We start from the raw sequence: 144,179 nt of genomic DNA, 5'->3' as shown, positions 1-144,179 counted from the left end.
CCACCCCTTATGACATCACCACCCTATCATGCCCTGGGCGGTGACATCATAAGGGGCAGGGCCTCTGGATGACATCACCTGGTGACCCTGCCCCATGCCAATATAAGTAGTGGCACACCGTGCACCCAGTATTAGAGTGGGAGAGAGCGTTGAGTCAACATCGGAAGAACAGAGGGAGAAGATAGTGAAGAAGACTCAGCAGAGGCAGAAGACAGCAGACAGAGGGAGAAGAACCGGAGAGGGCTAGAAGACATCAGCGGAGAGTGGAGAAAATCTGGAGAGGGGGGAGAAGAACCAGCAGAGGCAGAAGACGTCAGCAGAGGAGGCAGAAGAGCCAGAGAGGGGAGAAGTAATCGTAAGAGATGCCGGAGCTGCCTTAATAAATTACTTTAAAAACCTGTATACTGTGTTTTATTTTTGCCATTTTTTTTTAGGTGAATGGGTAGGGGTACAATGTACCCGATACTCATTCACATAGGGTGGGGGACCGGGATCTGGGGACCACCTTGCTAAATGGGGCTTCCAGATTCCGATAAGCTCCCCACCCACAGACCCCGACCAACGGCCAGGGTTGTCGGGAAGAGGCCCTTGTTCCCATGAACAAAGTAGTGCAGGGAGAATTTGTGTAGGACCAGTTAAGATGGCTCTCATAGGGAAACATTGCTTTTCACACGTCATGCAACATGAGCTTATTTGAGCAATCTTAAATGAAAAGCTTATTGGTTACTATGCACAGCTACACCAAATTTTGGGTGCACCAGTGGTGTTATCAAAAAATACACTTTCATTAAATTTTATTAGGTCACATTACAATGGATAAGATTATTTTGAGCTATTCCATAGGATTTTTATTGTGTATTTCTAAAAAATATATTTTTGTTATTAATATTTCTGGCTGAAAGAAGATGACTATTTGATAACTATCAAAATGTGGCTCCTTTAAGAAAGGATGATATTCTGTTCGGCAAAGATGTGCAGTTTCTAAAACTGTCCAAAATAATGCAGGTACAGGTAATATTTCTAGGCTAATCTATGCATCAAGATGGCTCTCCTTCACCCCCTTCACCCTCTAACAACCCGCACCATGCCCTGAAGGAAACCCTGCAGCCTCAAAAGCTGTTGGATTTCTTACCCTCAATACCCCTGAGACCACAACAAGTTTGTGCTGGTTCTCCTTCAACAAGAGCCACCGCTGGTTCTCTAGCAGCAGCTTCTCCACTGTCTCCTTATACCGTAGCATCATTGGCTGGGTACTCATCGGGCTTCAGTCCCTCCTCGCATACCTTCTGCAGCCCAGTCTAAGCCTCGCGGAGACTACCCGGCATAATGTGAGGATCGCATGGATCAAAGCAAAATTCATGGATTTAGAAAATAGTATTTTAAAAATCTGCAGTATTCCTGAAACATCACAACTTCCACCATTCGTGCGAGATTTGCTTTTAGCAGAGATACCTTCCCTCATATCGGCGGATTTAACCATCGACAGGATACATTACAATTGGGATGTGGCAGCTTTAAGGCCTGCCAATATACTAGAAAACATCAGGTACCCAAACCATCCTATCTACCAGCAGAGATCCCCAGAGATGTTATCCTTTGGATTCACTTTTTTCAGGTTAAAGAACAGTTGTCAGAGGCATTTTGCCATTCAGAACAACTTCCTGAACAGGCCTCTAATCTCCATCTCCTTCCAGATCTGTCATAATACACTTTTCAAAAATGCAAGAACCTCCTGTCCATTAAAAAAGCTCTCATGAACCACAACATTCCATACAAGTGGAAATACTCTGCAAAGCTTGATATAACACACCATGACTCTATCTCCCATATTATCACAATGGAAGAAGGGCTTAACCTTTTGTGACAATGATTATTGTTATTAACACACTTTGTTCCCCATTGGAACTGTTTAATTTTTAGAACATCTGGTCTTTTGACACATTCCACGTGCTTCCTTACCATCAGTGATGGTTATAGTCGTTTCCTGGGATATCCACTCCATGATTTAAAAAACCCTCTCAAATCTTGCATTGACTCTGGGTGAGTCTTACAACATCACCCAACTCATTTGCAGTTTATGGGACTTAAGTTTTTATCTTTAAATGTTAAAGTTATAAATCACCATGTCAAGAGGTGTTCCATGTGGAATGAGGAAGGCAAATGCGACCCTGGTGTAGTCAATATACAGTGAACCTACTTCAATCTTCATGCCACTCCTCACTGCACTCATAAAGCCTACCCACATGTGTTTCTGGCTTGCACCCTTGGGAAGAAAAAATGAGTCCTCATAGCTATCTGAAATTCAATCCCCTTCAATCTTAAGGAGTGCGTTACAGATCCAGATAGGAGATTTGTCTTTTGTTGTGCTACCTTAACTCTGAACCTTATAATTTGGTAAATGCTTATGCCCCCAATTCCCATCAAATATGGTTTGTTAAAGTCTATTCTGGAAGATTCAAGCTGTACACTTTGGTTTGGCAAGCTTATTATCAGCGCAGACTTTAACATGGTGGTGAACCTTTCCTTGGACTCCACTTGGGAAAAGTCAAAGGGCATCGTCCTCCTCTCATCTAGACACTCTTCCTACTCATGAATAGATTACTTTTTACTGATAAGTGGATGTTACAACAGACATCTTCCTCCTCAATACATGACATCAAATGCAAGATTTAAACACAAGATGATCCTGTGCATAAAAAAATATATGAAAGTAAATATAACACTGTATTATTAAAGTGCAATATGGCCATAAACATTACATAGCATTAATTCAAATAAAGTGCAACTATATAGTGCACATATGATGAATTGTATTATACGCAACCAAAATATTTGTGACAAATGCCAGATGAAAAACAAAGACACATAAAAAAACGCACAAAAGTGCAAACAATATGCAAATTGTTAAGTGCAACACTAAGTTTGGGCACAAAAAGACTCTGCGCATGAGAACACATGTGAACAAAATATAACACAATAATAAATGTGTAACATGACCATAATCTTAAGTAGCATAAATTCAAATAAAATGCAACTATACAGTGCAAATGTGATGGATTGTGTTATATACAACAAAATATTTAATTTAGTGCAGTCCCATGCGACAATGCAGAAGGAAATCAAAGTCATATAAAAAAGCACAAAAGTGTAAAAGGATATGAATGGATATGAAAAAGGATATGAATGAAAAAAAATTGCTGAAATTCAATATGTGACTTCACAGTGCAGCATATAATGTAGATTGAGTGTTCATCACCATGTTTCCCGTCACCTCATTAAGATAAAAGGCTTACCAGAATGCCTGCAACCTCCCTTATTTAGGGGGGTCAAACAGAGCTTTTAGTGAAATCTAAGATTTGTCAATGGAAGACTTCAGCATTCCTCTCCAGAAGGATCCATGGACATCCACTTGAATCCCAATGATGTGAACAGCACTATAATATAAAAAAGAGATCGGCTCCAATAGTATAGAATGTCTTCTCAAGACGTTTTATTAAAAAACATGAGTTGCAGTACAAAAACTCCAAGGCAAATATATAAAAATTGCGGTAATAGTCCTTGCAAGTAAAAATGGACATACAGGTCCAGAACATGTGCAGAACGTGTGTGCATAGCATCCCTGGGATGCTATTCTACAAACAATACCCCATAATAACAACATGAAAGGTGTTTGTTTAAAATCTTTGCAAATTTATAAAAAAAATGAAAAACACACCTGTCTATATAATGTCCCACAGTGAACAGTGCATGTCAGAGCAAAAACAAAGCCATGAAGTCCAAGGAATTATCTGTAGACTTCCGAGATAGGATTGCATCGAAGCACAAATCTGGGGAAGGGTACAGAAAAATGTCCCAATGAGCACAGTAGCCTCCATCATCCATAATGTAAGACGTTTGGAACCACCAGGACTCTTCCTTGAGCGGGCAGCCTGGCCAAACTGAATGATTGGGGAGAAGGGCCTTAGTTAGGGAGGTGACCAAGAACATGATGGTCATACTGACATAGCTCCAGTGTTTCTCTGTGGATAGAGGAGAAGCTTCCAGAAGATCAACCATCTCTGCAGAACTCCCCCATTTAGGCCTGTATGATAGAGTGGCCAGATGGAAGCCACTACTCAGTAAAAGTCACATGACAGCCTGCCTGGAGTTTGCCAAAAGGCACCTGAAGGACTCTCAGACCATGAGAAACAAAATTATCTGTTCTGATTAAACAAAGATTGAACTCTTTGGCCTAAATAGCGAGGTCATGTCTGGAGGAAACCAAGCACCGCTCATCACTTAGCCAATACCATCCATACAGTGAAGCACGGTGTGGGGATATTGTTTAGCGTGAGGAACAGGGAGACTAGTCAGGATCGAGGAAAGATGAATTCAGCAATATACAGTGACAGCCTTTATGAAAACCGGCTCCAGAACATTCTGGACCTCGGACTGGGGCGAAGGTTCATCTTCCAACTGGACAACGACCCTAAGCGCACAGCCAAGATAACCAAGGAGTGGCTACGGGACAACCCTGTGGATGTCCTTGGGTGGCCCAGCTAGAGCCCAGACTTGAAATGTGATTCAACATCTCTGGAGAGATCTGAAAAGGGCTGTGCACTGACGCTCCACACACAACCTGATGGAGCTTGAGAGGTCCCGCAAGGAAGAATGGGAGAAACTGTACAAAAACAGGTGTGCCAAGCTTATAGCATCATACTCAAAAAGACTTGAGGCTGTAATTGGTGCCAAAGGTTCTTGAACAAAATATTGAGCAAAGGCTCTGAATACTTATGTACATGCAATTTTTTTTTCGTTTTTTATTTTTAATAAATTTGCAAAGATTTCTACCAAACTTCTTTCACATTGTAGTTATGGGGTATTGTTTGTAGAATTTTGAGGAAAATAATGAATTTAGTACATTTTGGAAAAAGGCTGTAACATAACAAAATGTGGAAAAAGTGAAGCCCTATGAATACTTTCTGGATGCACTGTAAAAGATTACAGGCATTATACACTCTGAACAGCAGTATATATACAGCAGCCTGCCCTATATACTCTGCATCCAAATTGGGCCTTCAAAATTACTCTTGTTGGGTGCAGGAACAGGCCCTGCTGTGAAATATTATATCAAAAATTTTAATTACATTCCCCTGTTAAACAGGGGAAGAAAAATTGGGCCTTGGGTGGTGGTGGTGGTGCCTTAAACCAAAAATATTGTTGGAAGCTAGCATCATCAAGGCAGCGGAACAAGCTACAACAACACTGAACCCTGTCCTGCATCCTTTCCAGCTGCCAGCAGAGTTACTCAGTGCGCCGTGAAGGAAAGGTAACATCCCTGCCCATGCCTGCTGGACCATGAGTCAGAGGTAATATGAACCTTACTGCTGACCGTCCTGTCCAACGAGGCCAAAACATTGCCTTTCACATGCCGGTAAAGAGCTGGAAAGGCCTTCCGTGAATAGAAATGGCATTTTGGAACCGGCCGCTGAGGTATAGCACATTCCACAAATTCACGAAAAGGGGCAGTGTCTACCAGCTGAAAAAGGCAGAAGTTGCAGTGCTAGAAATCTGGCCAAGCTAGCATTTAGATGCTGAGCATGTGCATGTCTGGGACCAAATTTATTTTTATGGTTCAGCAACTGGGGTAGGGAAATTTGCCTGCTAAAATCAATTGGTAGTGTACTGCTAGCAGATTGGCTGCAAGTACTTGGGACACCTATTGCTATACCTTCATTCCTCTCAGTGCAGGTTTTTGAGAGGACTGGAGGTATAGTAGGGTTGGAGATCCCAAATGAGGAGCAAGGAGAAGTCCACCTTTTTCTATGATCTGGGTCTTTCAAATGGACTGCATGGCAGGTCGTCATATGTCTGGTCAAGAATGTGGGGCCCAAGCGGCTGCTGTTCTGGCCACGCTTGATCCGCTTCAGACATAGGTTGCAATCAGCAATGGTGCAATCTGCTGCACACGTGCCGAAAAAGGCCCACACCAAGGAACTTTTAAAAGTCAGTGGGGAGTCAGCAGCGGCCTGTACCTGCAGAGCTCTGTGGTGTGATGCATTAGGGTGGCTGTTATTAAGCTGCCCCCTAAAGGACATCCTGCCTCGTTGGAGTTGTGCCTCCTCCTCTTTTCTCTCAGGCACCCAAGTAAAGTCAGTGACCTCATCATCCCCTCCCTACTCATCACTGGATCAAACTCGACAGCATGCTTCAGCTGGGGGAACATGACTGCCAGTTTCTTGTCCTTCTGTGGCACCCCCCTCTAGGCTCATGTTACTCCCTTCCTCAATCTGTGAACCAACATTAGAGCCTTCAAATCGCTGCACAGCCTCCAGCAGCATATAACCGACACTGTGGTTGAATAATTCTGGGGACTGCTACGTGCATGATGGTGGGGCTGCGGAAGGCTTGACTGTGGACAAGATGCCGGTGGAATAGGTTGCTTTGGCAGCTGCATTGGAAGGCAAGCTACTCTGAGACTGGTTGACAGAGGATGAGGAGGATGAGGATGCCTTTGTTATCCACTCCACCAACTCTTCTGCATGTTGTGGCTCAATAACATAGCCAGCAGCAGAAAAAAAGACAAGCGTGCCCCACAGCCACCTGCAGAGGATGTACCATGTCCACGACCACCACTGTTGACTGTAGACACAGAGGTTGCTTGCCCTCTTTCAGTGGCCTGTGAGCATCTGCCTCTCCTTGGTGGCCTTCCGGACTACACTGTATTATATACTGTGTACACCGCCTGAAGTGTATTAGAAACTATACACCACCGAGTGCACTGTATATATAGGCTACACTGAATGCATATATAGTGTATATATATATATATATATATATATATATAGTCAGGTCCATAAATATTGGGACATTGACACAATTCTAATCTTTTTGGCTCTATACACCACCACAATGGATTTGAAATGAAACAGATAAGATGCCCTTTAACTGTAGACTTAGAGCTTTAATTTGAGGGTATTTACATCCAAATCATGTGAATGGTGTAGGAATTACAACAGTTTGCATATGTGCCTCCCACTTTTTAAGGGACCAAAAATAATGGGACAGATTAACAATCATCCATCAAACTTTCACTTTTAATACTTGGTTGCAAATCCTTTGCAGTCAATTACAGCCTGAAGTCTGTAATGCATAGACATCACCAAACGCTGGGTTTCAACCCTGGTGATGCTCTGCCAGGCCCCTACTGCAACTGTCTTCAGTTCCTGCTCGTTCTTGGGTCATTTTTCATTCAGTTTTGTCTTCAGCAAGTACTTAATGTGATTGTAGCCGTATTAGTGCAATTGCGACAGAGAAAATTGAGTACTGTCCGTGATACTTTTTTTATTTGCACTAACATACAATTTTTCAGGACAAGCTTTCGGGGTATGTCCCCTTCTTCAAGGTCCAAGCAGTACTGATTTACACATTTTTAATCAGACTGTAAAAACAAAACAAAAAAAAAAAAACCTCTGAGGGAAAGGAAAGAAAAAAAACACATACAAATCAATGTCAATAAAGATAACAGAAGAGTTAGTGTGATAAGACAGAGGGAGAGCTATGGAATGGAGGGGGTTGTAAAACTTTAGTATAATGGGTAAGGAAACCTACTTTATATCTAAATTCAGGCCATTATTTTTTGTGTCAAAAAGAATTATCATTCTTAGTTCAAAGGTTTTCCTTTCCTGGATAGTTCTGAAATTCCCTTTAAGAACTAAAACATTGAGGTCTTCTATAGTGTGGTCCGGTTGTGAGAAGTGATGTCCCACAGGTGTGCATAAACTGTCTTCTTTATGTTCCTTGATGGTATGTCTGTGTAAATTTATCCTCGCTTGCAACTTCTGTTCTGTTTCACCAACAGAAGATCCTTTGCTGCACCTTTTGCATTGGATGAGGTACACTACATTACTGGAGGTACAGTTGTAAGATCCCATGATATTGAAGGTCCCGTTTGTGTATGTGACACTTTTGCATAGATTGATCTGGTTGCATAGTTTGCAGCACTTTTTATTGCATGGTTTGCTTCCATTATTTGTGACTTCATAATCAGAGTGAAGTTTCCTGCTGATTAGTTTGTGTCTGAGGTTGGGTGGTTGTCTGAAAGCCAATAATGGGGGTTGTTGGAATATTCCTTTCAGAGTTTCATCCTGTTATAATGGGTTGTAAATCTTTGATTATCTTTTTGATCCCTTCTAGTGCTGGGTTGTATGTGGTGACTAGAGGTACTCGGTTATTTGTTTTTTTCTCTATGTATTGGAGGAGATTTTCTCTTTGGGTTTTCAAGGCTGTGTTTATGCTGTTGTTGATGGTTTTGTCTTTGTAACCTTTCTTATGGGAGGAGTCTGCCAGTGTTCTGAGATGTTTATCTCTGTCTTCTGGGTCTGAACAAATTCAGTGGTATCTGATGGCCTGGCTGTGTATGATGGCCCGATTAGTGTGTTGCGGGTGAAAACTGGAACTGTGAAGATAGCTGCATCGGTCAGTCGGTTTTCTGTATGTCGATGTGTGAAGCTTGTGATCCCTGATGTATACTGTAGTATCTAGAAAGTTGACATGTGTGTTTGAATAATCGATTTTTAGTTTGATAGATGGGTGAAAAGTGTTGATCAATGAGAAGAATTGGTTTAGATTTTCTTCACCTTCAGTCCATATCATGAAGATATCATCAATATAGCGATAATATCTGTATGGCTTTTGTTGTATGCTGTTCAGAAATTTTTCCTACAGGTCAGCCATAAATAAGTTTGCATATTGGGGTGCCATTTTGCTTCCCATAGCAGTACCCATACACTGGAGATAGATGTCATTATTGAAATTGAAGTAGTTGTGTGTGAGAACGAATTCGATGAGCTGTTTCACATCCTCAGCAGTGTATTTTTGGTTTGGTGAGGATGATAAGAATCTGTGACATACCATCAACCCATCCTTGTGAGGGATGTTACTGTACAGAGATTCTACATCCATGGTGACTAGAAGTGTATTTGGTGGTAATTGTTGTATATTGTTAAGCTTGTTCAGAAAATCAGTGGTGTCTTGTAGGAAACTCGCAGTGTTCATGACTAAAGGTTTTAACATGTTTTCTACAAGGCCTGAGATATGTTCGGTAAGTGTATTCATACCTGTTATAATGGGTCTGCCTGGATTTCCTGGCTTGTGAATCTTGGGAAGCATGTAGAAGTCTCCAATTTCTGGATTATCCGCAATCGCATTGATGAGTTCTGAATGTAGGTGGCTTGGTATTGTCGCAATGAGACCTTTTAATTGCTTAGTAAAATCCTGGGTCGGATCATAATCCAGTTTTTTGCAGTAAGTAGTATTTGCCAGCTGCCTCTGGCCCTCTTGTACATATTTGTCTGTATCCATCACAACGACTGCTCCCCCTTTATCTGCTGGTTTGATGGTTATGGCCTGATTATTGCACAGATCATGTACAGCTCTTCGCTTCAGTGGTGAAAGGTTGTATAATATTTTCTTTTGCTGGGTGGATAGCAGAGATGTAACTCACAGCCTGAAGCTGTCAACATAGGTATCCAGTTTGGGGTTGCGTCCTTGTGGAGGTGTGAAGTTGCTGTTCTTTTTATTTTTGTCACTTCCTATTGTCTTAGGATTCCTTTCATTACTGTGAAAATATTCTTTGAGTCTTAGTCTCCTAAAGAATTCCTCCATATCTGACCATACCTGTAAATTATCCAATTTGGTGGTTGGGCAGAATGTGAGGCCTTTGGAGAGGACTGTTGTTTCTGGTGTAGAAAGTTTATGATTTGACAAATTTATGATTCCGAGTTCCTCTGTTATATCCACATTTTCTGTCAAGTCAGCATTTGTACAAGGGATACCATGGGATTTACACAGACATACCATCAAGGAACATAAAGAAGACAGTTTATGCACACCTGTGGGACATCATTTCTCACAACCGGACCATACTATAGAAGACCTCAATGTTTTAGTTCTTAAAGGAAATTTCAGAACTATCCAGGAAAGGAAAACCTTTGAACTAAGAATGATAATTCTTTTTGACAAAAAAAATAATGGCCTGAATTTAGATATAGGTTTCCTTACCCATTATACTAAAGTTTTACAACCCCCTCTGTGACTAGCAACCCCCCCCCCCCCCCCCCCCTCCATTCCATAGCTCTCCCTCTGTCTTATCTCACTAACTCTTCTGTTATCTTTATTGCCATTGATTTGTATGTGTTTTTATTTTTCTCTCCTTTCCCTCAGAGGTTTTTTGTTTGTTTTGTTTTTACATTCTGCTTAAAAATTTGTAAATCAGTACTGCTTGGACCTTCGAAGAAGGAGACATACCCCGAAAGCTTGTCCTGACAAATTGTATGCTAGTGCAAATAAAAAAAGTATCACGGACAGTACTCAATTTTCTCTTCAGCAAGTGAAATGCATGCTCAATCGGATTCAGGTCAGGTGATTGACTTGGCCATTGCATAACATTCCACTTCTTTCCCTTAAAAAACTCTTTGGTTGCTTTCGCAGTATGCTTCGGGCCATTGTCCATCTGTACTGTGAAGCACCGTCCAATGAGTTCTGAAGCATTTTGCTGAATATGAGCAGATAATATTGCCTGAAACAACAGAATTCATCCTGCTGCTTTTGTCAGCAGTCACATCATCAATAAATACAAGAGAACCAGTTCCATTGGCACCCATATATGTCCACACCATGACACTACCACCACCATGCTTCACTGATGAGGTGGTATGCTTTGGATCGTGAGCAGTTCCTTTCCTTCTCCATACTCTTCTCTTCCCATCACTCTGGTATAAGTTGATCTTGGTCTCATCTGTCCATAGGATGTTGTTCCATAATTGTGAAGGCTTTTTTAGATGTTGTTTGGCATACTCTAATCTGGCCTTCCTGTTTTTGAGGCTCACCAATGGTTTACATAATGTGGTGAACCCTCTATAGTCACTCTGGTGAAGTCTTCTCTTGATTGTTGACTTTGACACACATACACCTACCTCCTGGCCAACTGTTGTGAAGGGTGTTTTCTTCACCAGGGGAAGAATTCTTCGGTCATCCACCACAGTTGTTTTCCATGGCCTTCCAGGTATTTTGGTGTTGCTGAGCTCACCAGTGCGTTCTTTCTTTTTAAGGATGTTCCAAACAGTTGATGTGTCCACACCTAATGTTTTTTCTATCTTTCTGATGGGTTTCGTTTGTTTTTCCAGAATAACGATGGCCTGCTTCACTGATAGTGACAGCTCTTTGGATCGCATATTGAGAGTTGACAGCAACAGGCTCCAAATGCAAATAGCACACGTGAAATGAACTCTGGACCTTTTATCTGCTCCTTGTAAATGGGATAATGAGAGAATAACACACACCTGGCCATGGAACAGCTGAGCAGTCAATTTTTTCCCATTACTTTTGGTCCCTTAAAAAGTGAGAGGCACATATACAAACTGTTGTAATTCCTACACCGTTCACCTGATTTGGATGTAAATACCCTCAAATTAAAGCTGAAAGTCTGCAGTTAAAGCACATTTTGTTTGTTTCATTTAAAATCCATTGTGGTGGTGCATAGAGCAGCCAAAAAGATTAGAATTGTGTCGATGTCCCAATATTTATAGACCTGACTGTATATGTATATATATATATATATATATATATATATATATATATATATATATATATATATATATATATATATATATATATATATATATATATATATAGTTGGAGCCACATGGCCAATACGGATATTGATAACATTCAGAGTTAACATAAAACTTACCATATGAAATGGACCTGAAAGTGTGCCTTGGTCTAATGTACGGTATACCAAAATAAGGGGGCATATCCTAGATAAGAAATGAGGAATGAAATGAAATAAAATATGAAATGAGATGAAATGAGTAATCTGTGAGGAGTATGAATACTTTGAGTAATGCCCTAAAAAGGGGATGGGAGGGTGGGTATCGCGCACAGGAAACCAACAAACACCACAGGCGATCAGGCTGGTTAAATACCCCCCCATGCTCCTCCCATAAATTCAGGCCACCATACTGGCCTTCTTATTTATGGTTGGAGCCCTATGGCCGGTACGGATATGGATAACATTCAGAGTTAACATAAAAACTTACCACATGAAATGGACCTGAAAGTGTGCCTTGGTCTAATGTACGGTATACCAAAATAAGGGGGCAAAAACATTGAGGTAGGGGATAGTTCTTTATTAATTGAGTTTGATCATTGAGTAAGTTTCATAAATGCCTGAGCCATTTCCACTTGTGGATTGGGGATGTACCAGGCGAAGCAGGCAGACTCCCACCTGCCTAGCCCTTTAATGACATGGTCTGGGACTGCTGAGGCTGTCCCAATGTGGAAGGAGTGACCAAAGTACTGGCTAGGGTTCAGGTGAAAGTTGTGGAGAAGTGCCCTCATGTGTTTCATGAACTGACAGGTACTCAAGGGCTTGATGGGAAAGGAAGAAGGGGACTGGAGTCCGACTGTTCGGGCAGTAGTGTTGACAGTTGGTTAAGTGTGGCAACTGGACACCCGCTATAATCAGTTCTGTAAAGGTGGATGTCTATCCCGGAGCCTACTTGCTTGGTTTTTAGAAACTGCTAGGTGAAGGATGAAGTGATCTTTGTAGCGGACTAAGTGGTGTTCTGCATAGCACTTGGCCTGCTGGATTGCTGTAGGGGAACTTTCCAGGTCGCAAGAACCCGTAATAGGCCAAATACCTGGCTGCTTTTAGGACCATACTGGGGGGGAGACCAAATGGAGAGGTAGTCAGGATGGTCGGCAAACCCCTAAGGATGTCACCCGTTTGGGTAAGCATTTGGAGCTGACCACCGGTTGGAGTTTCCGGACGTCACATAGCATGGCTCGAATTGCATGGGACGTGAATAAGGAAGGTTTGCGGGGTCCCGTAAGGACAAGAAATGTTGGATGCCGGCTAGGTATAGCCGAAAGTGTTGTGGGATAGGGCCAGCTGGGTATGACAGTATGATATAAAGGCCAGTATCTGCTTGATGTTTGAAGTTTCCAAGGAGTGGTGTGTCAGGAATTTGTTGAAGGCCCTCCAGGCTGTCTAGTAGACTTTGAGGGTGTTGCGAGAGAGTGAGACGTTGATGAGGTGGGTCGCTGTTTTTAGATGTTGTGCTAATCAAGGGTTAGCTGAGACCGAGCAAGGATAGTGGCTGATACTGGATCGGCTCCGAGCACTTATTCAAAAGGAGGTGTAGTTAAAATGTGACAGCACATCTGCTGCGAGGTTGCACTTGCCCGGGAACAAATGTACAGTAAACGTTGGACTGAATTTGTAATGACAGTTGTACCAGCCTACGCAGGAAGGACATGACTGCTGTGGCTTGTTGTCGGTGGTGAAAGCCACAGTTTGCCCTGTCCAGCAATGACCCCAGAGCTGTGCGGCTGTTACTATGGGGTAGAGCTGCCATGACAGGGCATAGCTCAAAGAGGGAGGAAGTCCGGGTAAACCCGGGGTTTAGGAGTATCTCTGGAGACCATGGTCCTGTAAACCAATGGTGGCCAAAAATTGCAGTGAAGCCTCTGGTGGCTATGGCATCTGTCACTACCTGAGGTGATAGGGGCGACATAGATGAACATTGATATGCCTATCCACGTAGTAAGTAACCTTCCGACATTAATAGGTCCGCAGCGTCCAAATTAAGGATCTGACAGGGGTCCTGTGTCTGAGAGAGGAAGACCAGGAAGCATGACATAAAGATCAGGTCGTTTCGTCAAAGTTGACTTCTTCCTGGGGTACCACAGGAAGAAGTCAGCTTTGATGAAATTACGTAGGGTTGAGCAATTGCAAGACGATTGTGATTGGATGCGTGCTTGCAACAATTGCAAGAACTTGTACTAGGATGTGTCTGAAATGAATCCGATATGAATCAGATGTAAGTATGAAATGAATCCTATATGAATTGGTTGTATGAAATAAATCTGATACGAAGCGATCGTAGAGTGTATGAAATTAATCGTATATGAATTGCTTGAATTATACCAGTAAGGCTGAAATGATGGGTGCGGATCAATGCGTTGTTGGTTTGAGTGGAATTGACTCGATAAAGCGATAAGTGTATGAAATGAAATGAGTGAAATATTTTGCCGTGTTATAGGCAAGAATTGTTACACTGCGACTGCGACAAACAACGAGGTAGACTGTGGAGCACAGAATGAAATGAGGCCAAGACAACTGGGGCATGCCTTGACGAATCTGTGCATCACGGATGCTACTGGATTCGAATCAGGTCACGGTACAAGACAGTGAAATGAGTGAAATGAATGAAATGAATGAAATGATTGCCATGACAGAGGCACAAATCAATTAGCCGCAAACTGTGTCTGGCAACGAACCGGACTCTGGAGCATGCACTGAAATGAGGCCAAATAACCTGGGGCACGCCAAGACGAATTAGCGCGTAGATGTGACTAGATTCACGTCGGAGCGTGATACGTGACAAAGAAAAGATATGCTATGCCAGAGACAAGAATCAATGACTGAACCCACAACTGACAGGTGAATCCGTCTCTGGAGCATGTACTGAAATGCGGCTGAGAACACCTGGGCACACTGTAGCGAATCGGTGCATCCTAGATGCGGCTCAATTTGTATAGGAGGGTGACACGTGACAAGAAATTATATGCTATGACAGAGACAAGAATCAGTGACCGAACCCACAACTGATAAGTGAATCCGTCTCTGGAGCATGTACTGGAATGAGGCCGAAAACATCTGGGCACACCGGAGCGAATCGGTGCATCTTTAGATGCGACTGGATTCGTATTGGAGCGTAATAAGTGACAAGAAATTGTATGCCATGATAAAGACAAGAATCAATGACCGAACCCACGACTGACAAATGAATCTGTCTCTGGAGCATGTTCTGAAATGAGGCCAAGATCCACTGATGCACACCGGAATGAATCAGTGCATCGTAGATGCGACTGGATTCAAATCGGAGCGCAGTATGTGACAGAAATGAATGAAATGATTCAAAATGCTTTGAAATGAGAAATGATTCAAAATGTTTTTAGAAATGACTAGAAATGCTTCAAAATGGTTAGGAACGATCTGAAACAACTGAAATGATTGAAATGTTTATGAAGGAATGCCTGATGTGGCACCAACTGGTGTGTCACAAGTGAGCGATAGCGAATCGTCTTGTGACGCATGGTAAGAACGTTGTTTGGATATGCAAACACGACGGTGCAAAAATGAAAGTATACGTATGGATTGCGTGAAATGTTGAGAGAAAGTCGTGAGTTTAGATATCACAGTTTAGTGACATGGTACAACAAACAAAAAATGGGAAAATACTGCGCTTTAAATCAAAAAAATACAAAATACCCTAAATCTCAGGAGCTGCAGTTACTTAGATGTGATACACATCAAAAATGTCAATACGTAAAAAAGTGTAGCTGCGATATCTAACTACTCCCACCCAACTGTATTAAGTGACTAATGTTACTGCAACATACAGAACATCACCATAAGAATAAATGCTTTACCATATAATTCCTCGGCATATGAAATAAATAAATAAATAAATAAATACTAATTGAATAAATAAATAAATATCATACACAACTCATAGATACTCTTGTAAAAATTATGAAAGTGATAAGGGTGAACAAAAAATCTGAACAATATACAAATTAATAAATATTTAAATAGTGAATAAAAATAAAAATAAAATAATCAAATTCATAAATATCTGAATAATAAGTGAATATGAATCAAAATAATAGATATTAAAATAATAAGTGAATATATATAAAGCCGCGTACACACGGGCGGACTGTCTGGCCAATTTAGTCCGTCGAAACACATTTCAGCGGACAGTCCGCTCGTGTGTGGGCTTCAGCTGACTTTTTCAGCATGCAGTCTGGCGGACTAAGTATTTCGGAATTTCCGTAATATTGTCCGTCGTACTTTGGTTTCAGCGGACAATCCGCTCGTGAGTAGGCTAGTTCGACGGACTAAGTATGGCGCATGCTCAGAAAGGATTTACACGGCGAAAGGTTGCATTGCTGTGTATTGGACTTCCTATTTCTAGTCCTGTCGTACGTGCTGTACACGTCATCGCGCAAACTTTCGACGGACTGTTTGTGCATCCGTGTGTGGTCAAGTCCGTTCATTCGAAAGTAGGACGGACTGTCCGTCGGATTGTCTGACGGACTAAGTTGGCCATACAGTCCGCCCATGTGTACGCGGCTTTAATCGAATAAACTAAAATATGACAGTGATTGAATAAATAATGCTAAAGTAATAAATGTTTGAATAATAAGTGAATATATATTAATCAAATTAATAAATAATACTAAAATATGACAGTGATTAAATAGATGATATTCAATTATGACAGTGATAAAACACGGTAAAGGAAACACTAATGTAACTAAAAAAGTGCCCAAAGCCAAAAGTGCAATAGTTCTCTCAAAGGTATGTTGAATGAGAAGAGTGACTCCTTAGGTAGATATCGATACAACGTGCAATCTTCCTTCACCAACACACTGTGCTGATCACCAATACAAATGCACGCTTACCAGAAGAAAGCATGTAAAAGCTCACAACACATGCCACTTAATCTGCCGGATGGATCACAAATTCCCTACCAAATATGACTGGAGCTTCTCCCGGAAGACTTTCAAGTGCACAGACAACTCATGAAATATAAGTAAAAAAACGTCCCAAAGAGTATAACTGGCAAACAACTTCATTTGTAAAAAAAAGCACAAATACTCACAAATAGAAGTAAAAAAACAGCGTATCTGCCAGCCGGCAAGCGAGCGTCTGTTCGCTCAAAAATGACGTGACTGTGTCAGCACGTCTAAGCCACCCGACGCATGTTTCATCATAGGTGACGTCATCTGGCTTGTGCCACACAGACGCAGTAAGCAATAAACGATTATTGATTGGTTTGTGCAAAATGTATAGCGTTTACAAAATAGGGGATAGTTTTATGGCATTTTTATTAATAATTTATTTTTTTTACTAGTAATGGCGGCGATGAACGATTTTTATTGTGACTGTGACATTATAGCGGACACAGTGGACATTTTTGACACATTTTTGGGACCATTGTCATTTATACAGCAATCAGTGCTATACAAATGCACTGATCCCTGTGTAAATGATACTGGCAGTGAAGGAGTTAACCAGGGGGTGGCAGTGTAGGGGTTAAGTGTGTCCTAGGGGCGTGTTACTAACTGTGGGGAGCTGGGCTGTGTGTTAGTTAACACTGATCTCTGCTCCAATCACAGGGAGCAGAGATCAGGGTCACTTGTTGTTAGGCAGAATGGGGAGATGCTGTTTACATCAGCATCTCCTCGTTCAGCATCCCCACGAGGCGATCGCGGGTATCCCCGCGGCAATCGAGTCCGCGGGACCCGCGACCGAACTCAAGGGGGTCCTGACTGACACGTGTGCGCGCTCAATCGCCGCGGGGACTCAGACTCGATCGCTGTGGGGGTGGCCAGTTTGCCTGTCCGTGCCATTCTGCCGACGTACATCGCCGTGCGCTGCTTGGGAACTGGTTAAAGACTGGCTTTGCGGACATCCCTTCGGGCTGCAGATCCTGATTAAGTATGACAGGTCCTCTTAAATATGAGATCTGGGGTCAAAAAGTCATCAGATCTCATATTTGGACTTAAATGCAATAAAGAAAAAAAAAGTTGTGATGTCGCTTCCGCCCTCCTATGGTATAGAGACGAGTGGGGGCCATCTTAGCCTCACTCGTCTCCATACCCAGCAACAAGAAGGACCCGATCACCTCCGCCACTACTGACGGCTCCAGTAAGCTGCGGAGGGCGCGGGAGAGTGGCAGGAGGGGGGGTGGCACCTCTCCCGCCGCCGATAACGGTGATCTCACAGCGAACCCGCCCCGCGGAGACCACCATTATTGTAAACAGTACCACCTCCTGTAAAGAGGGATATCTCGGTTGTGGCAACAGCTGCTGCCATTACCGAAATATCCCTCTTCAAAATACCGACGTATATGTACAGGAGGCAGTCCTTAAGTAGTTAACTATGTTTGTTCTTTTTACTTTTATTAATAAGCAAGTGTGATTTAACTATACTTCTGCCTCGGTCTGATTTCATGGTTTCTGACACCTGAATCCAAAGCACCAAAGCCTCAGACACACATTAAGATTTTCTGACAGGAATTGTGTGATGACAGGCTGTTGGTGGAAAATCCGACAGTTTGTACGCTCCATCTGACAATTGTTGTCGGATTTTCCGCAGACAAATGTTGGATGGCAGGCTTTAAAATTTTCCACGGACAAATATCCGTTGTTGGATTTTCTGATCGTGTGAGTCCAAAGTACAAACACGCATGCTCGGAAGCAAGGACGAGCCAGAAGCGGTCGGTCTTGTAAATCAGCTTTCATAATAAAGAATTAACATTCGTGACACGGCAAATTATGAAATCTCGAAATGAAGAACGCATTCTCTTCTTCTTTAATGAAATAATAATGAAGCTGCTTTGCTGGTGATATTGATGGAGTTATGGCAAACAAATTTTCAAAGGCTTTTTTTTCTAGTGATATCAAGAATAATATTATTATGCTTGTTATTTTAATTTTTTTTGCTGCAAGTTACCACAACACTATTATTCCGTAGTTTTTAAGATCAAAGATACAACTATGTTGGTGTCCCTTGTTAACCACTTGCCGACCGCCTCACGCCGATGTACGTCGGCAGAATGGCACGGGCAGGCATAAGCACGTACATGTACGTGCTTTGCCTCCCGCGGGTCGGGGGCCCGATCGGGCCCCCGCCCGGTGCCTGCGGCGGTCGGTTTTCGTTCGGGAGCGATCCCGGACGAGGGGACGGCCATTCATTCATGGCCACCCCCTCGCGATCGCTCCCGACGAATGGAAATCCCCGGTGACATCACTTCCTCTCCTGTAATGTAAACACAGGAGAGGAAGTGATGTATTCTCTCCTCCGTGTCGGTATTTTTCGTTCCGACACGGAGGAGAGCGGATCAGTGAGTTGCACCAACACATCCCACACACAGTAGAACATGCCAGGCACACTCACACCCCCCCTTTACCCCCCGATCACCCCCCCAATTACCCCTGCCCCCCAGTCACAGTGACACCAATGTCATTTTTTTTTTTTTTTTTTTTTTTTTTGCATTGGTGTCATTTGTGACTGTAATAACTGTTAGGGCAGTTAGGGTTAGCCCCCTTTAGTTCTAATGTACCCCCCTAACCCCCCCAATAAAGGTTTAACCCCGTGATCACCCCCCGTCGCCAGTGTCACTAAGGCTGGGTTCACATTGCAGCGGTTTATGAGAACGAATGTGATTCGCACCGCACTGCAGTGCAAATCACATCCGATCTCTGTGCGATTCGAGTTCAGCCATTCGCCGCACCCGCCGCACCCGCCGCACCCGCCGCAAATTCGCACGGGACCCTTTTTTTGGCCCGCAGCAGAATCGGATCGCATGGGTGTTCACACCATGCGATCCGAGTTTGCAGATCGCACTGCGATATGCGAACTGATCTGGGGGTGTCAGTAACATTTCACTGACACTCCCAGCAGTTCGCATAGGGCAGTGTGAACTGCCGCCGGGAGGCATGCGATGCGGGAACCCGCCGCGGATTCGCGGCGTTTCCGCATCGCTCCAGTGTGAACCCAGCCTAATAAGCGATCATTTTTCTGATCGCCGTATTAGTGTCACAGGTGACGCTAGTTAGGCAGGTAGGTATTTAGGTTCGCCGCAGCTTTTTATAGCGCTAGGGACCCCCATATACTACCGCATAAAGCCCCCTGATTGCCCCCTAGTTAACCCTTTCACCAGTGATCACCATATAACTGTTACAGGTGACGCTGGTTGGTTAGTTATTTTTTTATAGTTTCAGGGCACCCGCCATTTATTACCTAATAAAGGTTTAACCCCCTGATCACCCGGCAGGTGTCATTTGTGACTAATAACTGTTAGGGCAGTTAGGGTTAGCCCCCTTTAGTTCTAAGGTACCCCCCTAACCCCCCCAATAAAGGTTTAACCCCGTGATCACCCCCCGTCGCCAGTGTCACTAAGGCTGGGTTCACATTGCAGCGGTTTATGAGAACGGATGTGATTCGCACCGCACTGCAGTGCAAATCACATCCGATCTCTGTGCGATTCGAGTTCAGCTATACAGATAGTATGGCTGAATTCGTGTCGCACCCGCCGCACCCGCCGCAAACTCGCACGGGACCCTTTTTTTGGTCCGCAGCAGAATCGGATCGCATGGGTGTTCACACCATGCGATCCAAGTTTGCAGATCGCACTGCGATATGCGAACTGATCTGGGGGTGTCATTAACATTTCACTGACACTCCCAGCAGTTCGCATAGGGCAGTGTGAACTGCCGCCGGGAGGCATGCGATGCGGGAACCCGCCGCGCATTCGTGGCGTTCCCGCATCGCTCCAGTGTGAACCCAGCCTAATAAGCGATCGTTTTTCTGATCGCTGTATTAGTGTCACAGGTGACGCTAGTTAGGCAGGTAGGTATTTAGGTTCGCCGCAGCTTTTTATAGCGCCAGGGACCCCCATATACTACCGCATAAAGCCCCCTGATTGCCCCCTAGTTAACCCTTTCACCAGTGATCACCATATAACTGTTACAGGTGACGCTGGTTGGTTAGTTATTTTTTTATAGTTTCAGGGCACCCGCCATTTATTACCTAGTCTCACTAGTGTACCCCTAAATTTAGGGGTGTCTACTTTCTAAAATGGGGTCATTTGGGGGGGGGGGTTTGTGCCATCTTGGCATTTTATGGCCTTCAAAACTGTAACGCCCTTAGAAAGCCTGAAGGCGGTGCTTGGTTTTTGGGGCCCCGTACGCGGCTAGGCTCCCAAAAAGTCCCACATATGTGGTATCCCCGTACTCAGGAGAAGCAGCAGAATTTATTTTGGGGTGTCATTTCACATATGCCCATGGCATGCGTGAGCAATATATCATTTAGTGACAACTTTGTGAAAAAAAAAAAAAGTTTGTAATTTTCCCGCAACTTGTGGCAAAATATAAAATATTCCATGGACTCAACATGCCTCTCAGCAAATAGCTTGGGGTGTCTACTTTCTAAAATGGGGTCATTTGTGGGGGTTTTGTGCCATCTTGGCATTTTATGGCCTTCAAAACTGTAATAGGTAGTGAGAAGTGAACTCAAAAAATTACGCCCTTAGAAAGCCTGAAGGCGGTGCTTGGTTTTCGGGGCCCCGTACGCGGCTAGGCTCCCAAAAAGTCCCACATATGTGGTATCCCCGTACTCAGGAGAAGCAGCAGAATTTATTTTGGGGTGTCATTTCACATATGCCCATGGCATGCATGAGCAATATATCATTTAGTGACAACTTTGTGAAAAAAAAAAAAAAAAAAAAAAAGTTTGTAATTTTCCCGCAACTTGTGGCAAAATATAAAATATTCCATGGACTCAACATGCCTCTCAGCAAATAGCTTGGGGTGTCTACTTTCTAAAATGGGGTCATTTGTGGGGGTTTTGTGCCATCTTGGCATTTTATGGCCTTCAAAACTGTAATAGGTAGTGAGGCGTGAAATCAAAAATTTACGCCCTTAGAAAGCCTGAAGGCGGTGCTTGGTTTTCGGGGCCCTGTACGCGGCTAGGCTCCCAAAAAGTCCCACATATGTGGTATCCCCGTACTCAGGAGAAGCAGCAGAATTTATTTTGGGGTGTCATTTCACATACGCCCATAGCATGTGTGAGCAATATATCATTTAGTGACAACTTTGTGTAAAAAAAAAAAAAAAATTTTTTTTTTGTCATTATTCAATCGCTTGAGGCAAAAAAATAAAATATTCAATGGGCTCAACATGCCTCTTATCAATTTCCTTAGGGGGTCTACTTTCCAAAATGGGGTCATTTGGGGGGGTTTTGTACTGCCCTGTCATTTTAGCACCTCAAGAAATGAGATAGACAGTCGTAAACTAAAAGCTGCGTAAATTCCAGAAAACGTACCTTAGTTTGTAGATGTGACAACTTTTGCGCAAACCAATAAATATACAATTATTGACTTTTTTTTTACCAAAGACATGTGGCTGAATACATTTTGGCCTAAATGTATGACTAAAATTGAGTTTATTGGATTTTTCTAATAACAAAAAGTAGAAAATATCATTTTTTTTCAAAATTTGCGGTCTTTTTACGTTTATATCGCAAAAAATAAAAATCGCAGAGGCAATCAAATACCATCAAAAGAAAGCTCTATTTGTGGGAAGAAAAGGACGCAAATTTTGTTTGGGTACAACATTGCATGACCGCGCAATTACCAGTTAAAGCAGCGCAGTGCCAAAGTGTAAAAAGACCTCTGGTCATTTACCAGCAAAATGGTCCGGTCTGAAAGTGGTTAATTTTACATTGTATTTTTTAAAATGTAACTGCCTACTCCCAAACTGTCATTTGAAATAAAACACATAGCCAAGTATTATTCTCCACAATTTTTTTATTGTGCATTAAAAAATTCAAACAAATAAAATTAGACATGCTATCTGCCAATAGAACTTAAAGCGGAGTTCCACCCAAAAATGGAACTTCTGCTGATTGCATTCCTCCCCCTCTCCGGTGTCACATTTGGCACCTTTCAGGGGGGAGCAGATACCTGTATAATTCAATTATTTGCTCCTACTTCTGGGCATAGATCGCTGTAGGCTTCATGGGGATCTACGACATGTCCGGCCCCTCCTCTGCCCCCCCCCCCGTCTTCTGGGAGACACACAGGTCCCAGAAGTCAGCAGGGAACAGGGAGGACGCGCAGTGTGACTCATGCATGCACAGTAGGGAACCAGGCTGTGAAGCCACTAGGCTTCCTGATTCCCTTACTGAAGATGGCAGCGCCTCCAACCGAGAGCTGAGGGACAACTAGGCTTCGGATGAGGACATCGAGGGCACCCTGGACAGGTAAGTGTCCATACTTTAAAAGTCAACAGCTGCAGTATTTATAGCTGCTGACCTTTAAAAAAAAAAATTGGCGGAACTCCGCTTTAACCAAAAAGTGCATTCTATGCATCCAAAAATATAGAAAATATAACTAATCAAATTATTATTATGCAACCAAAAAATAAAATAAAAGCCTCCTGCATGTGTCCTGCTTCATAATATAGGGGGTCAACAATGCCAAGAGTTGGTGAAAGCAGTGGTCCGTCATCAGTAGATAATTCCAAAAATCATCCGGATTATTCTCCTGGAGCTCCCGCAGCAAAGGCATATGACATAATTGGTCATGATTAATAAAACAACCAATTTTTGCTCCAAGAAATCCTCCTCCTCCTGTTCCTGACTGGACTTAGGTCAAAGCAATAACTCTAAGGCCAATAATAAATAACACGTTATCTCCTCCGATTCTGCAACATGGCTGGTTGACGAACGGCCATTCTGAAATGAACTGAAAAGTGCGAAATGAAAAGTGTGAACTGCAAAGCGTGAATTAAAAGTGCAAAATGAAAAGTGCGAATCAACACTCACCAAACTTCTACTAACACGAAATTAGCAGAATTAACTTTATATTTTTGCAAAGTATATACTTTGCAAGAGAGCAATATTAGCCCTGCTACTGTAAGTGCCCAATTATGGTCTAAAAACCACATGTAGGTTTAAGACATCTAAATATGTTATTCATAGGATTTTTGTATTTTGCATATTGCCCTTTATGTGGCAGGAAAAGACTCTTTCCCCACTGAACAATAAATGAAAACAATTATTTTCAATCGAGTATGTCCCATAGGCCACTGTCCAACTCCCCTTGCCCTTTGTCTGACAATTTCTTGCCATTTAACCAATAAAATAGACATTATATATTTCTAAGATTTAAGCCCCTTTTGGCATCATTGGGGGTGTGAATCCCAGGTACAACCAACTCACCCTTAATCTGGAACAACACTAGGGTTATAGGCTTTTAGGGTAACAGGCATGTGAGACATAATCTGAGTGTTTTGGAACACTCAGCCAAGAGCATTCAAGTCCACAAAGACCAGCAGGTTAATATAGTAGTTACACACAAATTGTTTTTCTGCTTTACCTACCCTTTTTCTCTCACGTTTCCTAGTTTTCCTGAAGGCAGTGGTGACATACACACAGATGCCTGTAGTGTCACACAGTGCTGCATACCCAAGATCAAGTGAAAGTGTGAAGAAACAGTCACAAGGATATAGGTAAGTATGATGCTTATTGCGGGATATTAGGCACTGTATATTGTGAGTGTAACATTTGGATTTTTGGCATATAATCACCGTGAGCAAATAAATACTGCATTATGAGAACATTTAACTTTTTGGTGCTGTGTTCTTTCCTGAGAGAGAGGAATGGTGGCAAGTTAGTGAAGGACCATTAAAGTGTAAAGCAACCTGGAAGCCATTAGAGCAGTGGTCATCAACCCTGTCCTCAGGGTCCACTAACAGGCCAGGTTTGCAAGATAACTGAAATATATCACAGGTGATATAATTTGCTGATCAGTGATTGCAGTATTCTAGTCTGCATTTCCCCAAGGTAATACATAAAACCTGGCTTGTTAGTGGGCCCTCAGGACAAGGTTGATGACCACTGCATTAGAGAGAATATCCATTTATTCATAAAGCTTTGTTTGACTTTCAGTAATAAAACATCATATGTTTTTGGTAAGTGTATATGTGCGGAGCACGTGGTGGAGCAAATTTTTTAATTAAGAAGAAAGTGTAAGGATATTTTAGGAAGACTATTTTATTATCACGGTTTTGGACAGTTCACATTTATCACATTTAAATATATGGACCAGTTTTGTTTGGTGTTATTTAAAATGTGAAGCAGCTTACCTTTTCCATACTTTATTATATGGGCAGCAGAGTGGTGTAGTGGAGTAGTGGATAGCCCTTTCACCTAGCAGGAAGAAGGGTCACTGGTTCAAATCCCAACCACAACACTACCTGCTTGGAGTTTGCATGTTCTCCCTGTGCCTGTGTGGGTTTCCTCCCACACTCCAAAGACATGCTGGTAGGTTAATTGGATACTGTCTAAATTGTCCCTAGTAGGTATGAATGTGAGTTAGGGACCTTAGATTGTAAGCTCCTTGAGGGTAGGGACTGATGTGAATGTACAATGTATATGTAAAGTGCTGCATAAATTGATGGCACTATATAAGTAACTGAAAAAAATAAATAAATAATAGATATGGATTGCAGTAAGTATAGAGAAGCTGCCCCTTCAGAAACCAACTGCTTACATGTGCATCCTACTTTGAACATTTGTGCTATTCCTCTAGTTTACCACCGGACCATAAATTGTGTGGCTGGGCCCCCTGGACAACCTTTGTACCCTAGACTCTTCCTTAGGTTGTATTGTGGATGATCTGGCTGTGCCCTACTGTTTCATATCATTGTCAGCCCAAGTTAGAGCAATAATTACACTACTGTTTACATGTAATTTCTTGCGTTTGGAAGATAATGCAATGTGCAGTCATGCAAAAAGAAAAAGCAGGCTTACCTTTAACTGCAATTAAGCTCTTCCTGAAGCTGCTGATCCCATTGGCCTGTTTAATGTTTAAAAATTTTCTGAACAAACAGTTCAATATTTTCAATAAGGGCGTGGCATTGTGTGGCAGCACACTTTTCTCTTACTGCCAAAATTAAGGTGGACTTCTGGTTTTGATAGCCAAAGTGGAGATTTTACATGGTCTACTGGTCCTTTAGAGACTCTCGCTGCAACAAGAACAGCTGCATGCAATGACATTGCTTGGTTCTGAAGACAGTGAACTAGGACAACAATGGTCATACTCTCTTAGCAGTTTTATTCATTAGAGCACTGTGCAGGGGGCATGTGCTGTTGGCTATTCAAACTGGTGTACTCGGTGTGAGAACAGCAGTCTAGATCTCCAAGGTACTGCCAGTACATGGTAGCCTATTTTAATTCTAAAGCATGCTCTACACATTAAAACCGGAGCATGCAAAATATGCTTCAGCTCAGAAACCAATCAGCTTCAAGGTTTTATTGTCAAAGCTTGAGTTGAACAATCTGAAGTTAGTAGCTGATTGGCTACCATGCACAGTTGCACCAGATTATGAGTGGTCCAGTGTTGATAAATGTCGCCTACATTGTCTACTTTTTATGCAGCCTGACTGCATAACAACAATAGAAAATGGCTTCAATTGGTCTTTAAGCTAAAGTTTTTATGCTCCAATTGTAATGGGGTGCTTTATTTACATTAATTATTGTCTCAAAATGCATTTTTTTTCGCTCACAATAACTGAATATCTGCCTCATGAAATGACAGATCTAAAATATGTCACATAAGGTGATTCTTGTCTGAGCAGTACCCTCAGATCTACAACTGCAACAGTCATTCATCAACTCCCAAGCTGCCCCAGTCAATGCAAAGATGTTTAGAGTCATTGTCACAGATCAGCCTTTAATTACTGTCCACTATCTTAGTTATGTGCATATGTGTCTGTGTGCATGTCTTTGTTTTTTGGTATTCCAGACTAAGGTAACTAACTTACTCCATAAAAAGGGAACCGTGCCTATAATATTTTCAAATTCTCTTGGGATACAGGTGAAGTGCTTGAATTATAATTAGACATACTCTAATTGTAGGTTTTGATCATTTCCATGTGTTTGATTGGATTTAGAATAACAGCTACAGTAAATATTATTTGTTAAATATGTTTTTATTATTGTAGACATTTAGAGAGATGTCACCACTCCAAGCCTGGATGGAAATCCCTCACTTTTGGAACTCCAGGTACCGACCAAAGTGTGCCCGGCCATTCTCCACAACGTCAGTAGGAAAGCAGGAAGTCACACACTGATAATGCCATCCAACTTTATTTATGTCAAGCAAACACACTGCAGCCCTACCTACGACTTACCCTCTTCATCGTTTCACTAAATATGGGCTTGATCACAGAGAACTAGGATCAAAACAAAAAAAAAAGTCTGTAAATTACAGATGTGATAAAAAAGCAGGCACATAGACTATTACTGAAAGAGAAAATGTTTTATAAAAACATTTACTATTTTGTAAACTGTATGCTACAGTTAAAATGCAACTTGTTTTGAAATACACTCAGTAAAGCTTGTTGCAAACATTTGTCACACTAAACTAAAATGTTGTGCTTTTATTTTATTTGTATTATAACACATAAAGCAATATTATAAAGTTTAGAAATGAACTGTGTAGATTTTTGGTTCTGGGCACTAGGTGGAGGTAGAAACCCTAAAACCATACTGATATAATACAGTTCTCGGATACTAAGGTTACATCTTTAGTTGTGTTTATTCCTGTACTCACCTGAACTAATATATATATAACATATATATATATATATATATATATATATATAAGGAGATGCTGTATCCAAATTGATGCAAAATGATTTACTTATTGATCGGTAAACCATCACATAATTAGCATATTAGCTAATATTATATTATTAGCATATATTGCTTACTCAAGAAGTACATTATTTTGCATCAGTTTGGATACTGCATCTCCTTTTTTTATTAATATGATTTTGGTGGAGTATTGGGAGCCTGCCTTTGATGTGAAAATTCACTCTTCATTATTACAAGTCATAAGTAACAAGCATGACTCACCCTTTTCTATAGTTTGTTATTTTCAATGGTAAAACACTGAAGATGGAGCTTTTCTTTAAATACATTTAAATAAAAAGGACTTAAGGGAAGTATGCATTTGTACATATATATGTATATACTGTATATATGTATGTATGTATGTATGTATGTATATGCATGCATTAAAGTGGGAGTCCCGCCATTTATTTTTTTTTTTTTTAAGTCAGCAGCTACAAATACTATAGCTGCTGGCTTTTAAAATATGGACACTTACCCCTCCAGCGCGCCCGCGATGTCGGCATCTGAAGCCGATCTGTCGATGCCATCTTCGGTGTGGGAATCTGGAAGTGAAACATTGCGGCTTCACTTCCCGGTTCCCTATTGCGCATGCACGAGTCGCGCTGCGCAATAAGGACGGTCCCTGCTGTCTCTGGGATCCGTGTGTTTCCCAGCAGACAGCGGGGGCCCTGCAGGAAGTGGCGTAAATACCCGCAAATTATGCAGCTATCTATGCCCATAAGTGGGTGCAGATACCTGTATTATACAGGTATTTTGTACCCCCCCTCCGGTGCCACAATTGGGGAGGGTTCCGATGAGTGGAAGTTCCACTTTAGGGTGGAACGCCGCTTTAAGTGCAGACATCATAATGGTCAGTGTGGCTGCCCTTTATAATAAAAGAACAATAGGAGGGTTGGTGGCAAGGTGTGGGCCAGCTTTTCACACTACCACTTTCTGGCATTTTGGGAATCTTGTAACACCTCTGCAAACATTTGAAGAGCTGTGTAAGCACCTCAATGTGACTGCGCTTATTGCATGCTCTCACTTCACAATCCTTTAAAGGTTAAAGTGGGGTACCCCCTAAAAAAAAAAATTAAAAGTCAGCAGCTACAAATACTGCAGCTGCTGGCTTTTAATAATCGGACACTTACCTGCCCCAGGGTCCAGCGATGCGGGGGAACGAAGCCCCCCCCCCTCGCTCCCCGCTCCGCTCGCGGCGCCGTCATGCATACTGTGGGCACCCGGCTGTGGCTTCACAGCCGGGCACCCACTGCGCATGCGCGAGCGGTGCATGGCGCCGTGATACGCCGTACAGTCACCTGGGACACATGACAGGTCCCAGGTGAATGTGCGGCGCGAGGGGAAGTGATGTCACCAGCCCGGGCAATGAAGAAGGCAGATTACGAGGGACCCCCTAGCAACCGGTATTTAGAGGTGAGTAAAACATTTTTTTTTTGCCAATTATTTATTTATTTATTTATTTTTTTACGAATTTTAAGTAGTTTTAATTTTTTGGTGGCAACACCACTTTAAGTTCACCTTTAGTAAAAAAAAAAAAAAAAACAGTGGATCACGGGTGGAATGTCAGGCTTCTAAAGGCACTCAGCACATCTATCTGTCCATACCTCCATATGGGTAGACATTTACTGAGCTGTGGGAAAAGTCAATGAACTATGAGGGCACTGATCAGAATGCTTGTAGTTTATTGAAAAATATAGTCTGTCTGCAGTGGTGGCTGACAGGACTTGTAGTCCTGAATGAATGACACAGCTGTGCAAGCGGAACCCTGCATAGCCCTGCTGTTTTTAAAATATGACAGCAGGGGTGTGAAAAGAGCCCCCCTCTGCTGTCAAAGGGAAGGGGGGGATCAGGGGAGGGGAACTTGTTACATATTACACCCTAAATATGGGTGTAACATGTTTTTTATGTTTTTACACAAAGTGTTCTGTTGTGTGATTGCCAGCTCATTTTTTGATTATTTATCACCACTCTTCACCTGCGCAACTACTACATTTCTTTTTCCATACTAGAGAAATCACCAGATGAAGAAAAAAATGTCTGAAAAAAAACAAAAAAACTAAAGCCGCCACTACATCTAAGGACCAGTAAGCTGTAATATATTACATTTTGGTTCATAGGTTTAGGTATACTTTAGCTGTTAGGTCCTTGCTAACACAATGGGCTTCCTGAAGGACATTTGTGTAAATAACAAATATTCATGAAAAACATCTGCAATGTTGTTCAATATCTATTCAATCAAACAGTGGCACCGTGCAAATTTATGTCTGCACAAACCCAACTTCATCTTATATAGGTGCAACAATAATGATTTATATAAATAGACTGTTTTCACCAACATTCAACACAATGCAATGCAAAAGTATAAAAGAAAACCTATCCCTAATTTCAAAGGTAAACTTTGACCCTGGCTTTGCTAAACCTCCAAACTACATAAAAATAAGATGGTAATGTCTTAGTTTTTTGGTGGGTAAACATCTGGGGAAATTACAGTAGCTTTGGGAAAAAAATACTAGAAAATGCATTTTTTTATTTATTTGTTTCTAAATAAACTGTATGTTGAAGTTTCCTACCAAAATAAATCCCTGTGTCCCCAAAGGGTATGTTAGGGCACATTACAAAAGTCAAAAATGATTTGTATAAAACAGTCACATCTCTGAATTTAAAAAAAGGAAAATACAATAATGATCTGTATTGGCATTTTTAACTGAAATGTGAAACTCATAAAAAAAAAAACAACTTAATTTACAGTGCTGTACTTCAAGTGCCTTTCTTATCTATTAGGGGTTGATTTGGTAAGTAGACTGTTGACTTTGCAAAGTGAATGTTCACTGAGTTTTGTAAATAAGGTGAAGTTGTATTTACATCAATCTTACAATTCCAAACATTATTTGTATTTTCCATCATACATGATTGGTTATTCAGACTGAACACTTTTCCACTCTATTTACTAAAATGTCTTTATCATTGCTCTACCCATTTAGCCATATACTGAATGTTTAATTGTTTAAGTGATCAAAAAAGTTTTTTATAAGTAAACCAGATTTTTTTTTTTAAGGTGTAATTTTCTCACATCTATATAGATTTAAAAAATTGCGTGATTTTAGCAATTTTTTAGCAATTTTTTGCTTTTTTTGTACAATTAACCAATGCCAGAGTAGCCTTAGAAAAAATTATAACTCCTTTTTTATAATTGCTCTAGCCTCATATATGATCACTTTTGCTGTTAAGAATACCATTGGTAGTGCTTAATTTTTTTCAATAAGTGCAAAGCAAAAAAAAAATCTGTTGATCCTTCTTGTGCTCTCTGCAGAGATATATATAAAAACAAAAAGCAAAAATGAAGTGTCCAAAAACCAAATGAAGGCCGTAACGTTAAATAGAAAATGTGCAGATATCCTGTGTATCTTATTATGTGCAACACCCGTGCTCCCCATAGGAAATCACTGCAAATATATCCTCTTACCAGATCATTAGACCAATGAAAGTCTGTATTCACACCAGTGAGCTTCACCCCTCACTATAGGTATGGGCCACCTCTGCTTTCCAGCTGCCTTATCAATGCCAATGATGGAAGTGACCACAAACAGCTGAAAATTGGCCTGGGCAGGAATTGGGAAAGTGTCTGGTAATGAACTTACTTGTGGCTGTAATGTATTTCCGTCTCCCAGCAATATAGATACAAAATCAAGGAAAAAAATGGCGTGCGGTCCCCCCCCCCCAGTCCATACCAGGCCCTTTGGGTATGGTATGGATTTTAAGGGGGATTCCCCGCCAACATTTAAAAAAATTGGTGTGGGGGTCCCCTCCAAAATCCATACCAGAACCTTATCCTGGAGGTCAGGATGGGGAGATGAGCGAGCGCCCCCCTGAATCATACCAGGCCACATGCCCTCAAAATGGCAAGGTTGCTTTGGCCCCCGCCCGCAGACTCCAGCAACCAATAGCCAGGGTTGTCGGGAAGAGGCCCTTGACCCCATCAACATGGGGACAAGGTGCTTTGGGGGAACCCCAATGTACCCTCCCCATTTTGAGGGCAAGTGGCCTGGTATGGTTCAGGAGGGGGGGCTCGCTTGACTCCCCTTTCCTGGCCTGCCAGGCTGCTTGCTCGGATAAGGGTCTGGTATAGATTTGGGGGGAGTTCTCCTTAAAGTCTATGCCAGACCCAAAGGGCCTGCATAGTTAGAATAACTAGTCCTTTAAAATGAACTCTTTTGATTTCTCGTGTTCGTTTCCCATAGATAAGAATGAGCCGAACACCCCCCCCCCCCCGGTTCACACCAGAACCTGCGAACAGACCTAAACTTTGTGTGAACTTGAGAACCCTATTAAAGTCTATGGGACTCGCACGTTCAAAATCAAAAGTGCTAATTTTAAAGGCTAATATGCAAGTTATTGTCATAAAAAGTGTTTGGGGACCTGGGTCCTGCCCCAGGGGACATGTATCAATGTAAAAAAAAAGTTTTAAAAACAGACTTTTTTTTGGGAGCAGTGATTTTAATAATGCTTAAAGTGAAACAATAAAAGTATAATATTCCTTTAAATTTCGTACCTGGTAGTGTGTATAGTATGCCTGTAAAGGGGGGCATGTTTCCCATGCTTAGAACTGTCCCTGCACAAAGTGTAATTTCTGCAGGAAAAAAAGTAATTTAAAAGCACTTGTGGCTATAATGAATTGTCGGCTCCCCGTAATACAGAGAACAGTCATTGGAAGTGACGCAAGTTTCCGTTACATCAGAGGGGGCAGGGACACCCATACATCACTGGGGAAGCCTTGCATCAGAGGGGGGTAGAGTCAGGTGACGGGTGGTCCCGCCCTCCTCAGATAAGAAGTGTCAGACTGCCGGGATTCCCCCAGTGTCTCCGGTGGATCGATGCGCTGAGCTGGAGGGAGAGATCACCTATCGCTGGATCAGATCAGCCATCGCTGGACCCCAGAGAGATGATCATCTGTCGCTGGATAGCAAGAGTGGATTACCACCGCAGGAATCTTTTTTTAATTTTTTTTATTTTTAATAAAGGACTTTTGCAACGGTGTGTGTGTCTTTTTTAACAATTTTTTACACCATCTTTGTGAAATGGTAGGGGTACTTTTGTTCACCCTTACCATTTCAAATGGGGGGCAGGATCTGAGGGTCCCTTTGTTTAAGGAGGCTTCCAGATTCTGATAAGCCCCCTGCCTGCAGACCCCCACAACCACTGGCCAGGGTTTTGGGGATGAGGCCCTTGTCATCAACATGGGGACAAGGTGCTTTGGGGGGACCCCAAAGCATCTTCCCAATGTTCGGGGCATGTGGCCTGGTACGGTTCAGGGGGTGCTCTATCGTCCCCCCCTCTTTTCCTGCGGCCTGCCAGGTTGCATGCTCAGATAAAGGGTCTAGTATGGATTTTTAGGGGGAACTCCACGCCATTTTTTTTTTAATTTGTCGTGGAGTTCCCCTTAAAATCCACACCAGACCTTTCAGGTTCACCTTAATATCCATACCAGACCTGAAGGGCCTGGTAATTGAATTTGGGGGAACGCTTTTTTTAAAAAAATTTTATCAATGACTTTCAATGACTGTTATCTGTATTACGGGGAGCCGACAATTCATTATAACCTCGAGTGATTTTAAATGACTTTTTTTCCTGCAGAAATGACACTTTGTGCAGGGACAGTTCTGAGCATGGGAAACATGCGCCCCTTCACAGGCATACTATACACACCCCCCAGGTATGAAGTATAACCACTTGCTTACTGGGCACTTAAACCCCCCTAAGTCCCAGACCAATTTTCAGCTTTCAGTGCTCTCACATTTTGAATGACAATTACTCAGTCATGCAACACTGTAACCAAATGATTTTTTTGTCCTTTTCTTCATACCATTAGAGCTTTCTTTTGGTGGTATTTGATCACCTCTCTGTTTTTTATTTTCTGCGCTATAAATGAAAAAAGACCGAAAATTTTGAAAAAAAATGAATTTTTCTTCGTTTCTGTGACAAAATTTAGCAAATTAGCAATTTTTCTTCATAAATTTTGGCCACAATTTATACTACTACACATCTTTGGTAAAAATAACCCAAATTTTTGCATATTATATGATCTGTGTGAAATTTATAGAGTCTACAAGCTATGGTGCAAATCATAAAGATTTGCAAAAAAAGATCACATCTGATGTACTAAGGCCTATCTCCATTCTTGAGACCCTAACAAGCCAGGAAAGTACAAATGCCCCCCAAATGACCCCTTTTTGGAAAGTAGACATTCCAATGTATTTAGTAAGAGGCATGGTTAGTTATTTTAAGTTGTCATTTTTTCCCACAATTCTTTGCAAAATTACGATTTTTTTTTTCCACAAAATTTTCATTGTAATAGCTTATTTCACCCACACGGAATGTGCATACCACAAATAACACCCCAAAATACATTCTCCTACTCCTCCTGAGTATAACGATACCACATGTGTGAGACTTTCACACAGCTCGACCACATACAGAGGCCTAATTTTGAAGTAGCACCTTCAGGCATTCTAGGAGCATAAATTACACATTTCATTTCTCAACCACCTATTACAGTTTTGAAGGCCCTGGAACACCAGGGCAATGGAAACGTCCAGAAAATGACCCCATTTTGGAAAGCTAACACCCCAACGTATAATCTATGAGGCATAATGAGTCTTTTCAATGGTTCATTTTTTTCCAGAAGTTTTCGGAAAATGTGGAAAAAAATGAAAACGCATTTTTTTTTACACAAAGTTGTTCGTTTATAAGATATTTCCAACGCATAGCATTTACATAGCAAAAGTAACACCCCAAAATACGTTCTACTACTCCTCCTGAGTATAATGATACCACATGTGTGAGACTTTTACACAGCCTGACCACATACAGAGGCCTAATTTTGAAGTAGCACCTTCAGGCATTCTAGGAGCATAAATTACACATTTCATTTCTCAACCACCTATTACAGTTTTGAAGGCCCTGGAACACCAGGGCAATGGAAACGTCCAGAAAATGACCCCATTTTGGAAAGCTAACACCCCAACGTATAATCTATGAGGCATAATGAGTCTTTTCAATGGTTCATTTTTTTCCAGAAGTTTTTGGAAAATGTGGAAAAAAATGAAAACGCATTTTTTTTTACACAAAGTTGTCTGTTTATAAGATATTTCCAACGCATAGCATTTACATAGCAAAAATAACACCCCAAAATACGTTCTACTACTCCTCCTGAGTATAACGATACCACATGTGTGAGACTTTTACACAGCCTGACCACATACAGAGGCCTAACTTTGAAGTAGCACCTTCAGGCATTCTAGGAGCATAAATTACACATTTCATTTCTCAACCACCTATTACAGTTTTGAAGGCCCTGGAACACCAGGGCAATGGAAACGTCCAGAAAATGACCCCATTTTGGAAAGCTAACACCCCAACGTATAATCTATGAGGCATAATGAGTCTTTTCAATGGTTCATTTTTTTCCAGAAGTTTTCGGAAAATGTGGAAAAAAATGAAAACGCATTTTTTTTACACAAAGTTGTCCGTTTATAAGATATTTCCAACGCATAGCATTTACATAGCAAAAATAACACCCAAAAATACGTTCTACTACTCCTCCTGAGTATAACGATACCACATGTGTGAGACTTTTACACAGCCTGACCACATACAGAGGCCTAATTTTGAAGTAGCACCTTCAGGCATTCTAGGAGCATAAATTACACATTTCATTTCTCAACCACCTATTACAGTTTTGAAGGCCCTGGAACACCAGGGCAATGGAAACGTCCAGAAAATGACCCCATTTTGGAAAGCTAACACCCCAACGTATAATCTATGAGGCATAATGAGTCTTTTCAATGGTTCATTTTTTTCCAGAAGTTTTTGGAAAATGTGGAAAAAAATGAAAACGCATTTTTTTTTTACACAAAGTTGTCCGTTTATAAGATATTTCCAACACATAGCATTTACATAGCAAAAATAACACCCCAAAATACATTCTACTACTCCTCCTGAGTATGGCAATACCACATGTGTGAGACGTTTACACAGCCTGGCCACATACAGAGGCGCAACATGCAAGACCGTCGGCGTTCCAGGGACACATAGCCTGCACATACCAAGAATTACACCCCCAAATACATTATGCTGAGCAAAGGGTAAAGAAAAGATTACCTGTGGTTTTAGAAGCGCAGTTGTCCACAGGAGGATATCACTGGTCCAGGCAGCAGGCAGGGACTTGGTCAGCAACAGCGAACACAGTTTTTTAGGCAGCAGGCAGGGATACTGTCCATATTACAGTCCAGGGTTAGTGCAGAGATGTCAGCAGTGCCAAAAATATTGGTCCTGGTAGTAGGCAGGTCCTTGTGGTGTGGTCAGTGCGGCATGATGGCAGTAAGTCCTACAGGCAGCAGACAGAAGTAGAGTCTCGTTCAGGACAGAATGGGGATAAGGGTAGAGGCTTCTCCCTCCCAAATCTCTTTGAAGCCTCCGAGTCTCCAGACCCTAATCTAGGAATAAGAAAACAAAGAAAATTGTTTTCTTCTTCCAGAAAAACTATACTGGAGCCCCTCACATATGTGAGACCCCGTGTTGAATCCCACTAGTCCATTTGCAGAATAGAAGATCAGTCCAAGAGGCAGGCAAATATCGTGGTCAAACAGTCCAAGGTCAGTTCCAGATCAGGCAGAGATATGTACAGAATCGTTAGACAGAAGCATGGTCGAATAACAGTCCAGGGTCAGTTCCAGATCAGGCAGAGGTATGTACAGAATCGTTAGGCAGAAGCATGGTCGAATAACAGTCCAGGGTCAGTTCCAGATCAGGCAGCGGTATGTACAGAATCGGCAGGCATAAGAGTGGTCAAATAACAAGCCAGGGTCAGTTACAGAGCAGGCAGTGGCATAAGGGGTGTGAAGGTGTATGAAGGCAGGAACTGAGGATTATGTTTACCATACTTCACAAAAAATGTATTGAAGTATGGTAACGCCGAAAACAGTCGCCTATACAGAGGCCTGGTTGGGAAGGACATTGTGCACAATAATAAGATGTGTCTCTTCTGACTCCTGCTCTGGTACACACCTTACATCTTTTTTGGCGTCTTTTGCCTGTTGGTTTGGGGGGGATTTTATCCGGAAAGTGGCGCTCGGAGAGTCGACTAACAACGTCTGATCTGATATTTTCTGGTGGGCCGTTTGGGAAAATAAGGGCAGTGAAAACTTCCTCCTGGTAGCCGTTTGGGGTTTTGGGTGGCGTTGCGGTAAATGACATGAATTATAAATGGCCAATTGAAAAAAATAAATTGCTACTTTTTTGTACCAATGGTATGTCCGTCTTGTGACCAGATATGGTTCCATCATTTGGTCGTTGAAGTCGACTCCTCCCATGAACAAATTATATTCGGAAATGCATTTGGGTTTCTTTACGGGGCCATTCCTTCTGGGGATTTCCACGAAGGTATCGTTGTGGATAGAAGATAACATGTATACATCCCTTCTGTCCCTCCACTTCACTGCCAGAACCTCCTTGTTTCTTAGACTTGCGGTTTCTCCTTTCCGCAGCTTCTTGTTCACCAGACTTTGAGGAAAGCCCTTCCGATTCTTATTTACAGTGCCACATGCTGGCGTCTTCTTCCGGTGAAGGTTGTGGAACAGGGGCAGAGATGTGTAGAAGTTATCTACATAGAGGTGGTAGCCTTTATCCAGTAGGGGGTATATGAGGTCCCAAACAATTTTTCCGCTGGATCCCAAGTAGTCCGGACAATTAGGGGGCTGTAGCTGGGTGTCCTTCCCTTCGTACACCTTGAATGAATATGTGTACCCTGTGGCTCGGTCACATAATTTGTAGACCTTCACCCTATAGCGGGTCCTTTTGCTGGGCATAAATTGCTTCATTCTAAGCCTGCCACTAAATTTAATAAGGGACTCATCCACACATATGTGTTGGTCCGGGGTAAACAATTTGGGGAATATTTCTGAAAAATAATTTAGTATTGGTCGAATTTTGTAAAGCCGGTCATAATTTGGATCATTTCGTGGAAGGCACTGGGAATTGTCACTGAAATGTAAGAACCTCAGGATGATCTGATATCTGGTTCTGGGCATTACCGCGGAGAAGAGCGGTGAGTGGTGGAGGGGGTGGGTTGACCAGTAGTTACGTAATTGATTTTTTTTGTTGAGTCCCATATTAAATGTGAGGCCTAAAAATAGCTTGAACTCCTCCACCGTTAGGTCTCTCCATTCGTAGGGACGGGCATAATAGGAGGTCGGATTTTGAAAAATAAATTGTTGTGCATACAGGTTGCACTGGGCCACAATTGACGCCAACATGTCCTCCGTAAAAATGTAATTAAAAAAATCTATAGGGCTAAAATTCTCCGTGTCCACCTGGACTCCTGGCTGGGCGGTGAAAGGGGGAACATTGGCCTCTCCTGAATTAGGAGGAAGCCACAAGGGGCTCTGAAGGGCATAGGGAAGGCCAGCATGGCTCCTAACCCTTTGGGGCTGAGATGACACCCCACTGGTACTTGGCCTTTCTTGCTGGGGCACTGCGGTGCTGGTGGACGGCATTGCGGTGCTGGTGGACGGCACTGCGGTGCTGGTGGACGGCACTTCGGTGCTGGTGGATGGCACTGCCTCACTAGAACGCCTTCGCTTGATGGGCCGGATATCTTCCTCCTCGGATTCAGTCAGTGTTTCACTGCTGAGGACTGGCTCATAATTTACGTCGGCTTCAGAATCCGAATCCGAAAAGGAATCTGAAGAGAGCTCCCCATTGCTCTCGTCGGCCGTGGAAATAATTTGGTACGCCTCCTCAGCGGAAAAGACACGTTTAGCCATGGTAGCACTGATGGGCACTGATGAGGTGGCACAGATGGGCGCTTTTGAGGTGGCACAGATGGGCGCTTTTGAGGTGGCACAAATGGGCACTGATGGGTCGGCACAGATGTGCACTGATTTATTGCACAGATGTGCAGATTGATTGCACAGATGTGCACTGATGAGGCGGCAGATGGGCACTGCTGAAGCGGCAGATGGGCACTGCTGAGGCAGCAGATGGGCACTGCTGAGGCAGCAGATGGGCACTGCTGAGGCGGCAGATGGGCACTGCTGAGGCGGCACCGATGGGCACTGCTGAGTCGGCACAGATGGGCACTGCTGAGGCGGCAGATGGGCACTGATGGGTCAGCACAGATGTGCACTGATTTATTGCACGGATGTGCACTGATGAGGCGGCAGATGGGCACTGCTGAGGCGGCAGATGGGCACTGCTGAGGCAGCAGATGGGCACTGCTGAGGCGGCAGATGGGCACTGCTGAGTCGGCACAGATGGGCACTGCTGAGTCGGCACAGATGGGCACTGCTGAGTCGGCAGATGGGCACTGATGGGTCGGCACAGATGTGCACTTATTTATTGCACGGATGTGCACTGATAAGGCAGCAGATGGGCACAGATGGGCACTGCTGAGGCGGCACAGATGGGCACTGCTGAGGCGGCACAGATGGGCACTGCTGAGGTGGCACAGATGGGCACTGCTGAGGCACAGATGGGCACCGATTGGTACAGATGGGCACCGATTGGCACTGGCGGGCACTGGCAGGCACTGGCGGTGCACAGATGGGCACTGGTGGGCACTGGCGGGCACTGGTGGTGCACAGATGGAGCACTGGCGGTGCACAGGTGGGCACTGGCGGTGCACAGGTGTGCACAGGTGGGCACAGGTGGCCACAGGTGGGCACAGGTGGGCACAAGTGGGGACAGGTGGGGTAGATCTGGACACAGGTGGGGTAGATCTGGGCACAGGTGGGGTAGATCTGGGCACTGGCAGGGTAGATCTGGGCACTGGCAGGGTTTATATTAGCGCTGGCACGTTTATATTAGCACTGGCAGGGTTTATATTAGCACTGGCACGTAGAGAACACTCACTCACTGTTATCTGTCTCCTCACACGCTATCGCTGTGTGAGGAGACACATTCGGCAATGGGTGATGATATCATTTGTTTACATTTGAGATCATCACCCATTGGAGGCGGCGATCGCGCTGTAAACGGCCGCTGTGATTGGCCGTTTACAGCGATCTGTGATTGGCTGTGTCCAGGGGACACGGCCAACACAGATTTTCCCCGATGCGCGCTCCCGGGAGCGCGCGGGGAGCTCTTAAAGGGGACGACGTCAATAGACGTAGTCCCGGAAATTGAGATCCGCGCTGTAGCCGTCATTTGACTATAGCGCGGATCTCAAGTGGTTAAAGGAATATTACACTTTTATTGTTTCACTTTAAGCATTATTAAAATCACTGCTCCTGAAAAAACGTCAGTTTTTAAAACTTTTTTTTGCATTGATACATGTCCCCTGGGGCAGGACCCAGGTCCCCAAACACGTTTTATTACAATAACTTGCATATAAGCCTTTAAAATTACCACTTTAGATTTCTCCCATAGACTTGTACAGGGTGTTCCGCTGCTCTTCGAATTTCCCGCGAACACCCCAAATTGTTTGCGGCAAATTGTTCGGTGAACAGGCGAACAGGCAATGTTCGAGTTGAACATGAGTTTGACTCGAACTTGAAGCTCATCCATACCCATAGACTTTAATAGGGTTCGCGTGTTCTGGTGCAAACTGAACTGGGGGGTGTTCGGCTCATCCCTAGAGACTACAATGGAACATGTGAACGTACAGTACATTGGCACAGCTGCTCACGGTTCAACTCAGGGATATGCAAGAAAGAGTGTAATTTGGATACGTCTTGACTATCTTGCTGTCTGTGTAAAAATGATCACATGACAATTATTTGATCAGCTCTCGATCTGCAGCCTGGTTGTCTGATGTAGCTGAGTCACTGTCCCTCATAACTATTTTTTACTCAGCATTCCTGGGAGATTTTTGCATATTTTACAGACTGACACACAAGTATGCACCATCAAAATCTTGCCCTTCTCTCTAAAATCAGTAGGCTAGTGGAGTGTAACGCTGACTGCTGATTCCAAAAGCCATGAGGAACCATATCAAAATGGACATAATCATATCAAGTTTGCATAACCCTTTAGTCCACTCCTAACAAAACACATTAAAGCTGACCATACATTATGCAAATGTCAGTTTCTGGGTGACCCTGTCAGCCCCCTCTTGCTCAACAGAGCAGTAATTTAAAAAGTATTGAAGCCAGTGAATTAGCATGACAGCTAGGCAACTAGCATTTTCAAAAGGCCAACAATGGAAATCTTTCTCAATTCCTCTAGAACAGTCTGGAGAAAGGAGGGTTAATTGTATTATGTTGCCTGTGTGCCCCTCACTTCTTGAGTAAGGAAGGGAACCTGTCCCCAACAGGTCACCACAAAGGGGAAAAAAGACAATTGGAATGGACTATCATGGAACCAATTTGAGCAGAGTACACAGTCGATTATAAGTAAAGTCAATTTTATTAATACAAAATATTACAATTTTGAATACATATCACGTTTTATACGTTATAATGCTGTTCAAAGGTATATATCAACAATAAATGTGTGTCTCTACCACTGGATGTGCTCCAAGAAGGAGAACAGAAGTATAGTGGATTCTCATAAGTCACGCATTACTTTTTGTCAACATGTTTCGCTGGGTTTTGTCGCTTCATCAGGAGGGTGTTTTCTGTAGTGGAGTAACAAAAATACATATAATAAACAAAAAAATACAGGTATATGTACACAAAAACAGTTTACAAGGGGAGATGCAAAATATAAAGAATTCCTCTTTCAAACACTGCCGCTTACCAAAGAGTCTGGATCAATAGAGCACCCAAGATTACACTATGGCAGATGTGGGGGGCACATAAGGCATAAACAGTGATTAGAACTGTTGTAGAAAGATATATAAATATATACATAGTCATTTATAAGATAACTATCTGGTGGGATAATCAGTTGGAAAAGGAAGGGAGTGGGAACTAAATAAATTGGGAATGAAAGAAAAAGGGGGAAAAAAGAGGGGAAAGGGAAAGAAAAGAAAAGGAAAAGGGGGAGAAAAGGGTAGGGGGAAGAAATGGAGAAGGGGGTGGGGGAGAACAGGGAAGGGAGAAAAGAGGGGAAGGGGACAGGGGGAAAGGGAAGGGGAGAAGAAACGGGGGAAGAGAGGGATACCTTAACCACTTGCTTACTGGGCACTTAAATCCCCCTCCTGTCCAGACCAATTTTCAGCTTTCAGCACTTTGAATGACAATTGCGCGGTCATACAACACTGTACCCAAATGAATTTGTATCCTTTTTTCCCCCCACAAATAGAGCTTTCTTTTGGTGGTATTGGATCACTTCTGCGGTTTTAATTTTTTGTTAAAAAAATGTAAAAACGCTCAGCCGCCATCACGGCTGCAATCCAAACTCTTAGGAACCTAGAAACTGAACATAAACGATCCCCGACAGTGACCACGCTGGCGGACGTTTCTAGGGCGAGATCTCAACTCAGGGAACTATACGAGACCTCCGCACGCACATATTCGGATAAGATTGCTTTCCACCAATATAAGTTTCAGGATAAATGTGGTAGGTCATTGGCTCGATCCCTGCATCCCAAGGCATCTTCCGCTTTTGTGCCCCATATTAGGGGGGCGCGGGGGGAATTGGTCTCTTCACCCTCTCAGATGGCTGCGGAGTTCAGGAACTTCTATCAGTCGCTGTACAATATCCCTCTGTCTCGACAAGTGGGTTCCCCGTCTATCGAGCTGGCTGACAAACTATCCTATGTCTCGGAAACCGCGCTCCCCCAATTAGACGGAGACACTGTTGCTGACCTAGAGACCCCTATCACTGAGCACGAAGTTGCCAAAGCCATAGCGGGAACGCCCAGTGGAAAGAGCCCAGGCCCCGACGGCTTCACTCCTAGGTTTTACAAACTTTTCGCCACCCTTCTTACACCCTTTCTCACTAAGATGTTCAACTCCTTGACGGAGGGATCTAAGTTCCCTCCACAAACACTTGAGGCCCACATCTGCCTCATACCAAAACCGGACAAGGACGCCACTCTTTGTGCAAACTATAGGCCAATATCATTGATTGGTGTTGATTTGAAAGTCTTTGCCAAGATCCTAGCCAATAGATTGCAACCATTGTTGCCCAGGATAATACACTTCGACCAGGTTGGCTTCGTGAGCGGTCGCGAGGCTAGGGACAATACTCTAAAGACCCTCCTCCTGACTAATTACGCCCGGTCCCATGATATTCCACTATGCCTCTTAACAGTCGATGCGGAGAAGGCATTCGACCGGGTAGACTGGCAGTTCCTCAGATTATCCCTGCAACAAATAGGCTTGGGAACTAATATGGTAGCAAGAATAATGTCCCTATACTCCTCTCCGTATGCTAGGATTAGACTGAATGGTTCATTATCTCCAGCTTTTTCAATCTCCAACGGGACACGTCAGGGGTGCCCATTGTCCCCCCTCCTCTATGTTCTAACTATGGAACATTTGGCCGTTGCTATACGCAACAATCCCTCTATCCACGGTATAACAGTTGGGCCCATTCAAACTAAGCTTGCTTTATTCGCTGATGATCTACTCCTGTACGTGACTCACCCACACACATCCCTACCCTCAGTATTGAGGGAATTCCAAAAATTCGGAGCGGTCAGCAATTTCAAAGTTAATTATAGTAAATCGGAAATCCTTAATATATCCATGCCTAAGTCGGATATGCGTAGACTCTCGACTGCTTTCTCCTTCAAAACTGGTTCCTCCTCCATTAAGTATCTCGGAATCCAAATACCGGAGGACGCGTCCCAGCTCTTTGCTCTGAATTTCGCCCCCCTACTTATTAGGGCCCAGGCAGATCTGACTACATATACGTCAAAACGGCTCTCTTGGCTGGGTAGAGTGCATGCCTTGAAAATGGACGTTCTTCCTCGTTTCCTGTATCTGTTTCAAACCGTTCCTATCCACATACCCAATTCGTACTTCAAGAAACTACGCCAGCTGTTCTCCAAATTTATTTGGAATGCTGCCCGCCCCAGAATACGATATGAAACGCTATCTCGTCCAAGGGATCGGGGGGGGGCGGAGCTCCGGACGCCTCCCTGTATCATAAAGCAGCAGTGCTCACGCGCATTCTAGATTGGTTCCACCACTCTTCCACCAAGCTTTGGGTTCAATTAGAAAGTTATATGAACCCAATAGACCTCTCCGCCCTCCCATGGACCTTGCCCGCGGTCCGGGGGGGGGTCGGGCCCTCTCAACGACCTTACTCGTCACACCATCCAGATTTGGGACCGTATGCTGACCAAAAGGGGCTTATCAAAATATATGGGGCCTATGACTCCCTTCTTTGGGACCCCGGCCTTTCCTCCAGCTGTGGATGTATCACAATTTGGACCATGGCAAAGAGAAGACCATAGGAGACTTGCCCAAGTTCTTCAGGCAGACCCCACTTTAAGGTCAGATACCCCTGCCAGTCTGACCTCCAGACATCCCATGCAGTGGATGCAGAGACAACAAACCACCTCCTACATCCGGACTTTCCCCTCTATTCCAGATATCCTTGCTGAACCGACAGGGTTTGAGGGACTGCTCTTGCAGGCAGAGCCCCCAACGCATGTGGTGTCTCAACTTTACTCCCTCTTGCTTAATATCTCCTCCCCTGACCTCCCTCCGTTTACGGTGGCCTGGGAGACAGAACTGCAACACCCTATCTCTTCTATTGACTGGAAGAAATGCTTTATCCTGACGCACAAACTATCTCTCGCCACTAAGACCCAGGAAAAGGGATTTAAACTGGTAACGAGATGGTATAGATGCCCATCGACGATAAACCATTTCAACCCGGGAGTACCAGATACCTGCTGGCGGTGTCTTAGCTCCCGGGGAACCATGCTACACATATGGTGGGAATGCCCTCCGGTGCAAAAGTATTGGCAACAGATATTCAAACTTTACTGTAAGCTGATGGCGACCTCTATACACCCCTCACCTGAGGTGGCTCTCTTATCTATGCTCCCTGGTACATTCAAATCCATCAAAAAAGATATTTTACGACACTTCCTGGCGGCGGCCAGGGTAGTGATACCCCGTCACTGGAGATCGACGATCATGCCTTCCCTTGGGGACTGGGCTATGGAGGTGGACCGCATAAGGGACCTGGAACGTCTGTTGGCAGAGGAATGTGGTAAAAATGAACAGTTTGCTCTCACCTGGACATCATGGTCCATGTTCCGTTATTCCTCTGAGTTTATCTCCTGGGCTGAACATGGCCTGGACAGCGTCGCCCTGGGTCCATGATGGAGTGGTTCTCGTCCCCTGTCTCTCTGCCCCCTCTTATTTGTCCCTGATTCTTTTTCCTTTTTTTATATATTTCCATACACCCTTAGGAATACATCTAGCTAATGTACCATGGCTCCAACTTATCTAGTGTCCCTGAACTGGTGGAATATTTTAGCCACAGATTTCTATATAATTTTGTCTGGAGTTCTGCGCAGGGGTCAGCTTTGATCCCCCCTGGCAGTGCTGAAGACGAAAGGTTCTTTGGATTATACGCTGTATTCATTTTACTCTATCTGTTTGTATGTGTCTATATGTATGTGTTTATTATCCCCCCTTTTTTTTTTTTTCTTCTCTCTCTCTCTTCTCCCTCCCCCCTTCTCCCCCACACAAGGATTACTATCATTAACGGTTTCCTAGTAGGCTTTATTTATATGCTTTCAATCCGTTTATATATATCATAGACATGTTTTTGTACAGGCACATACGAAGCATACTGTTGGTGTATCTTGTTACTGCCTATGATGTTTACCTTCTCTTTCTCAACCTTTTTTTCTGAATAAAATAAGATTGAATTAAAAAAATGTAAAAAGACAGAATTAAAAAAAAAAAAAAATTATATTTTGTTATACAATTTTAAAACAGGTACATTTTCTCCTTCATTGATGTATGCTGATGAGGTGCCAATAGGTGGCAGTGATGAGCACTGATGGGTGGCAGTGATGGGCACTGATGGGTGGCAATAATGGGCACTGATCAATTACACTGATAGGCAGCCCTGCTAGGTGGCACTGATTGGCACCACTGATGGGCATTGATAGGTGCCACTTGTGGGCTTTGATAGGTGGCAGTTATGGGCATTGATAGGTGGCATTGGTGGATACTGTGGGCACTGGCAGGGGGTACTAGTGTGCACAGATGAGTCATAATTGCCTCTTCCTCTTCGGGACCGATGTCCCTTGCAGATGAGCTGTGATTATCTTTTTTTTCTCCACATACTGTCAGAGTGAGGGGAAAAAAAACGATTACTGAGCTTTTGTTTACATCATGTGATCAGCTGTCATTAGCTGACAGCTGATCACATGGTAAGGGGCCAGGACCAGCCCCTTACTTGGATCGGTGATCACCTGAGTCTCAGTGACTTGGTGATCACAGCGCACGCAGGGAGCGTGCACAGGGGAGTCCGCCATATGACGGCCTCCCGGAAATTCAGGTCTGCGCTGTGGCTGTCATTCGGCTAAAGCATGGACATCAAGCGGTTAATCATGTCCTTTTTTGGTATAGATTTATTGTTTGGACAGGCCCATTTCAATTATTGAGAGAATAAATTCAACAGCTGAATACTAGTGGTATGAATTTACATTTTACATTCACCTTTGATGACACCCAAATCTCCTTCCTGGACCTGTTGGTCATCAAGGACAGTGATGGAACACTAGTTTCCAATTTGTATTAAAAACCTATGGCTAGAAAGACACTCTTACACGCCTCTAGTGCAAATCTCAGGTCTTTGGTACGTAGTATCCCCTACACACACTTTACGCAGGAGGATTTCCACCACCAAGCTGGTCAGCTACGTGAGCACCTCTTTCTTAGAGGATACTCAGGGACTAACCTAGGGAAAGCATTTAATCAAGCACTGGCACAGACTAGAACCTCTTTGCTTTATGCTTCCTCTAAACCTAAACAACCTGACTCTGTCAAGGTTATCACTAGATTATTCTCAACAGACCACTTTATGAAAACATTGGCACCTCCTAACCGATCACCATATTCTTAATAAATAGGTCAAACCCTTTCCGAAACTAGTTTCCCACAGAGCTACTTCACTCAAAGACCGATTGACAAGTAGTCATTATGGTTCTGTCTCGGAACACCCTATGGGTCCTCAGGGTACTCCCGATGCGGCCAATGCCCATGGTATGCTTGGATCTATGAAGGTACTACCCTTACACTACCCAATGGCAAATTGTTTTCCTCCTATACCCCTGCTAATTGTGGCACCACTGGTGTCATATACCTGATGTTATGTGCTTGCAAAGCCTTTTATGTGGGGAAGACCATAAAGTACGTGAGCTTTGTCAGCGCATTGGAGATCATGTATATTATTCCACCAATGGCAAGTTCATCACCGCGGGATGCCACATTGAGTTGTGTCACAGATCTGACTCCTCTGTAGTCAGATTGTTGGTCCTGGAGATCATCCCCCAGGACCCAAGAGGGGAGACTGGGACTATGCGGATAGAAATACTTAATGCTACTATACCACCTGGTCTTAATGAGGTAATATCATATAAATATTTTATATGATGTTGCCCTCATTTTCAGCCAAATCAACTCCCTGGCTATCAGTTTATTAGTTTAGATCTATAAGATAATTGGATATGTCCCTGTACTTAAGCTCTGTTCCACTCCATATTCACCTGGGATATACAGATCCAGTGTTTTTGCCAATATTGTGACATCCTTTAATATTCAATTGATTTGAAGTCGTTTGTGTTTCATTAAATACATATGAATTTTTCAACTGTATTGTATAATTTGTATATATTTTGTTTATTTTATGTTTTAAAGAGGTTACTGCTGCTCTCCAATGGACAGTCTTTTGACTGATTACCTCTCAGTCCAGCCTGCGCCTGCCTTGTGTCCCCTCGGTGGATGTGTGATCTTCCTGGTGTGTGCCTTGGATGCTTCACCCAGGATGGAATGACTGCACTCAGAGGAGGATTTGGTAAGATTACCTGCTATCTTGGGTTTCCATACTTTCTAACCTTTTTATGGCAACCTTTGCTTTACTGATTCTGCTTTTACCTTATAAACCTGCAGATTGTGTGGTGGCTAAGTGCCTTCCATCTGTAGTCCACACCAATGCCATATTCCCCGTTTAAGGGACCTGCATGGATTTCTGTATAACTTTCAATACCTATCTTTGCTTCATTCCTCCTGGACATCCAAGATTAACATTGGCCATATCAGGTCAGTAATTTGATTATTTGATTGATATATATATATATATATATATATATATATATATATATATATATATATATTATTTAATATATCTTTCTACAACAGTTATAATTGAAGTTCATGCCTTATGTGCCCTACACATCCGCCGTGGGGAAATCTTTAGGTGCCCTATTGATACGGACTCATTGGTAAGAGGCAGCGTTTGAAAGAGGAATTCTTTCTATCTCGCATCTCCCCTTGTAAACTGTTTTTGTATACATATACCTGTACATTTTTTATTTATTATATGTATTTTTGTTACTCCACTACAGAAAACACTATCCTGATGAAGTGGCAAAGCCCAGCGAAACATGTTGACAAAGAGTAATGCATGACTTTTGAGGATTCACTATACTTCTGTTCTCCTTCTTGTAGCACATCCAGTGGTAGTGACACACATGTATTGTTGTATTGTATACCTCTGAACAGCATTAGAGCGTATAAAATTTGATTTTTTTATGTTATTTTGGGATATGTATCCTAAATTTTAATATTTTGTATTAATAAAATATAATTAAAATCAACTGTGTACTCTGATCAAATATGCTACCGTGATAGTCCCAATTTTCCATTTTCCCCTTTGTGGTGACCTGATGGGGACAGGTTCCCATGTCCCAATTTTCTCAAATCATTTTGGATGATGGTACCCTTTACCTCATGTATTTGCAACTACTATGAGGCTTACAATTTTATCTTGAGTAAGGAAGGGTTAAAACACGTCAGTTTGTTTTACCATCTGTATCCTATTGGGGAGATTTACCTTCAGTTCCCGTCCCATAGTCAAAACAGGAAGTGAGAGGAAATCCCTGCAAATCAGGGGAATCCTTTGGGGCTCCCCAGGTCACCAAAACTAGTGTCCCAATTGGAAGATTTCCTCTCTATTATTTTTCTAGAGACAGCCCAAAATTTATAATTTTCTTTTACTTGCACTTCCAATGGTAATGGTAAAAAGGACAAATAGAGAGGGTGAATTTCCCTAATGGGAGTAAAGAAAGCAATACAAACTAATAGTTGTTCTAATCCATCTCCACTCTGTCCAAAACTTAAAAAAAAAGTTTTTCCTTTAGTTATACTTTCAGTTAAGACTCTATTGCAGGAATACCTGATAGACAAAGAAGGGGAGAAAAATATAATATTATCATACTGTAAAACTTGAACGTCATTGCTGATGTCTTTAGGATGTCACAGAAGACAGTACGTAAGGTTAACTTCAGAGGGGAAGGCAGCAACATGCACCAATCTTTCTTACCTCCCTTTGATTCAAGTCCTTGGTTTAGAAGATGAATCCTCTTCCTTTGGCAAAAAAAGTGCCAGTGATTTTGATGGGGACATCATTCAAGAAGTCAGATGAGGAAAATCATAAAATGTCCACAAATGCAGTGGCTTGTACTGCATGGGTATCACAATCAGCTAGGTTAAGGCCCGTAGGCACATAGAACCATTCATAAGGATTGGATAACCTTCTGATGCATTCTACTCCGTTAAACATAGAACTATTTTGTTTGGTTCTATATGTATCCCAACAGGCCAACACTATCTTTCTGTTTGTGTAAAAATGGAGAGTCTATTTTAACGTCTATTTCACATCTTATAACTAGAGATGGCCTTGCGGTTGAACTTTGCTCGTTCGCGATTCGCCAAACCGGCGGACTTCTGGCGCTGTTCGCGGCGGCCGTATTTGTTTACATTGTGCAGAACTTTGACCCATGACACATCCATCATGGGGTACAGGACAGCCAATTGAGACATTTCAGCACATGGACATACCCCCTACCTTATTAATAGACCTGATCTGGCGGCCATTTTACATTCTGTCTTTTGTCAGTGTAGAGAAAAGGACGCTGTGTGGAGCAGGGACAGTCAGTCTAGCTAGCTAATTAGCTATTACTATTAGGTCCATAAAAGTCCTTTTAAGGACTGGTATAGGTGTACAGTATATAGGGTTGTAATACACGTATAATATACTTTCTTTCAAATATAGAAAGCATATTATAGTGCAATGCATGCAGTGCTGCTGACCGATTCTGCAGCTGTTGTTTCTCAGTGTAGGGAGGGACAGTTTGGTTTTTGGAGCAGGGACAGTCTGCAATTCATTAGCTACTAGCTAGCTACTATTAGGTCCACAAAGGTCCTTTTAAGGACTGGTATAGGTGTACTATTTGGTGTGCAGTATATAGGGGTGGAATACACGTATAAAATACTTGCACATATAGAAAGCATAGTATAGTGCATTTCCATTGTGCAGCATTGTGACTGCTGAGCGGTTCTGCAGCGATACTACAAAGTGTGACAAACGCAATTAGAAAAAAGTATTATAACTGGAGTGATAGACCAGTGGCCCCCCAAAATGAAAGATTGAAGCGGGGTGTTATGTACCTTCTTCCACATATACTGCACTTCTCTAGAGACTTTTGTCACAGGGTCATTTAAAAAATGACAGGCAGAGGAAGAGGCAGGCCCTTCCATAGGGGTGGTAGGGGTAGGGCAGGAGCAACAGGCTTGAGCCAAAGTGGCAAATTGCAGAAGGTGCGTTCGATTACGTCAAAGGACACACCAGACTTGGTTGAGTGGCTCACTCAGCCTTACTCTTCTTCACCCTCCTCATCCTCTCGATCTGCACCCTCTTCTTCACTCTCTGCTGTGTGCACCGCCAAAGACACTACCACCAACACCACCACTACCACCATATACTCTCCACTTGAGTGACAGGAATTATTTTCCGATCCATCACAAGACATTACCGATGCACAGCCACTCTTGGCATTGAATCAGAAAGAGGAGGTAGCAACAACCACCACTCAGCAGTCTAACGACAGTACCCAGATCAGCCCAAGGAGGAGGTTGGTCCCCGGTGTTGCTGCCTACTCCGAGATCTCTAATTATAGTGGTGGGGAAGGTGACCTCGATGATGACGTGTTTAGTGATGTCACGTGGGTGCCCACAAGAGAGGAAGAGGAGGGGAGTTCAGAGGGAGATATGGACCAGCAGATAGGGAGGAGAAGCAGGCAGAACTTAGATTGCACAGGAGGGACAAACCAGACTGCTAATGTATCGAGGCATCAACCATGTACGGTCACATCTGGAGGTCCCAGGACACCGGCACATGGCTCTGCAGTGTGGGCTTTTTTTAACGTGTCCGCTGCTGACAATAGTGTTGCCATATGCAGCCTTTGCAGTCAACGCATAAGTCGCGGTAAGTCCAACACTCACCTAGGGATAACCGCCTTAAGAAGGCACATGAGCTGCCATCACCGAGCCCAGTGGAAGCAATGGAACACACAAAGCCACACTCCAGGCTCTCACCATCTAGCCTTGTCTTCTACTTCTCCTTCTCCTCTCTCGTCACAATTGTCCTCCACTCCATCTTCCATCATGCCATCCTCATGTTTTTCTGGAAAAAGGCAGGCTTCCGTGGGCCAAATGTTCGAGCGTAAAAAAATTATGACACCGGATAACCCTCTTACCCAACGGTTGACGGCTGGCTTGTCAGAACTGATAGCCCGCCAACTACTGCCATATAAACTGGTGGACTCGGAGGCCTTTTTCGAAAATTTGTGGCCATTGGAACACCACAATGGAAGGTCCCAGGAAGGAAGTATTTCTCACAGAAGGGCATCCCAGAGTGACTGTATCTCTGGCACACATTGTCGGTGCCAAGATACATCTGACCACAGACACATGGTCTAGCAAGGGAAATTTTACTGCCCACTGGGTGAACCTTCTGACGGCTGTCAAGCATGTAACCCGTGGCACCCATGTAGATTAGGTTTTACTGCCATGGATTGCATGCAGGCCTGGCTCTTCTTCTCCTCCTCCTACTCCATCCTCCCTCTCCTCCTCGGCTGACTCCTCCTTCTCCTCTGCTAGCGCCTCTTCCGCTGCGCCACCCAAGATCCCCAGAACCTATTGGAAATGCCAGGTGAGACGTTGCCATGCTATGCTGCGTCTGTTCTGCCTGGAAGCCAAGAGCCACACTGGCCCTGCACTCCTTTCAGCTTTACATTCACAGGCAGATCAGTAGCTAACATCGCTCAATTTGACAGTTGGTAAAGTGGTGTGTGACAACGGTGCCAATCTGCTTAGCGCATAGAAACAGGGAAAAATTACACACATGCCATGCATGGCACACGTCTTAAACTTGGTCGTGCAGCGATTCATTGTCCAATACCCTGGGGTCCAGGACATCTTGCGGCAGGCAATGAAAATCTCGGCCCATTTCAGAAGATCTTACATGGCCATGGCTCTCCTTGCTGACATTCATCGGCGACACAATCTGCCGGTCAGACATTTTATTTGCGATTACCCGACATGATGGAACTCAACCTCCTATATGCTTGATAGGCTGCTCCAGCAGAAACATGCAGTTAACGACTACCTGTACGAATCTGCGGCAGAACAGGTTCTGGGGAGCTTGGTTTTTTTCACCGCGCCAGTGGCTGCTCATGCGCGATGCATGCAGACTTCTGTGGCCATTTGATGAGCTCACCAAACTGGTCAGTCGCAGCCATGGTGCCATCAGTGACATCGTACCTTATGCCTTCTTTATGGAGCGTGCATTGTGTTGTGTCATTGATCAAGCCGTGGAGGAGCAGGAGCAAGAAGATGAGGAAGTCGCAATGCTGGATGAATTCCCAGGGGGGCTACTCTATCTGAGACAAGTCAACAACAGGAGTCTGAAGAGGAGTCAGAGGAGGATGGTGCCGGGGCGGATGAGGAGGAGCAAGAAGAGCATGCTTTAAACCTTTTTGCAATCCCTGTTGTTGTGCGTGGATGGGGAAAGGAGAACCACTTCCAGTTTAGTGAAAATGGGGGCCTTCTTGCTCAAGTGTTTTAACAGGGACTCCGTATAAAAAGCATAAAGGTCAAGGACCAGTACTGGAGGGCAACATACTTAGACCCCCGGTACAAACACAAAATGGCGGAAATGTTACCACCATCACAGAGGGCTGTCAGAATGGAGCACTTACAGGCCTTGCTTCGAGAAATGATGCATTCTGCTTTTGCGTGCGCTGGCAGAGAAGGAATTCCCACTCCTAGAGAAAGAGTTACGGGTACCAATCCAACAGCGCCTGCAAGAAGAGGGCGGTTTGAAGATGTGTTGGTGACTTCTGATATGAGATCATTCTTTCAGCCGACCCATCGACAGGTGTCATCCGGATCCAGCATCAGGTTAACGGCCGATGTGGACGCTCTGAGAAGTGATGAACCCCTGGACTACTGGGTGGGCAGGCTTGACCTCTGGAATGTGCAATGGAACTGTTGGCTTTCCCCTCATCCAGTGTCCTGTCCGAAAGGACGTTCTGCGCAGCAGGGGGGATCATGACCGATAAGCGCACTTGCCTAGCTCACGACAGTGTTGACTACCTCACATTTAGAAAAATAAATGAGGCATGGATCTCAGAGGAATTCAACACGTGACCAGTAGACCATATACTGTATATGCATAACTCTATAAATGATTTATTTAATCTAGCACACGAACCTTTTTCTACCTTTGGCTCACTTCCTTGTACAAAAAAAGCACACCGTACTATATGCCCGTACCCCCCCGTTTGAAGAGGTTGAGCGGTGTCATATTTTTGGGTCCCGCAGCGAGTTGCTTGTATCAGTGCTGGTGTCAGTGCTCTCTATCTCTGTGCTGGTGTGGTGTCAGTGCTCTCTATCACGGCACTGGTGTCAGTGCTCTCACGGTGCTGGTGTCAGTGCTCTCAGTCTCTATCACGGTGCTGGTGTCATTGCTATCTATCTCGGTGCTGGTGTCATTGCTCTCTATCTCGGTGCTGGTGGCATTGCTCTCTATCTCGGTGCTGGTGTGGTTTCAGTGCTTTCTATTATGGTGCTGGTGTCAGTGTTCTCACGGTGCTGGTGTCAGTGCTCTCTATCTCGGTGCTGGTGTCAGTGCTCTCTATCTCGGTGCTGGTGTCAGTGCTCTCTATCACGGTGCTGGTGTCAGTGCTCTCTATCTCGGTGCTAGTATCAGTGCTCAGTCTCTATCATGGTGCTGGTGTCAGTGCTCAGACAGTGAGGGAGATAGCAGCGGAGAAGCCAATCAGCAGGCAGCACCAGCACCATGGCTGAGGATCAGCACTGGACTGGCACCTCTGGACCACCGCAGTGGAGCTCTGCATAGGTGGGGGTAAGGGCCGGAAAGAGGGAGGGGCTCAAGCGCAGGTTGGCACACTGGGACACTGGCACAGGACTGTGCTGTCCTGACTGTGGCACTGATCATCTCCTACACCCCCTTCATAGCCTGCCCTGACCTTGCCTCTCCTCCATGGCCTTCATGCACTCCTGAATTGTCAAAATTTCACAGATAAAAAAAGAATGCTTGTCGTTGTCGATCCCAGATTCACTTAATACTTTTGTTATGTCAGTGTCCATGTTGTGGGACTATGTGTGCACAGCTAGTAAGTATTTTGTGACTGAAAATATGACCTGGAGGTTTTTAAGGTTCGCCTGCCATTAAAGTAAATAGGGTCCGCCGCGAACCTTGTGGTTCGCAAATTTTTGGTCACGTTTGCGGTTCGTGTTCACGAAACGTCCCGTCGGAAGTTCGTCCATCACTACTTACAACCTCAGCCATTTCAATCGCTTATATGGCAGAGTTCAAGCCTTGGAATGGTATGTGCTGGTTTTGAGATCAGCTTGGCCTTACTGAAGACAAACCCATACTTAATTTGTCTTTAGGATCTACAACTTTGAGGTAGGCTACTGCAGCTATCACTTCAATGGAAGCATCAGAGAAAACATGAATTTCTCTTCTGGTAGCATTCCTTAGGGATGCAGAAATGTAAGAGCCTCTTATCTGAAATTGTTCTTGTGCTTTCATGGACTATTTCCGTGATTCACATCTTTGTTGTTTCTGTCTGATTAATGTGGTATCCTAATCCAGGGCCCGTGCTACCACTAGGCAAACTAGGTGGCTGCCTAGAGAGCACTGCTGCCTAGGGCACCCAGCCACTGGTATTCCTACTCTCTTCTCTCTGCAACAAGCAGATAAGTCTCAGCTTCAGCAGGCAGGCCGCCGCTCTGTTCACACATAGCGTCAGAGGCATAGCGGCAGCAGATGACTGTATCTGTGTCCCAACTCCCAAATGAATGGAAGCCAGCATGACACCCAGAGGCAGACACTGTGTAAAAGAAAGATCTGTTCCTCGCTCAAACCCCTTTATACTAACAGCATGATCATCAGAAAGAAATGCTTTCATTACCGTGTCTCTGTTAGAAACAACTTTGTGAGGACTGAGGTTGGCAGTGACAAGTACATCCTGAGTTCTCTTTAGATCAATTGCTTTTTATGTATGCAGAGATTTGAGCCTGTCGTCTATGTAGAAATGATTTTACACAAATTCACGTGCATCAAATCCAAACTTTTTTTTTCACCTTCTTGAGCTGTTCTTCTCAGCCCATAAATTGCTACAGCAGGAGAATTGATGTTACCAAAAACATGTACTTTCAGTAGTCTATGATTTCATCGCTGACATTTTTTTTATACCATCTGAACCTGAGGAAGTTTCTGTTGTCTTCTCAAACGATAAAACAGTGGAAAATTTGCTGAATGTCAGCCACAACAGCAAATGGTTTTGTCTGAAGTGGAGCAAAATTCTTGTAAGGTTGTTATTCAGATTAGGCCTAGTGAGAAGGACATTATTGATGAGAACCCCTTCATATCGAGCACTTGAGGCAAAGACCACTCTCTCTTGGCATACTTTGCCTCTGGAGGATTACCTGTAGACAGGATTGGACTATTTTGAAATGGATGCCGTGCTTGCACATAATCATCGCTATCATATTCTATACACTTAATAGTAGCCTAAGGCCCCTTTCACACGGCAAACCTTCTTGGATCTGCCTGCTCATTTTTCAGGTGGATCCAAGCGGGCCATCCATTGACTCCTGTGGGGAGACGGTTGTCAGCGGAGATGTGTCCGTTGACACCCGTCTGCCATCCGATCTGCTAAAATCAGACATATGGCGATACGTTCACCATCCGTCTCGGCAGATCGGATCGGACGAGATCTGATGAAAATGGACAGCATCCGATCTCTCCATAGGAATCTGGGGCGCTCTGACAGGCCCCTCCCTGCTCAGTGAGCAAAGACGGGCCTGTCATCCCCCGGATCAGTGGAGATCAATGGAGAGAGTGGATCCGCTAAGTAGATCCGCCTTGTGTGGAAGAGGACTTACAGTCTTTAGAATGTTGTTTTGTGGATGTACAGCATTTCAAGCAAACCCTGCATTTTTTTAAAAGCTCTGCATTCTTGCAAGGGTTTACTTTTGAAGCAAATACGCTTCCTAAGCAGTTTGGTTTGTTATCAACGTAACATTTGTGATTTGGGTTATCATTTTTTTTGTTCTGATCAGTCTTTTAAGGGACTGGAGTAGGTGTAGTTAGAACATCAGATCTTTTCGCAGACACTGGACCCAGTGGCGTAACTAGAACCTTCAGGGCCCCGGTGCAAAAAATGATGGAGGGCCCCCCTGACCTCCGGGCCAGGGCCCTTCCCACTGATCTCAGGGGCAGCAGGACCTGGATAGAAGGGGGAACAAATCCCCTCCATTTTCCTCATGCAGCCACTGAATGCCTATCAAAGGGAGAGGAGGAGAAGCGGAATTTTAGTGGCTGCAGGAGAAAAATGGAGGGGGATTTGTTCCCCTAAATGCCCCCCCCCATCCAGGTGGTCAGGGGCAACATGTGTGCTATTGCAATTGTAACCCCTGTAGTTACGCCCCTGGGATGAGTGGGTGGCAGCGGTGTTGGTGGGGGATGGGATCAGTGGCGGTTGGGGAGGGATAGGATCAGTGTCATCGGTGGTGGGGGGTGGGATGCGTGGCAGCGGCGAGGGAGAGATGGGATGAGTGGCAGCGGTGGGGGGGATGGGATCAGTGGCAGCAGTGGTGGTTGGGTAGGGATGGGATCAGTGACAACGGTGGTGGTGGGGGGATGGGATAAGTGGCAGCGGTGAGGGGGATGGGATCAGTGGCAAGGGTTGTGGTGGGGGGGTGGGATCAGTGGTAGGGGGGATTGAATGGGATGAGTGGCAGAGGTGGTGGGGGAATGGGATCAGTGCCAAGGGTGATGGTTGGGGGAGGGTGGGATGGGTGGTAGTGGAAGGGGGGGATTGGATGGGATGAGTGGAAGCGGTGGTGGGAGGATGGAATCCATGGCAAGGATGGTGGTTGGGGGCGGTGGGTGGGATTGAGTGATGGGGAGGGGAATGGTATCAGTGGCAAGGATGGGGTCATTGGCAGTAGTGGTCATGGTGGATCAGTGGCAGCAGTGGCAGTAGTGGTGGTGTGGGGGGTATCAGGGTATCAGTGGCAGTAGTGGTGGTGGTGTGGGGGATCAGTGGCAGTAGTGGTGGTGGTATCAGGGTATCAGTGGTAGTAGTGGTGGTGGTATCAGTGGCAGTAGTGGTGGTGGTATCAGTGGCAGTAGTGGTGGTGGTATCAGGGTATCAGTGGCAGTAGTGGTGGTGGTATCCGTGGCAGTAGTGGTGGTGGTGGTGTGGGGGGTATCAGTGGCAGTAGTGGTGGTGTGGGGGGATCAGTGGCAGTAGTGGTGGTGTGGGGGATCAGTGGCAGTAGTGGTGTGGGGCGGGGGGATCAGTACAGTAGTGGTGGTGTGGGGGGTATCAGTGGCAGTAGTGGGGGTGTGGGGGGTATCAGTACAGTAGTGGTGGTGTGGGGGGATCAGTACAGTAGTGGTGGCGTGGGGATCAGTGGCAGTAGTGGTGGTGTGGGGGGATCAGTGGCAGTAGTGGTGTGGGGCAGGGGGATCAGTACAGTAGTGGTGGTGTGGGGATCAGTGGCAGTAATGGTGTGTGTGTGGGGGGGGGGGGTCAGGGCAGTAGTGGTGGTGGTGTGGGGGTATCAGTGCAGTAGTGGGGGTGGTGTGGGGGTATCAGTGCAGTAGTGGGGGTGGTGTGGGGGTATCAATGCAGTAGTGGTGGTGGTGTGGGGGTATCAGTGCAGTAGTGGTGGTGGTGTGGGGGTATCAGTGCAGTAGTGGTGGTGGTGTGGGGGTATCAGTGCAGTAGTGGGGGTGGTGTGGGGGTATCAGTGCAGTAGTGTGGGTGGTGTGGGGGATCAGTGCAGTAGTGGGTGTGGTGTGGGGGATCAGTGCAGTAGTGGTGGTGGTGTGGGGGTATCAGTGCAGTAGTGGGGGTGGTGTGGGGGTATCCGTGCAGTAGTGGTGGTGGTGTGGGGGTATCAGTGCAGTAGTGGGTGTGGTGTGGGGATCAGTGCAGTAGTGGGGGTGGTGTGGGGGTATCAGTGCAGTAGTGGTGGTGGTGTGGGGGTATCAGTGCAGTAGTGGGTGTGGTGTGGGGTATCAGTGCAGTAGTGGGTGTGGTGTGGGGGATCAGTGCAGTAGTGGGTGTGGTGTGGGGGTATCAGTGCAGTAGTGGGGGTGGTGTGGGGGTATCAGTGCAGTAGTGGGGGTGGTGTGGGGGTATCAGTGGCAATGGTGGTGGTGTGGGGATCAGTGGCAGTGTTCATATTGAGGGATAGGTGCCACTCACTTGCAGATCACTCTGTTCCCCTTCCTTGCTGGGTCTTGCTTGGATGAGCAGTAGCACTGAGCAGATGGGATGGGCGGGGCCTGTGAGTGCAGGCAGGGTCAAAGAAGATGGGCGGAGCGGGCGGGGACTGTGCCCGTGAGTTCAGGCAGAGAGTATGGGTGGAGAGGATGGGCGAAGTGGGCGGGGACTGTGCCCCTAAGTGTGGGATGAGAGGATGGGTGGAGAGGATGGGTGGAGCCTTGCAGTGTGCCCGTGAATGCGCTTGGTAAGGATGGGCAGATCGGCAGGAGAGGATGGGCAGAGCGGACTCCCCGTGAATGACTGTACACCGTGAGTGTACTGTACTTTCTCCCAGGCGGCGGCGGGCCCCCCTACAGTGGCGGAACCAGAGGGCCCAGTCGCCAATGCGACTGGTGCGACCCTGGTAATTCCGCCACTGACTGGACCTCTGCAGTCTCCATGTGAAACTTGCAGACCTCGAAGAAGGTAGGCCAAGAGAGTTGGACTCCTCAAAGGAGAAACTTGGAAAATTCTTAGTATCTTCAATTCTTCTAATGAACTCACAAAAGTAGGAAAAGGAAGGAAAGGAAACTTTTTTTCCTTGTATTCCATAAGGTAACTTGGAGACTATTGGGTTAACTCCACTAGTGGTATCTAAGTAACTGAGGCTGGGTAGATGGGTATCAGCAGAGATTTTAAGCTTCAAGAGGAGAGCTCTTGAAACTTTAGAATGTCTCTGCAAGATAATTTTGGGAAGGATTGCATCCTTTTAAATAAAGTGTCCTCAATGGCATCTGGGCTGCCAAAGCTATGCCAAAGTCTGTCCCAAGAAGCCTTGAGACCTGCAGTAGGGTTGTCAATGTAAATTGTTTGGAGCATTTTTCAATAAATTTCATCATTCATCAGATTGAGGACCTAGCCACCTAATAAATAAATCTGTAGTTGCGACATCTGGTTCCCTGATGGTGGTTTTGAAGGTGGATTTCCAGCCTCTGTAGTTTTCAGGTTTGTCATCAAATTTAGTGAGACATGTCTTGATGGGCTCTTTGTGAAGCATTTATTTAGCGAACTGTGACATGTCTGTGTTTTCCCACTTTGGATGTACAGTTGCATGTGGAACAACATCAATTACATTGGCGGGTGTGCTAAGATTGAGTGACTTTCGGAAGTAAAGTGGTACAAAGGTGTTCATATCTAACATGGCTGGCTTAAAGTTGATTGCCATTTGGATTGCAGCTGTAGAGTAGTATACTTGGTTGGAGGTAATTGACTAGCCCTATGGTAGGATGTATTGCCTATTTTCTGCATAGCGGTGTGTGCAATTTGCTGCAATGTAAAAACCTGTTGTACTGCGGGATGAATAGGTAGACTGTCTTGAGAGGGGCAGGCACAATATACTGACTTTGGTAAGGGATACAGCTGCTGTGGCTGGAAGCTGACGTTTTGGGTGAGAGTGTGAGAGATATGATGTGAGTGTGAGCAATATGATGTATACAATGCAACTGAGTGTCTGCTGCTGTTACCTCCTTGAGCTTTGACAAAAAAAACTGGAAGCTGATTGGTTTCTATGCAGAGCTGCATCAGATTTTGCATGTTACAGTTTTAGTAAATTCCTCCCATTATTTCCCCAAAGCTTCGGTCTCTGCTTTCTTGTGTGCAGTTTCTGCTTCCACCTCTGCTTTCTTGCATGCAACTTCTGCTTCCACCTCTGCTTCTATCGATGCTTTCTTGCATGAAGTTTTTATGGCTTCTGCTTCAATCTCTGCTTGTTTGCATTTGGCTTCTGCTTCCATCTCTACTTTCGTTTAGGCCAAGGCTGTCTGAATTTTAAAAGCTTCAGCAATAGCATGGGCTTTAAAAAGTTATTGGCTGAGAGTGGAAGATCTTGATTGCAGAGATTTGACAAATCTGGAGGAGTGCCTCGAAGATGCAGAGTGATGAGATTTAGGGGTTGATTTACTAAAGGGAAAAAGACTGTGCACTTTGCAAAGTGCAATTGCAGTTCTTTTCCTTTTGGGATAAAGATTTTGCATGACTAAATAAAAGCTAATCATTTTAATCACCCCTGCCAGTATTACGTGGTTTGTCTCAGCCATGTAAACTGATGCAAATTTTCCAAGGATGAGGGCTGCTCTCTAAGGCGGCGTACACACGCGGGGACTGTCTGCCGAAACTAAGTTCGTCAAACAGTCCGCTCAAACTTTTGAATGAACGAACACGCCCACACACGGCACTTTTTGAGCAGACAAATACGGCAAACTTTGTTCGTCGTACTAAGTCCGCGCAACTTTTGAAATGAGCGGACTCGCCCACACACGAGGCAACAGTCCGCTCATTTCGAGCGCGTGTGCAGGTAGGCCTGGAATGGACTTAAAGGGGAACCCCAACGCCGAAAAAAATCGGCGTGGGGGTCCCCCCAAAGTCCACAACAGACCCTTGTCCGAGCACGCTACCCGGCCGGCCAGGAAAGGGGGGCGAGCGAGCGCGCCCCCCCTCCTGAGCCGTACCAGGCCGCGTGCCCTCAACATGGGGGGTGCCTTGGGGAAGGGGGGGCCGCGGGGCCCCCCCACCCCAAAGCACCTTGTCCCCATGTTGATGAGGACAAGGGCCTCTTCCCGACAACCCTGGCCGTTGGTTGTCGGGGTCTGCGGGCGGGGGGCTTTAATAAGGGGGCCCCCTGATACCGGCCCCCCACCCTATGTGAATGAGTATGGGGTACAATGTACCCCTACCCATTCACCTGTAAAATAAAAGTACCCAAAAAAAAACACAACACACGAGATAAAATATTTTATTGCACAGCTCCGGGGGTCTTCCGTCTTCGGGGGTCTTCTCGCCGGACTCCTCCGCTATCTTCTTGTAGCTCTTTTGCTAGCGGAGGAGTCCGGCTTTCTTCCTCCCCGCCGCCGGCCTCTTCTCCCGACTTCGGGGGTCTTGTCCCCCTCTTCGGTTCTTCTGCCGGGCCACCGCGCCTTCTTATAGCTCTTTCGCAGGCGGTGGCCCGGTCTTCTGTCGCCGCTGTCGCCACTGTCGCCGCCGCCTTCCGTTCTTGTTCTTCTTCTTGTTCTTCTTGTTCTTCTCCAGGAGATGTTGACACGTCGCTCTCTCCGGCCGGAATGCCAGAGCCGCGCTGTGCGGCCACTTATATAGTGACAATGGGGCGGTGTCACATGGTATATGTCACATGGGTTGGTCACATGGGTTGATGTCACATGGGGACTATGACATCGTAAGGGGGTGGGGTCACCATGTGACCAACCCATGTGACATATACCATGTGACACCGCCCCATTGTCACTATATAAGTGGCCACTCAGCGCGGCTCTGGCATTCCGGCCGGAGAGAGCCCCGCCTACCTGCACACGCGCTCGAAATGAGCAGACTTCCCTCCGAGCGGGAACAGTTTGCTCATTTCGAAAGTAGCCCACACACGAGCGGACTGTCCGCTGAAACACTGTTCAGCGGACAAAGTTGAGCCAACAGTCCGCCCGTGTGTACGCGGCCTAAGACTTAGCCCTTGTACACACTTCCGGAAGAGGTCCGGAAGTGATGTTGCATACACACGGTCGGACCAAGTTGTCGGAAATTCCGGTTGCCAAGAACGCGGTGACGTAAGCCGCGTACGGCGGCACTAGAAAAAGGAAGTTCAGCACCACGTCCGGCACCCTTTGGGCTCCTTCTGCTGATCTCGTGTGTATTGCATGTTAGTAGAAGTTTGGTGAGAGACGATTCGCGCTTTTCAGATTTGTGATTCAGTTCGCTACTGCTCTTCAGTTTCTGCTTGTCTTTGCGTATCTGATAATCAGTGCGTGTAGTCAGTAAGCATTCGTTTCTCATTGTGGACTATATCTTGGTATAGTACGCTTTGATTTGCATTGCTTATTGTCTGCTTGCTTCTGCTATTCAGGGTCGTTCATTCAGGCATTGCTGTTTATCAGTGCTTTCTGTTGTCCGTTCTGACCAGCCGACCATTTTCAAACCATGTTTAGTCTACGTACTCGTCGTAGAGTTTGTGCTGTGCAGGGGCTTCGTGTTGGGGTTCTTACTTTGACACAAGCCCAGTCCATGAACAGGGAGGGGAGGCGTTTGTGGACCAAGAATTGGTTGCGCGAGCATGACCAGTTCTCGCACATGCCTTTGCTCCGTGAGATCCGGGAGAATAATCCTGATGATTTCAGGAATTATCTCCGGATGACGGACCCCGTTTTTCACCGTCTGCTGGCTTTGCTGACCCCTTATATCAGCAGGCAGGATACCTGCATGCGGCAAGCCATCACTCCGGAGCAGAGGCTCATCGCCACGTTGTGCTACTTGGCGACAGGGAGAAGCCTTCAGGACCTCAAGTTCTCCACAGGCATCTCCCCCCAGGCTCTGGGGATCATTATTCCAGAGACCTGTTCTGCCATCATTCAGGTCCTGCAGAAGGACTATATGAAGGTAAGTTTTATCCTTTAACATCACATTCTATTTATTTAATGTTTGCTAATGTATTGCATTTCTTTACTCGTTCCCTAATTACCATCATTGCAATATGCTCTAATTCATATGCTCTGCCCCTTTGTCCTCATACATATTTGCCTCACTAACTTCCCCACCATGCTCTTCTTGGCCCATAAAACTATAGTCTAGTCACTTACCAATGTCTTTTGTCAGCTCCATAGTATTGCTTTCCCCTAAACACCCCCTAAAATGTCTACAAATGTTATGTGTGTGCTTCAATTCATGCAGAGTGACTTTTTTTGGTTGTGCCAAACTCATTAGGAACCCCCCCCTCCCCCCAACTGCTAGGTCAGCTGATAGCAATTCTCTATCTGCTGACTTTACCAAACCCAATACCCACTCTACCTACCTTTTTGATGGTCACATTTATGGATGAGTTCACCAAAGCATGTAGTGCAAGGGCCTGCCTCAATACTTTCAAATGCTATAATTTTTTTTCACCCTATTATTATCTTGATATGTAATAGCAGAATGTCAAAATGTGCTTCCATTTTTTACAATTTTTGGTATTATGACACTTCTTACCTGTCCGGTGGGCTGTCAATAGTGTAAGTAAGGAGGGGCTTCCCAAAGTATCACACATTATTTAGGCATTCAGCTTTCAATAAAGTGGAGAGGGTTACCTGTCCAAAACACCCCCCCCCTCATTTTTAGCAAGGGCCCATCAGATGGGGGGGTGGGGGGGGTGATGACTCTGATAAGGGGACCTTATACTTTAGGCTTTAAATACTCAGTTCCCAAAATGTTATACTGATCTTGGCCAAAAATGTTGGTGTCTAATCTGCTTGCAATGTTGATTTGCAAAATTACAAATTTTTGGTCTTGTTTCACTCCACAGTTTCCTTCAACGCCACAGGAATGGCAGACTGTGGCCTCCCCCTTTGCCAGTCGTTGGGACTTTCCCAATTGTGGAGGTGCAATTGATGGGAAACACGTCCGCATCGTCCCACCACCCAACTCGGGGTCGTACTATTTTAACTACAAGGGGTTTAATAGTATTGTGATGTTGGCGGTGGTGTCTGCGACCTATGACTTCTTGTATGTGGACGTGGGGCAAAATGGCCGGATGTTGGATGGTGGAGTGTTCTCACGGACGGAGTTCTACTGGCATCTCCAGAGTGGCAGTCTGGGCGTGCCACCCCCAGAAGAGAATCAGGAAGGACTCCCGTTCATCTTCGTCGCGGATGAGGCGTTTGCCCTGCCAAACCATCTGATACGGCCTTTCCCGATGAGGACCCTCACCCCGGACAAGAGGATTTTTAATTTCTGGCTGGCCACAGCCAGTAGAGTGGTGGAGAACACTTTTGGAATACTGGCCAGCCGGTTCCGCCTTTTTTAACGCCTATCCACATGGCGGAATATAAAATAAATCACATTGTGCTGGCGTGCTGTGTTCTGCACAATTTCTTAAAAAGACATTCAGCAAACTATGCGGTCTCAGTTTTCCAAGATGCAGACTTGCTTGAAAATGAGAACCCAATACATGGAGTACTTTGTGGGTAGTGGGGCCATTGATATGCCAGACAATGTCTGAGCGGCATTTTTTTAATAAATTTTCCTTTGGAACTCCAATAATCTTTGTTTTCATTTACTGCTTGGCTTGGTTTTAGGTGTCTCCTAGGTAAATTTATGTTTTTTGTTGTTGTGCCTTTTTCTACAACAGTGCAAACTCAAGTTCTGAGCGAGATGAGGGGACACTCTCTTCTTCAGATAATCTTATTATGTTGTGGATCTGCTACACACACACCTTGTTTTTGTTAACTAATGTATGTAGTGCATTACTGACCAAAATCTTGCTCATTTTCAGCACCATGACAGAAATACGTGGGCTCAGGAAAATGGCACGATTGTGAAAATTAACACATCACTGTGGGTGTTATTTACTAAAGGCACATCCACTATGCACCACAAGTGCACTTCAAAAGTGCACCTGAAACTGCACTTGGAGTGCAAAGTGGAGTTGCCTTTAGTAAATAACACCCATTGTCACCGAAAACAACAATTTTACTCCAAATACGGCTTTTGCGCATTGAAAAAGGAAGCCACACTTTGTTGATAATTTCACTTTTTAATCAAAGCACATTCACATGTGCGTTTAGAAAAGGGTTTTACAAAAAAACAACATATTGGGTGTATCAAAAACATTATTTAAGGTCATTTTTGGGTAACTTGGTGTTTTTGTGTAAACAGGCATGTATCAAAGCGTAACATACAGAACACAGGAACTTACAAAGTTCAACTTTGAAAAGTGAAGACAATATCAGACATGAGTATGTACAAAATGGGCTGATATTGCCTTCATCACATGGGGTGTCACCCCAGGAAAATCCAAATTTGGAAGCTGCACACAGTGTGTCAACATGTGCTATCTCCCATCATGGGGGATCAATGTACATGTTTTGGGGCTGCAACCACTTCATCTCAGCCACTTTCCACAAAACAGGTACATCGATCCCCCATGATGGGAGATAGCGCATGTTGACACACTGTGTGCATCTGCCAAATTTGGCTTTTTGTAAAATACAAAAGTTGTTGTTTATAAGCAAAAAAATAAAACCCTAGCTAGTTTGGGGTGTTTCACACTCTCCCCAAAACATCACTGATGTTCTTCATTTTATTTTTAACATCATTGATGTTTTGCTGTATATTTTCTAAATCCCGATTGCACCCCATTATCTCCCCAATCAGGATCTGGGGACTTTCACTGGTAAAATGTGATTCTTCTTCCACATCACCTACAAAACAAAGCAAAAAAAACACCATGTATTATAAATATGCCGACATACATTGATGAGCTTACCGGAAGCTGTGGTCTCCGACACTCACCTGTTGTGGTGACAATTTGTCCAACTTCAACGATCTCTCCTTCCTCCTCCTCCTGCTCCTCTGCTTCTGGTGTTGGAATTGTACCTTCTTTGGGAGGTGTGGGGTCCCTGGTGTCCTCAGACTTCCAGAGTCTTCTCTCCCCTATGAGAATATAAAAAAGGAATAATTAGCACACAGAGGGCAGAAATCGGAATATGAAACATTGCTTGGAAGTGTTGTACAACTGTGTTTTTTGGCCGAGTTCAAAGGTGAGAACGTTATTGTGGACACTTTGTTAAGCTGGAATACTTACCTGCAGAACGATGTTTCTTATGAACGAATGAAACCATGAACTTGAAAGTGGCTATTTTAAACTGCACAACATGAAATTAAAGCACATGGAGCAGTATAAAAGCAAGAATAATCATATGAACACACGACAACTACTTACTTTTTTGAAGAACACGCTTGATCCTTATGTACTCTCTCAATTTCAGGTCTGACCAGCGTTTTCTCAGTTGATCCTTGGACCGGCGTACCCCAAAATTCTTCTGAAGACTCTTCACAACTTTAGTCATGATCTTGGCCTTTCTGATATTTGGGTTTGGGTAAGGTCCATACTTCCCATCACGGTCGGTCCTCTTCAATATGGCCACCATCTCCAACATCTCTCCAAAAGACATATTTGAGGCCATAAATCTTCTCCCCTCCTCCTCCTCCTCCTGCCACACCTCCAGCACCACAGCCACAGCCTGGAAGGAAGCGTGGAAGGAAGACCTGGGTTCAGTCTGGTCTGACAGAAGATGCAGCCTCTTGTAGTACCACAGCCTGGGAACATAGATGTCATCTGCTGCTGTTCCGGGTTTCTTGGACTTCAGGACCAGACTTCTCTCCCTCAGACATGTACTCCTCAGGCCACCAATTTTTGCATTTAAATAGTTGATGTGTGCCCTGGGGGCCAAAGGCTTCACTAATCTCCCCAGTTTCTCCATCGCTGCCTCCCTCTTTATCTGTTACTGACACCTAAATAAAGGTTTTTTTTTGTTTGAAGAAATACTTGCATATGTGTTTTACTTCAAAAGGGCCAGTTTATTTGTGAGCAGGCAGGTACATTTCAAAAATACAAAGTGAAATGAATAACAAGGGGCATCAACACTAAACAACCTCCTGTAGATTAAAAAAGAAAAAGAAAATACAAAAAAGATAATAATGTTGTTGTGGTAAGTTGACACAAAAAACACACCCCAAAAATGCAAAGATGAGCAAACTGTCAAAAAAGATGTTTATTAAAAAAAAAAAAAAAAATTCCCCCAAAAAACTAAAAAATAAAAAACAAAATGTGTAGATGTGACGATTTAAAATATTGTATTGCTGAAATGAGTAAAAAAGACTGAATAAATACGTTCGGGAGAAGTGTGTGTGACTATGAGCATCAAAGGAAGTTCATTCTTGCAGCATTGTAAAGAACAAGAGAAGGCTCTTCATGAAAGAATTTTTAACATTACAGCATGACGAATGTGCTATATCGATTACGAGCAGTAGTTTTACCCGAGCGAGCGCTTCCGTGTCCGAATTTGATTGTGAGAATGCGTGGCACCTTGTCCGTAGGAGTAGGCTACACATGATCGGAGTATGTCCGATCGGAGCATTTTGTCGGAAAATTTTACCGGCAAGTTGGAAAAATAGTCCGATGCAGACCACACACAGTCGGAATATCCGACAAAACGCTCCGATCGGAAACATTCCGTCGGAATCTCCGACCGTGTGTACAAGGGCTTAGACTGGGAGGGAATATTAGCATAGAAAAACACGGAACAGAAATGGGAATTCTTCAAAAACACTGTGAATGTGAACTCGCTGTAATGTATATTCCCATGGGCAATACGTTAAACAGTCTAAAAAAATAAAACCTATGTGCCTCACGGCCAAAGTTAAAAAAAGCTATAAATAATTGCTATAAATAATAAGAAGCTTTTAGAAAATATAGAAATGAAGGAACACTATCATTGTTTAAATGTTACAAAAATAAAACAGAATATGATCTCCGACCGTGTGTACAAGGGCTTAGACTGGGAGGGAATATTAGCATAGAAAAACACGGAACAGAAATGGGAATTCTTCAAAAACACTGTGAATGTGAACTCGCTGTAATGTATATTCCCATGGGCAATACGTTAAACAGTCTAAAAAAATAAAACCTATGTGCCTCACGGCCAAAGTTAAAAAAAGCTATAAATAATTGCTATAAATAATAAGAAGCTTTTAGAAAATATAGAAATGAAGGAACACTATCATTGTTTAAATGTTACAAAAATAAAACAGAATATGTAAAAAGGAAATCAAGGATGCAAAAATTCAAAACAAATGCCATATTGCAAAATATATATATATATAGATAGAAGGCAAACCCCCACAAATTCTTCAAATATATTAATAGTAAAAAGGTTAGGTCTGAGCATGTAGGCCCTTTACAAAATAATCTAGAGTGGGTGACTGGGGAGAAAGAGAAGGCACTTTTTTTAATTATTTCTTTATTCATTTTCAAAAATATCCATAAAATAAATAGCAAAAAGAACACATTTTACAAACAGTTTATAAATATACCCACCATTACCCGCCCCCCCTCTTTTTCTTCCCTGTCTCCACCTCTCCCCTTTCTTCTTTCCTCTCCTACATCCCCCATATTTCAGCATATATTTTTTTACTCAATCCAGCTTTTCCAGATATTAGTAAATGTTCCCATCTCATCCTCTCCACAATTGTATGGGTGTTTCAATGTATATATATATATATATATATATATATACATATATATATATATATATATATATATATATATATATATATATATATATATATTTTGACATCGATATTTTATAGATAGGCGACTCCTATCCTCATATTGATTAGTGGTTCCAAATTAATAATAACTACTGCAGTAGGGAACAGACACAAAACATACCCTCAGCATCTTTCCAAATAAGTGTTCTCCCTTATTATGACGCATTTGAAGGGTTTATACACATGATTATGTAGGTATCACATTAATATTACAATTGTGCGTTTATGGTAACAATGGGTGTTACATAAGCAGGCTAATTCTAATCAGGACTCGAAAGAATGCAAAACATGTACTGAAAACATTATTAGTGTTGTGTGCACGGTGAAGGCATTGTGCAATACATATAAAATAGAATACAATTATATACAGAACTTACAAATTTCCATTACAATATATATATATATATATAAACTCTTGAGTCGAGCCGTATTCCGGGGGATAGAAGAGATGCCTCATAATGCAGTATATCCAATTTTATTTAAAATAGGTTAAAACTACACTTAAAATGTTTAGCGTTTCGTCAGAGGGGTCACATAACCGCACACGTTGCTTGCTTAATATACCCAATCGCCATATGGATATTATCCAATACAAACCAATCCACTGGTATTTTGCTTTTACTCACCAATGGAGTGATAGATGGTTAATGAGTCACCTCATATCTATTTTATTTTGGTGTTATATTTGTTGTTATAAATATGAGAAAATCTTGGGCAACATCTAGTGCTGGAAAATGAGATTACTTAAAAATATTACTTTTTATATGAATACAGTGAGTTTCCATTGCCCTACCAATTTACCCAAAGGGACTCTAAAAACAGGGGGGATTTTTTTACCCATTGTTGGCTTTTTAAAACCTATTGCACATACATATCTAATAAAAATGGGACACTGCTAGTTCTTTATTAAATCTATAGTTTATATTTTTTAAGGATTGGTTTCCATTGGATTACCTCCAAATAGCCTACATTATTATAAAAATGAATTTCACAACAAAACCCCTACTAATAGTTTGAAATATAACAATTTAGATCTATCTCCAAATTTATACCGGCAGCATATACAGTGGTGTGAAAAAGTGTTTGCCCCCTTCCTCATTTCCTGTTCCTTTGCATGTTTGTCACACTTAAGTGTTTCGGAACATCAAACCAATTTAAACAATAGTCAAGGACAACACAAGTAAACACAAAATGCAATTTGTAAATGAAGGTGTTTATTATTAAAGGTGAAAAAAAATCCAAACCATCATGGCCCTGTGTGAAAAAGTGATTGCCCCCCTTGTTAAAACATACTATAACTGTGGTTGTCCACACCTGAGTTCAATTTCTCTAGCCACACCCAGTCCTGATTATTGCCACACCTGTTCACAATCAAGGCATCACTTAAATAGGAGCTGCTTGACACAGTAAGGTCCACCAGAAGATCCTTAAAAGCTACACATCATGCCGAGACCCAAAGAAATTCAGGAACAATTGAGAAAGAAAGTAATTGAGATCTATCAGTCTGGAAAGGGTTATAAAGCCATTTCCAAAGCTTTGGGAATCCAGCGAACCACAGTGAGAGCCATTATCCACAAATGGCGAAGACATGGAACAGTGGTGAACCTTCCCAGGAGTGGCCGGCCGCCCAAAATTACCCCAAGAGCGCAGCGACGACTCATCCAAGAGGTCACAAAAGACCCCACAACAACGTCCAAGGAACTGCAGGCCTCACTTGCCTCAGTTAAGGTCAGCGTTCATGCCTCCACCATCAGGAAAAGACTGGGCAAAAATGGCCTGCATGGCAGAGTTCCAAGGAGAAAACCACTGCTGAGCAAAAAGAACATCAAAGCTCGTCTCAATTTCTCCACAACACATCTTGATGATCCCCAAGACTTTTGGGACAACATTCTGTGGACCGATGAGACAAAAGTGGAACTCTCTGGAAGGTGTGTGTGCAAGTATATCTGGCGTAGAAGGAACACTGCATTTCATAAAAAGAACATTATATCAACAGTAAAATATGGTGGTGGTAGTGTGATGGTCTGGGGCTGTTTTGCTGCTTCAGGACCTGGAAGACTTGCCGTGATAAAAGGAACTATGAATTCTGCTGTCTACCAAGAGATCCTGAAGGAGAATGTCCGACCATCTGTTCGTGTACTCAAGCTGAAACAAACTTGGGTTCTGCAGCAAGACAATGATCCTAAACACACCAGCAAGTCCACCACCGAATGGCTGAAGAAAAACAAAATGAAGACTTTGGAGTGGCCTAGCCAAAGTCCTGACCTGAATCCTATTGAGATGTTGTGGTATGACCTTAAAAAGGCCATTCATGCTCGAAAACCCTCTAATGTAACTGAATTAGGACAATTCTGCAAAGATGTGTGGGCCAAAATTCCTCCAGGACGCTGTAAAAGCCTCATTGCACGTTATCGCAAACGCTTGGTTGCAGTTGTTGCTGCTAAGGGTGGCCCAACCAGTTATTAGGTTTAGGGTGCAATCACTTTTTCACACAGGGCCATGATGGTTTGGATTTTTTTTCACCTTTAATAATAAACACCTTCATTTACAAATTGCATTTTGTGTTTACTTGTGTTGTCCTTGACTATTGTTTAAATTGGTTTGATGTTCTGAAACACTTAAGTGTGACAAACATGCAAAGGAACAGGAAATGAGGAAGGGGGCAAACACTTTTTCACACCACTGTAAGTATAAAAACACAGTAGTTGAAATAGCATGGCATATATGTCATTATATGCCATGCAGGGCCGGACTGGCCTACCGGGATACCGGGAGATCTCCCAGTAGGCCGCCTGCCCTGGGGCCGCTTTTAGTTGCGGCTGTATTGGGGCTTGTTACTGCGGATCACAGCGCTGGCTGGCTCTGTGTTCGGCGGCCGCTCTGTAACGCGGCCCCGCCCCCCCAGACCTGCTTGTGTGATAGTAGAGAGAATCAACGTTCCGCCTATCACACGAGCCGGTCTGGGGGCGCGGGGCCGTATTACAGAGCGGCCGCCGAACACAGAGCCAGCCAGCACTGTGATCCAGAGGAGGAGATGCCGGCTGTACAACCCGCCCTGTGTGCCTGGATAGGAGGATCGGCAGGGGGCTGCATATAGAGGAAATGAGCCTTCTATATTCCTCCATGCAGCCGCTGAATGCTTGTAGGAGGGAGAGGAGAATCAAGCATTCAGCTTCTGCATGGAGGAATATAGAAAGCTCATTTCCTCTATATGCAGCCCCCTTTGCCGATCCTCCTATCCAACTTCTTTTACTGCCCCCCCAGTTCACCTTGTGCTCCCTGCCCCCCTGCTCTCCTCCCCCACCACACTCTCCAGCCCCCCCCCCCCACAGCTCTCTCCACCCCTGTTCTTTCTGCCCTCCCTGCTCTCCAGTTCTCCCCATCCTTTTCTAGCCACCATCCCAGTGCTCTTCACCCCCGTGCTCTTCACACCCCCATGCTCTTCACCCCCCCCAGTGCTCTTCACCCCCCAGTGCCCTTCACACCCCCCGTGCTCTTCACACCCCCCAGTGCCCTTCACACCCCCCGTGCTCTTCACACCCCCCAGTGCTCTTCACACTCCCCAGTGCTCTTCACCCCCCGTGCTCTTCACACTCCCCGTGCTCTTCACACCCCCCAGTGCTCTTCACACCCCCCAGTGCTCTCCCCCCTGCCCCCCCAGTGCTCTCCCCCCTGTTCTCCCCCCCAGTGCTCTCCACTCCCCCCAGTGCTTCCCCCGTTCTCCCCCCCCAGGTGCTCTCCCCGCCTGTTCTTTCCCCCAGTGCTCCCCATTCCCCTCAGTGCTCTCCCCCCTTGTTCCCCCCCTGTTCTTCCCCCCCATGCTCTCCACTCCCCCAGTGCTCTCCCCCTGTTATTTTGCCCCCAGTGCTCTCCCCCCATTCTTTCTCAACCCCCCAGTGCTCTCCAGCTCTCCCCATCACTCTCCAGCCCTCACAGTGCTCTCTACCCCGGTGCTCTCCACTCCCCCCAGTGCTCCTCCCAGTGCTCTCCACTCCTCCCAGTGCTCTTCACTCCCCCAGTATTCTTCCCCCAGTGCTCTCCACTCCCCCCAATGCTCTCCCCCCTGTTCTCCTCCCCCAGTACTCTCCGCTCCCCCCAGTGCTCCCCCCTGTTCTTCCCCCAGTGCCCCCCCTGTTCTTTTCCCCCTATTCTCCCCCCAGTGCTCTTCACTCCCCCCAGTGCTCTCCCCGCCTGTTCTGTTCTTTCCCCCCAGTGCTTTCCACTCTCCCAGTGCTCTCCCCCTTGTTCTCCCCCCGTGCTCTCCCTCCCGGTTCTCCCCCCTGTGCTCTCCAGCTCTCCCCATCACTCTCCAGCCCCCACCCCTGTGCTCTCCAGCCCCACATTCTCTCCACCCCTGTTCTTTCTGGCCCCCCCGGTGCTCTCAAGCTCCACCCATCGCTCTCCAGCCCCACCCCCCCGTGCTCTCTACCCCCCGTGCTCTCCACTCCTGTTCTTTTTGGCTCCCCCAGCATTCTCCACTCCCCACCCCTGTACTCTCCACTCCCCCCTGCATTTTGCCCCCACCCATGTGCTCTCCAACCCTACCAGTGCTCTCCACCCCCCATAATGCTCTCCAGTCCCCCGTGCTTTTCCCCCTGTTCTTTCTGGCCCCCACTGGTGCTCTTAAGCTCCCCCCATTGCTCTCCACTCTCCCCTACTCTTTGTACCCCCCCAGTACTCTCCAGCCTCCATGCTCTCCACCCCTCTTTTTCTGCCTCCCCAGTGCCATTTCCCTTCCAGTGCTCTCCACTTCCCCAGGACCAGAGGACAGGCTGACTGGGGCCAGAAAATGAGGACAGCTGAAGGTGCAGGTGGCCAGGGACCACTTCATCTCACAGCAAACAGATCCTCTGGAAGGAGCACTGTCCCCGTCCAAAACGAGAACAGACCCTGCCTGCTGCTGGCCATAATGAATATCCTGCTGGTATGCAAGGTACCGTACCGAGCATCAACAACACACCTTCCCACAGACAGGGACTGCAGACTGGGACATGGGGCTCAGGAGAGGCTGCATTCATGGGCACAGGAGAGGCTGCATTCATGGGCACAGTGAGGCTGCATTCATGGGCACAGTGAGGCTGCATTCATGGGCACAGTGAGACTGCATTCACAGCACAGTAAAGCTGCATTTGATGGGCACATTGAGGCTGCAATGGTGGGCACGGTGAGGCCGCATTTGTGGGCACAGTGAGACTGCATTCACGGGCAGAGTAAAGCTGCATTTGGTGGGCACCCACCCCCCTTTCCTTAGTGTATTCTTTCTGTGGAAGGTGGTTCCCCCCCACGTTCTTAGTTCCTGGGGTCCCCCTTGATGATTGTCCACTTACCACTTTTAACTGGAATTTGTGTATATATATATATATATATATATATATATATATATATATATATATATATCCCTATGTGATTTCATATCTATATATAATATACTCTTCATCAAATGTGCTGTATGGTTTTCCCTTTCATGAACAAGAAAATAATGACGTTATGCTGTTGGGCTGGTATAATAATGCTGTGGGGTATGAAATTTTTTTCAGGGCTGGTTTTTATTCCCAGTCTGGCCCTGATGCCATGCTATTTAAACTACTGTGTTTTTATACTTATATACTCACCCGTGTATCATTTTTTTTTTGTTCTTTATTTTTTTTTTTTGTTATTAGAAAAAACAGTTCCCTTCAATTCAGCCCCCGAAGAAGGAATTAAGTATTTACACCTATATTCCGAAACATGTTGGGATTATTGTGATCACCCACTCCACCTGATCCCGTTTTGAGATCACCTGTGTGTTCCAGAATCTAGCTGCTGCTTATTAATCGAATCTGATTTAATTGTTTTTAGATGTTAATACCTGTGTATCAACTTTATTATCATTTGTACCCAATACATTTTGTACTTTTTTACACAATGTTACTGCTTTAAATTCTGGTTTTCTGTACATTCCCTGGGGCACCTCTCTTTGCAATTTCTTCCGAAATTGGGATGTGGCAAAGGTTTCCAGTGTTACACTTATTGGTGGTTTCCCTCCATATTCTTTTTAGGTTATAAGGTAAGTGACATGATTAGATTGACACAAGATACATTTCTTAATATCATATTCTTTCCCTGTATCTTTTGATTGGAATGAAGCCAAGATTCCCCATGCCTTTAGAGTGAGCTTCCACCATGCTTCACAGTGGGGATAGTATTCTTTTCACTATTGACTCCTTTCCAAACATAGCTCTTATGATTGTGACCATAAAGCTCTATTTCGGTCTAGTCACTCCAGATTACAGTATGCCAGAAGCTGTGAGGCATGTCAATGTGTCATTGGGCATATTGTAAGCACGTTTTTGTGGCATTGGCACAGTAAAGACTTCTCTCTGGCAACTCGACCATGCAGTTCATTTTTGTTCAAGTATCGTCATATTATGCTCCTTGAAACAACCACACCATCTTTTTCCAGAGCAGAAAACTTTCTTGTTCTACCTGACCTTGACTTGGTATGAGAAAAACCACACCTTTCCCACTTCTTAATAAGTGATTGAACAGTACTGACTGGCACATTCAAGGCTTTGGATGTCTTTTTATATCCTTTTACATTTTTATAATGTTCCATTACCTTGTTACGCAGGCCTTTTGACAGTTCTTTTCTGCTCTTCATGGTTCAGTATCTAGTCTGCAGCCACATAAGAGCTAACAAACTCATTGACTAAATATACACAGACACTAATTGCAATTTAAAAACTCACATGTGTGAGAAATTAACATTTACTATTTTAACCTGCGTGCTTCACCTTGTGTGTCTTTAGCAAAGTCAAACTATGTTGTGACAATAAATTGGTTTATATGATTATACCCCTAAATAAAAAACGTTTTTTGGCATGATCAGCCATATTTTTAATATCAAAATATTAAAATTTCTGACAGGGTATACAAACTTTTGAGCACAACTGTATGTTATTTTGCCTACTGCAGCCCCTTAGGATGATTTGAAAGTAGGCAAGGCGACTGGAAGTAAAGCAGCATAGCAAGAATGGTAAAGAACTAGTGAGTTCCTTATGCTATCCAAAATGGAATCTTGCTCAAACTTCTCAAACTTTATCCTAGATGTGAATCCCTTTGAAGACTGTTTGGGACAGCATTTATTTTTCAAATTCTGACCATTGGCAGCTCATATGTGGCTGTGGCTGTTTTGTTTTTGTTTAGCTTCAATGCATCAGCAGTACCCCAATCCCAATTTCAGTTACAAAAAAGTATTTTTTTTTTTCCAGGTCACTTTAGCAACAACACTTTTCATCAATACTAACAAGCTAATAATAGCCATTATTTGCCTGTGTTCAGCCATTTCAGACTACCCAAAAATCCACCCACCAAGAAGGGGGATTATGGGAGAGGCTATAAAAGAAGTTTCCCAGCAGGCCTGTGCTCTGTTCTTCCTGGGATCCATCAGTGATCATGAGAGCTGCTGTCCAGCTGCTGGGACCGCGGCCTACCAGGAACCGGGGGGGGGGGATCGCTGTGCTTGTCAGACAGGGTCCACATCGCTGCGCATCATTGGGGGATCCTGTGTCCTCCTGCCAGCGATCGGAGGACCGCATTGCGTGTGCCAGCCCAGACTGCTGTGTCCAACTTTCTGCTGGTTGATATAAAGACCCTGCATAGCTTCCTGTGCATGTGCCAACTATCTCTAGAATCTGGTGAGTAGGCTCATGCCCAAATCCCCTTCTTGTCAGTAAATATATAACACATGGACACTCCATGCAGACATCATAATCTGGATTGCCAAGGAACGTGTCACTTTTACCATACCTACTATTTACCTGCTGTCTGCTAAACTTTCTATTCTTCCCTGGGTATTCCCCCGTTCTACTACTTTGAGCTCCAACATGCTGGGCAAGACTGTGTTCAGGCCTAACACTTGGACTACCCTTTTCCTCTCATCTGCGGGGAAGTGTGACTGGCCCAAAAACTGCTTAATCCCTCCATAGCTTAGAGTCCCTTCAGGCTGGCCCCTACACCTAGCTACAGTCCATCACAATTGAGCCATCTGGCCCATTCAGTTATTACGTGTCTATTATTGCCCTGCACATTTAATATTCATTACTGTCTGTTTGTTATTCTGTATATACCTGACTGCCAAGTGTTCTTCAACCGTTCCTGGGTGCTGTCCAAGGGTTTGGCTGACTGACACTTTATTATACCTCCTGTTTGTTTGGATAATACAGAAAGTCTTCTGAATTCAGTTTATATTGTGTCTGTGGTTCATTTAAAGAGGGATACAATATAACTGAACCTAGATTGTCAGAAGGGCTGGGAAGTTTCCAGGGTCAGGGCAGCACAAGAGGACATACAATATCCAGCAGCCCTCGGGTGGGTAGCGCTACATATGTATAAGACACATTCTTCAAATGTCATGTATACTAACAGTAAAACACAGTATATGGTTACCAACAGTTATGTCCATCAGACTCATTGAGGCTGACAGCGAATACCGTAACAAGTAATTATTTATCAGTAGAGATATATCAGAAGATTAATACCGTATATACTCGAGTATAGGCCGACCCGAATATAAGCCGAGGCCCCCAATTTACCCCCAAAAAACTGGAAAACTTATTGACTCGTGTATAAGCCGAGGGTGAGACATGGCTGTCCATCCCTGTGTGTCCGTCCATTCCTGTGTGTGTGTCCGTCCATCCATCCCTGTGTGTGTGTCCATCCATCCATCCATCCATCCATCCCTGTGTGTCCGTCCATCCATCCCTGTGTGTGTATCCATCCATCCCTGTGTGTGTGTGTGTGTGTGTGTGTGTGTATTCATCCATCCATCCATCCCTGTGTGTGTGTGTGTGTGTGTGTATCCATCCATCCATCCATCCATCCCTGTGTGTGTGTGTGTGTGTGTGTGTGTGTGTGTGTGTGTGTGTGTGTGTGTGTGTGTGTCCGTGCAGCCTTGTGTGTGTGTCCAGCCTACCTGTGTCCCAAGCCTCCGTCCCGAGCCGCCGTCGTCCCGAGCCTCCTCTGTCCCGTGCCTCCTCTGTCCCGTGCCTCCTCTGTCCCGTGCCTCCTCTGTCCCGTGCCTCCTCTGTCCCGTGCCTCCTCCGTCCCGTGTCGTGCCGATGGATCGCCGCTCTTCTCGGCGGCCATTCTACGATTCAAAAGCTGCGCCTCCGTCCTCCGCCTGTGATAGGCGGAACACTCAATTTCCCAGCAGCCTGTGTTCCGCCTATCACGGACATCCTCTCATACTCGTCCGTAGTATGAGAATGAACGGATGTCCGTGATAGGCGGAACACTGACTGCTGGGAAATTCAGTGTTCCGCCTATCACAGGCGGAGGCGGAGAAGGAGGCGCGGCTTTTGAATTTTAATGTCCGCCGTCTGTCTGCTCGATACGCTGATCGAGCAGTCAGACAGCGGTGACTCGAGTATAAGCCGAGGGGGCACTTTCAGCCTCAAAAAAGAGGCTGAAAATCTCGGCTTATACTCGAGTATATACGGTAGATCTGATGCCGAAAGAATACAAAATAAAAATGACATCCTCTTGCAGTTCAAGCTATATTTAAAATACATTTTCACTTTTGCAGCCAATGTCCTCATCCACAAAGCACAACTTTAAAAAAATGTATTTAAAATTGCGACTTACCTTTTTCATGCTCTTTGCTGGAAACTCTAGGAAGCAAAACAATCCTACTCAGTTATTTTTGTTTAGGAGGGTATTGGGAGCTGTGTTTGCCATATTTCATTATATTATATTACATATTAAAATGTTTATTGAGTTAGAGCTTATGCTGTGTTATTTATTATAGGTACTTATATAGCACTGTCAATTTGCACAGTGCTGTACATGTATTGTACTTTCACATCAGTCCCGGCCCTTGTGGAGCGTACAATCTAAGATCCTTAACTCACATTCATACATACTAGGGTCAATTTAGTCAGGAGCCAATTAACTTATCAGCATATCCTTGGAGTGTTGGAGGAAACAAGAGTACCCAGAGGAAGCCCACACAGGCATAGGGAGAACATGCAAACTCCAGGCAGGAAATGCCGTGATTGGGATTTGAACCAACACTCCTAGTGCTGCTAAGTGGAAGTGCTAAACACTTAACCACTGTGTTATATAAGGCTTTCTATTGTGACAGATCATACTGAACTTGTTCAGAAATGCTTGCAGTCAATCATGACACTTTCTCTTAACAAACATGTAAACAGTAAGGTATACTGTGTGAAAGGGACAACATACAAAACATATAATGGGGTTTTCTTAAATTTGACTATATAAGTGGAAATACACCTGAAGGTGACTGTGAAGTAGCTGTGGTAAATTGGGGACTAAACACAAAATCTTAACGTGGTTGTAAAATCTTACATATATGCAGTGAAGTGACTGGCCTCAGATGACACAGAAATGAAACAAATCCTCCTACATAACTTGCCTATCTGCAGCCCTTTCTTCTCTAAATCTGTTCAAAGTGATGTCTGCAAGTTCAGAAAAAAAGATGCAGAGAGCTGAAGTTACACTCTGCAGAACTCAGTAAGGGGAGAGTTTTGACATCTGATTGGAGGGAAGAGACATCCCCCCCAAGGCCGTTTTTAAGGCAGGGCAAAAGGGGCAGCTGCCCTGGGCCCAGTCATTCTTGTGGGGCCCAAAGCAGCTGCTCATACTTGCCAACTATCCCAGTTTAAATTCCCTTGTTCCTTGAAGTTTTTGTCCCGTGCTGTGTCCCGATGTCTCATGTGCTGATACTAAAGCCCCATACACACTATCAGTTTTTCTGCTGAGTTTTTCCTTCAGATTTACCAAAACCATATAATATGAGGTCAAACCTTAGAAGTTTCAATTTGTATGCAATCAGGCAGGCCCTTCCACTACATGGTTTTGGTAAATCTGAAGGAAAAACTCAGCAGACAAACTGATAGTGTGTATGGGGCTTAATGCTGCCCAGCTCTGCCCCATTGTTGTGTACAGATGACTCACTTGCAGACCCTGTGTTTACATGTAAATAAAAGGCATTCATATGTAAATAGTGGCGGAATTCAAGTAGTTGACAGCTGCAGCCAGTGGCATTCATATGTATATCATGCCCCACTCCAGTGAAACGATGATGTGCTATAACCTCAAGCAACCAATCAGTGAGCAGTATTACTATACAGTAATCTCTAAATCAACCAAAAGCAGAAATCATTTGCTGTAACCTCTAGCAACTAATCAGTGAGACATAATGTGTGCTGTAGCCTCTAGCAACCAGTCAGTAAGCAGTAATGATATGCTGTAAAAGCATATTGCTGCCTTATTGCCATATTGCTGCCTGATCTGATACAGTAAACTGACTTCAAGTCTAGCTGCTATTTATTGTAGGTCTCAGAGCAGGTGGCGGTGGGGGGTGGGAGGGGCCCAAAAATTGTTTTGCCCAGGGTCCAATCAAAATTAAAGACGGCCCTGCAATTAGTTTAGTTCCGAATGAGTTTTTTTTTTAAACAAATTTTGACAAATTAGTTGATTCGGAAACATCCGAATTATCAAAAACTCGTATTTTTCCCAAATATTCGCAAATTTGAATATTCGAAAACTTGTAAATTAGAAAATGTATAAATTAGAAAAATCAGAAATTCGGAAATTTGGAAATGTGGAAATTCGAAATCCGAAAATTTGAAAACCCAAAATTTGAAAATCTGAAATAATAACTATTAAATTATAGGTATTGGACTTATGCTCACTTTTTAACGAAGCGGCATCCAAATCAGAATTTCCGGCTGAGATGCTTCAGGCCTTGATCATAACACTGCCGAAACCAGGCAAAGATCCCAATGCTCCCCAAAATTTCAGACCGATTTCATTATTGAACATTGACATCAAAATATACGCCAAAGCAATAGCGAATCGACTGATGAACTACATACCAGACCTCATTCACAAAGATCAATCTGGCTTTACTAAAGGTTGACAATCTTCAGATGCAACAAGACGTCTGATTGATATTATACACTTCACTGAGAGACATCAAACGCCTTCTCTGCTCCTTTCTTTGGATGCAGAGAAGGCGTTTGATAGGGTCCATTGGGGCTATTTACAGTCAGTGCTTTTAACCACTTGCCGACCGCCTCACGCCGATGTACGTCGGCAGAATGGCACGGGCAGGCATAAGCACGTACATGTACGTGATTTGCCTCCCGCGGGTCGGGGGCCCGATCGGGCCCCCGCCCGGTGCCTGCGGCGGTCGGTTTTCGTTCGGGAGCGATCCCGGACGAGGGGACGGCCATTCATTCATGGCCACCCCCTCGCGATCGCTCCCGACGAATGGAAATCCCCGGTGACATCACTTCCTCTCCTGTAATGTAAACACAGGAGAGGAAGTGATGTATTCTCTCCTCCGTGTCGGTATTTTTCGTTCCGACACGGAGGAGAGCGGATCAGTGAGTTGCACCAACACATCCCACACACAGTAGAACATGCCAGGCACACTCACACCCCCCCTTTACCCCCCGATCACCCCCCCAATTACCCCTGCCCCCCCAGTCACAGTGACACCAATGTCATTTTTTTTTTTTTTTTTTTTTTTTTTGCATTGGTGTCATTTGTGACTGTAATAACTGTTAGGGCAGTTAGGGTTAGCCCCCTTTAGTTCTAATGTACCCCCCTAACCCCCCCAATAAAGGTTTAACCCCGTGATCACCCCCCGTCGCCAGTGTCACTAAGGCTGGGTTCACATTGCAGCGGTTTATGAGAACGAATGTGATTCGCACCGCACTGCAGTGCAAATCACATCCGATCTCTGTGCGATTCGAGTTCAGCCATTCGCCGCACCCGCCGCACCCGCCACACCCGCCGCACCCGCCGCAAATTCGCACGGGACCCTTTTTTTGGCCCGCAGCAGAATCGGATCGCATGGGTGTTCACACCATGCGATCCGAGTTTGCAGATCGCACTGCGATATGCGAACTGATCTGGGGGTGTCAGTAACATTTCACTGACACTCCCAGCAGTTCGCATAGGGCAGTGTGAACTGCCGCCGGGAGGCATGCGATGCGGGAACCCGCCGCGGATTCGCGGCGTTTCCGCATCGCTCCAGTGTGAACCCAGCCTAATAAGCGATCATTTTTCTGATCGCCGTATTAGTGTCACAGGTGACGCTAGTTAGGCAGGTAGGTATTTAGGTTCGCCGCAGCTTTTTATAGCGCTAGGGACCCCCATATACTACCGCATAAAGCCCCCTGATTGCCCCCTAGTTAACCCTTTCACCAGTGATCACCATATAACTGTTACAGGTGACGCTGGTTGGTTAGTTATTTTTTTATAGTTTCAGGGCACCCGCCATTTATTACCTAATAAAGGTTTAACCCCCTGATCACCCGGCAGGTGTCATTTGTGACTAATAACTGTTAGGGCAGTTAGGGTTAGCCCCCTTTAGTTCTAAGGTACCCCCCTAACCCCCCCAATAAAGGTTTAACCCCGTGATCACCCCCCGTCGCCAGTGTCACTAAGGCTGGGTTCACATTGCAGCGGTTTATGAGAACGGATGTGATTCGCACCGCACTGCAGTGCAAATCACATCCGATCTCTGTGCGATTCGAGTTCAGCTATACAGATAGTATGGCTGAATTCGTGTCGCACCCGCCGCACCCGCCGCAAACTCGCACGGGACCCTTTTTTTGGTCCGCAGCAGAATCGGATCGCATGGGTGTTCACACCATGCGATCCAAGTTTGCAGATCGCACTGCGATATGCGAACTGATCTGGGGGTGTCATTAACATTTCACTGACACTCCCAGCAGTTCGCATAGGGCAGTGTGAACTGCCGCCGGGAGGCATGCGATGCGGGAACCCGCCGCGCATTCGTGGCGTTCCCGCATCGCTCCAGTGTGAACCCAGCCTAATAAGCGATCGTTTTTCTGATCGCTGTATTAGTGTCACAGGTGACGCTAGTTAGGCAGGTAGGTATTTAGGTTCGCCGCAGCTTTTTATAGCGCCAGGGACCCCCATATACTACCGCATAAAGCCCCCTGATTGCCCCCTAGTTAACCCTTTCACCAGTGATCACCATATAACTGTTACAGGTGACGCTGGTTGGTTAGTTATTTTTTTATAGTTTCAGGGCACCCGCCATTTATTACCTAGTCTCACTAGTGTACCCCTAAATTTAGGGGTGTCTACTTTCTAAAATGGGGTCATTTGGGGGGGGGGGTTTGTGCCATCTTGGCATTTTATGGCCTTCAAAACTGTAACGCCCTTAGAAAGCCTGAAGGCGGTGCTTGGTTTTTGGGGCCCCGTACGCGGCTAGGCTCCCAAAAAGTCCCACATATGTGGTATCCCCGTACTCAGGAGAAGCAGCAGAATTTATTTTGGGGTGTCATTTCACATATGCCCATGGCATGCGTGAGCAATATATCATTTAGTGACAACTTTGTGAAAAAAAAAAAAAGTTTGTAATTTTCCCGCAACTTGTGGCAAAATATAAAATATTCCATGGACTCAACATGCCTCTCAGCAAATAGCTTGGGGTGTCTACTTTCTAAAATGGGGTCATTTGTGGGGGTTTTGTGCCATCTTGGCATTTTATGGCCTTCAAAACTGTAATAGGTAGTGAGAAGTGAACTCAAAAAATTACGCCCTTAGAAAGCCTGAAGGCGGTGCTTGGTTTTCGGGGCCCCGTACGCGGCTAGGCTCCCAAAAAGTCCCACATATGTGGTATCCCCGTACTCAGGAGAAGCAGCAGAATTTATTTTGGGGTGTCATTTCACATATGCCCATGGCATGCATGAGCAATATATCATTTAGTGACAACTTTGTGAAAAAAAAAAAAAAAAAAAAAAAGTTTGTAATTTTCCCGCAACTTGTGGCAAAATATAAAATATTCCATGGACTCAACATGCCTCTCAGCAAATAGCTTGGGGTGTCTACTTTCTAAAATGGGGTCATTTGTGGGGGTTTTGTGCCATCTTGGCATTTTATGGCCTTCAAAACTGTAATAGGTAGTGAGGCGTGAAATCAAAAATTTACGCCCTTAGAAAGCCTGAAGGCGGTGCTTGGTTTTCGGGGCCCTGTACGCGGCTAGGCTCCCAAAAAGTCCCACATATGTGGTATCCCCGTACTCAGGAGAAGCAGCAGAATTTATTTTGGGGTGTCATTTCACATACGCCCATAGCATGTGTGAGCAATATATCATTTAGTGACAACTTTGTGTAAAAAAAAAATAAAAATTTTTTTTTTGTCATTATTCAATCGCTTGAGGCAAAAAAATAAAATATTCAATGGGCTCAACATGCCTCTTATCAATTTCCTTAGGGGGTCTACTTTCCAAAATGGGGTCATTTGGGGGGGTTTTGTACTGCCCTGTCATTTTAGCACCTCAAGAAATGAGATAGGCAGTCGTAAACTAAAAGCTGCGTAAATTCCAGAAAACGTACCTTAGTTTGTAGATGTGACAACTTTTGCGCAAACCAATAAATATACAATTATTGACTTTTTTTTTACCAAAGACATGTGGCTGAATACATTTTGGCCTAAATGTATGACTAAAATTGAGTTTATTGGATTTTTCTAATAACAAAAAGTAGAAAATATCATTTTTTTTCAAAATTTGCGGTCTTTTTACGTTTATATCGCAAAAAATAAAAATCGCAGAGGCAATCAAATACCATCAAAAGAAAGCTCTATTTGTGGGAAGAAAAGGACGCAAATTTTGTTTGGGTACAACATTGCATGACCGCGCAATTACCAGTTAAAGCAGCGCAGTGCCAAAGTGTAAAAAGACCTCTGGTCATTTACCAGCAAAATGGTCCGGTCTGAAAGTGGTTAAAATTCGGCTTTCATGGAAATATTTTATCTGCAATTTTTGCACTGTATAAGGGCCCCTCAGCGAGAGTATACACAAATGATATGATGTCTAGGCCCTTTGGCATCTCGAATGGAACACGACAAGGTTGCCCCTTATCTCCTTTAATATTTAATTTAGCCATCGAACCTCTAGCAGAACGTATGCGATCTGACACAAAACTATCTAGTATAAAAATTGGGCAAATAGATAATAAAATAAGTCTGTTCGCAGATGACATAGTGCTTATAGTGTCTGATCCTATTTCATCTCTCCCGAATCTCCAAAATATACTAATGACATTTGGAGCAACATCATATTATAAAATCAATGAAACTAAGTCCAATATTTTAGACCTAGGATTAGATAACACAACCAGGCAGTTATTGTCTAAAAAATACCCCTACCACTGGAAAGACGAGGGGATTTCTTACTTAGGAATCACTCTCACAAACAAAACAAAACAATTATTTAAAACAAACTTTTTACCATTTAAGAAACATTTTGAAACAGATCTGACAACACTTAGTAAATTCGAATTTACATGGGCTGGTCGCCTGGCAGCTTTCAAAATGATGACCTTACCCAGGGGAGGGCTGGGCTGGGGGGCAGGGATGCAATTGCCCCCTGGGCTGCTCTGATATGCTGTGGCAAAGGCTGCTGTGCCATCAGCTCAAGAGCACACATGAGCAGATCTTGAGCTGGCCGAGTCCAGTACTGTGATCCAGCGATGTCTTCATGTCAGGGCTGACAGTCTGTATTACACAGCACAGCCCCGCCCAGCCCCTCCCTCCTCCACACCATTGGCTGGCAGAGGCTGGACCTGCTCTTTCTTTCCCCGACCCACACTCCCGTGTGCTGTCTGTGAAGAGGATGTGTGGGGCTGGAAAGTTCAATCTGAGCAGTCAGCTGGAATCCAGTGAGGCTCCTGGGAGGCTGAGACCATCCAAGTAAGTGAGCTCCTCCCTCCTCCTCTCTGCAGCCAAAGAGTTTTTTTTTCTAGCAGCCTGAGCAGTATGGTGGTATGATGTGGGCTTACACTGGCATGCTGCGGTTTGGCTGCAGTGCTGGTGTCCTGGCAGTCTTCCTGCATGTTGCCCCTGGTCCCATAGAGGCTGCACATTTTTACTGCATGTTCTGAAAGTGCACAAAACATCCTGCATGCTGCATCTTTGGTGCAATTTCAGAAAATGCAGCAAAAATGTGCAACCTAAAAGAAGTCTTAGGGGCTGTGAAAGCTGCCTGTACACCCGCACTGCAAGGCTTGTATTCACTTGCAGCAGCCACTCCTCTAAAAAGTGATCCATGCTCAGGTCACTTTTCAGAGGCATTTGACAGGCAGTGAGGAGTTGATATTACATTTCATCCCTGCCTGTTTTAACCCTCTAAATGCCAATCCCTGCAGGTAATGGTACGGTTCACTTTGAACTCTACCTCATTTCCATTGCTCTCTGTAGACATTAGATGTGCTCTCACCTTATTGTTTGCACATCTAATATCCAAGGGTACTTTCACACTAGGGCAGTGTGGGCAGTAGTGGTAAAGCGCTGCTCATTTTAGTGGCGCCCTTTTAACCCCAGCTAGCAGCTCAAGAAAGGGTTAAAACCGCCTGTGTTGCTCATTTCAGTGGGCAGGGCACCTCTCCCAAACCGCACCAATAATGCTGCTTGCAGGACTTTTCAGAATGTCCTGCAAGCGCACCGCCCCATTGTGAGAGCACTCGGGGGCTTTCACACTGGGGTGGCATGAGAGGCAGTTTATGGGCACTATTTTTAGCAATAAATCGCCTGTAAAGCGCCTTCAGTGTGAAAGGACCCTAAAAAGAGTTCTGTAAACAATGTGGAGTTCAAAGTGAATTTCTACACCTTAGTGGAGCGCCCCTTTCAGAAGATTTGAGGATATAATTAAACAGAGACTGTGGACTCAGGCCACCATAGACAGATTGAAATTCTGCCTGTTCAGCAGAAATTTCAATCAATCTATGTGCAGACTGGTTGTACAGAATTCGATCTATCAACTGACAATACAACCAGCGTGTCTTTATTTATTTATTTGCAATCACTGCTGGCTGCTAAGCTGCCGGCAGCGATCACTGTATTCTGATGGCTTGAAAACTTTCACCTCAGAGCACACACCAACACACGGCTCTTATGGATGCTTAGTAAATCAAGTGCCAGGCTTCCCTATCATTACACCTGTGTGACTGCGACCAAGTCTGGGCATAAGCTAGCACAGGCTCCTGGAAACATGTGAGGGTGGCCAGTAAGAGGAGAGCTGGGATATGACATTACTTGCCTCATATTCCTGCCACTCCTAAACCTGCTCCTCTGCAGCACCAGGCCCACGATGCCCTTAATCTGGCTGGTGCTCCGGTGTGTACCTGCATGTGTTTTTCTCACTACCCGCAATTGACACAAGAGGAGCCTGCACCCTGGTGAATCTGGTGGTCATGCCAGGGAGAAAGCAGGACTTTAGTGTTTAGCCTGCTGAACTCGCTGTGACTCTTGGCTACTCTGCTGGCTTGGCTTGCCCAGTGGTGTGGTGCTCACTCACCAGAGAAGCTCCAGACTCCACAGGTAGCACTTAGCCCTTGTACACACGGTCAGAGAATCCATCGGAATGTGTCCTATCGGACCGTGTCGTCAGATAATCCGACTGTGTGTGGTATGCATCGGACTGATTCTGTCGGAATATCCGTCGGACCCAATTTTCCAACATGTTGGAAATATTTACCGACCAACTGGGCCGATCGGACATACTCCGATCATGTGTAGAGAATTTTGATCGGACCAAGTGCCACGCATGCTCAGATCAAATTCCTACATCAAAGCTATTGGCTACTAGACTGAATGTAGTCCCATCGTAATGAAATTACGTCATCACGTTCTGAAAGATCGGATTTTTCGCCAACTTTGTCCGACCGTGTGTATGCAACAGTTTCGGACAAGATCCGACGGACAAAATCCGACAGGCAAAATCCGACTGATTTGGTTGTGGAAATCTCCGACCGTGGGTACAGGGGCTTAGTGTAGCGGCAGAGAGTGACCGCTTCACACTGCCCGCACAGAGAGTGACCGCTTCACACTGCCCGCAGGGAGAGAGAGTGACCGCTTCACACTGCCTGCACAGAGAGTGACCATCAGTGTGAAGCAGTCACTCTCTCTGTGCAGGCAGTGTCAAGCAATCTCTCTCTCTCGGGCAATGTGGAGCAGTCTCCCTCCCTCTCTGTACAAGTAATGTGGTGTAGACGGATGGTGAGCTGATTCGGGGGTTCAATGGGCCACTTGACTGGACTTGCACCCCAGGCCTAAGGCTGCCAGCCCTCCCCTGACCTTACCAAAATTATTATATCAACTCAGGTCTCTTCCAATATGTATCCCTAAATACTATTTTAAATCCTTACAAAGCAGTTTGGGAAAATATCTATGGAATAGCAAAAAATCCCGTTGCGCATACCATATACTAATTAAACATAGAAATATAGGTGGTGCGACCGTACCTGATCTACAGGATTATTATGACGCAACTCTTTTGACCCAATTACAAGAATGGTTCTTGCCTACTCCTAAAACTTTATGGGGACAAATTGAGAAAGACATCACACGACAGCCTAATATGCAATTCTGGTTACTTAGTAGGAAAATTAAGTCCACAATTACAGCTCAATACCCAACGGTGAAAGCGACGCTACACTCTTGGCAGAGAATCATCACATACAAATGGGATAAAACTCCAATCACGGTGTTAAACCCTCCTCTAACAATTATACCAACATTAATTCCTGGTGTACAAATACACGACTGGAATTTGGGTCGGGATATCAAACTTGGTTCCTTCTTCCAACAGGACTCATTAAAGTATTTTTCTCAGTTAAGTAATGAATTACAGCTTCCGAATTCTGAGCGATCTACATATATTCAAATAGAAAAGTGTCTGCTACACAATCCACAACTCAGAGCTTCAATCCCGGTTAAAATATGGTTTTTCCTCAATAACCATGCCACCTCACAGAAAGGAGTAGCTACAATATACCCAATTCTAGGGGAAAAAAACATACCCAGCAAACTACCTTCCTTCCTTAAATGGGAACAAGATTTGGGGCAAGACTTTTCAATTAAACAATGGATGGCTTCCCTACGAAGCATATATAGGGCCACTGCATGTGTTACACTATGGGAACTGGCACAAAAAATTGTTCAAAGACAATACCTGACTCCACATATCCTAGCAAAATTCAAGGGGAACTCGTCACCTAATTGCTGTAGAAATTGTACCCAATTGGGGACCCTATTTCATATTATGTGGGACTGCCCAAGCTTACATAACTACTGGCAGGCAATCTCCCATTTACTCACTTCCGTAACAGGTATTGTCCTTCAACTTTCACCAGAACTAGCCATTCTGAATATGAATTTACATACGATTCCCAAACAATATCGTAAAGTAGTAACACATATACTTTTAGCTGCGAGACTATCCATAACTAGAAAATGGAAAACTGACTCTCTTCCTACTATGACAGAAGTTATAGAATTAACCCAACTCCACCACTCCTAGGAATTGTTATTTCCTAATGACAAATCCCTATATATTAAGGAACAACAACTATGGGAACCTTGGAGTACATGGTACAAAAATTATACTTCCACAATTTAGATAATGCTGATTCTTTAATCATATAGAAGAAAGAACTCCTGTACGTTTTAATATTTTTTTTTGGATGGCTTTAAAAATAATTTCATAACAAAGTGACAAATATATCACATGTTTGTTTATCTGAATTGAGCTGCGGAGTAAGAATAGATCTTTATTTTCCTTCATAAAAGATAACTACTGTGTTTGAATTTCCTTTAGGATGTTGGACTAGGTACTCCAAGACACAGATAGATCCCTGTGAGGGGTGTCTTGGGGTCCAGAAGTGGCCATTATCCATATCGCTATTTATAAATCTTACAATAATTATATTACGGACTTTATTATACAAATTCTAAGAGACTTACTCTTGTTCGAGTCCCTTTATGACTATGAATATTAGATACTTGGGAATACTACTTTATTCTTTATTGTGGATTATTTGTTTATATGCTATATTGTGCTGAGAAAACCCTGTCACTACATTATACTGTGTTATGTTACTTTTATTACTATATATTATTATTTTTTTGTTTTGTAACCCTTGTTGTAACTAACTCTGCTAAAAATCTCAATAAAACATTTGAAAAGGAAAATTATAGGTATTGGAATTTCTTTTCACATTTAGCTGTTAGTGGACGTAACGAATACAAATTTATCTGAAGTTATGAATTATCCAAAATAACGAATGCCGTATTTAAACGAATGGAACGTAATGAATTCATAATAATAAATAATAATAATTATAATAAAAATGTTTTCTACTTATTAGTATTTATTTTTAATGTGTTCTGTTCCATTTGTTTAGATGCAGCATTTGTTATTTTGGATCATTCGTAACTTTGGACAAATTCATATTTGTTACGTTCACTAACAGACAAATTTGAAAGGAAATTCCAATACCTATAATTTAATAGTTAGTTATTACAGGCATACCCCACTTTTAAGTACACAATGGGGTTTATTTACTAAAGCTGGAAAGTGCAAAATCAGGCTCACTTCTGCATAGAAACCAATGAGTTTCCAGGTTTTATTACCAAAGCTTAATTGAACAAGCTGGGGTTAGAAGCTCATTGGTTTCTATGAAGAAGTGAGCCTGATTTTGCACTTTCCAGCTTTAGCAAATAAACCCCATTGTGTACTTAAAAGTGGGGTATGCCTGTATTAGTTAGTTAGTTAGTTAGGTATTCTGTCAAATTTTTGGATTTTCTAGATGTTCAGAATTTTCAGATGTCTATATATAATTGTCTGAAGTGGTATGTTTTAAGAGAGTACTTTTAAGGTTGTAATATACTATTTAAAGCTTTGAGCAGACTAATAGATCACTATACAGAACTAATAAGCAGTAAACATTGTTTGCATAGGTAATGAACAAGTATGGCTGTTTCCATGTATATACTATATATATTTACATTTGTAGGATTTAATTTTTTTTTAAAGCACATAAATATATATACAAACACACACACTTTTCCCTGAAAAGTTAAGTGATTGAGATGCGCTATCGATTGACTACCACAACAGAGGCATACCCTTCTAATAATATTATCTGTTGTTTTCTGATGGCACCACCTAGATTTTAACAAATCTATAAATACAAGTTTACAGGCCATATGACATTGATGCTTCAAAGACATACCAAGATTTGAAATGAATCTGGGGGTCATAAGAACCCCCTCAAGAGACCTCATGTGCTCTGTGGTCTTCCAGTTAGAAAGCTCTGCTCTACATCATGTCTGTTTGTCTCATAGTATTTCAATGGATGTTGATACATGCAGAGGCACCAAGAGCAGTCATAGCAAAGCAAACAGTGTATCCCATATTATAAACATGCTTAATGAAAATATACAATACTTTTAGGACAAACATTAGAAAATTATTAAAGTATTAAATGCAGCCATGCATGTATGAATTGTTTACTGAGTTATATCATATTTACTGGAATAAAAATATACTATAGACTCTTTTGTAGCACGAAATGTAATAATTGTGCAGGTTTTTAGTCACAACATAGTGAAAACAAAACTGATAAACATATTATTATTATTATTATTATTATTATTATACAGGATTTATATAGCGCCAACAGTTTTTGCAGGGCTTTAAAATATAAAGTAGACATGTGCAGACTGAAATATTTCGTTTCGGAATTTAGTTTTCGTCCAAAAATTTATAAATAATAATAATAAATAAATAATACGTTTATTTAGTTACTCCCGAAATTCGTTTTAATTTATTTAATTTTTCGTTTGCATTCGTCTGAAAATCCAAATGAATTAAGGTCGAATCTGTCATTGAAGGCTTATGGTGTCTGTCGAATGTTTAAAGAAGATTCGACGGAGCAGCGAAACTAACTGTATGATGCTGAATATTTCGACTACAAGCTATAGTAGGATTCTAATGTTGTACGTCTTCTATGGGTTTTTTTTTTAAGGCTATTTGCATTGCACACAGGTCATGTTAGCATTAGCATTAAGAAAAAAAAAAGAAAAAAAATGTGTGTGGGTCCCCTGAAATTCCATACCAGGCCCTTCGGGTCTTGTATGGATATTAAGAGGAATCCCGTGCCAACAAAAAAAAATGCAGTGGGGGTCCCCCTCAAAATCCATACCAGACCCTTATCTGAGCATGCAACCTGGCAGGCCGCAGGAAAAGAGGAGGGACGAGAGAGCACCCCCCCCTTCTGAACCATACCAGGCCACATGCCCTCAACATTGGGAGGATGCTTTGGGGTCCCCCAAAGCACCTTGTCCCCATGTTGATGGGGACAAGGGCCTCATCCCCACCCGGTGACTCTGCCCCCTCTGACGCACGGTTCCATGCATCAGAGGGGGCGGAGTCACTGGGTGGCCCTGCCCTCCGTTATATAAGAACTGTCAGAAGAAGAGAAGGGTCACACAGCGGGAGCCTCCCATTGTGCGGAGCGGCCCGAGAATGAAGAAGAGACGCAGTGGAGGAAGATGCCGGACGAGAACACCGGAGCAAGAAGAATCGGATCGGAGGAAGAAGAGGATCGGAGGAAGAGGAAGATGGAGGAAGAAACCGATGGATGAAGAAAAGAAGAAGGAAGAAGACCAGAAGAAAGAAGATGAAAGAAGACTGTAATAAAGGACTTGTCAAAAACCATCTCCTGTCATTTTTAACACTTTTGTCACTTTTTTGGTGAAATGGTAGGTTTTGTACCCCCTTACCATTTCACACGTGGGGGAGGTCGGGATCTGGGGGTCCCCTTGCTAAAGGGGGCTTCCAGATTCTGATAAGCCCCCTGCCTGCAGACCCCCACAACCACCAGCCAGGGTTGTGGGGATGAGGCCCTTGCCCTCATCAACATTGGGACAAGGTGCTTTGGGGGGTCTCCAAAGCATCCTCCCAATGTTGAGGGCATGTGGCCTGGTACGGTTCAGAAGGGGGGGGGCGCTCTCTCATCCCCCCTCTTTTCCTGCAGCCTGCCCGGTTGCATGCTTGGATAAGGGTCTGGTATGGATTTTGAGGGGGGTCCCCACTGCATTTTTTTTGGCGCGGGGTTCCCTTTAATATCCATACCAGACCTGAAGGGCATGGTATGCTCTTGAAAGGGAACCCACGCCATTTTTTTTTTTACATTAAAGTCGTTTTGTAAGTCACGCTGTGATTCACACTCAAGTTGTGTCCAAGTTGCCTCCCAAAGTCATGCTGGAAGTCATGCTGCCCCTGTGTGAATGGACTGTTATGGTACAAGTTCAATAGACACAGATTGTTATTGTCCGAGTCACGTCGAATCTCCTATCTGTATCGAATTGTGTCAAAACTAAAATAAAGCTTTTATTTATGTCGGATCTTTTGTTTTTCGGACCCTGTGCTTTCGTTATCATTTGTCAAAATGATAACGAAAATACCTGAAATTCAGACAAAAATGCATTCGGACAAAAACGAATGCACATGTCTAATATAAAGGGGGACAGTACAATTACAGTACAGTTCAATACAGAAGGAATAGGAGGGTACTGCTCATAGAGCGTACAATCTAAAGAAAGGGGGAGGTGGTACAAAAGTTAATAGCTGCAGGGGATGATCTAATGGAGGTGACTCAGGTACAGTCCTTAGGTGGAGGCGGGGTAGGCTTCCCTGAATAAGTGAATTTTGACTGGACATACTGGGGCAAGGAGTTCCAGAGGATGGAAGAATCTCTGGAGAAGTCCTGGAGGCAAGCATGGGAGGAGGTAACAAGGAAGCTAGAGAGCAGGAGGTCCTCGGAGGAATGGAGAGGACAATTTGGGCAATATCTGCAGATGCGTCTGTAAAGCGCCTGAAAACTGCTTCCCATTCATTGCTCTATGGGTGCTTTCACATCCAGGTGGTGCGCTTGCGGGACGTTGGAAAAAAACCTACAAGCAGCATCTTTGGGGTGGTTTGGGAACACTGTATACAGCGTTTCCAAAACACCCCTGCCTATTGCAATATATGGGCAGCACTTTCGAAGTGCCTGAAAAACACGTTGAAATGCCGAAACATAGGTTTTTAACCCCTAATTTGGGGTTAAAAGCACCCCGCTAGCAGCAGTAAAGCGCAGCTAAAACAAGTGGCGATTTCCCGCTAACAGCCCGCGCTTTCATTGTGAAAGCAGCCTTAGTATTTAGAATTGTATACCAAGGGCTAGGGGAATTCATTGAAGAGATTGGCAGTGAGGGGCAGAACAGAGAATAATTAAATATTGAGAGCAGGTAAAGTGCAGCATAATCAGCAACTCTTTTCTGCATTCCAACTTGCTAATGCCCCATACACACAACCGGAATGTCCGACAGAAAAAGTCAGACGGGAGCTTTTCATCGTATATTCCGATCGTGTGTATGCCCCATCTGACTTTTTACATTGAAAATTCTGATAGACCTAGAATAGAACATTTCTGACACAACCAATTCCTATCAGGAAACTGCTAGTCTGTATGCTGTTCCGACGGTCGTTAGTACAGGGCATTAGTGAATCATTTCGAGTTAACTATTTGCTATGCAATGGTTCATGGGAAAGCAACATGTTTGCTTTAATGCCTCTGCCCAGCATATATTCTCCTTTCCATTGCTTTCCCACCACTCTGTTCATTCACTGAGAGCAAAGAAAATATCAAGTACTTACCTGTATGGACAATCATGAGACTCCCTTTAACTGTGGTGGTGCTTAGTAAATGGCCCAGGGCTGTCACATGGAAGTAGGGAGAGATTTCACCCTCATGTATGAATGCAGCTTACACAGGGATATGTGTAAAGTGATCCTCTGCGCTACTATTAATAAATTAAATAAAATAAAAATAAAGTGGAAATGCAGCAAAACCTAATAGTGTTCATTTGTTCACAATGACACAAATAAACAGAATAACAATTTACAGTGATCTTGCTCATATAATACAGGCTTTCATATGCAAAATAAATCATCAAATAGTGACAGATTAATACAATAATGTGAAATAAAATTATATAATACATCCAATGTTCATCCAATCAATAGTGACAAAATGAAATATGTGCAGTGAAGTCCATAAGTAAAAGTAGTCCAATTGCTCAAAATAGCGAAAAAGGAGAGCCAATAATAGATAACTTGGTGATTTCTCCAATGACTGAAAACAGCTGACACCACACCACTGTGCTCACAGAACTCTCACCTCATAGGCATATGTCATATGCCTTGAATCGTGATCCAATAGAAAGCGATAAATTCCCAACAGTATGCCTTTTTATAAGAGATTTCCACCCTACATATACGATGTTCCTTTCCACATGTAAGGTAAATAAGCCACCAATAGTGTATTACCATTAAAAATAATTTATTGTACTTAAAAATGCCTGCTTACATAAATGAAGCAAAAATTACGCCCAAGAAAGACAAAGGTTCGGCGTTCATGCCACCTCCCACGTCACTTCCGGTCCGCTGCATACTCCGGCCACAACCTACGTGTTACGTCACGTCATGTGACTTGCTCCGCATGCATGAGACGCGTGGTGCGTTCTGAGTGGTCCTTGCTGTCTTCTGGGACTCCCAGAAGACAGCGGGGGAGATGGAGGAGGAGCAAGACATGGCGTAGATTGCCATGGATACTGCTGCTATGAACTGGGAGCAAATATATGACACCGGAGGGGGGCAGGAACCGGATCAGTGGAAGTTCCATTTATGGGTGGAACTCCGCTTTAAATAATGCTTTGCAAACACTGTTTCTTTTCTTTTAAAACTTTTATATATTGACAAAGACTCCTTGATGTTTGAAGTGAAGTGTTGTAGTAAAGAATTCTTATTTCTATAAAGTGCCTTGCAAAAGTATTTACCCCCTTGGCTTTTTAACAATTTTGTTACATTACAGCGTTTAGTTCAATGTTTTTTTCTTAATCTCAATTATATGTGATGGATCAGAACACAATGGCCTAAATTGCTCAAGTAAAATTTGAGAAATATATACATACAACTATTTTTCAGAAATAAAAAAACTGATAATTGGCATGTGCATATGTATTCACCCCCTTCGTAATGAAGCCCATAAAAAGCTCTAGTGCAACCAATTACCTTCAGAAGTCACATAATTAGTGAAATGATGTCCACCTGTGTGCAATCTAAATGTCACATGATCTGTCATTACATATACACACCTTTTTGAAAGGCGCCAGATGCTGCAATACCTAAGCAAGAGGCACCATTAACCAAACACTGCCATGACAACCAGGGAACTCTCCAAACAAGTAAGGGACAATGTTGTTGAGAAGTACAAGTCAGAGTTAGGTTATAAAAAAATATCCAAATCTTTGATGATCCCTAGGAGCACCATCAAATCTATCATAACCAAATGGAAAGAACATGGCACAACAGTAAACCTGCCAAGAGATGGCCGCACACCAAAACTCACAGACCGGCAATCAGAGAGGCAGCACAGAAACCCTGGAGGAGCTGCAGAGTTCCACAGCAGAGACTGGAGTATCTGTACATAGGACGACAATAAGCCGTAAGCTCCATAGAGTTGGGCTTTATGGCAGAGTGGCCAGAAGAAAGCCATTACTTTCAGCAAAAAACAAAATGGCACATTTTGAGTTTGAGAAAAGGCATGTGGGAGACTCCCAAATTGTATGGAGGAAGGTGCTCTGGTCTGATGAGACTAAAATTGAACTTTTTAGCCATAAAAGTAAACACTATGTCTGGCGTAAACTCAACACATCACATCACCCAAAGAACACCAATTCCCACAGTGAAATATGGTGGTGGCAGCATCATGCTGTGGGGATGTTTTTCAGCAGTTGGGACAGGGAAACTGGTCAGAGTTGAGGGAAAGATGGATGGTGCTAAATACAGGGATAATTTTGAGCAAAACCTGTACCATTCTGTGTGTGATTTGAGGCTAGGACAGTGGTTCACCTTCCAGCAGTACAATGACCCTAAACACACTGCTAAAGCAACACTTGAGAGGTTTAAGGGGAAACATATAAATGTGTTGGAATGGGCTAGTCAAAGCCCAGACCGCAATCCAATAGAAAATCTGTGGTCAGAATTAAAGATTGCTGTTCACAAGCGCAAACCATCCAACTTGAAGGAGCTGGAGCAGTTTTGCAAGGAGGCATGGGCAAAAAACTCAGTGGTAAGATGTGGCAAGCTCATAGAGACTTCTCCAAAGCAACTTGGAGATGTGATAGCCGCAAAAGGTGGCTCTACAAGGAATTGACTTTAGGGGGGTGAATAGTTAAGCACATAGATTTTTTTCTGTTATTTTGTTGGATTTGTTGTTTGCTTCACAATAATAAAAAAAAAAAATCTTCAAAGTTGTGGACATGTTCTGTAAATTAAATGATGCAAATCCTCAAACAATCCATGTTAATTCCAGGTTGTGAGGCAACAAAACATGAAAAATGCCGGGGGGGGGGGGGGGGTGAATACTTTTGCAAGGCACTGTACATTGTAAATAATATATCTTGTTTCTATAGCACCAATTAATTCAAAGACATGGAATAGTGAAGGACATATACAGAAACTGTTTACTTATGTAGACCTTTAATTACTGTTGTCATAGTGATTGTCTTATTGTAATCTTATCTGTTCTTTCTTCTACTCTTCTATACCTAAGTACATGCTTGTTAAAGGACCACTTATTCTAGTAACTCTATGTGGTTAACACATGTGTGGGTGGGAACTCCTCACCCTGGACAAGTGGGGGGCCAACCTTTCCTCTCCTTTTGTGTACCCACACATCAATGTCTGGAATCAGGTGGGGTGCGGTCACGTGAAAGTCAACATTAATCGCTTCAGCCCCGGAAGATTTTACCCCCTTCCTGACCAGAGCACTTTTTGTGATTTGGCACTTTGTCACTTTAACTGACAATTGTGCGGTCGTGTGATGTTGCACCCAAACAAAATTGACGTCCCTTTTTTCCCACAAATAGAGTTTTCTTTTGGTGGTATATGATCACTTCTGTGGTTTTTATTTTTTTGCGTTATAAACAAAAAAAGCGTCAATTTTGAAAAAAAAAATGAATTTTTTTTTACTTTTTGCTATAATACATTTTCCCCAAAAATATGTAAAAAAATATTTTTTGCTCAGTTTAGGCTGATATGTATTCTTCCACATATATTTGGTAAAAATAAATCGCAATAAGCGTATATTGATTGGTTTGCGCAAACAAAATAAGGGATAGTTTTATGGCATTTTTTTTTTTTTATTATTAGTAATAACACATCACCATAAATTCATAAAGTGAATAAAATAGCTGCTGCTGTGCAGATGATTAAAACAAACAATTAATATAGTGCAAAATCATGAAAATCATCATCAGGTGCTAAATATTAAATAATTGTTGGATGTGAGCTTGTTGTTGGAAAGTCCGACTGTGTGAATGCTCCATAGAACATTTGTTGTTAAAATTTCCGCCAACAAATGTTTGAGAACAGGTTCTCAAATTTTCTGACAACAAGACTTGTTGTCAGAAATTCTGAGCATGTGTACACAATTCCGATGCCCAAAAGTCCATGTATGCTCGGAATCAAGCAGAAGAGCTGCACTGGCTATTGAACTTCATTTTCTCAGCTTGTCGTACGTGTTATACATCACCACATTCTTGACGTTCGGAATTTCTGACAACATTTGTGTGACCGTGTGTATGCAAGACAAGTTTGAGCCAACATCCTTCTGAAAAAAATCCACAGTTTTGTTGTCGGAAAATCCTATCGTGTGTACATAGCATAACAGTTATAAGTTATATGTCAGACCTAATTCTATCCTTTGAATTATTTCAGGTAATACCCAGGTTATTTGGATCCTTGGCCACTCCTTTGGTTTTTGGGCACAGCGCAGAGCAGCCGTCAGAGTATACTCTGAAAATTTAGGTTTGGATCCAACCATATTTTAAGTTTTTTGGAGTGGGAGGAGAGGTATGGTGTGGGCAGATTTATTCTTTGAATTGGGTCATTTGAATCAATTTCTCCCCCCTCCGGATATTTTGATTATTCATTTGGGAGGAATGACATAGGGCAAGAAAAAAAACGCTAGATTTGATATTTAGCATTCAGAATTGTTGACTAGTATTTATGATTATGTGCATACACCTCAATCATTGTAGTAGTATGGACATATACATATCTAGATCTGAGACATCTTGTACAAAAGAGATAGTTCTATCAGCAATACACATTTATTTATAGGGTTACATAATATATACAAATTACACACCAGACAGTATTTACATCACAATATACAGTGTAGGTCCCCTGGCTTACAGGATATTTACAAATTACTCACAGAACCATATTTACAATACAATATAAGGTGCAAGTTCAGAGTTAGATTACCTGTTAACTTCAGGTCAGCCCATGGTGACTGCCGTGTGCTCCCACACCAGAGTGAGCTGGCTTGCTCACAAAGCATTATATCCCCCCCTACTTTCTGTAGTGTGGCTAATATAATTCTCCCTAATTGGTCACTGTACCTAATAAATGTATATTGGGAACAGCCTGATTGGATGAGTCAAAGAAAGCTGTTGTTTACTTCCCAGGTGAGATGTTATCAGGGAAAACAAAAGGCCAAGCTTTGAAGTTGAACTAATTACAGTAACACCAACACAACACTCAATACTTTAAATATATATTTCCCTCTAAGGGAAATATATTTCTAATTACAATATTGTACAGGTATTAATGGAGATTTCACATAAACTCATAAGGCTACAGAATGATATTATTCATTTTAAGGCATCTTTTCCACAGTGCTTAATAATTTTTTCAGAAGTAGTTCCAAGGCTAAGGTGGTTGGAATCAGCTTCGCTGAGGCCTTTCAAGGAAATTAGAAGTAGGGTGAACAGGGCTACTGAAAAATGTTTGAATTCTATCGGAGAAATTTCTTTCAAACACATAGAACTGGAAGGTGGCTGTTCCGGTTTATACAGAGATGATGGAATACACTTGATTGACATAGGGTTGGATATTTGTAATATGGATCTACAAAGTTGTATTGAACAGGCCGAGTTATAGGGTTTTTGTGACAGGTGGGTTTAGTCCCATCTGTCGTCTGGGAAGTTAAAAGTTTTAATTATTTAAGTTACAGCTTGAGCCATGGTGGCTAAGCTGTTTTGAGTGTGTAAAATACTTACAGCATTATTATTTATTCTAAATATATTATCTTTTAAACCAACAAAAAATGTCCGTTGCCAGATATTATCCAAACTCGTTGTCTTGTATATTCTTTTTTGGTAAGCTGCCTTCTTGTCTGTTATCCCATAACCCCACATTAATATGATCCTGCCTACATGTGTAATGATAATTTTCAATATATGAATTACCTTTATTTAAAGTCCAATAAAACCAATCAACTCACATTTGGCAATGCTATCCCAGCACTAACAATACAGTTTATGTAGTTTATGACAACACAGCTCCACCTGCTCTCTGCTATGTGCGAACAGCTGTTCTCAATGTGCCTGGAGCCACACCTTACCAGTTTTGTCATCAATGCATCTTCAGTGGCTGTCAGGCACTGGTTTTCCACTTATCTTATTATGCTATATTTAATCCTTTAAGTATCTTAAGCCTCGTACACATAGTACGAAAATCAGAAGGAAAAAGTCTGAAGAGGAGCTGTCTGCAGATTTTCGGACAGTTAGTACGGTGCATTCGACAGACAATTTTACTTTTACATCAGACAAAGGCTATAGTCTATAAATTTTGTCTGATGTGAACTCAACATTTGATTTTTGGATGGTCAGTACAGAAATCAGTCACACAAAAGTCAAAAGTACAAACATGCATGCTCGGAATCAAGGAACAAAGAGTTCAGTCTTGTAAACTACTGTTCATAATCTAGAATTAACATTTGGGACGCGGCAATTGATGAAATGTTAAAATTCTCATCTTTATTAATGGGATAATAATGAAGCTGCTTCGCATTTAGTTATGCCAAACGTATTTTAAAAGGCATTTATTTTGACAAGACATGATCTGAATATCGCTATATCACTAAACTTCTACTACCATGAAATTAGCAGATGGGGCCCAAAGGGTGGCGTTTGAGAAATGAACCTCCTCTTTATACTCTCATAGTACGTCACTATGTTTTTGTTTGTCAAACGACAATTTGTGGATAGTTGGTACGCTAGGCAAAATCCTGCACACGCCCTTTTGACAAAAATCAGACGCTCCGTCGTCCAACAATCAAACTGTACGTACGAGGCCTTACTTGCTATTATAAGCCAACGGTACAAAAAAGTGTCATTCACCCCCAACCTAAAACTAGCCTTTGCAATAAGGTGCACATGGAAAGGCAATGCAAGTGACAAAAAAGCAAAAGATTTCCCAGCCTGAAAAACAACCAAATTGACCCTGTCTAACAATTTACATTAAAAACAGAGGGCTTTATGTGCACACATTTGCAAATATATGCATAAACTGCTGTACCCATGGCTATTATAAGCCCCCTATTAAACTGAACTAGTTTTGCGCTATACTATGTCATGTTCCAGAAGGAGGAAGGTAGGGAGGATGTCTGATACACACATACAACTATACCCTAACCCTGAAACTGTTATGTTGCAGTACTTCAGTTTCAGGGCTCGTTCACACGTGTGTCAATAGTTACCCTGTGTTTATGTGCCATTTATTCAGCACAGTAGTGGTTAGCGTTGTGTTAAAAATTAAAACATATCACTTTATAAACAACCAATGTGGGCTGCCCACTTCCTTCCTGGCATTAGTGTATGTCTTGAGTTATAGAGGGAGGCTGGTACAGATGCCACTTGCAGTTGTATTCTGGCAGTCCCGGCTCACCATGATCCAGTTCATCAAACCCTCTCAGAGTCTGTGCTGCTGTGCTATGGATTAGCACCCTCTACCTCAATGCTGCTCTCTGTTTGCCTAAATGTAAGTTTGAATATTTTGTGTACAATAAATTCTGACACTTTTTGTTCTTTTGCAAGCCTTCGGATCTGGAGAGGGGGAAGCCAACCAATCAGTGAGCAGAAGCCAGAGAGTACGAGGAGAGCGGAGCAGGGCAGCTCAGACAAGCTTTATAAATTCTGGACATTGAACGGATGTAGACAACAGAAGACCTTCTCTTTTTAATAGCCCTTTTAAAAAAAAATCTGCCAAGACTTGTGATTGGGACTGGTAGCCATAGTCCAAGGCACAATTGTGCCTCACCCGAATAAATGGACCCCTAGTGATATTTCACAGCCAGGTGCTGTGATGACAGCTGTCCAGTGGGATGTACCCATTCCTGTCGGTGGGGTTGAAAAAATGCAGTGTTTTGAAATGATCACCCTCCTTAAAGATTGCCATGTCCAAGAACACCATATAATCAGAGTCTATACTGCAAGAGTGATAAATATTTTTAGTATTGTTATTCAACCTAATGAGAAAAGGTTCAAGGCTGTGTAGATACCCTTCCCAGACCATAAACAGCTTATCTATATAGCGTTTGTAGCATACAAGTTGTCCAGGACGGTTGTGAAAGATGGATTCTTCCTCCCATAGTGCCATGAATACGTTTGTCACACTGGGGGCAAACTTTGCCCACATGGCAATGCCCATAATTTGAAGAAAGATTATTGAGATTGGAAGGCAATAGATAATCGGTGTCCTGCACGCACTTGGATCCTAAAAAATTGCCTACTTGATAAGAAGCTTACGTTTGAGGCCCTTTTTCCCAATTAAGATAATTTGTTGGATCACTCCTCAATATTTGGAAAGTATTACGATCCCCCAATAAACGATGCATTTCCTCCCTGTAATAGGTTTTGCTCATTACCACTAAGCCACCCCTACCCTATCAGCTTATCACCAGATCTTTTTTGGTTGCCAGCGAGGAAATTACATATTTTATATAAGATGGATCCCTTACCTTCTTAACCTTCATATTATTGTAATCACTTAAATCCATATTCCTAAAGAGATCTATGTTTTTAGTGTCGAAAATCGTCCCCCTTGTCCCACCTATCAAAGAGGGCCTGAAACCAATTGGAAACAGGAATAGGAATATCCAAATAAGGTTCCCCTCTCCATTCAGATTGTGAATACTGATCATTAGACATGTGCAGAGTAAAATATTTAATTTCGGTATTTCATTTTAGTCCGAAAAATTAATTTATTTAGTTACTCCTGAAATTCGTTTTTATTTATTTCGTTTTTCGTTCAAAAATTGCATTAGTCCGAAAATCCACATGAATTACGGTCGAATCTGTCTTTGAAGGCTTATGGTATCTGTCGAATGTATAAAGAAGATTGGACGGAGCTAGTATACAGCATACTTCGTGTGAACTTTAGAACCCTATTAAAGTCTATGGGACTCCAACATTCAAAATCTAAAGTGCTAATTTTAAAGGCTAATTGGCAAGTTACTGTCCTAAAAAGTGTTTGGGGACCCGTATCAATGCAAAAAAAAGTTTTAAAAACGGCCGTTTTTCGGGAGCAGTGATTTTAATAATGATTAAAGTGAAACAATAAAAGTGTAATATTCCTTTAAATTTCGTTGGGGGGGGGGGGGGTGTCTATAGTATGCCTGTGAAAGGGGCGCATGTTTGTGGTGCTTAGAACTGTCCCTGCACAAAGTGTCATTTATGCAGGAAAAAAAGTCCTTTAAAATCACTCGCTGCTATTATGAATTGTCGGCTCCGTAATACAGAGAACACTCATTGAAAGTCATTGATAAAAAAAATTTAAAAAAATTAAAAAAAAGCGTGGGGGTCCCCCAAATTCAATTACCAGGCCCTTCAGGTCTGGTATGGATATTAAGGGGAACCCTGCATCAAATAAAAAAATTTGGCGTGGGGGTCCCCCTAAAAATCCATACCAGACCCTTTATCCGAGCACGCAACCTGGCAGGCCGCAGGCAAAGAGGGGGGGATGAGAGAGCGGCCCCCCTCCCTCCTGAACCGTACCAGGCCACATGCCCTCAACATTGGGAGGACGCTTTGGGGGTCTGTGACCCCTCAAAGCACCATGTCCCCATGTTAATGGGGACAAGGGCCTCATCCCCACAACCCTGGCCGGTGGTTGTGGGGGTCTGCGGGCGGGGGGCTTATCAGAATCTGGAAGCCCCCTTTAACAAGGGGACCCCCAGATCCTGCCCCCCCTGTTTGAAATGGTAAGGGGGTACAAAAGTACCCCTACCATTTCACAAAGAAAGTGTAAAAAATAGTTAAATAAGACAAACACGCTTTTGAAAAATTACTTTATTAAAAATAAAAAATTTTTTAAAAAGATTCCAGCGGTGCTAATCCACTCTTGCTATTCAGCGACGGACAATCATCTCTCCGGGGTCCAGCGATGGCTCATCTGAATCAGTGCAGCGAATCCATCCTTCTTCTGTCTCCACGGAGGAGACACTGCGGGGATTCCGGGGCCTGACGTTTCTTATATGCGGAGGGCGGGGCCACCCGTCACCTGACCCCGCCCCCCTCTGACGCAAGGAGAAACCCGGGCTTCCCCATGACGTATGGGTGACCCCCCCCCCCCTCTGATGTAATGGAAACCTGCCTGTGTTACATCAGAGGGGTGCGGGGTCACCCATACGTCACGGGGAACCCCGGGTTTGCCCTTGCGTCAGAGGGGGCGGGGTCAGGTGACGGGTGGCCCCGCCCTCCGCATATAAGAAACGTCAGGCCGCCGGAATCCCCGCAGTGTCTCCTCCGTGGAGACAGAAGAAGGATGGATTCGCTGCGCTGATTCAGATGAGCCATCGCTGGACCCCGGAGAGATGATCGTCCGTCGCTGGATAGCAAGAGTGGATTACCACCGCTGGAATCTTTTTTTTATTTTTTTTTATTTTTAATAAAGGAATTTTTCAAAGGTGTGTTTGTTTTATTTAACTATTTTTTACACTTTCTTTGTGAAATGGTAGGGGTACTTTTGTACCCCCTTATCATTTCAAACAGGGGGGGGCAGGATCTGGGGGTCCCCTTGTTAAAGGGGGCTTCCAGATTCTGATAAGCCCCCTGCCTGCAGACCCCCACAACCATCGGCCACGGTTGTGGGGATGAGGCCCTTGTCCCCATCAACATGGGGACATGGTGCTTTGAGGGGTCACAGACCCCCAAAGCATCATCCCAATGTTGAGGGCATGTGGCCTGCTATGGTTCAGGAGGGAGGGGGGCCGCTCTCTCGTCCCCCCTCTTTTCCTGCGGCCTGCCAGGTTGCGTGCTCGGATAAAGGGTCTGTTATGGATTTTTAGGGGGACCCCCACGTCAATTTATTTTTTATTTGACGCGGGGTTCCCCTTAATATCCATACCAGACCTGAAGGGCCTGGTAATTTAATTTGGGGGACCCCCACACTTTTTTATTTTTTATTTTTTTCTATCAATGACTTTCAATAAGTGTTCTCTGTATTACGGAGCCGGCAATTCATAATAGCTGCGAGTGATTTTAAAGGACCTTTTTTCCTGCATAAATGACACTTTATGCAGGGACAGTTCTAAGCACCAGAAACATGCGCCCCTTCACAGGCATACTATAGACACCCCCCCCCCCCACGAAATTTAAAGGAATATTACACTTTTATTGTTTCACTTTAATCATTATTAAAATCACCGCTCCCGAAAAAACGGCCGTTTTTAAAACTTTTTTTTGCATTGATACGTGTCCCCTGGGGCAGGACCCGGGTCCCCAAACACTTTTTAGGACAGTAACTTGCAGAATCTTTTCTCTCTGTCAAATCTTTTTTCTCTGTCGAATATTTTCTCTATATAATCTTGGACTAATAGAGGTAAGGTTAGGCACATTCGATCACAGGTTCTATAGACACAGATTGTTATTGTTAGAGTTACGTCGAATCTCCTATTCTATATCGAACTGTTGTAACAATGAAAACGAAAATAAAGCATTTATTTATGTCGGATCTTTCGTTTTTTCTGTGCTTTCGTTATCGTTTGTCAAAACGAAAACGAAAATAGCTGAAATTCGGACGAAAATGCATTCGGACGAAAACGAATGCACATGTCTACTGATCATGATGGTACCCCCCTCTCGGGAAGGAGCCATTATACATACCACCCCTTGGAGGGTGGTTATTTCCAAAACTCATATTCTAATTATTTTGATAAGGGGGTACAGTATATGCCCACTTGGGCTGCTCTGATGTGAGAGAGAGAAAATGCTCAGCATAGAAACATTCTGAAAACTGAGCATGTGCAGAGTTTCCTCCACAGCTGCAAAATCCCTAGCTGAATTGGGGACATGAACAGAAGGGGGAGATAGAGAGCAACAGGATCAACCAGGTTTTTTGCAGAATGCACAAAACGAATCTCATAGTGACTGAGTGAGTATGAAGAGCATGCAATACTCCATTTATTTATAGTTTTTATCATCTGGGTTTAGTGACACTATAAGATGACTATACACATTATAGTACAATCTCTTGCACTGTTATAAACAATGTAAGGCAAGGCCTGCCTGCTGGATATAAATATAACTGATTATTTATGTAGGCTCTCATGGCAGAATATTAGCATGCATAATAAAAGGGGATATACTCCAGAGATTAAACACCAGAAATAAAACTTTAATCATGCCACTTTATAAAACTCCAGTAAGGCCACATCTGAAGTATTCCATCCTGTTCTGGTCACCAGTCCTCAGTATCAATGGGCTGGATGTTCGAGTTGAACGTAAGTTCAACTCAAACATCAAATGGCCAATCATGGTACAGGGGTCATGCCCCACACTATATAAGGCTGCTTACACAGCGGCCCTATATAGTGTTCATGAATGGAGATTAGGGATGAGCCGAACACCCCTAGTTCAGTTCGCACCAGAATCTGCGAATAGACCGAAAATTTGCGTTAAATTTAGAACCCCATTAAAGTCTATGGGGCGCAAACGTTTGAAACCAAAAGTGGCATGGGTCTTGTACAGATATTAAGGGGAACCCCGTACCCAAATGAAAAAAAGGAAAAGCGTGGGGCCCCCAGGCCCTATATACTCAGAACAGCAGTATACAGGCAGTGCAAACAAGACAGGGACTGTGTAGGTTTGTTGTTAACTAGAATCTGTTTGTAATTTTGAATTGGTGCATTTTTAAAGTGTAGCTCCAGTCAAAAAATCTATTTTTAAGCTTTTTGGAAAACATAGGGAAAGGTTATCAGCCCTGTAACATTTTTTTTTTTTGCTGTCTGTGCACCTCTTCAGAAGATTTCACCTCCCTTTCTGTCCCAATGACAAGTGTTTTTTGAAAATTTGGGGTTTTTAGTAAAACAAGGATTGAGATAAAGCATCAGTGGAGAGGAGACACGTTTTTCCCATATCAGCTCTTACAGGAGAGAATTTCCTTGCCTAGGGGTAGATTTTATCTCACTTCCCGTTGTCTCCTTCCGTTTGCAAGTAGGAGACGTTTGTAAGTTGGATGTTTAAAAGTAGGGGCCTGTCCTATATGCTCTGCATAAATTTGGGCCTAATATTTTGGTGTTGACACAACACTGTAAGCCCTCAAAGTGACTCTTGGTGGGTGCTGGAACCCCCTGCTGTGAACTATTATATCAAGAATTGTAATTACATGCCATTGTTGAACAGTTGTAGAAAAATTGGGCCTTTGGTGGTGGTGGTGGTGCTGGTGCCATAACACTGTAAGTCCTCACAGTTAATCTTGGTGGGCGCTGGAACGGGCCCTGCTGTGAAATATTATATCACGAATTGTAATTACATGCACCTGTTGAACAGGGGCACAAAAATTGGGTCTTAGGCACTGGTGCCACAACACTGCAACACCTCACAGAAACTCTAGTTGGAGAGCTTGGATGAGCCCTGCTGCAAAGTATTGGATCAAAAATTGTAATTTTAAAAAGGAGCTGAAAAATTGGGCCTTAGGCACTGGTGCTGGTGCCACAACACTGCAACCCCTCACAGATATTGTAGTTTAGCGCAGCAACGAACCCTCCTGCAAAATATTGCATTAAAAATTGTAATTACACACCCCTGTTAAACAGAGGCTGAAAAATTGGGCCTTAGGCACTGGTGTTGGTGTCACAACACTGCAACCCCTCACAGATACTCTAGTTGGAGTGCAGGAATGAGCCCTGCTGCAAAGTATTGCATCAAAAATTGTAATTACACGCCCCTGTTAAACAGGGGCTGAAAAATTGGGCCTTAGCCACTGGTGGCAGCGCCCAGAACCAAAATTTTCTTACAAGCTATCAGCAGGATCATTGAGGAGGAAGAGGATAGCATAACAGTATAGTCACTCAGCATCAGCATAGGCAGTCTTGAAGGGATCTGATGTTTCAAAAATAAATATTTGGTTACATCAGCTTCAGGTGCTTGGTAGCTAGTGGTGATCCAAGACTGATTCATCTTTATGAAGGTCAGTCGATCAACCGAGTCGGTGGACAGACGCACCCTGTGATCGGTTACAAAGCCTCCAGCAGCACTGAATAAGTGTTCCAAAGAACGCTGGATGCAGGACATGCCTTTAGCTCAATTGCATACTGTGCAAGCTCTGGCCAGTGATCCATCCTCAAGACCCTGTAACCCAGAGGATTTTCGGTGGGAAAGGTGTCTAAGTCTGATCTTGCCCCTAGGTATTCTTGCACCATGTAAATCAGATGCTGGCAATGGTTGCTGGAACCGATCATGCCTTGGGGCTGAGGACTAAAAAACTGTCTGTACGCATTGGTCAGACAGCCACCTTCTCCACCGCTCCTTCTGTGACTGACCGAAGCCTGAGCAACACGTTGTCCAGGACCAGGAATTTGTAACCTCCTAGTCTCTGGGAACACGCTGCACAGACCTTTCTGCAAGGCCTCCCGAAGATGTCTCATCCTCTGTTCCCTCTGCAATGGCAAAATAGGGTCCGCAACCTTACCCTTGTACCGTGAATCAAGGAGATTTGCCAGCCAGTAATAATCCCTCTCCTTGATCCGATGAATACGAGGATACTTCCGCAGGCTTTGCAGGATCAGGGAGGCCATGCAGCGTAGGTTAGCTGAGGCATTCGGTCCCGAGTCCTCTGGGTCACTAAGGATGACATCATCCGCAGCCACCTCCTCCCAGTCCCTTACAAGTCCACTGGTTTCTTGGGACTGTAAATCATCCCTAAAAGACTGCTGCTGCTGATGCTGAGTGCCAGGCTCCACTTCCATGCTGACACAATCCTCGTCCTCTTCCTCCTCCTCCTCCTCTTCCTGTGTGATCGGCGGGCCAGCAGGAATACTGTCTGGATAAAGAGAGCCTTGAGCAGCAAGGAAGTCCTCCTCTTCCTGCCTCTGTTCTGCCTCAAGTGCCCTGTCCATTATTCCACGCAGCATGTGCTCAAGCAGGTGTACAAGAGGAACATTGTCACTGATGCATGCACTGTCACTGCTCACCATCCTTGTGGCCTCCACAAATAGTGACAGGACAGTGCATGCATCCCTGATCATGGTCACTGGCGTGTGAAAAAAAGCCTGAGCTCCCCTGACCTTGTCCTGGTGCCGTAGTCGCACAGGTACTCATTGATGGCCCTCTGCTGCATGTGCAGCTGCTGCAGCATGACCAACATTGAGTTCCACCTGGTGGGCATGTCACAGATTAGGCACTTCTTGGGCAGGTTCAATTCCTTTTGGAGGTCAGCCAGCCGAGCACTGGCATTATATGACCGGCAGAAATGCACACAGACTTTCCTGGCCTGCCTCAGGACATCCTGTAAGGCGGAGTACCTGCTCAAGAACCACTGCACCACCAAATTAAGGACGTGAGCCAGACAGGGCACATGGGTCAGCTGTCCCTGTTGGAGGGCGCAGAGGTCATTGTCGCAAACCACCATTCCTGGCTTAAGCTGGCGTGGCATCAACCACCTCTCAGCCTGCCCCTGCAGAGATGAATGAATCTCTGCCCCAGTGTGGCTCCTGTCCTCCAAGCACACCAGCGCCAGCACGGCATGGCATATTTTTGCCTGCGTACTTGCGTAGCCCCTTGAACGCCTACGGAGCACCTCTGATTCCGAGGACAAAGCACAGGAAGAGGCCATGGAGGAAGAAGAAGCGGAGGGGGTGGAGGAGAGAGGTGTGACACAATCACCAGTAGTAGCATTTTGGAAGCGTGGTGGTGGAACAACCTCCAACACTACTGCACCTTGTCCTGCATCCTTCCCAGCTGCCAGAAGAGTCACCCAATGCGCAGTGAAAGATAGGTAATGTCCCTGTCCATGTCTGCTGGACCATGAGTCAACGGTAATATGCAACTTACCGCTGACCGCCCTGTCCAGCAAGGCATGGACATTGCCTTTCACATGCCGGTAGAGAGCCAGAATTGCCTTCCGTGAGAAAAAGTGGTGTTTGGGAACATGCCACTGAGGAACCGCACAAACTCACGGAAGGGGGCCAAGTCTACCAACTGAAAAGGCAGCAGTTGAAGTTCTATCAATTTAGCCAAGCTAGCATTCAACTGCTGGGCATGTGGATGGTTGGGAGTGAACTTCTTTTGACGCTGCAGCAGCTGGGGCAGGGAAATTTACCGGGTACAATCGGACATTGGTGTACCACTAGCAGATTGCCCGCACGTACTTGGCTGTGACACACCTAATTATACACCTTCATTACTCTCAGTGCAGGTTTTAGAGAGGACTGAAGGTATAGTGGGGTTGGAGATCCCAGCTGATGAGGAGCAAGGAGAGGTCCGCTTGGTTCTTTGGTGTGGGTCTTTAAGGTATGCTTAACAAAAAGGTTGCATGGCAGGTCGACATAAATCTGGTCAAGAATGTGGTGCCCAAGCGGCTGATGTTTTGGCCACGCAAGATATGCTTGATACATATGTTGCAAATAGCAACGGTGCAATCTGATGCACTCGTCTAAAAAAAGGCCCACACCAAACTTTTGGAATAATGTGGAGCTCTGTGGTGTGATGCAGTCGGTGTGCTGCCCTTAAGCTGGCCACCGGAGGGCATCCAGCCTCATTGGAGATGTGCCTCCTCCTCTCTCCTATCAGGGACCCAGGTGGAGTCAGTGACCTCATCATCCCCTCCCTCCTCATCACTGGAGCAAACTGGCAGTATGCTGCAGCTGGGGGAACATGGCTGCCAGATTGCAGTCCTTCTTGGTTATCCCCTCTCTCTGGGCTGACGTTACTGCCTTCCTCTAGCTGGGTATTATCATCAGAGCCTTCAAAACACTGGGCATCCTCATGGAGCATGTACCCAACAGTGTGCTCAAACAGTTCGGGGGACTCAGGAGGACATGGTGGGGCTAGGGAAGGAGTGACTGATGCCATTGAGACGAGGGAATAGGCCACATTGGCAGCTGCTTTGCCAATACCCTGAGCCTGGGTGAGAGAAGATGAAGAGGATGAGGATGGCTTAGTCATCCACTCTACCAAGTCTTCGGTATGTTGCGGCTCAACACGTCCAGCTGCCAAAAATAAGGACAAGCATGTCCCATGGCCACGTGCTGATGACGATGCACTGTGTCCATGACCAGCACTGTTGTCTAGACACAGAGTCTGCTTGCCCCTTTTTATTGGCTCGTGACTGTCTGCCTCTCCTTGTTGGCCTTCCAGACATATTAATGGCCTGCAGGGAGATGTAGCTGCACAAAGCTTGTACAAATACACTGATTATACTGCAGCTAGCAGAATCAACTGCCTGCCTGTAGTATTATTACTATGAGAACATGAGTGCACACTGTGAAGATGACACAGTACATCGACTGTAATTACTACAGCTGCCTGCCTATGGTATATGATCAGCAGAACATCAGCAATTGGGGTAGCTTTAGGTGCAAACTGTGCAGATGACACAGTACACCGACTGTAATTGCTACAGCTGCCTGTGTATAGAATCAGCAGAACACCAGCAAATGGGGTAGCTTTAGGTGCACACTGTGCAGATGACACAATACACTGACTATAATTACTGCAGCTTCCTGCCTGTGGTATAGGATCAGAAGAACACCAGCAATTGGGGTAGCTTTAGGCGTAAACTGTGCATATGACACAATACACCGACTGTAATTACTGCAGCTGCCTGCCTGTGGTATAGGATCTGAAGAACACCAGCAATTGGGGTAGCTTTAGGTGCACACTGTGCAGTTGACACAATACATCAACTGTAATTATTGCAGCTGCCTGCCTGTGGTATAGGATCCGAAGAACACCAGCAATTGAGGTAGCTTTAGGTGCACACTGTGCAGATGACACAGTACACTGACTGTAATTGCTACAACTGCCTGCGGATGGGATCAGCAGAACACCAGCAATTGGGGTAGCTTTAGGTGCACTCTGTGCAGATGACACAATACCCCGACTATAATTACTGCAGCTGTCTGCCTGTGGTATAGGATCAGAAGAACACCAGCAATTTGGGTAGCTTTAGGTGTACACTGTGTATATGACACAATACACCGACTGTAATTACTGCAGCAGCCTGCCTGTGGTATAGGATATGAAGAACACCAGCAATTGGGGTAGCTTTAGGTGCACACTGTGCAGTTGACACAATACACCAACTGTAATTACTGTAGCTGCCTGCCTATGGTATAGGATCTGAAGAACACCAGCAATTGAGGTAGCTTTAGGTGCACACTGTGCAGATGACACAGTACACTGACTATAATTGCTACAACTGCCTGCGGATGGGATCAGCAGAACACCAGCAATTGGGGTAGCTTTAGGTATACACTGTGCAGGTGGCACAATACACTGACTGTAATTGCTGCAGCAGCTGCCTGGGGTATAGGACCAGCAGAACACCAACAATTGGGGTAGCTTTAGGTGTACACTGTGCAGATGACACAATACAGTGACTATAATTACTGCAGCTGCCTGCCTGTGGCATAGGATCAGAAGAACACCAGCAATTGGGGTAGCTTTAGGCGTACACTGTAATTACTGCAGCTGCCTGCCTATGGTATAGGACAGGGATATGCAATTAGTGGACCTTCAACAGTTGCACAACTACAACTCCCATGAGGCATAGTAAGACTCTGACAGCCACAAGCATGACACCCAAAGGCAGAGGCATGACGGGGCTTAGTTTTGCAACAGCTGGAGGTCCGCTAATTGCATATCCCTGGTATAGGATCTGAAGAACACCAGCAATTGGGGTAGCTTTAGGTGCAAACTGTGCAGATGACGCAGTACACCGACTGTAATTGCTACAGCTGTAATTACCAGAGCTGCTTGCGGTATAGGATCAGCACAACACCAGCAATTGGAGTAGCTTTAGTGTACACTGTACAGATGACACTATACACTGACTGTAATTGCTGCAGCAGCTGCCTGTGGTATAGGACCAGAAGAACACCAGCAATTGGGTAGCTTTAGGTGTACACTGTGCAGGTGGCACAATACACCGATTGTAATTGCTACAGCTGCCTGTGGTATAGGACCAGCAGAACACAAGTAATTGGGGTAGCTTTAGCTGTACACTGTGCAGGTGGCACAATACACCCACTGTAATTGCTACAGCTGCCTGAGGTATAGGACCAGCAGAACATCAGCAATTGGGGTAGCTTTAGGTATACACTGTGCAGGTGGCACAATACACTGACTGTAATTGCTACAGCAGCTGCCTGAGGTATAGGACCAGCAGAACACCAGTAATTGGGGTCGCTTTAGGTATACATTGTGCAGGTGGCACAATACACAGACTGTAATTGCTACAGCTGCCTGTGGCATAGGACCAGCAGAACACCAGTAATTGCAGTAGCTTTAGGTGTACACTGTGCAGATGGAACAATACACCCTCTGTAAGTGGTACAGCTGCCTGTGGTATAGGACCAGAAGAACACCAGCATTTGCGGTAGCTTTAGGTGTACACTGTGCAGGTGGCACAATACGCAGACTGTAATTGCAACAGCTTCAAAGGAATTTCAAAGACACTGTCTCTCTGTCTATCTCTCTCTCCGTCGACTAGACATGTGCAGAGTAAAATATTTAGTTTCGGAATTTCGTTTTCGCCCGAAAAATTAATTTATTTAGTTACTCCCGAAATTCGTTTTTATTTATTTAGTTTTTTGTTCAAAAATTGCATTTGTCCGAAAATCCACATGAATTACGGTCGAATCTGTCTTTGAAGGCTTATGGTGTCTGTCGAATGTATAAAGAAGATTGGACGGAGCTAGTATATAGCATACTTCGTGTGAACTTTAGAACCCTATTAAAGTCTATGGTACTCCAACGTTCAAAATCTAAAGTGCTCATTTTAAAGGCTAATATGCAAGTTACTGTCCTAAAAAGTGTTTGGGGACCCGGGTCCTGCCCCAGGGGACATGTATCAATGCAAATTTTTTTTTTTAAAACGGCCATTTTTTCGGGAGCAGTGATTTTAATAATGATTAAAGTGAAACAATAAAAGTGTAATATTCCTTTAAATTTCGTACGGGGGGTGTCTATAGTATGCCTGTGAAGGGGCGCATGTTTCTGGTGCTTAGAACTGTCCCTGCACAAAGTGTCATTTATGCAGGAAAAAAAGTCCTTTAAAATCACTCGCAGCTATTATGAATTGTCGGCTCCGTAATACAGAGAACACTCATTGAAAGTCATTGATAAAAAAATAAATAAATACATTTTAAAAAAAGCGTGGGGGTCCCCCAAATTCAATTACCAGGCCCTTCAGGTCAGGTATGGATATTAAGGGGAACCCTGCGTCAAATTTTAAAAAAAATTGACGTGGGGTTCCCCCTAAATATCCATACCAGACCCTTCAGGTCTGTCTCTTTGACTCTGAGAGGGGAGGTCTTCCCCTCTGACGCAAGGGGAAACCTGGGCTTCCCCGTGACATATGGGTGGCCCCGCCCTCCGCATATAACAAACGTCAGGCCGCCGGAATCGCCGCAGTGTCTCCTCAGTGGAGACAGAAGATGGATGGATTTGCTGCGCTGGAGAGATATCGTCCGTCGCTGGATAGCAAGAATGGATTACCACCGCTGGAAGCTTTTTTAAATTTTTTTTTATTTTTAATAAAGTAATTTTTCAAAAGTGTGTTTGTCTTATTTAACTATTTTTTACACTTTCTTTGTGAAATGGTAGGGGTACTTTTGTACCCCCTTACCATTTCAAACAGGGGGGGGCTGGGATCTGGGGGTCCCCTTGTTAAACGGGGGTTCCAGATTCTGATAAGCCCCCCGCCCGCAGACCCCCACAACCACCGTGGGGATGAGGCCCTTCTCCGCATCAACATGGGGACAAGATGCTTTGAGGGGTCACAGACCCCCAAAGCATCCTTCCAATGTTGAGGGCATGTGGCCTGGTATGGTTCAGGAGGGAGGGGGGGCGCTCTCTCTTCCCCCCTCTTTTCCTGTGGCCTGCCAGGTTGCGTGCTCGGATAAAGGGTCTGGTATGGATATTTAGGGGGAACCCCACGTCAATTTTTTTTTTATTTGACGCAGGGTTCCCCTTAATATCCATACCAGACCTGAAGGGCCTTTTAATTGAATTTGGGGAACCCCCACGCTTTTTTACTTATTTATTTATTTATTTATTTATTTATTTAATCAATGACATTCAATGAGTGTTCTCTGTATTACGGAGCCGACAATTCATAATAGCTGCAAGTGATTTTAAAGGACTTTTTTTCCTGCATAAATGACACTTTGTGCAGGGACAGTTCTAAGCACCAGAAACATGCGCCCCTTCACAGGCATACTATAGACACCCCCCCCCCCCCCCCCCCTTCGTACGAAATTTAAAGGAATATTACACTTTTATTGTTTCACTTTAATCATTATTAAAATCACTGCTCCTGAAAAAACGGCCGTTTTTAAAACTTTTTTTTGCATTGATACATGTCCCCTGGGGCAGGACCCGGGTCCCCAAACACTTTTTAGGACAGTAACTTGCAGAATCTTTTCTCTCTGTCAAATCTTTTTTCTCTGTCGAATATTTTCTCTATATAATCTTGGACTAATAAAGGTAAGGTTAGGCACATTCGACCACAGGTTCTATAGACACAGATTGTTATTGTCAGAGTCACGTTGAATCTCCTATTCTATATCCAACTGTTGTCAAAACAAAACGAAAATAGCTGAAATTCGGACGAAAATGCATTCGGACGAAAACAAATGCACATGTCTACCATCGACACAACACACTATGCAAGGCCGCCGCGCGGGCGGCCTTATATAGCGTGGGGCGTGTACTAAACCCCCTGAGCCACAATTGACCAAAGCCACCCTGGCTTTGGCCAATCATGGCTCCCAGTTTTTTCTGCGCTGTGATTGGCCAAAGCATGCGAATCATAGCGAATGCTTGGCCAATCATCAGCCAGCAATGCACTGCGATGACGCAGTGAATTATGGGCCGTGATGCGCCACTCGAATTTGGCTTGAACGGCCCATAATGTTCGGAATTCGCCAAACGGGCGAACAGCCGATGTTCGAACAGGAAGGTCATCCCTAATGGAGATTAGACAGGGCATGTAGTGTAATGCGCAGTCAGTCATCTTATTGTATATAGCACAGTGTACTGCAGAGTATATAACAGTGTACTGCAGAGTATATATAGCACAGTGAAGGACAGAGTATATAACAGTGTTCTGCAGTGCATATAGCACAGTGTACTGCGGAGTATATACAGTGGTGTGAAAAAGTGTTTGCCCCTTCCTCATTTCCTGTTCCTTTGCATGTTTGTCACACGTAAGTGTTTCGGAACATCAAACCAATTTAAACAATAGTCAAGGACAACACAAGTAAACACAAAATGCAATTTGTAAATGAAGGTGTTTATTATTAAAGGTGAAAAAAAATCCAAACCATCATGGCCCTGTGTGAAAAAGTGATTGCCCCCCTTGTTAAAACATACTATAACTGTGGTTGTCCACACCTGAGTTCAATTTCTCTAGCCACACCCAGGCCTGATTATTGCCACACCTGTTCACAATCAAGGCATCACTTAAATAGGAGCTGCTTGACACAGTAAGGTCCACCAGAAGATCCTTAAAAACTACACATCATGCCGAGACCCAAAGAAATTCAGGAACAATTGAGAAAGAAAGTAATTGAGATCTATCAGTCTGGAAAGGGTTATAAAGCCATTTCCAAAGCTTTGGGAATCCAGCGAACCACAGTGAGAGCCATTATCCACAAATGGCGAAGACATGGAACAGTGGTGAACCTTCCCAGGAGTGGCCGGCCGCCCAAAATTACCCCAAGAGCGCAGCGACGACTCATCCAAGAGGTCACAAAAGACCCCACAACAACGTCCAAGGAACTGCAGGCCTCACTTGCCTCAGTTAAGGTCAGCGTTCATGCCTCCACCATCAGGAAAAGACTGGGCAAAAATGGCCTGCATGGCAGAGTTCCAAGGAGAAAACCACTGCTGAGCAAAAAGAACATCAAAGCTCGTCTCAATTTCTCCACAACACATCTTGATGATCCCCAAGACTTTTGGGACAACATTCTGTGGACCGATGAGACAAAAGTGGAACTCTTTGGAAGGTGTGTGTCCAAGTATATCTGGCGTAGAAGGAACACTGCATTTCATAAAAAGAACATTATACCAACAGTAAAATATGGTGGTGGTAGTGTGAAGGTCTGGGGCTGTTTTGCTGCTTCAGGACCTGGAAGACTTGCCGTGATAAAAGGAACTATGAATTCTGCTGTCTACCAAGAGATCCTGAAGGAGAATGTCCGACCATCTGTTCGTGTACTCAAGCTGAAACGAACTTGGGTTCTGCAGCAGGACAATGATCCTAAACACACCAGCAAGTCCACCACCGAATGGCTGAAGAAAAACAAAATGAAGACTTTGGAGTGGCCTAGCCAAAGTCCTGACCTGAATCCTATTGAGATGTTGTGGTATGACCTTAAAAAGGCTGTTCATGCTCGAAAACCCTCTAATGTAACTGAATTAGGACAATTCTGCCAAGATGAGTGGGCCAAAATTCCTCCAGGACGCTGTAAAAGCCTCATTGCACGTTATCGCAAACGCTTGGTTGCAGTTGTTGCTGCTAAAGGTGGTCCAACCAGTTATTAGGTTTAGGGGGCAATCACTTTTTCACACAGGGCCATGATGGTTTGGATTTTTTTTCACCTTTAATAATAAACACCTTCATTTACAAATTGCATTTTGTGTTTACTTGTGTTGTCCTTGACTATTGTTTAAATTGGTTTGATGTTCCGAAACACTTAAGTGTGACAAACATGCAAAGGAACAGGAAATGAGGAAGGGGGCAAACACTTTTTCACACCACTGTATCACAGTGTACTGCAGAGTATAGAACACAGTGTAGGGCAGAGTGTATAGCACAGTGTAGGGTGCAGTATATAGCACAGTGTACTGCGGAGTGTATAGCACATTGTATTGCAGAGTATATAGCACAGTATATAGCACAGTGTACTGCGAATTATATAGTACAGTGTAAGGTGGAGTATATAGCATGGTGTAGGGCAGAGTATATAGCACAGGGTAGGGCAGTGTATATAACACAGTGTACTGCGGAGTATATAGTACAGTGTAGGGCAGAGAATATAGTACAGTGTGGGGCAGAGTATATAACACAGTGTAATGTGGTGTGTATAACAAAGTTTTGTATTGTGAATAATGCCCCATACACACAGTCAGACATTCCGATGACAAAATCTGTCAGATTTTTTCAGACGGATTTTGGCCCAATCTTGTCCTGCATACACATGGTTAGTGATGGACGAACTTCCAACGGGACGCTTCGTGAACGCGAACCGCGAACGCGGCCGATAGTTTGCGAACCGTAACGTTTGCGGCGGGCCCCATTGACTTCAATGGGAGGCAAACTTTACTAACCTACAGGTCATATTTGCAGCCACAAAATAATTACTAGCTGTGCACACATAGTCCCACCACATGGCCAATGACATAACACATGTATTAGGTGAATCTGGGATCGACAACTACAAGCATTCTTTTTTTATATGTGAACTTGTGACAATTCAGGACTGTGGAGCACATGAAGGCAATGGAGGAGAGGGAAGGTCAGGGTAGGCAAAGAAGAGGGTGCAGGAGATGATCACCAGCACCGTGATATAGAGCACTGACACCTGCACCGTGATAGAGTCATCTGACACCAGCACCGTGATAGAGAGCACTGACATCAGCAGCGTGACATAAAGCACTGACACCAGCACCGTGATATAGAGCACTGGCACCTGCTCCGTGATAGAGTGATCTGACACCAGCACCGTGATAGAGAGCACTGACATCAGCAGCGTGACATAAAGCACTGACACCAGAACCGTGATATACAGCACTGACACCTGCACCGTGATAGAGTGATCTGACACCAGCACCGTGATAGAGAGCACTGACATCAGCACCATGATAGAGAGAGGACTGACATCAGCAGCGTGACATAAAGCACTGACACCAGCACCGTGATATAGAGCACTGACACCAGCACCATGATAGAGAGCACTGACATCAGCAGCGTGACATAAAGTACTGTGCACCAGCACCATGATATACAGCACTGACACCTGCACCGTGATAGAGTGATCTGACACCAGCACCGTGATAGAGAGTACTGACATCAGCAGCATGACATAAAGCACTGACACCAGCACCGTGATATACAGCACTGACACCTGCACCGTAAGCAGCCCCAGGAGGAAGTCAGCATAGCACAGGGATGGTGGGAGCCCCTCATAATGAGCATAGCACAGGGATGGTGGGAGCCCCTCATAATATGCACAGCAGAGGTACAGCCACAGGAGGAAGTCAGCACGCACAGGGATGGTGGGAGCCCCTCATAATAAGCAGCCCCAGGAGGAAGTCAGCACAGCACAGGGATGGTGGGAGCCCCTCATAATGAGAAAAGCACAGGGATGGTGGGAGCCCCTCATAATAAGCAGCCCCAGGAGGAAGTCAGCACAGCACAGGGATGGTGGGAGCCCCTCATAATAAGCAGCCCCAGGAGGAAGTCAGCACAGCACAGGGATGGTGGGAGCCCCTCATAATGAGCATAGCACAGGGATGTAGGGAGTTCCTCATAATAAGCAGCCCCAGGAGGAAGTCAGCACAGCACAGGGATGGTGGGAGCCCGTCATAATAAGCAGCCCCAGGAGGAAGTCATCACAGCACAGGGATGGTGGGAGCCCCTCATAATGAGCATAGCACAGGGATGGTGGGAGCCCCTCATAATATGCACAGCAGAGGTACAGCCCCAGGAGGAAGTCAGCACAGCACCGGGATGGTGGGAGCCCCTCATAATAAGCAGCCCCAGGAGGATGTCAGCATAGCACAGGGATGGTGGGAGCCCCTCATAATAAGCAGCCCCAGGAGGATGTCAGCATAGCACAGGGATGGTGGGAGCCCCTCATAATAAGCAGCCCCAGGAGGAAGCCAGCACAGCACAGGGATGGTGGGAGCCCCTCATAATGAGCATAGCACAGGGATGGTGGGAGCCCCTCATAATATGCACAGCAGAGGTACAGCCACAGGAGGAAGTCAGCAGGCACAGGGATGGTGGGAGCCCCTCATAATAAGCAGCCCCAGGAGGAAGTCAGCACAGCACAGGGATGGTGGGAGCCCCTCATAATAAGCAGCCCCAGTAGAAATATGACAGCGCTCAACCTCTTCAAACAGGAGGGTACGGGCATATAGTACGGTGTGCTTTTTTTGTACAAGGAAGTGAGCCAAATGAATGGATGGATTGGTACCCGCAACTCCTTCTCTGGGAGTGGGAATTGCTCCTCTGCCAGCACACGCAAAAGCAGAATACAGCATTTCTCGAAGCAAGGCCTGGAAGTTCTCCATTCTGCCAGCCCTCTGTGACGGCGGTAACATTTCCGCCATTTTGTGTTTGTACCGGGGGTCTAAGTACGTTGCCACCCAGTACTGGTCCTTGACCCTTATGCTTTTTATACGGGGGTCCCTATTAAAACACTGGAGCATGAAGGCCCCCATTTACACTAATCTGGAAGCGGTGTGATGGCCTGGCTCCTGCTCATCATCCAGGATAATGTCGTCCTCTTCTTTCTCCTCTCCCCATCCACGCACAACAGGGATCCCAGAAAGGTTTAAAGCATGCTCTTCTTGCTCCTCCTCATCCGCCCTGGCACCATCCTCCTCTGACTCCTCTTCAGACTCCTGTTGTTCACTTGTCTCAGATAGAGTAGCCCCCCCTGGGAATTCATTCAGCATTGCGACTTCCTCATCTTCCCACTCCTGGTCCTTCACAGCTTGATCAATGACACGACGCAATGCACACTCCATAAAGAAGGCATAAGGTACCATGTCACTGATGGCGCCATGGCTGTCAAGCATATAGAAGGTTGAGCTCCATCGCGTCGGGCAATCGCAAATAAGACATCTGACCGGCAGATTGTGTCGCTGCTATGTCAACAAGGCGAGCCATGGCCGTGTAAGATCTTCTGAAATGGGCCGAGATTTTCCTTGCCTGCCGCAAGATGTCCTGGACCCCAGGGTATTTGACAACGAATCGCTGCACGACCAAGTTTAAAACGTGTGCCATGCATGGCACATGCGTAATTTTGCCCTGTTTCAATGCGCTAAGCAGATTGGCACCGTTGTCACACACCACTTTACCAACTGTCAAATTGAGCGGTGTTAGCCACTGATCTGCCTCTGAACGCAAAGCTGAAAGGAGTGCCGGGCCAGTGTGGCTCTTGGCTTCCAGGCACAACAGACGCAGCACGGCATGGCAACGTCTCACCTGGCATGTCGAATAGGTTCTGGGGAGCTTGGGCGGCACAGCGGAAGAGACGCTAGCAGCGGAAAAGGAGGAGTCAGCCGAGGAGGAGAGGGAGGAGGATGGAGTAGGAGGAGGAGGAGAAGAAGAGCCAGGCCTGCATGCAATTCGTGGCGGTAAAACCAAATCTACACAGGTGCCACAGGTTACATGCTTGACGGCCATCAGAAGGTTCACCCAGTGGGCAGTAAAAGTGATATACCTTCCCTGCCCGTGTTTGCTAGACCACGTGTCTGTGGTCAGATGTATCTTGGCACCAACACTGTGTGCCAGAGATACATTCACTTGCCGCTGAACATGGCCATATAGCTCTGGGATGCCCTTCTGTGAGAAATACTTCCTTCCTGGGACCTTCCATTGTGGTGTTCCAATGGCCACAAATTTTCGAAAGGCCTCCGAGTCCACCAGTTTGAATGGCAGTAGTTGGCGGGCTATCAGTTCTGACAAGCCAGCCGTCAACCATTGGGCAAGAGGGTTATCCGGCGTCATCATTTTTTTACGCTCGAACATTAGGCCCACGGAAGCCTGCCTTTTTGCAGAAAAACGTGAGCTTGGCGTGATGGAAGGTGGAGTGGAGGACAATTGTGAGGAGAGAGGAGAAGGAGAAGTAGAAGACGATGAGAGTCTGGAGTGTGGCTTTGTGTGTTCCGTTGCTCCCACTGGGCTCGGTGATGGCAGCTCATGTGCCTTCTTAAGGCGGTCGTCCCTAGGTGAGTGTTGGGCTTACCGCGACTAATGCGTTGACTGCAAAGATTGCAGATGGCAACACTATTGTCAGCAGCGGACACGTTAAAAAAAGCCCATACTGCGGAGCCATGTGCCGGCGTCCTGGGAGCGCCAGATGTGACCGTACATGGTCGATGACTCGCTGCTGATACATTAGCAGTCTGCTTTGTCCCTCCTATGCAATGTAAGTTATTCCTGCTTCTCCTCCCTATCTGATGGTCCATATCTCCCTCTGAACTCCCCTCCTCTTCCTCTCTTGTGGGCACCCACGTGACATCACTAGACACGTCATCATCGACGTCACCTTCCCCACCGCTATAAGTAGAGATCTCGGAGTAGGGACCAACCTCCTCCTTGGGCTGATCTGGGTACTGTCGTCAGACTGCTGAGTGGCGGTTGTTGCTACCTCCTCTTCCTGATCCAATGCCAAGAGTGGCTGCGCATCAGAAATGTCTTGATATGGATCGGAAAATAATTCCTGTGACTCAAGCAGAAGGTATGTGGGGGTGGTGTTGGTGGTAGTGTCTTTGGGGGTGCATATAGCAGAGAGTGAAGAAGAGGGTGCAGATCGAGAGGATGAGGAGGGTGCAGAAGAGTGAGGCTGAGTGAGCCACTCAACCAAGTCTGGTGCTTCCTTTGATGTAATCGCACGCACCTTCTGCAATTTCCCACTTTGGCTCAAGCCTGTTGCTCCTGCCCTACCCCTACCACCCCTGCAGAAGGGCCTGCCTCTTCCTCTGCCTGTCATTTTTTAAATGACCCTGTGACAAAACTCTCTACAGAAGTGCAGTATGTATGTGGAAGAAGGTATATAACACCCCGCTTCAATCTGTTGTTTTTGGGGTCCACTGGTCTATCACACCAGTTACAATACTTTTTTTTTGGATTGCGTTTGTCACTCTTTGTAGTATCGCTGCAGAACCGCTCAGCAGTCACAATGCTGCACAGTGGAAACGCACTATACTATGCTTTCTATATGTGCAAGTATTTTATAAGTGTATTACACAACTATATACTGCACACCAAATAGTACACCTATACCAGTCCTTAAGGACCTTTGTGGAACTAGTAGCTAGGGATTAGCAGACTGAACCTCACTCAACCCTATATACTGTACTACGCTATACCGATACCAGTCCTTATAAGGACCTTTGTGGAACTAGTAGGTTGTGATTAGCAGACTGTACCTCACTCAACCCTATATACTGTACTACGCTATACCATACCAGTCCTTATAAGGACCTTTGTGGAACTAGTAGCTAGTGATTAGCAGACTGTACCTCAGTCCCTATACTGATAAAGCACTGCTGCAGAATAGGGCAGCAGTCAGCAGTAGTGCACCACAACCCTATATATTGTGGACCTATACCAGTCCTTAAGGATTAGCAGACTGTACCTCACTCAACCCTATATACTGTACTACGCTATACCATACCAGTCCTTATAAGGACCTTTGTGGAACTAGTAGGTTGTGATTAGCAGACTGTACCTCACTCAACCCTATACACTGTACTACGCTATACCATACCAGTCCTTATAAGGACCTTTGTGGAACTAGTAGGTTGTGATTAGCAGACTGTACCTCACTCAACCCTATATACTGTACTACGCTATACCGATACCAGTCCTTATAAGGACCTTTGTGGAACTAGTAGCTAGTGATTAGCAGACTGTACCTCAGTCCCTATACTGATAAAGGACTGCTGCAGAATAGGGCAGCAGTCAGCAGTAGTACACCTCAACCCTATATATTGTGGACCTATACCAGTCCTTAAGGATTAGCAGACTGTACCTCACTCAACCCTATATACTGTACTACGCTATACCGATACCAGTCCTTATAAGGACCTTTGTGGAACTAGTAGCTAGGGATTAGCAGACTGAACCTCACTCAACCCTATATACTGTACTACGCTATACCATACCAGTCCTTATAAGGACCTTTGTGGAACTAGTAGGTTGTGATTAGCAGACTGTACCTCACTCAACCCTATATAGTTACTGTACTACGCTATACCAATACCAGTCCTTATAAGGACCTTTGTGGAACTAGTAGATAGTGATTAGCAGACTGTACCTCAGTCCCTATACTGATAAAGGACTGCTGCATAAGGGCAAGTATAATATTCTTTCTATATTCGGAAGAAAGAATATTATACGTGTACAACCCTATATACTGTCCAACTCCTATACCATACCAGTCCTGAAAAGGACCTTTGTGGACCTAATGCCGCGTACACACGATCAAACCAGCGGGTGGAAAAGTCCGCCAAACTGAAGTCCGCCAGACAATCCCCCCCGTGTGTAGCCTCCAGCATACTTTTTTGACCCGAAAGTACGGCGGACTTAGAAAGTAGTTTTGCACTCCAATCTTCCCGCCGGACTCGCATTTCAGCGGACAATCCAGCCGTGTGTGTGCCAGTCCGCCGTACTTTTGAAATGGGCAGACTTTTCCCGCCCGGAGAAAAGTCTGCTCATTTCGAGCGGGTCTTCAGGTAGGCGGGGCCCGCGAAGGAGACATCGCTGGCCCCGCCACCTGGTATGGACTTAAAGGGGAACCCCAACGCCGAAAGAAATCGGCGTGGGAGTCCCCCCAGGTCCACATCAGACCCTTGTCCAAGCACGCTTCCCGGCCGGCCAGGAAAGGGGGGGATGAGCGAGTCCCCCCCCCTCCTGAGCCGTACCAGGCCACGTGCCCTTAACATGGAGGTGCCTTGGGGAAGGGGGGGCCGCGCGGCCCCCCCACCCCAAAGCACCTTGTCCCCATGTTGATGAGGACAAGGGCCTCTTCCCGACAACCCTGGCCGTTGGTTGTTGGGGTCTGCGGGCGGGGGGCTTATCGGAATCCGGCCCCCCACCCTATGTGAAAGAGTATGGGGTACAATGTACCCCTACCCATTGACCTGTAAAATAAATTACAAAAAAAACACAACACACAAGATAAAATAGTTTATTGCACAGCTCCGGGGGTCTTCCGTTTTCGGGGGTCTTCTCGCCGGACTTCTCCGCTATCTTCTTCTAGCTCTTTTGCTAGCGGAGGAGCCCGGCTTTCTTCCTCGCCGCCGCCTCTTCTTCCGACTTCGGGGGTCTTGTCCCCCTCTTCGGTTCTTCTACCGGGCCACCGCGCCTTCTTATAGCTCTTTTACAGGCGGTGGCCCGGTCTTCTGTCACTGCCGCCGCCTTCCGTTCTTCTTCTTCTCCTCCTGGAGATGTTGACTCGATGCTCTCTCCGGCCGCAATGCCAGGGACGCGCTGCACGGCGACTTATATAGGGACAAGGGACGGGGTCATCGGTTGATGTCACATGGGTTGATGTCACATGGATTGATGTCACATGGCGACAGTCCCAGCATCCTCCGGGACTGTGACATCGTACGGGGGTGGGGTCCCCATGTGACATCAACCCATGTGACATCAACCGATGACCCCGCCCCTTGTCCCTATATAAGTCACCGCGCAGCGCGTCCCTGGCATTGCGGCCGGAGAGAGCGTCTAGTCAACATCTCCAGGAGGAGAAGAAGAAGAAGAAGAACGGAAGGTGGCGGCGGCGGCGGCGACAGAAGAACCGAAGAGGGGGACAAGACCCCCGAAGTCGGAAGAAGAGGGCGGCAGCGAGGAAGAAAGCCGGGATCCTCCGATAGCAAAAGAGCTAGAAGAAGATAGCGGAGGAGTCCGGCGAGAAGACCCCCGAAGACGGAAGACCCCCGGAGCTGTGCAATAAACTATTTTATCTTGTGTGTTGTGTTTTTTTTGTACTTTATTTTACAGGTCAATGGGTAGGGGTACATTGTACCCCATACTCATTCACATAGGGTGGGGGGCCGGTATCCGGGGGCCCCCTTATTAAAGGGAGCTCCCGGATTCCGATAAGCCCCCCGCCCGCAGACCCCAACAACCAACGGCCAGGGTTGTCGGGAAGAGGCCCTTGTCCTCATCAACATGGGGACAAGGTGCTTTGGGGGACCCCAAAGCATCCTCCCAATGTTGAGGGCATGTGGCCTGGTATGGTTCAGAAGGGGGGGTGCTCTCTCGTCCCCCCCTTCCCCAAGGCACCCCCCATGTTGAGGGCACGCGGCCTGGTATGGCTCAGGAGGGGGGGCGCTCGCTCGTCCCCCCCTTTCCTGGCCGGCCAGGTAGCGTGATTGGACAAGGGTCTGATGTGGACCTGGGGGGAACCCCACGCCGATTTTTTTGGGCGTTGGGGTTCCCCTTTAAGTCCATACCAGGTGGCAGGGGCCTGCGGCGTCTCCTTCGCGGGCCCCGCCTACCTGGAGACGCACTCGAAATGAGTGGACTTTCCTCCGCGTGTGTGGGCGAGTCCATTAATTTCAAAAGTAGGGCGGATAGTACGGCGGACTTAGTATGCCGTATTAGTCCGCTGAAAAAGTGCCGTGTGTGGGCAAGTAGCTCGTTTGGAAAGTCCGACGGACAGTCTGGCGGGAAGTCCGCCAGACTAAGTCCGTCGGATAGTCCGCTACGTGTGTACGCGGCATAATAGTAACAGCTAATGTGTCATGAAAATCGCATGAAGAAACTGACCCCCAGGTCTTCTGGTTTCCGATTGCGGGCGTCACCGTGGGTGCGCGCGATCGTGCGTTCGTGTGCGGTTGTGTGTGTGCGTCCGTGTTGGCGCCAAACGGCCTATTTAAACTTGCCTCTTGCTAATGATCTCTGCTGTCTGCTCTACAGCGTTATACCTGTGAGACCTGATCCGTAGCCTTTCGTTCCTGATTGACCCGGCCTGCCTGTGACCCATCTGCTATCTGCCTGCACCCGACCCCGGCTTGTTGTGACGATTCTCCTGCCTGTTCCCTTGTACTTCGCTTCCAGTCTGATATCTGACCCGGCTTGCTTTGACAATCCATCTGCTAAGGTGCTTAACCTGCTTATATTGAACTGTATCATCTGCTGCAAGTAACCTGCTTATATTGAACTGTTCACCTGCTGCAAGTACCTGCTTATATTGAACTGTATCATCTGCTGCAAGTAACCTGCTTATATTGAACTGTTCATCTGCTGCAAGTACCTGCTTATATTGAACTGTATCATCTGCTGCAAGTAACCTGCTTATATAGAACTGTTTTATCTGCTGACAGTTCCTTACTGTTCATCTGCTGCAAGTAACCTGCTTATATTGAACTGTTCATCTGCTGCAAGTTACCTGTCTTATTGAACTGATTCATCTGCTACAAGTTGCCTGCTTCTCTGCACTGCTTTCATCTGCTGCAAGTTACCTGCTTCATTGAACTGTGTTACCTGCTATAAGTTTCCTGCTTTGCTGAACTGTGACATTTGCTATAAATTACCTGCTGATCCATCCGCTGTGATTACCTGTTCCACTGGACGTTTCCCCCTACTGTTGTGCACCAGTCTGCAAAACAAACCTCACCTGTACCCCTCCTTACTCCTGTGTTCCCTGTTACATTACCAGGAAATCGGTAGTGGGAGTTGTAAAGGGAGGCCTCTTTCCACAATCTGGGCTTGCTACTAAAAGGTACGTGACATAATGATTAAACTGACTGTCCCTCCCTGCTACACACAGCGTCCTGTCTGTCCCTCTCTACACTGACAAAAGACAGGCTGCTGCAACAATCACTTGAATAGCAGTGCACTCAAACCTATATCCTGTACTACACCTACACCATACCAGTCCTGAAAAGGACTTTTGTGGACCTAATAGTAACAGCTAATGATTAAACTGACTGTCTCTCCCTGCTGCACACAGTGTCCTGTCTGTCCCTCTCTGCACTGACAAAAGACAATCTGCTGCAACAATCACTTGCATAGCAGTGCACTCAAACCTATATCCTGTACTACACCTACACCATACCAGTCCTTAAAAGGACTTTTGTGGACCTAATAGCTAGCGATTTGGGTCACTGCAGTCTCTCCCTGCTCCACACAGCAACCTCTCCCTATAGTGACAGAAGAAAGAATGTATAATGGCCGCCGGATCGGGTCTATTTATAAGTTAGGGGGAATGTCCAATTGTCCATGTGCTGTAATGTCTCAATTGGCTGTCCTGTACCCCATGATGGATGTGTCATCATAGGTCAAAGTTCTTTCACACAGTAAACACTTAAGTCCGCCGGGCGAACAGCGTCAATAGTCCGCCGATCGGGCAAATCGCGAACAGCCGAAATTCGCAGCGAACCGACTGCCGGGCAAACAGTTCGGTCATCCCTATTCCTTAACCACTTTAGGACCGCCGCATGTAATAATACGTCGGCACAATGGCACGGACAGGCACAAGCACATACCTGTACGTGCCTGCCTTCCAGCTGGCTGCGGCGGTTCGTTTCGCTTCAGGAGCGATCCGGGATGAGGGGATGGCCGTTGGTTTCTGGCCATCCCCTCTCAATCGTGTACTGTAAACATAGGCAGGAGGAAGTGATGTCACTCTCCTCGGGGCGGTCTTTTTGGCCGGACGGCGAGGAGAGAAGACATAGTAAGTACACCAACACTACACTGACATGTAGGTACACATAGGCACACTGTCACCCCCTGATCACCCCCCCCCCCGATCACCCCCCCCGATCCCCCCTCTCAGTCACAGTGTCACTGATTGCAGTGATCATTTATTTAATGATCACTGCATTTAATGTCAGTTGTGACTGTAAAAACTGTCAGGGCAGTTAGTGTTAGGTCCAAGGTAGGCCCCTACCCCCCATATAAAGGTTTTAACCCCCTGATTGCCCCTAGAGTTAACCCTTTCACCCCCTTTTGCCAGTGTCACTAAGAGATCGTTCACCGCAAGGTTTTTATAGCGTTAGGTACTACCTAATAAAGGTTTTAAACCCCTGATTGCCCCTAGAGTTAACCCTTTCACCAGTGATCACAGTATAAGTGTCACTGGTGACGCTGGGTAGCCAGTTAGTTATTTAGGTTCCCCCGTCAGGTTTTTATATTGCGTCAGGGACCCCCATATACTACCTAATAAAGGTTTTAACCCCCTGATTGCCCCTAGAGTTAACCCTTTCGCCCCCTTTTGCCAGTGTCACTAAGTGATCGTTTTTCTGATCGCTGCATTAGTGTCACTGGTGCCGCTAGGTAGCTAGTTATTTTTTAGGTTCACCGCCAGGTTTTTATAGCATTAGGTACCCCCATATACTACCTAATAAAGGTTTTAACCCCCTGATAGCCCCTAGAGTTAACCCTTTCACCAGCGATCACTGTATAAGTGTCACTGGTGACACTGGTTAGTTATTTAGTTATTTAGGTTCCCCGTCAGGTTTTTATATAGCGTCAGGGACTCCCGTATACTACCTAATAAAGGTTTTAACCCCCTGATTGCTCCTAGTTAACCCTTTCACCAGTGATCACCGTATAAGTGTTACGGGTGACTCTGTTTAGTTAGTTTGCTTTTTATATCATCAGGGCACCCGCCATTTATTACCCAATAAAGGTTTAACCCCCTGATCACCTGGCGGGTGATATCAATTAGGTTTTAGGGTCAGATAAGGTCTGCATCGCCCCAGGCAGCGCTAGGTTAGTGCCAGTACCGCTAACACCCACGCGCAAAGCATACACCTCCCGTAGTGGTATAGTATCTGATCTGATCAGACCTATACTAGCGTCTCCAGAGTTTAGGGTTCCAAAAAAACACGGGATCAGCCCAGATACCTGCTAGCACCTGCGTTTTGCCCCTCCGCCCAGCCCACCCAAGTATCGATCGATCACTGTCACTTACAAAACACTAAACACATAACTGCAACGTTTGCAGAGTCAGGCCTGATCCCTGCGATCGCTAACAGTTTTTTTTTTGTAGCGTTTTATATTTAAATCCTGAAGGCAGTGATTGGTTTTCGGGGTCCTGTACGCGGCTAGGCTCCCAAAAAGTCCCCCACATGTGGTATCCCCATACTCAGGAGAAGCAGCAGAATTTATTTTGGGGTATAATTTCACATATGCACATAGCATGTGTTAGCAATATATCATTTAGTGACAACTTTGTGCAAAAAAAAAAAAGTTTGTAATATTCCCGCAACTTGTGGCAAAATATAAAATATTCCATGGACTCAACATGCCTCTCAGTAAATAGCTTGGGTTGTCTAATTTCCAAAATGGTGTCATTTGGGGGGGGTTGTGCTATTTGGGAATTTTATGGCCTTCGAAACTGTGATAGGTAGTGACGAGTGAAATCAAAAATTTGCACCTTTAGAAATCCCGAAGGCAGTGATTAGCGGGATCAGCCCAGATACCTGCTAGCACCTGCGTTTTGCCCCTCCGCCCAGCCCACCCAAGTGCAGTATCGATCGATCACTGTCACTTACAAAACACTAAACACATAACTGCAACGTTTGCAGTGTCATGCCTGATCCCTGCGATCGCTAACAGTTTTTTTTGTAGCGTTTTATATTTAAATCCTGAAGGCGGTGATTGGTTTTCGGGGCCCCGTACGCGGCTAGGCTCCCAAAAAGTCCCACACATGTGGTATCCCCGTAGAAGAAGCAGAATATATTTTGGGGTGCAATTCCACATATAACTATGGCATGTGTGAGCAATATATCATTTAGTGACAACTTTTTGTAAACCTTTTTTTTTTTTGTCATTATTCAATCACATGGGACAAAAAAAAAAATATTCAATGGGCTCAACATGCCTTTCAGCAATTTCCTTGGGGTGTCTACTTTCCAAAATTGGGTCATTGGGGGGGGGGGGGGGGGGGGTTGTACTGCCCCGCCATTTTAGCACCTCAAGAAATGAGATAGGCTGTCATAAATTAAAAGCTGTGTAAATTCCAGAAAATGTACTCTAGTTTGTAGACGCTATAACTTTTGCGCAAACAAATAAATATACGCTTATTGACATTTGTTTTATTAAAGACATGCGGCTGAATACATTTTGGCCTAAATGTATGACTAAAATTGAGTTTATTCGATTTTTCTAATAACAAAAAGTAGAAAATATCTTTTTTTTTTTTATATCGTAAAAAATAAAAATTGCAGAGGCAATCAAATACCATCAAAAGAAAGCTCTATTTGTGGGAAGAAAAGGACGCAAATTTCGTTTGGGTACAACATTGCATGACTGCGCAATTACCAGTTAAAGCAGTGCAGTGCGAAATTGTAAAAGGACCGCTGGTTCTTAGGCTGACAATTGGTCTGGGGCTTAAGTGGTTAATAGGGTTCATGGCTAATGTTGGAAGGTCAGAAAATTGGGCATGAGCCACGTGGCACAGTTGAAGGTAGCGAAAGTACATCCAATGAGATAGCACAAATTTTTGTTGAAGGTCAGGAAAGGAAAGCAGGGAACCCAAGGAAAGTATGTCTCGCAGGGTTTTCAAGCCATAAGGGGCCCAAAGTTGGGGGTCAGGTAAAAAATGGAAACGGGAAAGATTGGGATGACTGCAAAGAGTGAAATATGGAAACCAGCAACTTGGTTGCATAAATCTCCTCCGTGCCACTGCCTAAACCCACAATGTCATACTAGTGGGGTGAGGAAGGCTGGAATATGCTCGAACTCCTCCATACAGCAGATTGCTAAGCTCTTACAGAAATTTTTTTTTTTTTTAAAAACCTTCAGCCTTTCAAACCACTTTAGGAACAGGGAGAATGATAGATAATCTTTTCTAGGAGCTCAAATAATGAATTCAATGCATAACAGCATGTCTACTATGAATGTAATTGAGGCTATATGATTTTCAATTGCTGCCTGTCATTCAGGAGCTATGGCTTGTTTAACATTACACATGCATTTCTGCATGGAATGCATTATGTGACTTCCACAAGAGGATCCTTCAGTTGGCTTGTATAATGATTCCAAATTCCAATAATTCCATGGCTGTCAAGTAGATCCACTAGATTTTTAATTTAACGAAGAACTGTCCCAGACCAAGTATGCTGCTGGTGAACCCATCACTCTCAACCTGAATGCTTTGTCTTGAAGGTTGATTACGACAGACAAGCAACTAAGTATTTCATGAGTCCGAAATGGTACTGTAAGTAACTGTAACTGTAATTGTATGCTACAACGGTACTGTAAGTGATGTGAAGTGATGAGTTGGGGTTGATACTTCAAAGTTTAAGACATTTGGGTTACTTCCCAGCCTCAGGCTAAAATTAGAACCAATAACACTGTAAATTAATATAACTGACCAGTCTTACCTTTCTTGCAATCAGTAAATTAGTGATGACTGTCCATGTTTTAGAAGATGAGTGGTAGCAGTGCATGACATCAAGTAGGATATGATTTGTTTTATATTAAGACATAATAATACCATAGGAAAGTAGAGAAAAATCAAATAAAGAGTCCAAGCACTATACTTATAAAGCAATCTTATAACCTTTCACCTCCTCCCTAAGGAGTTATGACTACAATCCAAAGCAAGGTAATTTATAAATTATATTCATGGAAATGCTCACGTATAAATCATTGACAATGAGTTTAACATTTAATACTTAATGAAATGGGAGACTATTGACGTGCAAAATATCAATGTATGACTAGGTGAACTAAACCTATTGAAAAAACAGCTCACATTCCATTTCATGTATGAAGGCTACAGTCAACCATATAAAGAACAAAAATATAGCAGAAATCTATAACTAGATGACCTGCAACTAAATACAATGTTTCCTTCCATCCCTTTGTTTGAATTTCATTTATGTGGTGTGAAAACGTTCCTATGCTTTCCATCACTGTAAAAGACATATTAATGTTCTAAAAAAAAAAAAAACACAAAAACAATAATCCATATTGACATAGTTTCCACTAAATTTGATTACTCCATTAAAGTAACAATAGAGTACACCTTTATAAAACAACTTTTACCAAAAAAAGTTTAAAACCAAACCAATTTTAAATTCGAAATCATACCACTTGAAGACCAAGCCTTTTCTGGTACTTTGTTTACAAGTTTAAATCAGCATATTTGCTAGAAAATTACATATACATACATACATATTACATACTCCCAAACATCATATATTTATTTTTAGCAGAGACCCTAGGAAATAACATGCTGATTGTTACAATTTTTTATGTCACACAGTATTTGCACAGCGTTTTTTCAAATGCAATTTTTTGGGAAAAAATACACTTTAATGAATATAAAAACAAAACACAATATACATACCCCAATATTTTTGTAAAATATGAAAGATGATTTTACGCCGAGTAAATAGATACCTAACATGAAAAACGCTTGTGGAATGGCAACGAACTAGGGTAAAATCTCCATAAGTGAAGCTTTAAACATTTTTTACAGGTAACCTGTTTAGAGTTACAGAGGAGGTCTAATGCTAGAATTATTGCTCTTGCTCTAACAATTGTTGCAAAACCTCAAATGTGTGGTGCGAACACCGTTTACATATGCATGCGCAAGCACAGAAGGATTGGAGCACTTAAAAAAAAATTCTTATTTATTTTATTTTTTTATTTTTACACTGCCACTTTCATTTTTTTTTGTTTTTTTTTCATAATTTTTATTCCTATTTCAAGGAATGTAAACATCCCTTGTAATATAAAACAGGTCCTCTTTATGGAGAAATCTGGAGACAAAAAGACCATAAAGCTCTCATTTAACTTTTAAAGCAAAATATCAAAAAACTTTTTTTTATCTTTTTCTTTAAAAAAATGTTTTTACTTCCACCCTAGACCGGAAGTGACATTGTGATGTTGCTCCGATCCTCAAAAGCCATAGAGGCAATCAACGATGATCTGGTCCCTGTTAGCCTCTGTGACCAGTCAGCCGCATCGTAGGATCATTTCTCGAGAAACACTGGCGAGCAGCAGGAGGGACATCCCCCCTGCTGCTTCTAAAAGTGACCCAGCGTCTAATGAGAAAGCTGAACACTGGCTGGAAAAAAAAGTACTGGGGTTATGGCTGAAAGCTTCAGCCATAACCCTGTTAAACCACTTGCAATCCAAAAGGTAAATGTACTGTACATATTACGGTCGACAAATGGTTAAAGAGAGGACACCAAAGTCTTGGACCCAAAATAATTATAAATATTACATTTAGTTCAGCTCTCAGAAGTCTTGATCATACTCTCTGGGATTAGTTACAAGGTTGTGCACTTTGCAGTGGATATTTCCTCTTGCGAGGATTTTCTGTTAGCTCAGTGACTGACGTGAAAATTATTGCTATATTTTTGCTTGAACGTGATTGGATGACATAAGTCAGCAGAGCTTCACCTCAATTACTGAGCCAGGGGACATGTCTCTTTCTAATGTGACAAACATGGTATAGGAAACACAAATAAGGAACTCCACAGATTTTCAAATTGCCATATTAATGTCAAGATATTTTAGTGACCTTCAAGTACGATAACTCGGGTGTTAGTAATAGTTACCCCAGCATTTCATATTCCTGATATGTGCCTGCCGTACCATTTACTTGTATGAACTAATATCCTATTCTCTTTGTATTGCTTCTTTTGTGTGAATTTCCTGATGTTGCTGCCAGACTCTCTGCTTTCCTACTAAAAACTGGCCACATTAAGCAGGAGGCTTAGTCAGTGGTCAGTTCTCTAACTTTGCTGGGAACTCAGCCTGCTCTCCTCCAATGATCAGACTTGTTCTGACATGCCCCCCTGTCAGAACAGAGGGAGCATAGGCAATGTAATCAATTATAAAAAAGGGGGTAAAACAAAAGGTAATTTACCACAGGCAAGAAAGCTCAGCAGAAATGCTTATAAAGAGCCATACTTAAACCTAAATCAGTGGAATTTGTACTCACATCCTGCACACATGCAACGTGACCCCACCTTCAAACGCAGTAGCTGTATTACTACCCAAAACTAATTTACTACTTTCATATTAAAGGTCAGAAAATAAAGAGTGTAGAACTTTGTATCACTCTAAAATGTTTATTGGCCTCCCTCTTGACTAAAGATTTTAGATCGTCATGAAGCTCAAGGTTCATTCAATTGCCTGTATTTCTTTTGGATATGGGCTTTGCCCTTCTTTGGAGCATTCCTGTCCTTGTACTGTCACTCATTTGAGAGATATGTGAGAGGTCTGTCGACCTTGGTTTTGTAGGATGAGCTGCCAGTTATCTTAACTTTAATACAGTCCACACCCTCAAAATTTTTATTTGGCGTCAAAGTTAAAAAACAGCATTTCCATACCCTGTTTCCTCGAAAATAAGACCTAGCGTGATTGTCGGTGATGGCTGCAATATAAGCCATACCCCCCAAATAAGCCTTACCCTGTTTACCCGAAAATAAGCCCTACCCTGGAAATAAGACCTACAAGGACTTTAACTAGGGCTTATTTGGGGGATAGGGCTTATATTGCAGCCATCACCGACAATCACGCTATGTCTTTTCAGGGAAATAGGGTATTACAAAACAAATCATTAAACAAAAAAATCCCCAGTATGCAGAAGATCTGGCCATGTTAAAGAGAGACAGGTAGTTAAAGACTGCTGACCTTGGTACAGGGAAACTGCCAGAAGCCATGCCATAGATATTGCCAGCAGCTTCCCCATACATAAAAAATGGCGGACACTTCATAATTCAGACAGATAGCTAGAGACTGCACTATACACAGAGACTAAAGAGACTATTCCATAGAGACTTCCTCTAGAGATTGCGATAGAGACTGTCATATGCAAATATCCTCTAGAGACTGCAATAGAGGCTGTACTATACACAGATGTTGCCAAAGACTGTGTTATTTTTGGGATAGTGTGAGAAGAAGTTTTTTCATTGTTGTACGATCATTCACCAGGAGCAGTTAAATTCAGACAACCATTTGGAAGAGATAATTATTAAAATATTACTGTTTATGTGAGTGATTGGCAATAACAAGAATTACTCTCTTGAAAAGGAATGTAATTCTTAAAAGTAAAGCTGTACATCTAATCAGTACATAGCAGCCATGTACCACTATATAAATCATTTAATTTAAATAGACTTTAAAAAGGAACCTTTTAGGATAGAAGTAAAGCAGGTGCTATTGTGCCTGACTGAAGGGCATTCATTTAAAGGCTAAGTTCAACTTTGTGATGTGTAACATGTTCCAGATCCTGCTCTCTCCCCTCGATTCCCCATTTCCCTGTGACAGCGGGTAGGGGTTCTTCTCCAAGCCACTTTTTGTGACAATGGGTGACAAGAGACTGTGACAAGAGACTGTGGACATGATACAAGAGATGGTCAAAGACTGCAGATATGATACAGGAGATGGTTAAAGGATGCGGAGAACATGATACAGGAGATGATGCAGGAGATGGTTAGAGGCGGAGGAGGACACAATACAGGAGATGGTGAGAGGCTGCAGAGGACATGATACAGGAGATGGTTAAAATCCCAGCAGTGTCTGCTGCGTCCTGTTGGTCTGATTTAACTGTCTGCTGGCCTGTCTGTGCCTCCTCAAGTGCATCCATAGCAGCACCAGTTCCAATGTCCTTCTCCAGCAGTCCAATAGAAGCAGCCTGTGCTCACAGTGGCTGACCACCAGTCTCCAGGACTCCGGGAGGTCTACTGCCCACTCCTGCCATTCATAAATGGCACCAAGCTATGTAGCTTGGTGCCATGACGTCACTGCATATGTGCCCGTCTGACAACTGCCAAAAATGGCCAAGTTTGCTTGAAACCCGGCCAGCTTGTAGCCATTATTTTTTTTTGTAACAGATTTACAGACCGTCCGTATTTTGGCAACCCTGCCCAAGGGCCCCACATTGCATCCGTGATCTGCTGATCACAGGTACAATGCTTTCTAGGCTCCTTTAGGAAACAATAATATCATTTTTTTGTAAAGATGAACGTAGTCTCTAGAAGATAAAGTCTTCTGCATGCTTTGCTTCAGGTCAATTGCTCACTGCATATAAATGACAGGATTGGGAGAGTACACTTTTAAAATTAAATCAACAATTACATGTCTCAAACTTCTTACAGGTTCAGTTTAACAATGGATAAGTGTTATCTTCAGCTTCAGATATCTTTTAAAGTCATGATTATTATACTAAGCGTCTACTTTAAATTTAGCATTACATATATTCTTCTAGAATGGAACATAGTAGGTGGGGTTGAAAAAATACACCTTAAGTCCAACCTATGTGTGTGATTATATGTCAGTATTACATTGTATATCCCTGTATGTTTCGGTCATTCAAGTGCTTATCTAATCGGTTTTTTAAACTATCGATGCTCCCCGCTGAGACCACCACCCGTGAAAGGGAATTCCACATCCTTGTCTCTCTTAGTCCTTGTACACACAGTCGGACATTCCGACAACCAAATCCATCAGATTTTGTCCGACTGATTTTGTCCGAAACTGGTGTTGCATGCACACACTCGGACAAAGTTGTCGGAAAAGCCGATCGTTACGTTCAGAAGGTGATGAAGTTATTTCTTTATGACGGGACCTACGTTCAGGCTAGTAGCCAATAGCTTTGGTTTAGGAATTTTATCTGAGCATGCGTGGCACTTTGTCCGATCGGAATTCTCTACAAACGATCATGTTGTCGGAAAATTTTATAGCCCAGCTCTAAAACTTTGTCGGTCGGATATTCCGTCGGAAACAGTCCGATGGAGCCCACACACGGTCAGATTATCCGACAACACAGTCCGATCGGACATTTTCCGTCAGAATGTCCGACCGTGTGTACAAGGGCTAACAGTAAAGAACCCTCTACGTAGTTTAAGGTTAAACATCTTTTCTTCTAATTTTAATGAGTGCCCACATGTCTTGTTAAACTCCCTTCCGCAAAAAAGTTTTCTCCCCATTGTGGGGTCACCAGTACGTTATTTATAAATTTAAATCATATCCCCTCTCAAGCGTCTCTTCTCCAGAGAGAATAAGTTCAGTGCTCGCAACCTTTCATCATAACCAATATCCTCCAGACCCTTTATTAGCTTAGTTGCCCTTCTTTGTACTCGCTCCATTTCCAGTGCATCCTTCTTGAGGACTGGTGCCCAGAACTGGACAGCATACTCTAGGTGCGACCGGACCAGAGTCTTGTAGAGCAGGAGTATTATCGTTTTATCTCTGGAGTTGATCCCCTTTTTAATGCATGCCAATATTCTGTTTGCTTTGTTAGCAGCAGCTTGGCATCGCATGCCATAACTGAGCCTATCATCTACTAGGACTCCCAGGTCCTTTTCAACCCTAGATTCCCCCAGAGGTTCTCCCCCCAGAGCATAGATTGCATTCATATTTTTGAAAGCTGTTTCCTGGGAGTTACTATTTATCATCTTTGAGAAAATAATAATATAATTATAGACTTTATCAAGAATAGTTTTACTATATTGTATATTTATATACTTTCAATGAATCCAGGAATATGCATTCAGTAACACTTTTGACATAAGAGTAATCAATCACAATTTCTTTTTTTGCTTTCAATTTACTTGAGCTTTCTTAATGTATCCTATCAAATATTTTGATATTAAATCTGTCTCACCTAGTTTTATTTGGCTCATGGCATGAACTAAGTTTACTTTTTACAATTAGCAAACTCTAATTCAAGCTGAAATTAGGCATAACCCACATGTAGTCTTCTTTGGAATTAATGTTGCTGAAAATATTGTTCCTGCAGGTTTAAGAGTCTTTTTTAAATCTACTTTTACGATGACATTTAATTTGCCTCAGATTGTTATGCCTATCTGAATGTCTGCTCAATAGGTGCAATGAAATTAATATTTAAGAAAAGAGAAGACATCTGTTCAAAGCTAATTGTGAAAATTAATAACACAAGAAGTAGCTAAATGTAAGAATTTAGACTATAATTCTCTTGACTGAATTATTAACCTTTTATCTGTATACAACATAATCACTGTCGGCTAAATCTTGTCTTGTACTTGTTATTGAGGCAGCAGATACAAATCAATCCCAAAGACAGATTTCAGCTAAGGATGAGCCGAACAATCCCCCCCCCCCCCCCCCCCCCCCACCGGGTTCGGTTTGCACCAGAACATGCGTACAGGAAAAAAACTTGGATGAACACACAAACATAGTTAAAGTCTATGGGACACGAACATGTTTTTTCGAGACCAGTGATTTTTTTAATGATTAAAGTGAAACAATAAAAATGAAATATTCCTTTAAATATCATGGTGTCTGTGGTATGCCTTAAAGTGGCATAGTTTTCCCGTGTTTAGAACAGTACAACAGCAAAATCAAATTTCTAAAGGAAAAATTGTCATTTAGGTGAATTGTTGGGTTCTCGGCAATATAAATAAAACTCATTGAATAAAATGGCATGGGCTCACCAATCCCCACCCCAGTCCATTACCAGGACCTTTGGGTCTGGTATAAATATTAAGGGGAACCCCAAACCAAAAATTAAAAAAAAACTGCATGGAGGCCCACCCAAAATCCATACCAGGCCCTTCAGGTCTGGTATGGAAATTAAGGGGAACCCTGCACCAATTGTTTTTTAAAATGGCGTAGGGAACCTCCTAAAATCCATACCAGACCCTTAACCGAGCATGCAACTGCAGGAAAATATAGGGGGGGGACGAGAGAGCGCCCCCCGAACCATACCAGGCCACATGCCCTCAACATGAGGAGGGTGCTTTGGGGTCTGACCCCATAGCACCTTGTCCCCATGTTGATTGGGACAAGGGCCTCATCCCCACAACCCTTGCCTGGTGTTTGTGGGGGTGTGCAGGGGCGGGGGGCTTATTGGAATCTGGAAGCCCTCTTTAACCCCCACATCCCCCCATGTGAATTGGTAATGGGGTACATTGTACCCCTACCATTTCACAAAAAAAAATGTCAAAAATGGTAAAAAAGACAAGAGACAGCTTGGGACAATTCCTTTATTAAAAGATAAAAAAATAAAAATGGCCAGACAAACCGAAAAAAATGAAAAAGCCGCAACAGGCACCCACTGAGTGATGCTAATGATCTGGTATGGATCTCGGGTGGGGGGGCAGGGTTCTCCTTAAAATCAATACCAGACATGAAGGGTCTGGTATGGATTTGGGGGGACCCCTACGCCATTTTTTTTAATTTGGCACAGGGTTCCCCTTAATTTCCATATCAGACCTGAAGGGCCTAGTATGGATTTTGGAGGAGACCACCACACAATTTTTTTTAATTATAGGTTCGGGGTTCTCCTCAATATTCATACCAGACCCAGAGGGCCTGGTAATGGACTGGGGGGGGGGGGGGCCCACGCTGCTTTTTGAGTTTTATCTATATTGCCGAGACTCGACAATTTATTACAGCCACAATCAGTTTTAAATTACTTTTTTCCTTTAGAAATGTCATTTTTCTGCAGTACTGTTCTAAACACGGGAAAACGACGCCACTTTACAGGCATACTATAGAAACCCTGCCCCCCCCTGGCATGATATTTAAAGGAATATTTCATTTTTATTGTTTCACTTTAAGCATTATTAAAATCACTGCTCCCGAAGAAACTGCAGTTTTTGAAAAAAAAAAATGAGCATTTGATACATGTCCCCTGGGGCAGGACCCGGGTCCCCAAACATTTTTTATGATAATAACTTGCATATAAGCCTTTAAAATGAGCACTTTTGGTTTTTCGTGTTAGTGTCCCATAGACTTTAATGGTGTTCCATGACTTTTGAATTTGCCGCAAACACTGCATAATGTTCGTTGTTCGCTGAATGGCCGAACAACCAAAGTTCGGCCCAAACTTATTCTGGCTGAAGCGTTCGCCCATCCCTAATTTCAACACACATGTACCTCATGCTTTATTTTATATTTGTTATAAAAAAAAAACTATGTATCTAAGGTGCAGAACAATATGGTTTCTTGCAGTGAGATGTGTGCCCTGCGGGGGTTGGGTCAAAAGCTCAAGGGTATTTCTATTTATTAAATAATACTCAAAATACATTTTCTTGAAAATATTATTTTTAAACACTGTTTACTTGGCATAAAGGGTCATTTAAAAGCATAAAAAGTTTCACTGAAATATGTATTTTATGTTCACATGATGTTATAAAGGATTACTCGATAAAAAAATATTTTAGTTGTATTGCAACAATGTGCAATACTTCATCAGAACAATCATACTGTATTCTTTTATTTGAAATAGTCTTCAGGGATCTAAAACATTTAGGCCGCGTACACACGGGCGGACTGTTCGCCCAACCTTGTCCGCTGAACAGTGTTTGGGCGGACAGTCCGCTCGTGTGTGGGCTTTTCAGCGGACAGTTTCAGCGGACAGTTGGACGGACAAAGTCTTTCGGAAATTCCGAAAAACTGTCCGCTGAAACTGTGTTTGAGCGAACAGTCCGCCCGTGTGTGGGCCTGTCCGCTGTACTTTCGAAATGAGCAGACTGTCCCCGCTCGGAAAGTCCGCCCATTTCGAGCGCGTGTACAGGTAGGCGGGGCCCGCGAAGGAGACGTCGCGGGCTCCGCCGCCTGGAATGGGCTTAAAGGGGAACCCCAACGCCGAAAAAAATCGGCGTGGGGGTTCCCCCAAAGTCCACACCAGACCCTTGTCCGAGCACGCTACCCGGCCGGCCAGGAAAGGGGGGCGAGCGAGCGCGCCCCCCCTCCTGAGCCGTACCAGGCCGCGTGCCCTCAACATGGGGGGTGCCTTGGGGAAGGGGGGGGCGCGCGGCCCCCCCCACCCCAAAGCACCTTGTCCCCATGTTGATGAGGACAAGGGCCTCTTCCCGACAACCCTGGCCGTTGGTTGTCGGGGTCTGCGGGCGGGGGGCTTATCGGAATCCGGGAGCCCCCTTTAAGAAGGGGGCCCCCGGATACCGGCCCCCCACCCTATGTGAATGAGTATGGGGTACAATGTACCCCTACCCATTCACCTGTGAAATAAAGTACAAAAAAAAACACAACACAGGGAAAAAATATTTTATTGCACAGCTCCGGGGGTCTTCCGTCTTCGGGGGTCTTCTCGCCGGACTCCTCCGCTATCTGTGTGTAGCTCTTTTACTAGCGGAGGAGTCCGGCTTTCTTCCTCCCCGCCGCCGGCCTCTTCTCCCGACTTCGGGGGTCTTGTCCCCCTCTTCGGTTCTTCTGCCGGGCCACCGCGCCTTCTTGTAGCTCTTTTACAGGCGGTGGCCCGGTCTTCTGTCGCCGCTGTCGTCGCCGCCGCCGCCGCCTTCCGTTCTTGTTCTTCTTCTTGTTCTTCTTCTTCTTCTCCTGGAGATGTTGACTCGATGAGCTCTCCGGCCGGAATGCCAGAGCCGCGCTGTGCGGTCACTTATATAGTGACAATGGGGCGGTGTCACATGGTATATGTCACATGGGTTGGTCACATGGTGACCCCGCCCCCTTACGATGTCATAGTCCCCATGTGACATCAACCCATGTGACCAACCCATGTGACATATACCATGTGACACCGCCCCATTGTCACTATATAAGTGACCGCACAGCGCGGCTCTGGCATTCCGGCCGGAGAGCTCGTCGAGTCAACATCTCCAGGAGAAGAAGAAGAAGAACAAGAAGAAGAACAAGAACGGAAGGCGGCGGCGGCGGCGACGACAGCGGCGACAGAAGACCGGGCCACCGCCTGTAAAAGAGCTACAAGAAGGCGCGGTGGCCCGACAGAAGAACGGAAGGCAGCGGCGACAGAAGACCGGGCCACCGCCTGCAAAAGAGCTACAAGAAGGCGCGGTGGCCCGGCAGAAGAACCGAAGAGGGGGACAAGACCCCCGAAGTCGGGAGAAGAGGCCGGCGGCGGGGAGGAAGAAAGCCGGACTCCTCCGCTAGTAAAAGAGCTACACACAGATAGCGGAGGAGTCCGGCGAGAAGACCCCCGAAGACGGAAGACCCCCGGAGCTGTGCAATAAAATATTTTTTCCCTGTGTTGTTTTTTTTTGTACTTTATTTCACAGGTGAATGGGTAGGGGTACATTGTACCCCATTCTCATTCACATAGGGTGGGGGCCGGTATCCGGGGGCCCCCTTCTTAAAGGGGCTCCCGGATTCCGATAAGCCCCCGCCCGCAGACCCCGACAACCAACGGCCAGGGTTGTCGGGAAGAGGCCCTTGTCCTCATCAACATGGGGACAAGGTGCTTTGGGGTGGGGGGGCTGCGCGGCCCCCCCTTCCCCAAGGCACCCCCCATGTTGAGGGCACGCGGCCTGGTACGGCTCAGGAGGGGGGGCGCGCTCGCTCGCCCCCCTTTCCTGGCCGGCCGGGTAGCGTGCTCGGACAAGGGTCTGGTGTGGACTTTGGGGGAACCCCCACGCCAATTTTTTTCGGCGTTGGGGTTCCCCTTTAAGCCCATTCCAGGCGGCGGAGCCCGCGACGTCTCCTTCGCGGGCCCCGCCTACCTGTACACGCGCTCGAAATGGGCGGATTTGCCTCCGCCTTACGTGGGCGAGTCCGTTCATTTCAAAAGTTGAGCGGACTGTTTGGCAAACAGTTCGTTGAAACAGTCCGCTCGTGTGTGGGCAAGTCCGCTCATGCAAATTTTGAGCGGTCTGTTTGCCGAAACTGTTTGACGAACAAGGTTGGGCAAACAGTCCGCGCGTGTGTACGCGGCCTTAGAACTAGGTGCTGTTTCAGGCAATGAAATGCCCTAGCGTACATTTTAAAGCATTTTTTTAAAAAAAGAACACCCCCATATATACCATGCCCCTCCTCTCTGTGCAAAAAAATAAGCAAATATAATTACATCAGCATAGTTTTCAGGATCATTGTACTGAAAGTGGAGTGTCCCATTTTGCCAGTTTATCCTGCATTTAAGGGAAATGGTACTGGAAGGTGGGTGTCAATTATCCCAAAAGAGGACTGGTAAGTTTTTCCGCAAAAAATGAATTTCTATTTTGTTCTGCTGCAGGGCTACTGAAATTTAACCACTTAACCACTGGGCACTTAAACCCCCTTAATAACCAGACCAATTTTCAGCTTTCGGTGCTCTTACATTTTGAATGACAATTATTCAATCATGCAACATTGTACCCATTTGAAATGTTTGTCCTTTTTTTCAAACAAATAGAGCTTTCTCTTGGTGGTATTTAATCACCACTGGGTTTTTTATTTTTTGCGCTATAAAAGAAAAAAGACTGAAAATTTGGTAAAAAAAATGCATTTTTCTTTGTTTCTGTTATAAAATTTTGCAAATTAGTAATTTTTCTTCATATATTTTGGGCAAAATTTATACTACTACATATCTTTGGTAAAAATAACCCAAATCGGTGTATATTATTTGGTCTTTGTGAAAGTTATAGAGTCCACAAGCTATGGTGCCAATCTAAAAATTGATCACACCTGAAGTACTGACAGCCTCATCTAATTTCTTGAGACCCCAACAAGCTAGGTAAAGTACAAATACCCCCCAAATGACTCCTTTTTGAAAAACAGACATTCCAAGATATTTAGTAAGAGGCATGGTGAGTTTTTTGAAGTTGTAACTTTTTCCCGCAATTCTTTGCAAAATCAAGATTTTCTTTTCTTTTTTTCACAAAATTGTTTTATGAGTATGCGATACCACATGTGTGAGACTTTTACACAGCGTGGCCACATACAGAGACACAACATGCAGGGAGCGCCATCAGGCGTTCTTGGAGCATAAATTACACATATAATTTCTTGACTACCTCTTATATTTCGAAGGCCCTGGAGAACCAGGGACATGGAAACGCCCCAAAAATGACCCCATTTTGGATAGAAAACAACCTAATGTGTAATCTATGAGTATATCGAGTCTTTTGAACGTGTCATTTTTTTTCTATAAGTTTTTGGAAAATGTGTAAAGAAAATGAAAACGCATTTTTTTTTACACAATGTTGTTCATTTACACAATATGTCTAAGCCCTTGTACACACGGTCGGAGATTCCGACAACCAAATCCGTCGGATTTTGTCCGTTGGATTTTGTCCGACGGATCTTGTCCGAAACTGTTGCATACACACGGTCGG

The 144,179-nt window shown here is 44.4% G+C and overlaps 1 long non-coding RNA gene across 1 annotated transcript; it reads right to left on the bottom strand.

Annotated features, from left to right (window-relative positions):
* Positions 1–26,682: 26,682 nt before the first annotated feature.
* On the bottom strand, positions 26,683–131,632 carry LOC143925447 (uncharacterized). The gene is made up of 3 exons (XR_013261985.1): positions 131,529–131,632; positions 77,832–77,857; positions 26,683–26,862 (listed from the first exon to the last, which is right to left on the bottom strand). It is a non-coding gene; the product is annotated as an uncharacterized LOC143925447 (long non-coding RNA).
* Positions 131,633–144,179: the final 12,547 nt, after the last annotated feature.

This window comes from Lithobates pipiens, unplaced genomic scaffold (assembly GCF_037356315.1).
Source record: "Lithobates pipiens isolate NorthernLeopardFrog02 unplaced genomic scaffold, aLitPip1_a1.2 Scaffold_22, whole genome shotgun sequence".
Lineage (NCBI taxonomy): Eukaryota > Metazoa > Chordata > Amphibia > Anura > Ranidae > Lithobates > Lithobates pipiens.
Note: the sequence above shows the minus strand (reverse complement) of the source record. Positions and strands in the feature narration are given on the sequence as shown.